This window comes from Malaya genurostris, chromosome 2 (assembly GCF_030247185.1).
Source record: "Malaya genurostris strain Urasoe2022 chromosome 2, Malgen_1.1, whole genome shotgun sequence".
Lineage (NCBI taxonomy): Eukaryota > Metazoa > Arthropoda > Insecta > Diptera > Culicidae > Malaya > Malaya genurostris.
In genome coordinates, this window is record NC_080571.1 from 49160984 (window position 1) to 49302031 (window position 141048).

A 141048-nucleotide genomic window follows, 5' to 3' on the forward strand; every position below is an offset into this window, starting at 1 on the left:
TGGAAGGATCTTCGAGAGAGAGTACAACCATGAGGAGCGGGTCATTTCGTTGAAAGTCGTTTCGCCGAATGCCATTATATTTGACCCATTTATTTCGTTGACTAGCAATATGGATATGGATTGTATTTCTCACAGTTTTATATGTCAAAAAGTACCCTACTTTTGACAGCTTACATTCAAGTCAAAAATGAGTATTTGTGGTACTTTAAACGTGTACTGAATTGTCAGCTGAATTGAGGAAGGTTCACAGCTAGGGATGTTGGATATTTCGAATTACTCGATTATTCAACAATAATTTTCAAACTAATCGATCAAGTTTTGATCGATTATTTGAATTATTTATCGATCACTAGATTAACAGATCCATATTGCAACATCCCTATTCACAGCCTCAGCCTAGAATTTCGAACCATCTGCAAGGTTCTTTCATCGAACCGCTGTATACGAGCCTTTTTCACGCATGGCGTATCGTTTTTTCTCATCACATCACTCACAGGCTGCAGCACAAGCTATGGTAGAAATTGGCGAGTATACTTCACTTCCGTTTCCTTTCCGGCGGCCCTTTTTTTGCCCTGTCAGAGATAAATGCATGCACTGCTGTTTGCTGCAAACTGCAGTAGACAACAGAACAGCCTGCTGTGTCGGGTATTTTTTGTTTTGCAAAGCTGCTTCTAACCAATCCATTTCAATACATCGATAAATTGAATTTGAATGGATACAGTGAAGCAGTAGAAGAGACATTTGGTAATGGTTTACTTGGCTTCTGTTAGGATAACATTGGGCAATGCAAGCAGAGTATTCCCTTTTGTCGTAATTTATACTAAAATGCACATTTTTATTTGCTGGTAATTCAAAATCGACTCATATATGTTTAACCGTGTACTGATCGCCAAACTTTGAGATACGACCTAACATAAAAACAGTTAAATTCTCAAATATCTGCATTGTTCACATCTTTGGAGTTGTGCCAAATGATGGAAAGCCAAATGTTAGGTCGTTTTCACTTGATGCCGAACCTAACCTAGTTTCCACCCTAACTGCTGTCAAACCGTTTGTTTGAAGCCACTACGTAAAAATTCTGTAAATTCACGTATGAATAGTCATTAACTTCACAATAAATTTAGTTAATCATCACTCTAAAAATTACGGCATGCTGGTATTTACGTCAAATGTTTTGTTTTTTTCCACAGAGTGTAGCTCAAAACAGAATGAAGTACATGAACAAAATGATACGCAGTATGCAATACATCTGTTGGTTAACTTTAACTATTGATTTGCTCTACTTTTCTTTGTCCATTCTTGTCGAAAGTCTTCTCGGTTGTAAAAAGTTTCCGTTTCTATGCTACAGAAAAACACGTTACTATATAGTGAGCTGAACCCAAGAATCGTGACTGAAATTTTCCATCGTTTAGTTCTCAGAACTCGGTGATAAACTTTAAACTGTCAGGACCGTGCGGAAGGTGTAAGGTTCGGTTACATTCAATATTGTTAAAGTTGTTTCAGGTTCTACAATGTTGAATCAACAAAGTTTTCCCCGGAACTGTCACCATTGTTTCGATCCCCAGCTTTTGATTTTTATTTTTGGTGCAGTTTATTTTTGCAACTGTTTCGACAGTTGGACGTGGCGTTTGATTGTTAGGAGCACTATGCGCTAAACCATTCGAAACAGTTGAAATTAATATTGAAAATCCGCTTCAAGAGTTTCTTTATTGAGCATTTAGTAGGATTATATCATGGTAGACAAGCTCGAAGTAGAACGATAATAACGGATAATCGATTGATTAATTGAGTTATCGAATCTTTAATAATCAACTAAAATTTAGTCGATGGTTTTTGAAATTATGAACGATTATTGAATAATCGAATAATTCAACATCCCTATCTCCAAGCGGATTGATTATATAGAGGGTATACAAATATCTATCGATTTACTATCCCGATAATCGAATACAGTTTAGTCGATTAGTTTGAAAGCAATCATCGATTATAAAAAATCTAATTATTCGAAAAATCCAATAAAAATGGAACTGTTCCTGGAATAATCGATTAACAACCCTTTCGACTTTTCGATTATCGAACAATCGAGTGGGGCAGAAGAAAGTGTACGCGATGAGAGAGAAATTCCGTCTCACTCTCTCGGTATGATCGTGGCAAATACCAAGGCAATAGCAGGGTATGCTTAAGAAATCAGCCGCAAAAGGGAATTCTTATCGTAATACCATATCTGAAAGAGCTTGGACTTTCGAAAATTTTCCCAAAATTTAAACTATTCAACTGCCATGTTGACGGTGCTAGGGTGGATCTAATGTTTTTGATTTTTAAAGCGACCGCTCCATAGTGAAATTTGTAAAAAATCAAACAAGTTTTAGACATTGTGAAGAAGATTCACAATTGTTTTTCAAATTTTTTGAAGGTGTGTTTCGTGCATTAAAATATGTTTTATTTTGAAACTTGCTATTTTATGTTTCTAAAAAACTTGGCATTTGACCATGGGTCTCCATTGGAGTTCTGTTAGAAGGAAATATATGGTAAATAACTGACAGAACTAAGCACTATGCGTTTCCTTCTAATAGAGCTTCAATTATTTAAAAAAATCAATTATTGTGGTAGCTCACATTTTCAACAATAATCCCTCCGTCCCCGCGCAAATTTTCAACTAGGTGTATTTTTTCGCGCAATCGATAAACAAACAGCGTCAAATTGAGCTCTGGGTTTACCGCGAGTTGGGACTTCACATGGTTTGAAAGTCACTATTGGATTATTGATCAAGTTCGAAGATCAAATAGCTGCTACTTCTGGCTCCGGATATATAATTGAATAAGTGACGTAACCGACAAAACGCGTGTTTTTGCGCTCAATTATCTTAAAGATGCCTGAGGCGATTTTAACAAGCTTAGTAATAGTTTAAGCAAATACAAATATTTGTTATAACTGCCACAAGCGACAAAATGTGTTGATTTTTATCGCTCGATTTTTTCAGAGATGGCTGAACCGATTTTAACAAGTCATTTGGAAGCTATTATTCCATTGTGGATCAAGTGCAAAGATCAAACGGCTGACACGAAGCAGCCCGACTTCTGGAAGCAGCCCGTGGTCATGGCATACCTTCAAGTATCACAAATTGGATACACGCAATGCTTAGCAATCGACTTCTTTGTTCATCGCTTCGGCAAGCAGAGAAGCTGCTGAGTGTCTGTGGGTGTCCTCAAGGTGGTGTACTATCCCCACTTTTATGGAACCTAGTCGCTGATGGTTTGTTAAGGAAACTTAATAACCTTGGATTTCCGACTTATGGTTTTGCCGACGATTATCATATATTGATGACCGGTATAAGCATTAACACTCTCTTTGATTTAATGCAGCAAGCCCTGCGATCTGTTGAACAATGGTGTTGTCAGGTTGGATTGTCTGTAAATCCGGGCAAAACATCAATGGTGCTTTTCACTCATCGTAGGATAATCACAGGAGCTCGTCCGTTACAGTTCTTCGGTTCAGAGGTCACTGTGGTCGATCAAGTTAAATACGTCGGGGTTATTCTTGACTCAAAACTGAATTGGTCTGCTCACATTGACTTCAGGATTAAGAGAGCTTGTATGGCTTTCGGCCAATGCAGACGAGCTTTTGGAAAATCATGGGGACTCAAACCCAGATATATTCATTGGATCTACACAACTATTGTTAGACCAATTTTAGCATATGGTTGTCTTGTATGGTGGCAGAAAGGAGAAGTCGCGACAGTTCAGTCAAAGCTAAATCATCTCCAAAGGATGGTCCTAATGGCGATGACAGGAGCATTCACGACAACTCCTACTGCTGCTCTAGAGGCGCTACTGTGCATTAAACCACTACATGTGTTCCTAAAACAAGAAGCATTATCTTGTGCATACCGTCTTAAGGTTACAGGGCTTTGGAACAGTAACCCATTAGATTATGCTACCAGCCACACTCGCTTGTGGTCTCAAATGGTTACATGGGATGAGTACTTACTCGCTCCTAGTGACCTAACTCTCACATGCAGTTTTCCTTTCAAAACATTCCATGTGAGCTATCCTCTTCGTGAGGAATGGTTGTCTGGTTGTCTGGAACGACAACTTGATGAACACATAGTTTGTTATACGGACGGTTCTCTGTTGAATGGTCGTACTGGTGCTGGTGTCTACTGTCGTGAAATGAGGCTGGAGCAGTCTCATTCACTTGGTAGATACTGTACTGTGTTTCAAGCAGAAATCTACGCGATTCTGTGTGGAGTACAATCGGCACTTCAGCAGAGGATCTGTGGTAAACGAATTTATTTTTGTTCCGACAGTCAGGCAGCCTTAAAAGCACTCAGTTCGAATGACTCACGGTCGAATCTAGTGATCGCATGTCGAACTCAAATTGAAGACCTCAGCATTTCAAATGCTGTTTACTTCTTATGGGTACCCGGCCATTCTGGTATTACTGGAAATGAATGGGCTGATGAGTTGGCTAGAGCTGGTGCAACGAATGATTTCGTTGGTCCTGAACCAGCTTTACCACTTTCAACTAGTTGGATAAAGCACAAGATTCGTTCTTGGGCTGCATCCAAACATGCCAGCTACTGGCGCAGCTTGCAAACTTGCGCTCAGACAAAAGCATTTCTACCAGATTTAAATCTGAAAATGTCAAAGTGTCAACTGCATTTCTCCAAGCAACATTGCAGTATTCTGGTCAGAGCTCTGGCTGGACATTGCAAACTCAATTATCACATGGCTACTATTCAACGTGCTGAGTATTATTCGTGTGATTTGTGTGAATGCGATTATGGTACTTCATATCATCTGATATGTAACTGTCCCGCATTGACGCAGCTACATCCGGGTTTTTGGTTCTCCATACATGGTTGAGTCTGTGTATGCGGAGCTAAAATTGAAGGATATTCTCTCGTTTCTCACCCAATGTGGTAAGGAGCTATAGTCAGAAGGGTTCATCGTTCTTCCTGGAGTGAATGAATCCCTTCTGTATTCACCTTAAATAGGGTTTAGCAGATTATTTGGCATCCTTTAGGGGGTGCCGAATTTACTTCTGCTCGTACATACTGCGAATCGTTCTGCATTCTTCCGGGAGTTCAGAATGGTGTCGCTTTTGTAAGATCTCTAAATCCTCTCGGGGGTTGGAGGTTTTATTAACAGCAGACTGTTCAGGACCTCGTAGAGGTTCAGAATTTACTTCTGCTTCCACTAAATGTGATCCTCAGCAGATTGTTCGGCATCCCTTAGGGGTGCAGAATTTACTTCTGCTTTTATGTGTTTTTGTGCCGTCAATTTTTCCCATCCTCCTAGTCCAACCCTTACCATTTCCTTTCAATCCTTTCCTCTTATATATCGGGAAAATGATGCTAAAAACAAATTGATGGCAAGGCACAAATCTCCAAATATCAAGGGAAACGTGCCATTTGAGCCAATTTGTTCTGATTCCTGATTCCTGAAACGTAAGCGACCAAAAACCGTTGTTTTTCTACCGCTCAATTTTCTCAGAGATGGCTTAGTCGATTTTAACAAGGCTAGGCTCGTTGGAAAGCTACAATTAAATTGTGGATTAAGTTTGAAGATCAAATGGATGTATCTTCCGGTTCAAGAGGTATAATGGTATAAGTGGCGTAACCGACAAAACGCGTTGTTTGTTTTTCGCGCTCAATTATCTCGAAGATGGCTGAACCGATTTAAACAAATTATTTCGATTCAATTATTTCGATTCATGGATTGATTTTGTAAATGTGTTTGCATGTGATAGTCAGTCGTCAGTTAGCTGGACGAGGGAACGTCAGTCTCACGAAAGGTTGAAATTAAATTATCTTGAATTTTTCACCCCATTGTATTCGTTCTTAATTTTTGTGTGAAGTTTTATAGTCCAATTTGCCCCATAATGAGTCCGGTTTATTATAGATAATTCCTATATTATGAAAACTTATTTCTTTCGATATTTAAGTCAAATAGGAAATGGATAATTTCCAACTAACGACTTTATAACCACATATTAACATACGTATGGAAACTGATAAACATATTCTAAAAATATTTTCTGGGTACCCGCCTGGATAACATTCAAACAGTCTGGATCAAAATAATGTTTCAACATGTATGAAACACTGCTGCTATTGTTTAAATAAGTTCATAAAATACGGTACCTCTGTGTTTTCAACCAAATTCAGAATCTCTTATCTAAATATCTTGAGAACGGTTTCTTTTAGGAGAAATGGTATTTTGTGCAATCTTATGTTACTCTTGTGCTGTAGAACCATATTTTAGCATTTTATTCACTATTTTTCTGTAAGAACATAAAATGTTGCTCATGTGTGTGTGTTTGTTTACCTTATACCAAGCCACGGCGATTTCTGGCAGCGATTTTCAGAAAAAAAGATGTTTCCGTGTGTTTTGTTTATACATGCCAATAACTTTAGTGCAGGAGTCTGGGAGATGTTTACTCAATCCAATTTCGATGAATCATTTCGTATACATAGCAAATCGATGTTCCTTCGACCAGCCCCGCCTAAATGAAATGCTTGCATTAAATGGATTCAAACATTATAGAAAGACTTGCGACTTCTTGCAATTGCAAGCAATCGACGCGTAATTAGTTTATATTCCTCGGTTTTGTATGAATTAATAACTCCTGCATACTACACAAATAATAAGAATTGAGTTATTATTTATACAGAAAAAGTTGTTCGTACTTATAAGTCGTATTTTGCTTTATGCTTTGTATAAGGACGATATGCAAAATGCTAATGTATGAATTGCACGAAATGCCGTTTTTATGAAAACAAGTTGACAATTTAAAGTCAAACTAAGGGGCTTAATACATTTCAGCAATATGACGTCAAGGCGAAATACTTGACCTATTTGAATACAAACCAATTCGCATCCTCTCATCCTGCTACTAACGCAGAAGGCGATAGCACCCAGTCGAGGTCGTTCCATCAGGTGTACAACTTTACTTCCGCCGTTTTCCGATAGGTGGCTGTACCGGCTGAGACTGGTCAAAATACATAGATGATAATGCCTTTAAAGTGAGTGTGTACAGTGCCTAACGAATTGTCATCGCTGTTTCAGTGACAGTTGTTCTTGTTTTCGTATTATTCACGCTCGAAAATGTCTGTTTATGTGCCCAATTCTCACCATTTGCGGGAAGTTTTACTTTTCTGTTAAAATTCGAAAAAAAAAAAATGCAACTGAAGCGCATCGAATGCTTTCAGAAACTTACGGTGATGCTGCTCTGAGTAAAAGAACGTGTCGGGAGTGGTTTCAACGTTTTAAAAATGGTGATTTCGATGTCGAAGACAAAGATAAATAACAATTTACTACGAGCTCTTAAAACCGGGTGAAACCATCACAGGAGATCGCTACCGAATGCAACTGATGCGCCTTAGTCGCGCGCTAAAAGAAAAGCGGCCACAGTATCAAGAGCGACATGACAAAGTCATCCTCCAACACGACAATGCTCGGCCTCACGTCGCAAAAGTGATCAAATAGTACCTGGAAACGCTGAAATGGGAAGTCTTGCCCGACCCGCCGTATTCCCCAGATGTCGCCCCTTCTGACTTCCACCTGTGTGGGTGCAAACGAGTTTATAATAACTAATGTATAGTATGCCATGACAAATTGCGGTAGACATCATTGCACCAGGTCAAGCGAACTGTAACAGAATTGTTTTGCACATTTCACCACGAACAACCTTACAGGTAAGAAGTGTACCGCTCTGGGTGATTCCGTTTCCGATTAATAGTTATAAAATGCACAATGGCGATCCTGCCAGGAGTTGCAATTCAAATAGCATAGTTATTCAAAACGGAAACGGAATCACCTAAAGCAACAGAAAATTATTCAAATATTTGGCACAAAGATTTTCATTTTCAAATGAAAAAAAAAGAAGCGTCGGTGGAGATTACGTAACGTTGAAAATAACTGGAACAAGCGGATCATTATGGTCGCGCATCATAAGCGGACCAGGAAGGTCGCGCATCATAAGCGGACCAAGAAGGTCGCGCATTATAAGCGGACCAGGAAGGTCGCGCATCAAAGCGGACCAGGAAGGTCGCGCATCAAAGCGGACCAAGAAGGTCGCGCATTAAAATACATTAAAAAAAATGTTGACGATTTTTTTTAATTGAAAAAGGCGGATTCATAAAATCGCGCATCACATAGCGGATCTGGAAGGTCGCGCAAATATTTAAATATAAAGAGCGAACCGAAAACGTCGCGCATAAAGGGAGCAGGCAAAGTGGCCGTGCAAATGGAAAAAAGAAAATTAATGAGCGGATTTTCAATAATCGCGCATCGTAAAGCGGATCGTTAGATCGCGTACATTTCAGTTATAAGTTATCTCACGCATATATTTTTGTGTATAATTCCAGACCACAAAAAGGCGTTAAACTAAAGTAATATGGCAAACGACGGAAAATATGTCCGATTGGGCAACTCAAAATATATACCAATATTCGGCTACAATCGTACTATCTGGTACGCAGATTTTCTCGTTCAATTGTGAAAAGAAAATGGCCGAAGAGAAAATGAAATGAATGAAAAAGCGGATCACTATGGTCGCGCATTATAAGCGGACCAGGAAGGTCGCGCAATTTTAATAAAAATGGCGGATTCTCGAAATCTCGCATCACAGAGCGGACCAGGAAGGTCGCGCAAATATTTAAATTTAAATAAGCGGACCGGAAACGTCGCGCACAAAAGGAAGCAGGCAACGTGGCCGTGCAAATAAAAAAAAAGCGGATTTGAATAATCGTGCATTGCAAAGCGGATTTTGAGATCGCGCACATTTGCTTCGTAAGTAATCTTACGCGCATATTTTTGCGTGCAATTCCAGACCACAAAAAAAAGTGTTAAAAGCAAAATATATGGAGAATAACGGAAAATATGTCCGATGGGTCAGCGGTACGAGCAATGCAGAGAATCAGACGAAATTTGACGCATCTGTTGATCAGACTGACGAGGAGTCAACGATTTCAGTAACGCCGTGCAATTTGAGCATGTTATGCTTCAGGTAGTGAAATCGAACTCGAAAACATGTTGACAATGATTTAGAAAATGTACAAACAAATAATGTAGGAGTTTCGCTTCGCCATCATGATACACCACACACAAAAAAAAAATTGTATTTTACAGGTGTACTCATAAAGACCTGGGAAATTTCATTTGTAATGGCTTAATTTTTTTTTCCATAAGTACGTTTATTTAATAGGCAATATGCTTAAGTTTTTCTTCGCCGTGGCATCCACAATACATAATACTTTAAACGTAATACATTTCGAATATCATATTAGTATGTTTTTATCAAGCGATTTACTATTACTGGGACATTGGATGGTCTACCTTGGGTACGCAAGAAATTTATTAGTTGAGATCTGACATCACGATACTCCACGCACGTCCAAACGACATGATCAATATCGCGATAACCTTCGCCATAAGCACAATGATTAGTCTAGGAAAGTCCAATTCGAAGGAGATGTGTAGTGATTGGACATGAGTCTGGATATCACACGAATGAAGTCCCTACTCACATTCAGTCCCCTGAACCATGTCGATATTTTAGGAATAATTGAGTGCATCCACCGACCCAGATAATCTATATCCCAAGAAGCTTGCTGGCAAGTGTTCTTTGGCGGGACGCGCTATATAATTCGTTGAAAGCAATTGGTCTCTCATGAGTTTCACCCTCAAAAGCACCACGTTTGGACAAACTCTTTCATTGCCTAGAATGGAACAATGAACCGGGAGCCAAAACTAAAGTGATTTGATAATTATTATTCAATATGTCGTTCAGACACTGTTTTATTTTGCCCAAGAAAAATGATTCATTTTTGCCAGCAGCGTTTGAGCGAATGGCTTCAATTGCACTCAGACTATCTGTGAAAAGAAAATAATGGTTTGGAGATAATGTGACGATTACACTCAAACTATAATGAACTGCTGCTAACTCTGCTATATAAACAGATGCAGGTTCTTGAAGCCTAAATGAGGCCGAAACATTATTGTTGAACATACCAAACCCTGTCGCTTTTTCAATTCGCGATCCGTCCGTGTAAAACATTTTCTCAGAGTCAATATGCCTGAACTTACTTGAAAATATTTTTGGGATTTCCATCGAGCGTAGGTGTTCCGGAATTCCACGCTGCATGGATGTGTCGAAAAATTAAGTTGAGTCAGGGACATTTAGGAGGCTGTGACGGATAGGAATATATCTTGAAGTGTCGATTTCCTGTAACATATGGATAAAATATACTGTCATGAATCTTGTTTGAGATTGAAACTCAACTAGCCTTTCGAAGTTATTAATAACTAAGGGATTCAGTACCTCACATGCTATTAGCAGTCGCGATGAAAGCTCCTAAAAACGATCTTTCAATGGACGAACTCCCGCCAGAACTTCAAGACTCATTGTATGTGTCGAATGCATCCAGCCTAAGGCAATTCGCAAACAACGGTACTGAATTCGCCCAAGTTTGATAATATGAGAGTTTGCAGGGGAACGAAAACAAACGCATCCATATTCCATCACTGAAAGTATCGTTGTTTGATACAATTTTATTAGATCTTGCGGATGAGCACCCCACCAAAATCCTGTTTTTTTTTCGAAGAAAATTTACTTTTTGTTGGCATTTTGTTATCAGATACTTAATGTGTCCTCCCCACGTGCATTTGGAATCAAACCACACTCCGAGGTATTTGAAAGTCAAAACCTGTTGGATAATTCTTCCCATCATATGAAGCTGAAGCTGCGCGGGATCATGCTTTCTTGAAAATACGACCAGCTCCGTTTTTTCCGCAGAGAATTCGATACCCAGATGAACAGCCCAAACGGACAAGTGATCTAAGGTATCTTGCAATGGTTTTTGCAGTTGTCTTAGTGTACATGGGGTTAGCTGTCAATGTCATTTACGTAACAATTATAGAGGAGCGGACAGAAGCAAAATCAAATATCCATCTGTTCGAGTATTCCTCACTCTCATGTCCTACGTAACGATTCCTCATTCGACTGGTCGTATTGACAAACCTTCGACAAAATGTCTCCAATAGCTGCATTTCTTGGCTCGAAGTATGTTCTTGTACTTGGTTTCTAAAACAAGAATTTTTCAAAGTTCTGAAGAGTTCCTCATCCTCGTTTTAAAAACGTTTTGAAAGCATTTTTTTCGCGTGTTTAGCACCTGAGCACTCTTTGTCCCACCAAGGGCTTGGAGGCCTTCTGTTAGACGATGGACCAAGAAATCGTTTGGTTTGGGCTTGTTCTGCGGCCTCCAAATAATGGCTTAATATTTTACTAGTTTGATTGTAGTGCATGAATTTTACTAGTTTGATTGTAGTGTGCATTCGGCTAGCGGGTTAGACTGTATGAATACAGATGTGTTCTTCTGTTGCTCAGTCGATCAATGGACGTACTTTGTAATCCGATTATTCTCAGTTCAAGTCACAGCGGTCGCAATCATAACCTTCTTTTTATTTCAATGAATTTCATGTCATGGAATTTTAGGTATAATATTGAATGTTCTTGCACGTAAAATTGCTCCATTTATGTGCATTTGATAAGATATAAAATCACAGGATTTTTCCGAAGTGTGCAGTGTTAATTCTACATCGTGGATCCGAGCGATATACCACTCGATACACCCAGGGATGCCAAAGGTTAAAAAAAATCTGTGCATTGCGAAAAATCTGAAAACTTGAGTGAAACTGTATGATTACACTGAAACGTTATTCCTTCTCTGACATAAGTTCTCGTATATCGACCTATAAGATTATTTTATTTGTTTTTATGTTGATTTATTAGAAGTAAAGCTAAGAGAACTAGTATTTCATTTTTTTTTTTTGAGAAGAGGGTGGATGTGTGGGTGCAAACGAGTTTATAATAACTAATGTATAGTATGCCATGACAAATTGCGGTAGACATCATTGCACCAGGTCAAGCGAGCTGTAACAGAATTGCTTTGCACATTTCACCACGAACAACCTTACAGGTAAGAAGTGTACCGCTCTGGGTGATTCCGTTTCCGATTAATAGTTATAAAATGCACACCACCTATTCCGTTCGATGGCACACGGCCTGGCAGATCAACATTTTCAATCCTTTCGAAGAGTTGGTAAAATGGATTGCTTCATGGATAGCGTCAAAAAAGGACTCCTTTTTTCGAGCCGGGATCCGAAATTTTCCGGAAAGCTGAGAGAAAGTTGTCGCTAGCTACGGACAATACTTTGAATAATACATCTGTAAGCACTTTTTCGCAATAAAGCTTTAAATTTTGAAAAAAAAAACGGCGGAAGCAAAGTTGTACACCTAATATTGACCAAATGTCATCAAAGACACACGGGAAGGCATGAGATAGGAACTTGTAAGTACTTAACAGTTCGGCTGAAAAGTTCGTATCGTTTAATAGAAACACACATTTTTTTTGCCAAAATTCGTTTTTATTATTCAACATAATTGCCATCACAGGCGATACAGCGATTATAGCGATCTTCCAACTTTTCGATACCATTTTTGTAGTACGATTTGTTCTTTGCCTCAAAAAAGGCCTCAGTTCCAGCGATTACATTTATTGCTTCTAAATTTTTTACCAGCGAGCATTCTCTTGAGGTCTGAGAACAGGAAAAAGTCACTGGGGGCCAAATCTGGAGAATACGGTGGATGAGGGAGCAATTCGAAGCCCAATTCGTTCAATTTCAGCATGGTTTTCATCGACTTGTTTTTGATCGATTGTGAGCTCACGCGGCACCCAAAGCACAAAGCTTTCTCATATCCAAATATTCGTGAATAATATGTCAAACACGTTCCTTTGATATCTTTAGGGTGTCAGCTATGTCGATCAACTTCACTTTGCGGTCATTGAAAATCATTTTGTGGATTTTTTTCACGTTTTCATCGGTAACAGCCTCTTTTGGACGTCCACTGCGTTCATCGTCTTCGGTGCTCATATGACCAGTACGAAATTTTGCAAACCACTTACGAATTGTTGCTTCGCCCGGTGCAAAGTCTGGATAACACTCATCAAGCCATTTTTTGGTATCGGCGGCACTTTTTTTCATCAAAAAGTAGTGTTTCATCATCACACGAAATTCCTTTTTTTCCATTTTTTTCACAATAACAAAAGTAGCTTCACTCAAAATGCAATATCTCACAAACTAATAATCAGACAGCTGTCAAATTTATACACGTATTTTTTGAAGGTTGGTACTAACTGAAAATGGAATGGATTTAATTCTAGTGGCGCCCTCTCATAGAAACGATACGAACTTTTCAGCCGATCTGTTAGTCACCTCACTCACCAAGAACGCACATGCCTCTAAATTGGTTTAGCTGTAACTTCATTATTTTTGAGAAGGCACTGTTTAAGGGGCGGGTAGGGTCTAACACTTTTGAAAAATCATTTATTATTTTCATTATATTTTCTTATAATAAAACATTTGAAGAATTTTCTGTGAAATTTTCAAGCCTTTTGGAACGAAACTCTGGAAGTTATGAACCTATATTTAAGGCTATTTCATTCTACGAAGAAGCAAGAGCTCGGCGCACAGGCCCAAGATCTCTATTTCGATTGACTTCAAAACCTAACAATACATTCTTGAAATGTTTCGTTCTAATAAATTACAAAAGAAAAAATATGACTTTTTGAAAATGTTAGACACTACGGGCTCCCTGGAGTAATTAATTGTTTCCATTGATTTTATAGACAAAAACCTTTAAACGCGTTTTCCTCAAAAGCAGGTTTTGAAAGTCCGTGTCCATTGTCATTCAAAAACTACTGCACCATTTTTTTTTAAATTTTGCACACACTTTCTACATATAAAAACCAGACTCCAACGTTTTCCTTTTGTTTGTTACTTTGGGGAGGTTTAACAGCTACAAAATGACGGATTTTTTCGTGAAAAATCGTAGTTTTCGCTTTGAACAACCACTAAAAATTTAAAAATAATCAAACAGAAACGTTGGGGTCTAGAAAAACTTCTACTCTAACTATGTTGTGTTCATTTGTTCACTTCTGATTAGTATGCACTGAGATACAGTGGACACCGCAAATCATAATTTTTAAGTAGCGGCTTCAAAAATACCTCTTCACCTACTTATTTCTCAATATTTTTACACGAAAAAATTACAAAATATGGTTCGAATGATGCTTTTTATCATGCAAAACATTTGAATTTGTTTTGTTGAACGATAATTCTGGAAAAAATTCGCAAAAATGATAATTTTTTTCATCGTTTAGACCCTAGCCAACACCCCCTTTTTAGCCTTGGTATTACATTCCTGTAGCGGAATTTGACCTTCTGTTTCAACAGACTTCGCAGCCGATTCAAATTGTACAGAACCTTTGCATGGCTAGTGCTACGATTCTACTGGCACTACGAATCCTTCCAGGTCGAGGCTCGAACATACGACAACTGGTTTGTAAGACCAGCGCCCTATGCATTGAACCGCCAAGGCTATACAATCACTGTGAAAACCGACTTTTGAATGGAGCTCGACGAACTGAGCAAATGTCTGTGTATGTATGTATGTATGTGTGTATGTGACAAATAATGTCACTCGATTTTCTCAGAGATGGCTGAGCCAATTTTCACAAACTCAAATTTTAATGAAAGGTCTTATGGTACCATAGATCGGTATTGAATTTTATCCCGATCCTACTTCCGGTTCCGAAATCACATTCTTTTATTGAATCATGCTTTCATAAGGCAAAGTGTGTTTAAACTTGCACACCGATTAAATTTCTTCTAAATTCGGCTCAAAACTGATTCAATTTGTAGGCTATATTATTTAGTAAACGAGACTCACTCAATTTTTTTAGAAATAATTCGATCGATTCCCACAAAATTAGGCTCAAATAAAAGTTCTTATAGTTTTATAGGTCGCTGTTTAATTTCATTTAGGTCCGACTATCGGTTCCATATCTATAGGGCGAAGTATGTTCAATCATTTAGTGCGACGATGCAAAAGAAGTAAAATTCTTATTAACTTGACATAACTGTTTACAAATGAAAAAGGTTATGCTAGTTTATACCCAAAGAAAGTTTCTTATTTTATTCAAGCTAGAGAAAAAATTTCTTGACAGCATCTGAAACTTTTGGAAATATAAGTAATATGAGAAAGGCATCATTACACCACTAGGTGGATTAAGACAGGTTTTTATTTGTCATATAGCATCACTTCAAAAATTAAAATATTGTAGGAATTATGATTCATATGCACCATTTTTCCTTCTCTTCTTTATTTATTTGTTTGAAGCAGAGAAAAGCCCACTGGAGTTGGCTTCTATCAAACTTGTTCTCCAACAGCCATAAAACCTCCTATCGAAAATTTATTTGGTTTTTGTCTTGTTAAGGCGTACAGTCGTATTGAATATTTTTAAAAGTTTTTATAAGTAGCGGATGAAAAAAAAATGAATGGAAATGAGAAAAATAAGTACACATATTTTCATTTGTTTTGCGAATTTCACACCATAACTTCAGAACCGGATCCAAACAAACTTCAGGAATTTTGTATGGAAGCACAATACGTTTCATTTTAAATCTAAGTTTGTTGAAATCGGTTCAGTGATATCCGAGAAGAGTTAGTGCAAAAAACCATTACATACACACATAGACATTTTGGGTACTCGACGAACTGAGTCGAATAGTAGATAACACTCTACCATCCGGGCATTGGTTCAAAATTCGGTTTTCACAGTGATTGCATAACCTTTCTATATGAGAAAGGCAAAAGGTATGATCTCTTGCGGGATACTGTAGTGGTATGACTATTGATTGAACTGCGTGGAACATGGACGGTTTATTTTATTCAGTTAAACTATTTTTAGGAATGTTTCTCTAACAAGGAGTTTAATTGGAAAAACCATTTCCCTGGATACGAAAAGTTACGAGTTCGGATCCCGTCTCTACGATAACTTTTTCGCAAAATCTTTATTTCTGTTGTTGTTGTTCGACACTCGTTTCCCAAATCACCTGAATTTGATAACCAACCCATCAAACCATTTAAATTGCTTTGCGGTAGCATGAAAAATCTGTGCCCTTATGCTATTTCCAAGCTCTTGTTATGACGGATGTTGATCATGTTTCGTCCACATTTTTCCTGCTTCGACGACCGTTCTTGCAATGATACGACAGCTTTTGAAAATAGTCTTTGATCCTTAGTTTCGGCTGTCCTTTTAAATTCGTTTCCATTTTGTTGCTTTTTTCATCAAGGGAGCTTGAAGTGGATTCCGTGTTCAATCGCACGATGCAAAAAAAAATTGTTCATCTTGTTCATATTTCCACTTCGACCGAAATTTCCGGCACCATCCGGTGGGAATGCTTGAGAGGTGTACTTTTATGGAGCGTTGAACAAGAGTACTAGGAAAGTTCATCCACTGAGCATCACCATATTTCCCGGTCTTGGCGATGACGACGCGTGTTCGCCCCGGAAAGGTCCATTTTCTGTGACATCCACGATGTCCAACATGTGTCCGATTCGGTCGACCGATATGAATGTCAACTATTAGCTGACATTGGTCGCACGCCTGACCCGGCAGAAGGTGGAAGACACAAGCCAGTAGCAGGCCATGGGGTTGCGAGCAAAAGTTTGCAGTGCATTGCGAACAGAAAATTGTACGGTGGTTGGTTCAATGAGTAGGCCGGGTGGTCATGAAAAACGTCAGGTTACTTTTGAAATAACTGAATGTCACTCGGGAATATACGCCATCAAGATGCTTTAAAGTGTTCTGTGCCAAACGACATGGTAAAATGTAAAATGTAAAGCGGGTTTTTTGGACGATCCCCTTCAGACAACTATTACGAGCAACTGCTGTTCGAGGAAAATTCTAAACTATTGTTCCACCATTTTTCCGTTGGCATTGTTCTCTAACTGCCATAAACGCACGTAGGAATTTTCCGGTTAACGAAACAGCCAGGGCTGTGGATCGTTTTTGGAGCATTGTAAATGAGCTTTCCGGCCTGGTAAAATGCAATTGGTCCGGTTGTTCTTGCATGTCTCGCGTGGAACGGGCGAGCGGAATTAGAGCGATGGAAATTATTCCAGTCGTGGAAATATGTTTCCGGCTTCCAGGCATACATGCGATTGCCTTCGTTTATTGGCGCTTTCCGGGTGTTGCATCTTGTTTTGCTGTTTTCGGTTCCGCTCCGCTGTTGTTTTGGGGATTTGGCCTTTCAGTCTAATTGAGTGCAGTTGAAGTTACTCGGTAGTTGGTTGAATTTATAATACGTTGTTTTCGAGTATTGTGTTTGGATATTTTATGACCGGAGGAACAAAGAACTCCGGATTAGCATACACAGGAATTTGTTAAACATTACAAAAATTTTCTAGAGGTATCGAATCAAAATTTGTAAAGTCAAATTAAAAAAAACTCTGCGCACGTAAAATGTTGCAACGAGAGTGGTAAACATAGTATAATTAGTGAACAGCAAGGTGAGCAAGGGTTGGCGGTTCAATGTAAACGGTGCTGGTCTTACAAGCCAGCTCAGCTCCGACCTGGAAGGATTCATAGTGTCAGTAGGATCGTAGTACTAGCCATGCAATGATTCTGTACGCTAAGAATCGGCTGCGAAGTCTGTTGAAACAGAAAGGCCAAATTCCACAAAACGAATGTAATGCGAAAACTTTGCTTTAAAAGAAGGTCAAGAGAATTTGGTTTATTATAGAAATTTAAACCTGGTGGTCATTGGCGTCTTGTATCAGTAAAACTAACGAACTCCAGTCCAAGTAGGCTGCGGGATTGACGAAGGTCTCACCGATCATGCTATGCACGTCCGGCAATTGCACAAATCTGCAAGGTGTTTCAGATGTCCATGAAGAGATCCAGTCACGTACCCAGAGGGGGGGCCCGAGGGGCCCTGGGCCCTCCCGAAATCAAAAACAGATTTAGAAGATCTCAGACATGTGTTACAGAAAAAACAAGACAGTAAACGTAAAGAAATGTAATACAATAACAGTTCCAGTGGAAAAGTTTATAGTGTCTTTTAAGAACACCCGTAAAAGGCACACCGAAAATTAGGTACATAAGCAATCTTCAGTAACATTATTTTTTTATCTTTGGGCCCCTCCTGGGTACGGGCCACCATAACAACTATTTCCGGAATCAAGAACAGAAATGAGTCATCAACTAACAAGATATGTTAATTAGAAGATTTTACCAACCAGTTTCAGATAACCCTATTGAATTTTTTTCCATGCTCAAAAGTCGGTTTTCACAGTCAAAATTAAATCAATTTATCAATGTCAAAATTAAAGGAAATGGTACGGGATGACCAGAAAGTGCCATGAGGATTAATACTGAGCAAAATAATCATACTTCTAGCAAGATTCTGCGAATGAAAAAGATGTCCTGCCGCTGGATACCGCACTTGCAGGATTAAAACGACGAACGCGAGCCCACGTCGGAAGCATGCCCGCCTATGCTGATGATGTCGGTTAGTTACTGTTGACGAAGTCTGGATCCATTATTATACACCAGAGAACAGAATGATTAACCGACAATAGACTGAATTCGGCACGAGTGCTCCGAATCGACCTAGGTAGGCTAAATTGGGCGGAATGGTTATGAAGTCGGTTCTTTGGGTTTGTCTCGGTATACTTTTCGTGGACTACCTCGAACAAAGAAAAACACCTTCGACAGCTAGTATAAGTGTACATTATTGGAGCGATTAAAAATCGGTTTTCGAGACAATGCACAGAGCAGAGTGTGAGCTTCATTTTGGAGTTCTGACCGCTTCTTCCGAACCTGTTCCGAAACCGGAAGCCGGATTGGGTTAAAATAGCATACCAGTCAATGAATCCAGAAGACCATCCATTCTTACATTTGTGCAAATCGTCCTAGTCATCTCTGAGAAATTTATGTGAGTTCCATTTTGGAGTTTTTGACTACTACTAAGAAGATTTTTCTGTTATAGCATCGTAACTCCCAATGACGAATTCAAATTTTTATTCTCATCACCCTGTATAACCAGACCAAAGATGCAAAGTAAAAATTTTGAATATATTTATGCAGGGTTGAAGAAGTCTGTAAAAAGTCTGCGAAGTTTTCTTCAAAGAATGATGTTAGGAATTGGTATAGTGAACAAAAAAAGACCGCGGCGATTTCGAAAGTCTGTAAATTCTCACAAACGTCTACAAAAAACGTGATTATCAAAAGCCTACAAAAAAGTCTACAACTGAAACATGTCTGCAGCTTATTTTATAAATCTGCTGATTTACAAACAAATCTGCAGGTCTGACATCTCTGATCCTGACACGGAAGATGACTCGATGAAATTAATTAGGATCATGCGGGATTATAAGGCACTTAATTTGAATATAAATTTATTTAAATCTGCTCGACCATCTGTTCGACAAATAATCAACAAATTTTGCAAACTAGAAGAGCTTGAATAGTTTCAAAACATTTGTTTCTTTTTACATCGTGAACGAATAAGAACATCCTATTTACATAAAACACACCTTTAAAATTGAAGGTTTTATTACTCATCACTCAGTTATTCCTTAACCAAAAGTCGAAGCCGAACTATGGGACTATATGATAAAAGAAATGTAAAGAATCGATCCTTTCCCTTTGACACATATAACTTCTTGCTTCAATCCCTCATTGTCCAATCCAAAATATGTGAGTACAAATTTACTTAAATTTGTAATTAGTTGCACTCACTCTTCAAAAAAAAAACAAAAACTACTTGAGGCACAAGAATCATCAGTTAGATGCGTTATTTCTTATTTGTGGGCCCCTCCCGAAACGAAAACCTGGGTACGGGTCTGAAGAGATCTGTAAAATTCTTTTAAAATTAAGCTTCAGTTTAAAATGATGTTATCTAATTTCTAATTGTAGAAAAATTGATTTAAAGAAGAAATCCTTAGAAGTCGATTGAGACCACTGAAAAATAAACACCGAAAAAAACGTTCAACTCTATTTCAGATATTCATAAAATTACCGGAAAAATCATATAAAATAAACCTTTTCTTCAAATTTATTGAAAATAATATAAATTTCATAGGTTTATTATAGGAACCATCGTATTGATGTCATTTCTTGAAAAGTTAAAAGGTTGTAGCTGAAACAATACTAAGTTATTGTCAAATATTCATGTTCTCATGTAAAATCATTTTGTAGAGAATCATTTTGTGTCGAAGAAGAGCTTCTAAAAAATCAATCAAGCACCCTGGAAAAATATGCACTGGTAAAAAAGTCGAACACATTTTCTAGAATTAAAAAAGGATCCGAAAAATTCAAATTAAAAAAACTGTTTCAATCCACCTAGTGGTGTAATGATGCCTTTCTCATATGACTCATACTATCATAATCATATTACTGTGGAGTTCTGAAAACAACTGTTCATTTGAATAGAAACCGGAAAGTTTGCTCGAACATAATCTAGCAAAATCTACCAATCAAAACACCCTACAGTTTCGGAACCGGAAGTGTTATCCACAATGAATTCTGGTATTCTGTATGAAACCGTAAGACTTTTCCTTGGAATCTATAGATCCGTTTTACAGTATTTGACCACTATTTCCAATACTATCCATTAGTTCCGGAACCGAAAGTCATATCCAGATGAAATTCAAGATAGTTATATGGAATCAGGAGTCTTATTCTTGATCCTAAGTTCGTGAAAATCGGCTAAACCACCTCTGAGAAAATAGTCTGAGTTTCATTTAGGAGTATTTCAACACCCTTTTCAGTGCTTCCGGAATCGGATGTCGGGAACCAGGATAGCCGAAATGAATGTGATGGGCTTTGTCTACTATCAATTATTTATGGTTTTGAGTTTGTGAAAATCGGTCACGCTATAACTGAGGAAAGTGGGTAAGTAATCAGCTTTGCTGTTGGTTCTCGTTTTCTGCATAGCGTGTACGAAATTGAAGTAGCAGTGCTGGAAAAGAAAATGGTTTTGTTAGAAACACTTTTTTCTCTTAAAAATGCCGATATTGCTACAAATGAAACGATGACAGGGAACATAATTATATGTCTATGTTGGTGCAATTTCATTCCAATAAAAAAAGATGTTTTTGTACTTTGACATCAAAATTTTAAGGTCGATTCTTTCAGTTTAGGGTTCTTTAAGTAATTTTTCAGTATTTTTATTCGATTGTTTAACTAATTTGTAAATATCACACGCCCAACATTTTTTTTGTAGTATTTATAACTTTTCGACTGTAGTTTTTGATAAAAAAGAAGTCTAGCTCTTTTCACAAGATAGTTTAGATCAATTAAGGAAAAACAAAGTAAGCAAAGGGTTTTTTTGGTGATAAATTCTATATATCTCAGTTCCGAACCCGATTTGGTGCAAAATTCGTCTATTGGAATTCCATACTAAAAAACCTGTTTTATGCCACATAGTGGTGTAATTATGCCTTTCTCATAGTACTTATATTTCCAAAAATATTACTAGAAGATTCTGCGATGAACTTTTTTTTTCGATCTTGAGTAAAATAAGAAACTTTTCTTTGGGTATAAACTAACATAACCTTTTCGATTTGTTTTTGTCAAGTTAATGAGAATTTTTCTTTCTTTTGCATCGTTCAACTAAACGAATTAACACACTTTACCCTATAGTACTTGAACCGGAAGTAGGACCCGGATGAAATCAAACTTTTTGACCACTATTTCCGATACTTCTGGAACCGGGAACTTGGAACAAGTATAGCTGAAGTCGGTTCGTTTAGTAAGTAACTAATATAGCTTACAAATTGAATCAGTTTTAAGCCAAATCTAGAAGAATTTTACTCTTTTTTGCATCGTCGCTCGAAATGAGGATGCGAAATTCAATAGCAACCTATGGGACTATGAGATATTTTATTTGACACATAGTGAAATTACACACACATTCACATACATTGCTCAGCTCGATGAACTGTGTCGAATGATATAGAACACTTAGCCCTCTGGGCCAATTTTCACTAGTCAATTTTTAAAGTGATTGCATAAACTTTCTACAGGGTGATTTTTTAAGAGCTTGAGAACTTTTTTAAACAATAAAACGCATAAAATTTGCAAAATCTCATCGGTTCTTTATTTTAAACGTTAGATTGGTACATGACATTTACTTTTTGAAGATAATTTCATTTAAATGTTGACCGCGGCTGCGTCTTAGGTGGTCCATTCGGAAAGTCCAATTTTGGGCAACTTTTTCGAGCATTTCGGCCGGAATAGCCCGAATTTCTTCGGAAATGTTGTCTTCCAAAGCTGGAATAGTTACTGGCTTATTTCTGTAGACTTTAGACTTGACGTAGCCCCACAAAAAATAGTCTAAAGGCGTCAAATCGCATGATCTTGGTGGCCAACTTACCGGTCCATTTCTTGAGATGAATTGTTCTCCGAAGTTTTCCAACTTTTCTAGGGCCCATTCACTGAAAATTCGACGTTGTGGCAGATCGTTCGGCTTCAGTTCTTGCAGGAGCTGTATTTTATACGGTTTTACACCAAGATCTTTGCGTAAAATCTTCCATGTGGTCGAATAACACAAACCCAATTGCTGCGAACGGCGACGAATAGACATTTCACGGTCTTCAGCAACACTCTCAGAAACAGACGCAATATTCTCTTCTGTACGCACTGTACGCATTCGTGTGGTTGGTTTAATGTCCAATAAAGTAAACTGAGTGCGAAACTTGGTCACAATCGCATTAATTGTTTGCTCACTTGGTCGATTATGTAGACCATAAATCGGGCGTAAAGCGCGAAACACATTTCGAACCGAACACTGATTTTGGTAATAAAATTCAATGATTTGCAAGCGTTGCTCGTTAGTAAGTCTATTCATGATGAAATGTCAGAGCATACTGAGCAAATAATAATGCATGAAAATCCTAACCTCAAAAAAATCACCTTTTATATGAGAAAGGTAATAAGTGTACTTGTAATTTCACTAACAAGTAGGTAAAAATTGAATAAAAGAATTAGAAATTTACATTTTTTTCATCAGAAAAATATAAATTTTAATGTGGCATCCCTGGTCTTGGACCACCGGAGCAAAGCCTAGTCGCGAACGGAGCAAAGTCTAGTCACGTACTAGTTTTGCATCGTCATTTTGAATGACGGTTGGAATGTTTTGACACTCATCGCCCTGTAATTTCGGAACCGGAAGTCGGATCAGGATGAAATTGCACTGTATATTTTAAGACAATGAGGGCCTTAATTTGAATCATGGTATGTGAAATTCTGTTTAACCGTCGCTGAGAAGTCGAAGTGAGTTTAGTTTTTTTAGATTTTCTTTACTATTATCGGTACTCTCGGAAGTGGAAACCGAGGACTAGTAGTCCAAAAAAAGATTTATGTGTTCACTAGCCAACAAGATCCGCCAACCAGATAAATTTAGCAGTCAGTTTAATCATAATGTGCACCCAGTTTCGCCATCGCTTGTGAAAAAATACTCATGAAGTTGTAAATTTTTACTAATCACACTGTAATACAGGAACCAGAAGCTGGATCTGGATCAACATTTCGGGGACCTTTTAAAGAATCTTTAAACCTTTTATTTGCTTCTTAGTTTGTGAAAATCTGTTAAGAAATTTCCGAAAAAATTGAGTGCGCATTCTTTAATAAATTTGCACATATTTCTTTGTAATTCCGGAACCGGAAGTCGGATCCAAATGAAATTCAAGAAAATTGTATGAGACTATAAGACCTTTCATTTGAATCTAAGTTTGTGAATATCGAACAAGAAAACTCTGAGAAACGTGTGTGACTATTTTTTTTCCTTTTTCGGTGCATATCATCCTGTAATTTCGGAACCGGAAGTCGAATCAAAATAAAACTCAAGAGCTTTGTATGGGACCGGAAGACCTTTCACTTGAATCTAAGTTTGTGAAAATCGGTTAAACCATCTTTGAGAAAATTGAGTGATATTATTTATCACACACATACATACATACATACACACACAGACATTTTGTGATCTCGACGAACTGAGTCGAATGGTGTATGACACTCAGCCTTTCGGACCTAGATTCAGTTTTCACAGCGATTGCAAGATGGGAATTTGTAACAAGAGAAATAAAGTAAGTAAGTAAGTAAGTAAGTAAGTAAGTAAGTAAGTAAGTAAGTAAGTAAGTAAGTAAGTAAGTAAGTAAGTAAGTAAGTAAGTAAGTAAGTAAGTAAGTAAGTAAGTAAGTAAGTAAGTAAGTAAGTAAGTAAGTAAGTAAGTAAGTAAGTAAGTAAGTAAGTAAGTAAGTAAGTAAGTAAGTAAGTAAGTAAATAAGTAAGTAAGTAAGTAAGTAAGAAGGTAAGTAAGTACGTAAGTAAGTAAGTAAGTAAGTAAGTAAGTAAGTAAGTAAGTAAGTAAGTAAGTAAGTAAGTAAGTAAGTAAGTAAGTAAGTAAGTAAGTAAGTAAGTAAGTAAGTAAGTAAGTAAGTAAGTAAGTAAGTAAGTAAGTAAGTAAGTAAGTAAGTAAGTAAGTAAGTAAGTAAGTAAGTAAGTAAATAAGTAAGTAAGTAAGTAAATAAGTAAGTAAGTAAGTAAGTAAGTAAGTAAGAAGGTAAGTAAGTACGTAAGTAAGTAAGTAAGTAAGTAAGTAAGTAAGTAAGTAAGTAAGTAAGTAAGTAAGTAAGTAAGTAAGTAAGTAAGTAAGTAAGTAAGTAAGTAAGTAAGTAAGTAAGTAAGTAAGTAAGTAAGTAAGTAAGTAAGTAAGTAAGTAAGTAAGTAAGTAAGTAGGTAAGTAAGTAAGTAAGTAAGTAAGTAAGTAAGTAAGTAAGTAAGTAAGTAAGTAAATAAGTAAGTAAGTAAGTAAGTAAGTAAGTAAGTAAGTAAGTAAGTAAGTAAGTAAGTAAGTAAGTAAGTAAGTAAGTAAGTAAGTAAGTAAGTAAGTAAGTAAGTAAGTAAGTAAGTAAGTAAGTAAGTAAGTAAGTAAGTAAGTAAGTAAGTAGATAAGTAAGTAAGTAAGTAAGTAAGTAAGTAAGTAAGTAAGTAAGTAAGTAAGTAAGTAAGAAAGTAAGTAAGTAAATTATCCATTCAGTGAAAAACGGAACGAAAATTATATTAGTATTTTGTTTATCTTTGATTTAATTTACATTATCGCACGAACTGGACATGACTTATGATATATAGCTGCAAACTTAATCTAACATAAAAATTTTAATTGAAAGAATCAGTTCAAGCGATTTTCTAAAAACCCTCAGTGACCGAAAAAATCACTTCCGAAATTTTCATTCACGAAACAAGCATATACAAAATTCTGAACTTCGAAGTTCACAAGTGTTTTATTTGTGTCAGCAAAACTTGATACAGAAATATCGCTAAAGAGCTAATTGAAAGGGAGAATAGTTTCCGATGATATATCGATACTGAATCTCAACTACGCTTCAGTTCGACCCCGAAGTGATTCATACAAGATTCAATTATTATATTTTCAGCAGTAGAATAATCACTGCTGTCTCATGTCTCAAACATACAGCAGGTGCTGCGTTTGAATTGGCGTATAGATAACCTGCGTTCCTGTTACTTCAAGCTAAAATGGCTGATATTTTTAATCAATGTTTAATTTTCATTTTTACTATTATTAATCACAGCACTTGCTGTTTCTATTGTTGATATTACTCCACTTGCTGCAGGCAAACGATACTTTTAAATTAAATGCTAGATTTGAAATATCTGTGCAAAACCAATTTCAGCAAATTTACATATCATTGATTACTAATGTTCTCTGCCATGTTCGTTCGTGTAGTCTGCATAAGGCGGTCTTTATTATGTTGTTATCAAAGTGCTTTGAAAACTGTAGAACCTGCACCGATGTTGAAGAGAAGCAGTAGAAAAAGCAATATGCTATCCTATTTTAATTTAGAGTTTATGCACCCACATTCATCTCAAGTCCCATATTCCCATATGGACCGGGTTGCGATAGTTTTTGGTTTTTATTTCTTTCTCAAAAAAGAATAAAAAGGATTCAATATTTTACGTTGAAGATTCGGCTGCTGAGACAAGCATAAGTTTACTTGCCCTATAATGTGGAGATGGGTAACGCAATTCACACAAGTTTTGCGACATGGCATTAATATCACCTGAAGTTTCATACACTTATATATAGAGCTGCGACGCTCTCTTTCACATATCTTTGGTCTTGTCGGGTACGAGTGTTCGAGTTCTCTAATGAACAGAAATTTTTCTCGATTGCCTCCAGTACTGATGCATTTCTTGCACATGGCACAAGTGTTGTTAATTTAGATAATTTACGACAAAACCACGCTCCAGCTTTGCTAATGGTGCCAAAAGGCGGAAAGGCGATTCCAGTCGAAGTACGACTGGAGCCAGTGCGGTTTAGGCAGTTTTATAATAAAGAGCAATGTTTCACATGCAACTATAATTCTTAAGCCACTGGCTTACTTTACAATCTATCTAAGTGCTTTCTGTAAGGGCTACTGGGCTGGAATAAAATGCGAACAGGATATCCTGCTAACACCAGGGAGTTAAAAGTGATGGTCTGACAACTGTAACCGAGGCTTTATTGCAGCTACCTACGTTTAATTACGAATGCAATTGTATGAATGAGAAATCATCGCATGAAGAAGGACACCGGATGTTCTCTGAAGTGCAAGGACAGTAAGCTCAGATTAAATAATCTAACCATATTTAACATATACACTTTGAGTAGAATGTTTCACTGGTGCTATTCATGCCTACCCGGTTTCGCCCGACGAAGAACGACTACTGTGATCTTCTGTGGCTTTCGCGTAGTGACAGTTCTCGTGTAGGATTTTACGGATTACAACAAAATGTAACAACGGCTTCGCCTTGGATGAGTTAAAGTGCTTTTTGAAATGGTATCCCATTTAATCTTCGAGGTGCAAACATGCGTAAACCAGTAATGACACAAACAGATGAAATCTGTTTCATCCACCTAACACAAAATCAGGGTATGGTTTATGGAAAAAAATTTGTTTTACCAGCAACATTCGATGAAGATTATGCTATGTGTATCTCAAAATAGCAGACTTCTGAAGTGAAGTGATGAATCCATGTTTCATCCATTGTCACATATCATGGGTCAAAACTGTTAAAAATTGGAAAGGTTATGCTGATGTTTTTTGGTCTTCTACAATATTTAAAGAAAAGATTTTTGAGAATCCGAATAGTTAAAAAATAATATTGATAATTGAATAATTAATATTAATGAAAACATGAGTTATATGAGATAGGCATTATTTAGACATGAAATTCGAAGTCTTAAGGGAGATGTTAAAATCCCGTTTCAAATTAAATTTTCTTGGAAACGGTGATAAATATTGGAAAACCCACCTGACAATGTGTTCGAAATTTAGTTGAGAATGTTCGGTAAAAATTTTTAGAATGATTCACTGAGGCTATCGCTCGTGTTGTTTTTTTTCTAACTAAAAAATTGCTGAAAATTTGCAACTCTCGACTTGTTTATTGAACTTTAAAGGCTTATACCTTAAATCTACCGTGACAAAGTCTAGATAAGTGTGCTAAAAATATATTATACTACTGAATAAAAAAAAAGTCTAGATAATTTAGTTTAGATACGATTAGTATATAAAAACATATATATTGTCGCGATAAAAATAAAGTCTTATATTTTTCTGAGTCACACAGTCAGTTTCAATGTGTCCGCCATTTTAATCGATTTAAGTTCCAGGTACTGCTCGGGAAAAGAAGAGGAGAAGAGAGGAATAAAATCTACTCAACAAGGCTCCCAAACACACAGACACTGTCAGAGAGGGAGATTCAAAATCTATGCGCGACCCACAGACCTTGAGATGTTATCGAATTGCGATATTGTAAAATTAAACAAAACATTAATTTCAAGAAAAGGTTGCTTGAAGATGAACTAGAAGTATTGTAAGGGCTTTTTCTCAGTGTATAATGTTTATCAGTCAGGTTTGAGTCGAATTCGACTCTCCGACTCAGAGATGCCAGGTCTGCGGATGAAATAAGCTGCAGACATGCTTTTTGCAAACTATTTATCAAACCTTTTTCTTTATTAGTTTTGTCGTGAATACGACCTACTTTACTATGGGGTGCCTTTTCAAAATTTACCCTCTGAGAGAGTGATAAGTTTTTGAAGGTGAATATCTATTGTTGTATCTAATGAATCAACATAATTCTTGCGACATGCCATCGGAAATATGATCACAATTTTATGATAAAATTTTCAGTTTTGTGACATAGTCTCAAATAATTCAAAATTAAACTTTTCTGAAATGTTTGGTATAAACGAGTATCAAAGAGGATAATTCATAAGGCGCGTTTGCCTTTCTCGTATTTTTAAAGCTCATAGCTCAGTGATCTGTGAAAGGATTTATATAATCTAACTACCAATAGAATCGAAATTTTTCAATTCAAGCGTGTATAGCAAAAGCATTGAAGTATTTCAATAGTACACTATTGAAAAACCTGTCTCATTTGATCCATGTCAACACCAGCCAATCAGAACGCGTTCTAAGGAAGAGAACAAAATATCTGCTGCTGTACAACAAATCGTCCGGGAAAAATGTTCCGAAAAGTGGTGAATATCGCAGTGAGTTCCTCAATTTGGTCCTTGTGAATGCTAGAAACGAATCCCTACAACATATTGATAGTTTCTTTCAATGAATTATGCAAATCCGAAATGAAATAATCGACATTAAAATTCTATATGCGGCTATTTTTATAGCCGTTAGGACCGCCCATTAGTGAAAAAGCTACAAACGAAATCACATAAAAGGAAATCTCTTAACAAAAATTCAATCAAATAAATATTATGATCAAACATTAGTATGTAAAACAAGAGTAACTAAAACACCTAATATTATTAACTAATCGTATGAACAACAAAGATGAAACGCCAAAGGGTCAAAACACTTGTACTGTAAAATGTTGATGTAATACACAAAAATAAGATTAATAAATAGATATTTATGCAAAAAAAAAATGCAAAAATTCAATCAGTTTGGATTCTATCGCCACTGCGAAGAGATGTGTTTTGTGTCGTCTGCACAGCTAGTTTCGCTTTCGACAAGAGCGATTACGTCACAGCTGCCAGTCATTAGCATTGGGAAAAAAACAACGGTGGAGAGCATTGCACAAAATCAGCCGTTCTAATGGCTCTAAAAGTTTTCTAAAGAACTATTAGGATTTGTTGTTCGCAAATCGAAAGGAAATATCCTCAGTTTACTGCAAATCTAGAACAGTTTGGTTAGATTTGTGCACATTTCGCTGTGTGAAACTCACAGTAAACGAGATCAAATGAAGCCTTCTTTGTTTTTGCGAAAAATGTTCCAGAGTTTAATGTCGTAGAGAATTACGCAATTTGACCTATCTGAATGCTAGAAACGAGTCCCTTCAGCATATTGATAGTTTCTTTCAATAAATTATGCAAATCCGAAATGAAATAATCAACATTAAAATTCTGAATGCGGATATTTTTATAGCCGTTAGGACCGCCCATTAGTGCAAAAGCTACAAACGAAATCAGGTAGAAACAAGCCTCTCAACAAAAAGTGAAGTCTTCTTTGTTTTTGCGGAAAATGTGCAAAGGGGAATGCTTGCATAATTCATACAATTGATCAACTAATTGATATTCGGAAGTGTTAAGGAACATGTCAGTTGTTTTCGTATTCACGACATCCAGTTATGTCTCTGACATTACCCACCCGCCTTTTTAGATAAAAATTGAGAGCCAAAAAAAATTTTTATAACGCTAATACGATAATTGCAAATAAGCTATACACATACATTTGTGTTGTACGCATGTATTTGTGATGGTTTTTTATGCTCAGATCACAGCATGCTGTGCATTTGGCTGTCAGCTTTCGTTTTTTTACTTGTTTGTGTGGTTGATATTCTGCGTTTCCAAAATGTCGCGTATTGAAAAGGAAGTGAAAATTAAGATTCTGGACACATGGCTAAGTGAGAAGGGTATTACTATTCGGAAATTAGCGAAGCGGTTTGGAATTCATCATGCCAGTGTTAAAACCATCATTAATAAGTGTGGGGAACACTATTCTTTGGATGTGTTACCAGGAGGAGGCAGAAAACCCGGTTTTTCCAACCCGAAACTGGACCAGAAAGTGGCATCTCTAATCATGAAGAACAAATGTCAATGTCAAAACGTGATTTGGTCTGAAAAGCAGGAACGAGTGTCGGAATGGTCCAGCGTATCAAGAGGTGAATTCCCCTGAAGACCTACTAGAAGCAGAAAATCGAAATAAAGTGTAGAACAGAAGAAGTGAGCAGTAACAAGGGCCCGGAAATTGTATTCGCGTCTTTTGCAGTGTCCGGATGCATGCGTTTTGATGGACGATGAGACTTATGTAAAGGAGGACTCAAAAACCCTACCAGGTCCACAATACTTTACTGTCGTCGTTGGGGAGGACGATGCGGACAAGTCGATTCAAGTGGCAAGTAATATGTTCCTGTGGTTTGAAGTCAACGGTTTTCACACTACCGGAACTATAAATGCAGAAATCTATCGATCTGAGTGTCTCAAGAAGAGATTGCTGCCTTTATATAAGAAGCATAGTACATCTCCACTGTTTTGGACGGATTTAGCGTCGGCTCACTATGCCAAAATCACTCTCAATTGGCTTGCGGAAAAGGGTATAAATTTCGTTGAGAAAAATATCAATCCACCAAATTGCGCTCAACTTCGACCTATCGAACGTTACTGGGCAATCGTGAAGAGGGTCTCCATGAAAACTGGTAAGGCAGCTGGGAACATGATGGAGTTCAAAAAAATTTGGGCCTAAACATCCAAAAAATGCGATACAACACTTGTTCGGAACTTTATGAAAAGCGTTCGATCAAAAGTTCGAAAATTCGTGAAGGAATAACTTAACTTTCATCCGGTTTCCATAATGCTCAAGTTTAACCTCGTACAATAAAGGATCAATTTTTAGTTTGAATAAAATATCGTTTTTTATCATAATTTGAAAGAAAAATTTGTGGATAGCTTATTTTCGATACACTCCTGAGTCGCAATATGCCCATTGTGAGCATAGATAATCAGTTGCTTTAGTAGCTTAATAGCTTTAGTTGCTTTAGTAGCTTTATAGCGAAGCATTTCTACAAAACTGATATATGCCTCTTTGAGTAACAGCATTAAAAGATGTTTTCGAACTTGCTCGTTGCAGCGATGTTGCGACCTTCGGAAACAAAATCATTTGTTACTGCTGATATTGAGTACTGTAATGATTTTTTTCTACTCTCACAGAGTTGATTATATTTTAAAACTGGAATGTAAATGTACGTAGGCATGCACCGTTCGCCACGTATGTTTGGCGTGTGTTTTTTATGAATGAATAGCATTTGAATGCCAAGTAAAATCTGCTCGAAAGGGAAATAGGGATATACATAAAAAGAAACAGTCTCCGCAAATTGTTCCTGTAGAATGGTCGACGTTTAGATAAAAAGAAAAAAAAAAAAACGATTAAAATTCATCACACGTAGTTTTTATGGAACAGAGCGAACAATTTGAAAAAAAAAATTAAATCGCTTTGTGATTTAATCTATTGGGGCTTTGTTTACGATGAGAAACTCCTGTGAACCTGTCGATTAATGATTGTGCTATGGGAAATGAGAAATGTGAAATAAACCGGACGTTTATTGAGCAAAAAAATGTTTACATATTTTAAAGGTCCGAACGAACAGTTTCACCAACGACGTTCCGCCTTGTGTTCGTCGGAAATAATAGTACCGAAATATGAAAAGATTAATTTTTAATCATGTGTATTTCTGCCGCCTTTTCCTCTGCCTCTCTTTCTCTGTCAATTATGAGTTTTCCATGTCAACGTACGCTCCATTCCTGCCACCACTGATTCATAGTCCATGTGCCGTCTGTTCAGCGTTTCACTCCATAGATGGCGGTTTTCTAGAGGTCTGTTAATTAATATTGAAATTTTAATTATTTTATCATAAACGCTAATACGATCCCGACTTGTTTTACGGTCTGATTAAGCAGGGGACTAACCCATCTCAGCGAAAGGATGCATGCATGAGGTGGATGTTTTCGTTGTTGGGTTGTTGTTGGCGGTGATGTCGAAATAATGCTTTCTAACAAACCCTCGTCGGATGTGACGTGAGCTTTTTCCACCGGCGGACCGAGCGACATATTGAAACCGAGTCTACTCGGTGAATGATTAATACATGTGCCTCCGGATCAGTAACAATGTGACGTTTATTATACCGTTGATGTGGATAACGGTGAGATTGCTTCGAGGATAAGCATACGTTTTCGGTGGATTATGGGGGCGTTATACGGTGGGTGACTAGCTGTGATAGCATACTGGAGAGATTTTGTTTCAAATGTGTTATGGTAAACATTTTTGAAGGATGTTTTAGTCAAACAGTTTAGTGAGTTTGGTGTTTAGAATAAGAGAGAATATTTTGCAAGTTGATCACGTGTTAAAGTCGTGTTAATGCGTCGCTTCATATATTTTATTTAACTATGCTATTTGTCAGTTTGGTGTGCCAAAAGCAATCTTCTTTCAATAATGTCATGTAACTTCTTCAACGAGAACATCAAGCAACACCAGTGCTCCTGGAACGGCATTTGGCACTGATATTTTGAACATTGTAATTCGACATAGTTTCATTCAATTTTACCGATTTGTTTCACTTTGTTCGACATGACGAAACTGTCTACAACCTACCTCTTACCGTTTGCAACAAACGAGAACAAAAAAAAAAAAGACAAGACTAAATGAATTTCCAGAATATAATATTTTATTGTAAAACGGCTCTAACAACAAAATTTTTAATAAACTTCGGGCAAATTTAAAAACAAGTCGTCTGCCTTTCTTTTTAGACTAAGAAAAGCCGTTCATTACAATAAGATGTATTTTTATTCAGTTTGGTTCCTTACCATTTTTTGGACTAGTTTTTTTTAAACAATATCAATTAGGCGGACACCTTTACTAGCAATTTAAAATGACTCCTGTTTTCTCCGTCAATAGTTTGAGGCTGGTTGGAGTAAACCTTTCTTTTCAGATAACCCCACAAAAAGAATGCACGTTGAGTTAACACAATGGAACAACTATTTTGAAGTAAACTGTCACTATTTCAGCGCGAGACAAACAAACGAGACCGTCAAAGACGACAAGACTAATACCGTTTTCGTTTTTGAACCTAGACGCGGGCTACTCTGACTCCGAGTAAAACGAACACGTGGTACGCGCCCTAAACAACAACTCATGAAAGAAAGAAAAAATAAACAAACTCGGCTGGATGCGTGGTGCGACCCGAGAAAATTTTCAGAGCGAAACTACGCGATTGGAGTCCGACCTAGAGCGGCCTCAGGTTGCTAAAACAAACATATCAAACGTTGTTTGGGCGACTCTGGGTCAGTTTTCGGGCTGCTCTAATCAATAAACGAAAACGGTATAAGTGAGTTCCCAGAATACAATATTTTATTGTAAACATGTCTCTAACAACAAAAATTTGAATAAACTTCATTTCCGTAGTTTTCCCTTGAAGAAGGCAACCAAAAACGGCCGAAACTTCGGGCAAATTTAAAAACAAATCGTCTGCCTTACTTTTTAGACTGAGAAAAGCCGTTCATTACAATAAAATAACCCATAACCGGTCGTTAAAGCACTTACACGTAAAAATTCATCACTTATAGAAATCGATTGATTTTTCTCAAAGTTATTCAGTGTTTATATACCGACATAAAAGATGGAGCACCCTGTATATAGATTCGTTGCAGGAACAAATCATCAGTTGAAGCTCAATTTGCGTAATATCTGGACGGACAACATTATTTTTAAGACAGTCTGTTCTGGTAATGTTCTAACAGTGGATCGTTTTGAAAGCTTTCAATTGTTAATCATTTTGTTACAATGAATAGAGATGGAAACCAAATATTGGAAAGAAATTTTCGTTGAAATCATACCAGGTTCGGCTCGAAAATTGAGAGACCACTGAATTCAGCTGAATCTATCGCGTACAGTGCTCTCAAACGTTTCCGGAGAACGTCCGTATGGCCGTAAACTACAATTTCAATAAAAGCAGATTCCCGCGACACGCCATAAATTTGCAAGCGATTTGCAGCTGCGGAAAAAAGACTCAAGTGTTCTTTCAAAAATGAGTCTGAAAACCTCGAAGCAAGAAAAAGTACATTAAAATCCCATTAATAAAAACACCGCTGAGACTGGTTTTAGTAGTACAGTGAAACGAAAAGAACCTTAACGCGCTCAACTTTGCGTGATCGAGATGCAATGGATAATTGTTAAGCGAAAACTGAAGAAGATTGAAAACGTGACTTGAAATTTCTGAAGTGCAATAAAATTTTTTCGTGGTTTGTGTTAAACAGCTGGATGGCATAACATTCCGATATAAACTGTTGCATACGAGCCGAAGACGAAGACTGTAATCCAGAGTTTGAGTGTTTTCGCTTTGTGACAGACACTGAGTTCCGTTCGAAAACCCAATCGAACTCTTAAAAAAAATTAATGATTACCCTTGACGTAAATCACAGTATGCCGTATTTTTGAAAGCGAAGACTTGATATCACATCAACTAGCATTTAAATCTGAAGTTTCTGACCACTTTGTTGTTAAAGTCAGTTAAATTTGCTATGAAATTCCAGACATAACATTTTTTTGGTGTAAATTTAGATCGATGGCGACGCTTCCTTAATGTGCATCGATCGAGACATAAATTTACATGATTTTTTCGTATTGTGCTTAGAACTAGTTCCCAATATGTACTTTGTCCATTTTTGCTAGCTTAAAACACAACGGAAACAGCACTACGTTTCACATTTAAAAGAGTAACATATAAATTCACTGACACTTTAGACACATTGAGTCTGACTCAATGTAATCAAAGCGACGAGGAGTAGTCGAATGCAATTTTGTGTGCAACGTGAAAATGTTTGTTGAAGTAATACTGCAAATTCGGAAAGATTATTTTTTGGCATACACGGGCAAAATTCCGATTCCTGAAATGAGTAAAACGAGTTAGGATTTGGGGAAAATAATATATTTTCATGTTATGAAAATAATATATTGTTCATGTTATTATCACCATGATTAAAATTTCTCGGATCATGATCCATTCTGACTGATTTCGATGAAATTTAAACGTAACGCACTTGAAATTGTTGGGTATAACTTCAGGCGTGTTTCTGCAACGATGGTCATTTTTGCAATATAAATTCAGTGAAAAGCACGACGAACTACTTTTAAAATGAAATTATTCTGTTTTTGAAAAACGACGACGCAAGAGATAACGGGTTTACTTGCGTTCATTACTTCAGTTTTGATTTTGTGTTTCAGAATTTAAACACTTAAACGAACTGCATGAAAAAACACGAGTGAATCAAACCTCTTAAAAACGAAACTCTATGTCGAATTCATGCAAAAAAATCGTCCTATTTATAATATTTAGTTGAATCAATACAGCTTGTGTTGTTATATCTATGAAACAAATTAATCAAAGTGGTTTAACAAAATATTTTTCTGATTTTCGTTCGATGGTGTTCCAAATTCACAATCGAAATAAACGCTAGCTTTCTGAAAATTATTCTAGCAACAACGATCACATCAAATATGTAAGAATACATTCAAACAAAATTAAACATTGATGTTTGTCAAATGAAAAACGTAGCCGTGCTTAATCTCTTATGATGTCAATTTTCGGTTCATTATCTTCATTTTTATGTTATGTTTAATTCTCTATCAGCCGGTGGATAAAACAACACGATTATTAAATGAACATGCTTCAGGATCAAGTAAACATTGTCAGTAGGTCTTGCTTTTCAATGTCTGCTTTCTGCTTTACCGTTAATCTATTAATCTATCACATCATTTGAGGCAGAGGGTTCAAAGTCATATCCGGGTAGAAAATTAGAATTACGAGCTTTGACAGAAATGCATTCTTCAAGTAACGCATTTTCGAACCATGATTAATTTTCATGGGAGAAGAGTTATTGCTGATAATTTCATGATAAGTTAAAATGATTGGTTTCATGATTTTCTAATCATGACAGCAGTAACGGATTTCTTTCCGTGTACTCTTTATTATACGGAGCCGGATGTTAATTAAAAAAATACAAAACTAACCGCGTAATCTTATTCTGTCATAATTTAGAACGCTTATAACTTAGTCATTTGTTGATGGATTTATATGATTTAATAACCAATCAATTCGGAAACATTTAGCTTAAACAAGTATTGCAACGTCGTTTTAATATTTCAATAGTACACAATTTTTTTTTTCCATAAATACGTTTATTTCATAGGCAATATACATAAGTTTTTCTTCGCCGTGGCATCCACAATACATAGTAGTTTAAACCTAATACATTTCGAATATCATATTAGTATGTTGGTACTCATTAGTTAATCTAAACACTGTTTTTATCAAGCGAGTTGCTATTTTAATTACATTAAATAAAATACATTTATTTTGTACATGATCTTATAACTATTTCAGGATTGTTTGTATCAGTTCACCACTTATATTCAATATCCTATAGTTGGCTATTGGTTGAACTCATGGAAGAGAAAACAGTTTAACATAAAATAAAATTTAAATTGGAACTCCAATGGATTTAATGAAATGATAAAGAAGTTTCATGTATGGAAGGTCACGACAAGCAAGAATGTCGCGAACTGGGACATTGGATAGTCTACCTTGGGTACGCAAGGAATTTATTAGTTGAGATCTGACATCACGAAACTCCACGCATGTCCAAACAACATGGTCAATATCGCGGTAACCTTCGCCGCAAGCACAATGATTAGTCTCGGAAAGTCCAATTCGAAGGAGATGTGCATCTAACGTGTAGTGATTGGACATGAGTCTGGACATCACACGAATGAAATCTCTACTCACATCCAGTCCCCTGAACCATGCCTTTGTCGATATTTTAGGAATAATTGAGTGCATCCACCGACCCAGATCATCTTTATCCCAAGAAGCTTGCCAGCTGGCAAGTGTTCTTTGGCGAGACGCGCTATAGAATTCGTTGAAAGCAATCGGTCTCTCATAAATTTCACCCTCAATAGCACCACGTTTGGCTAAAATATCGGCTCTTTCATTGCCTGGAATGGAGCAATGAGCCGGAACCCAAACTATTGTGATTAGATAATTATTATTCAATATGTCGTTCAGACACTGTTTTATTTTACCCAAGAAAAACGGTTCATTTTTGCCAGCAGCGTTTGAGCGAATGGCTTCAATTGCACTCAGACTATCTGTGAAGAGGAAATAATGGTTTGGAGATAATGTGACGATTACATTCAAGCTATAATGAACTGCTGCTAACTCTGCTATATAAACAGATGCAGGTTCTTGAAGCTTGAATGAGGCCGAAACATTATTGTTGAACATACCAAACCCTGTCGCTTCTTCCATTCGCGATCCGTCCGTGTAAAACATTTTCTCAGAGTTAATATGCCTGAACTTACTTGAAAATATTTTTGGGATTTCCATAGAGCGTAGGTGGTCCGGGATTCCACGCACTTCGCGCTGCATGGATGTGTCGAAAAATAAAGTTGAGTCAGGTACATTTAGGAGGCTGACACGGATAGGAATATATCTTGAAGGGTTGATTTCCTGTGACATATGGTTAAAATATACTGTCATGAATTTTGTTTGAGATCGAAGCTCGACTAGTCGTTCGAAATTATTAATTACCATGGGATTCAGCACATCACATCTTATTAGCAGGCGTGATGAAAGCTCCCAAAATCGATCTTTTAATGGAAGAACTCCCGCCAGAACTTCAAGACTCATTGTATGTGTCGAATGCATGCAGCCTAAAGCAATTCGCAAACAACGGTACTGAATTCGCTCAAGTTTGATAATATGAGAATTTGCAGCGGAACGAAAACAAACGCATCCATATTCCATCACTGAAAGTATCGTTGTCTGATACAATTTTATTAGATCTTGCGGATGAGCACCCCACCAAGACCCTGTTATTGTTCGAAGAAAATTTACTCTTTGTTGGCATTTCGTTATCAGATACCTAATGTGTCCTCCCCACGTGCATTTGGAATCAAACCACACCCCGAGGTATTTGAAAGTCAAAACCTGTTCGATTATTCTTCCCATCATATGAAGCTGAAGTTGCGCGGGATCATGCTTTTTTGAAAAGACGACCAGCTCTGTTTTCTCCGCAGAGAATTCGATACCAAGATGAACAGCCCAAACGGACAATTTATCTAAGGTATCTTGCAATGGTTTTCGCAGATCAATAGCTTTGGATCCAGTAACTGAAACCACGCCATCATCTGCCAATTGTCTTAGTGTACATGGGGTTACTAGACAGCTGTCAATGTCATTCACGTAAAAATTATAGAGGAGCGGACTGAGGCATGAGCCTTGCGGGAGACCCATGTAGCTAATTCTGATTGTTGCCAAATCGCCATGTGAAAAATGCATGCGTTTCTCTGACAAAAGGTTGTGCAAATAATTATTTATAACCGCTGGGAGTCCATGTTGGTGGAGCTTGTCTGAAAGAACATCAATGGAAACTGAATCAAATGCTCCTTTAATGTCTAAAAATACAGATGCCATTTGTTGCTTTTGAGCGAAGGCAATTTGGATGTCAGACGAAAGTAATGCAAGGCAATCATTCGTCCCTTTATTTCTACGGAAGCCAAACTGAGTATCTGACAACAAACCGTTCGTCTCGACCCAAGTGTCGAGACGTCGTAGAATAATTTTTTCGAACAATTTTCTGATGCAGGACAACATCGCAATGGGTCTATATGAGTTGTGATTGGAAGCTGGTTTCCCCGGCTTTTGAATGGCGATAACTTTCACTTGTCTCCAGTCAGGTGGAACAATATTTTGCTCAAGAAACTTGTTGAACAATTCCAACAAACGTCTTTTTGCGAGGTCGGGCAGATTCTTCACCAAGTTGAATTTAATTCTGTCCAATCCAGGAGCGTTATTGTTACAAGACATGAGTGCTATGGAAAATTCCATCATTGAAAAGGGGCTATCAATGGAATCATCATTTGAAGAAGACTCCCTAACAATGCTATGCGTAGGAACGGAATCTGGACAAACTTTCCTCGCAAAATCAAATATCCATCGATTCGAGTACTCCTCACTCTCATTTCCTACGTTACGATTCCTCATTCGTCTGGCCGTATTCCAAAGAGTGCTCATTGAGGTTTCTCTTGACAAACCTTCCACAAAATGTCTCCAATAGCTGCATTTCTTAACCCGAAGTATGTTCTTGTACTTGGTTTCTAAAACCAAGAATTTTTCAAAATTCTGAGGAGTTCCTCCTCCTCGTTTTAAAAACGTCTTGAAAGCATTTTGTTTCGCGTGTTTAGCATCTGAGCACTCTTTGTCCCACCAAGGATTTGGAGGTCTTCTGTTAGACGATGGACCAAGAAATCGTTTGGTTTGGGCTTGTTCTGCGGCCTCCAGAATCGAACAAACGAGGAAGTCATATTCTTCAAGTGGGGGAAGCTCTTCCATTGAAGTTAAGACACTTGAAATATTACTTTGGTATTTAATCCAGTCAATATTTTTTGTCAAATCATATGGAATATTAACTGAATTAGCAATGCCTTTGTTACTGCTAATTGAGATGATGATTGGTAAATGATCGCTACCATGTAAATCAGGAAATACTTTCCAGGTGCAATCTAGTCGAATTGAAGTCGAACAAAGAGATAAATCTAATGCACTTGGACGTGCAGGAGGTCTTGGGATCCGTGTCATGCTACCCATATTTAGTACCGTCATGCTAAAATTGTCGCAAATATTATATATTAGAGATGATCTGCTATCATTGTAAACGGAACCCCACATCATTCCGTGCGAATTGAAATCTCCTAAAATCAAACGTGGAGCAGGAAGGGCTTCGACAATTTCATTAAGCTGTCGTTGTCCAACTTGAGCTCTTGGAGGAATATATACCGAAGCAATGCAAATGTCCTTTCCTTTAATGTTTATTTGACAAGCAACAACTTCTATACTAGAAGTCGAAGGAATGTTTAATCTATAAAAGGAATAACATTTCTTAATTCCTAAAAGCACTCCACCATACGGGGAGTCTCTGTCGAGACGTATAATGTTAAAGTCATTAAAATTTAAGGCTATGTTTGATGTAAGCCATGTTTCGCACAAAGCAAATACATCACATTTTTGACTATGCAACAAAACTTTAAATGAATCAAGTTTTGGCATGATGCTTCGACAATTCCACTGCAGGACAGTGATTGAATCATTTGCGGCGGATGATAAATTATCCATCAAATGATACAAAACCTGAAAGAGCTGGCCATTGAGCTGATAACTGTTTCAAAAAAGTTCTAGCTATTGGAAGGAATGCTGTTATGATGGTCTTTAGAGGTTCAGAAATATTGAATGCAGCGAAAATCCATTCTACAATTTCCGAAAATTTCAGTAATCCTGTTGGTGAATGTGAAATGGAGCCCACTGGATTATTGTCTTTTCTTGAGCTAGTTCCTGGATTGGTTTGTGAATTTGACAAACCAGGAGGCACAGTTTTTGGTTTTAAATTTGGCTTTTTAGCTTTAACACGGGGATCTTTTTTTGAAGGTATAATTTTAGGTGTCTTTTTTGGTATTTTGTGGTTTGTTAATCTCCTCTTAACAGACCCTTGAGGAGTGACAAACGAGGTATCTTCACTATTTCCGTCAGAGTCAGATTCCTCTGGCTCCGCAAGATTTGAAAAACCGTTTTCGGTTTCCAAAGGGGAGACATGTATGACCGTTTTGAGCATTTCTGCATATGTGCGCTTAGACCGTGCTTTTAAAGAAAGCTTCATTTTGTCTTTACGCAGCTTAAATGCAGCGCACACTGAAAGATCATCATGAGGGCTTTCCCCACAATAAACACATTTTTCAACATCTTTATCGCAAAAATTATCCTTATGAGGCCCTTGACATTTGATACATTTGGACTTATTACTACAGTAAGTAGCTGTATGTCCGAATTTTTTACAGTTCGTGCAATTCATAACATGCGGTACGAAAAGCCGAACAGGAAGACGAATTTTATCGATATAGACATGGCTAGGCAATGCAGATCCGGCAAATGTTACGCGAAACGAATCTGAGGGACGATAAGACTTTTTTCCATCGACAATAGATGCTGAGTACAATTGTTTGCACTCGAGTATCTTAACTCCCTCAAGCATGGAGTTTTTAAAACGGCCAACTCCATTTTTAAGTAAATCATCTGCTGTCAGACTTGCTTCAGTCACAACACCGTCAATTTCTACCTCCTTCGATGGAATGTAAACTCGATATTCAATAGCAAATAATTTACAGGTTACAATATCGTTTGCCTGTTTCAAGTCGTTAACTACAACTCGAATTTTATCTCTATTAACCTTACAGATTTCTTTAACTTCAGAGAAATGTGATGTCAAATCCTTTGTAATTTGCATCAAGTTTAAAATCTTTTCTTTTTTTCGAAGATAGACTATCCATGGCCCAGTGGTACCCTGTGGATAATGTTTAGCCCTCGGAGTATTTAAACTTTTACTAGTATCCGGAATCGGATTCGGATGATCTTCCATGAGATCATCCATTACATTAAATTTTTTTTGTAAATTAATAATACCAAAATAAAAACTTATGTTTAGTAAAATTTCAGATATAAGAAATAAAAAATAAATTAAATTAAATCTACCTTGTAGCTGATGTCTCTGTTCCTTTATCGTGAAGAACGACGTGAAGCTCTTCCAACGATTTCCAATTGGCAGTCTTTTGCTGTTTCCAATTGGCAGTCTTCTGTCGTTTACTGCTATCTCAGTTGCTCTGCCGTCGTTGTGAACACCACTGCACTTGCTGTACCTGACCCCAGGTACAGTGCTTTTGCTCTTGGTGGCGATCAAATGCGATGCTTGCAGTGTAGCACCTCGCGATATATGCCGTCTCTTTTGATCCTACGCAGCGTACAAATTCTGGTACCTGGTAGATCAGCACTGGGTTGCTTTAGCACCTCTGTGCCTTTGCACCCCTTCGTCTTCGCACCTTTATGCGATGGCACCTCTGTGACTCGTCACTTCTATGCTCTCGCACCTCTGTGTCTCTACACCTCTGTGCGTATGAACGGGATGGCCTTCGTTGCTAGCTTTCCAGTCGGGAAACGCCCCGAATATTGCGTTTGCTATGGGCAGTTTAACTACCTGAAGCTTAGAATTGTCTCGGTAGCAGCCGTTAACTCACGAGCCAGTACAATCGAAACACAACCTCTTCGCTTGAATGGTTTTTACTGAATGATAATCAGATACTATGTAGTACACAATTATTAGGTGTACAACATTGCTTCCGCCGTTTTTTCCAAAATTTAAAGCTTTATTGCGAAAAAGTGCTTACCGATGTATTATTCAAAGTATTGTCCGTCGCTAGCGACAACTTTCTCCCATCTTTCCGTAAATTTTCGGATCCCGGCTCGAAAAAAGGAGTCCTTTTTTGACGCTATCCAAGAAGCAATCCATTTTTCCAACCTTTCGAAGGATTGAAAATGTTGATCTGCCAGGCCATCGAACGGAATAGGTGGAAGTCAGGTGGGGCAAGACTTCCCATTTCAGCGTTTCCAGGTATTTTTTGACCACTTTTGCAGCGTGAGGCCGAGCTTTGTCGTGTTGGAGGATGACTTTGCCATGTCGCTCTTGATACTGTGGCCGCTTTTCTTTTAGCGCGCGACTAAGGCGCATCAGTTGCGTTCGGTAGCGATCTCCCGTGATGGTGTCACCCGGTTTTAAGAGCACGTAGTAAATTGTTATTCATCTTTAAAGGTTTTTTCTCTTCCACCATCATGTTTGTCTTCGACATCGAAATCACCATTTTTAAAACGTTGAAACCACTCCCGACACGTTCTTTTACTCAGAGCAGCATCACCGTAAGTTTCTGAAAGCATTCGATGCACTTCAGTTGCATTTTTTGTAACAGAAAAGTAAAACTTCCCGCAAATGGCTCTCGCCATTGGGCACATAAACAGACATTTTCGAGCGTAAATAATACGAAGACAAGAACAACTGTCACTGAAACGGCGATGATAACTCGTTTGGCACTGTACACACTCACTTTACCATCTATGTATTTTAACCAGCCTCAGCCGGCACAGCCACCTATCGGAAAACGGCGGAAGCAAAGTTGTACACCTGATAAAAAAACAATTTGTATCGACTTATGTTTTCACGAGCCAATCGCAGCATGCCATGATGATGTCATCCTTTTGATTTTTCTAACTCGGCCAATGGTTTTGATCGTTGCTTTACACGTCGCTTTTTATTCAGTAGAAATTTTTCTTTCGTCGGTATAGGGAGGCTTCACCGTTCTGCACAGTATGAACTTTCGTACACAACAGAAGCTATAAATATAGGCTCTGTCGCATTTTTTGCTCAGTCAATGCTTGCCTTCGCTTTGTTATCTGCTCGATTAATAATCAACTGCGCGGTTATCAGTATTCGGTATCGATCTGACTTGCTCTCGGAGCGGTTCGATAATGTTGTAGAGAAAGTTTCTTGTACGCATCAGCAAGTAGGCATCCCAATGTCAATGTCAATGTCATCGTGATCGGTCGTGTCTCATACACAACTCTTGTGTTTTTTTTACTGGATATCTCTCAAATCGTGTGAAAACATACAATGTTTTAAGCTTAAATTGTCGCCTAAATGGCTAACAAATATTTGCTTGTAAGTATGTCCGTGTCATAAACAGAACATAATCAGCTATCTAACATAGTTGGTCATGTCCACCACGAAATTACGTTTCTTATGCTTAATATTTTACAATTGTCAGTCAGGGCCATCTGAAAATGACAAATCTAGCAGTTGCAGTTCACGTTCTATGGTGTGGAAATGCAATCCGGGCGTTCCAGATTCCCGTCTCATTCCCATTCCGCCGAATTGCCGTGCCGTGATCAGAAGAACAAATGTGAAACCTTATCCGATCCGATCAGCAATAAACTATAAAATGCATCGTCCAGCAGTCCTTGTCAGCCGTTCCATTAGAGCCGACCGGCGCTTGGCAGAAGAAGAAGAAGAGATCTCCTCTACGGGACGGAACGGAACGGAACGGAAGGCAACGTTCGGTCCCTGCTGCATAGCCAGCCGTCATGCAATGCGACTTCGGCAAGATTATCACTGTCAGCCTGGATGCGACCAATATGGGGTTGCCCCTCCGTGGTCTCGTTCTATTTCCGACTGACCGCGCTCGGTGAAAGTCATGACGACAGATCTCTCGGTGTGGTTTGCCAATCCGATAGTGAGAATGGATGGGAATCCTTTGCGGACCCCAGGTCCTGACGGTGGGCCGGTTGGGGGCAAAATCGATAGTGGATAAAAAATGGCTAATAATACTGACAGCGATTGAGACGAAGTGGGGCCGATATCGGATCCAATGGAAGCCGGGTTTTGCTTTTATTTGTGTTTTTTTCCCTCCTAGCAGAATCCTCTACTTTCAATCGGACTGATTGTTTGACATAGAGTTTTCTCCCGTGGGCTGTTGGATGATTTTCCTTAAGTATTATTTTATGCATTACCAAAGAAGAGCAAACAACAGCTGAAACCGGCTGCGATTGTATTGATAAAATGCCTAACCGAGTGGAACGTTACAGATGTACAAAATGATGGAAATTTTTATTCTTAGAATCAAAAGTCCGATATCTAGTATTGATAAACGGAGAAGAAACGGAACGGCCAAATTGGGATATCGGAAAACAAAAACTATTTTTCCGACTCGAGTCAGTAACTCAAGCATTTTCGGAAATTTTTTTTTTTTTTTTTTTGTTTCGATTATAGAGACTTTAGCATCTTAGGTCATTCGCCTCTTCGGACCAGAAAAACTTTCTGACCCTATGTGCGGGGTTGGGAATCGAACCCAGGCGGGCTGCGTTAAAGGCATCGACTATCCCATCACGCTATACCCGTCCCCTTTTCGGAAATTGATTTTTCTTTATCTAGTCAAATGAAAGTACTATCTTTTCGACTCGCAGATGAAAGGAAATAATACCAGTTTCGGATTTTTTTTTTTCAGAATTGCTGTCGATTCTTTACGGAACCAGAGAAGACGTTACGCTTGCAAGTACACGAAACAGCTTCATTCAACTTTAACATAACGTGAATATGGGAAAAGTTTTACGTTCGCCTTGAAGCAGTGCCGCTGCTTGCTTGCTTGCTACAACACTAAACTAACAAAATCGGTGTAATCGACAATGCACTTTACATTATTGGTTCTTTTGCTGACTCCGATCATTTTCTTCTATCGTTACCACGATAGTTTTACTCCCGGCAACTTTTAGTCTTCCTTCTTCTTGGGTCAGGGGGAGGAGAATGAAAAAAAAAATACGAACCTACATGACTACGTAATCGAAGCAGAAATTTATATCTTCTCGTCTCGACACCTATTACAGTGTCTCTTTGCAAGAAACTCCCACTTCACCATTTTACTGCACGTTTTTGCACAGGGTTGTGTAAAACTGTCGAAGGATGCAGGCGAAAAAAAATATCTTGGAACGGTTCCAATAATCAACCATAAATTTTGCCTGCCAGTCGTTTCCTTGCCTCTCTGCCCTGGTCACAATGCAGACACTGTAGCGGAATGTTTCCCGGGGAAAGCTTTTACAAACCACTTTCCACTGGGACGATTAGGCTACTTTTCACAAACATTTTCAAATGATACTGGTGGATTTTCCAATGCAGTGATACTGTTTCGGAATCATATGCATATAATTCCAGTCACCAGGCTGTGAAATATGTTATTTTTCGATAGGTGGAGAGACTGAAAATTGTTCAAAAATGTTCAAAAATAAGAGGCGTACGAAGTTTACAGTTATAAAAAATCTATCTGTGCGGTTTGATCATAATTGAATTCTGATCATGATAATTAAATTTTTGAAAGCATGATAATATGAAAGTTATTGTTATTATATTATTTTATAAAATATAATGCATTGAAATATTTGGTGAATGTTTTAAGGAGTCGCAAATTATTTAAAAAGCCAACAGTCTTCACTAACTAGCAGATTACCCAATGGATGAAAAATTGTTGTTAAGAACAGTATTGGCCCACTTAGGCAAAACTATGCGTCATTCCCGCGCATCGCAATCTGCCGAAAATTAGATTCACAATGATTTTGTGATATTATAGCATATAAAGAAAAGTTCAAAATAAGCAAATCCAAATAAAATTACCTAATAGTAAAAAATTAGCATGATAAGCATTATCCGTGCTCTTTTTCAAGCAAATCAACCATTATTAATTGGACTGTTGTTCAAACTTGTAGAGGTGCTTTTTTAAATATGTTCGTACTTGGTTGGGAGTCTGCTCTCTGTGGTATGGATTTATTTATTTATTCTTCAAACAAATATAGACTACAAACCAGTGCGGTAAAATTTCATTTTCAATCGAATAATCTAAGATGAAAATGAAATTTATGGCCGCTGACCGTCAGCATATCCCTACTAATTCATTTGACTTTTGCTGCCATTTTCAAGTGAAGCTCCCGGAATTCATGGTCAGTAGAATAATCGTAGCTAGTCATTTGAAGTTTTGCTTGCTCAGTTTCAAGTGCCAAGTAGTATAGCTGCTTCATTGTCTTCGCTCTTGGTAGTAAGCAGATTCGAACGAATAGAATTATAAATGGAGTAAAGTATTAACAATGAAAACTGAAGGAGGAAACAATTTTTTTATGTGTATTCTGTGATTTCAGTTATCTGATTAGTATTTCATCTATTATCTTGAACCAATTCGAATGTTTACATGAACCTCATTTGAAGGCCGCTCTCAGACTATTGAAAGAGATATTTTGTTACTTAGAGAGATCAACTGACGGTAATTAAACTGAGCCTCGATTGAAGAGAAACGAGTGATGAACTGAATGCTGCCCGTTCGGGCCGTCAGCAAACATTGTGTGTGTCAGAGAGTGAAGCTTACTGCAGTGGAGAGATCGTCAATGTGTTCCACATTCAGTTTCAATTGAATTGAATGAAGTTTTACTGCACTGCTACAAACAAGAAAAAAAGTTACAATGGTTTCTTATATGCTATACATTATTTCTACGATTTGGTTTAAATTTTTCTTCTATTCGTTTCCTGGACATAGTTAGATCGATTTTTTGGCAGGTTTCCTTATAAAAGTGCATCATTTGATTAACAGGATTATTTTTGGCATAATTTGTTTTATTTTTTTTCCAAGAATATTTGACGATTTCTAGGAGCAAAAAATTTTAGTTGTGACGACTAGGAGCATAAAATTTTAGTTGTGAAAGCAATGATTCAGATTGTACTCGTTGAGAAATAATGTCGTTGATAAAATAAAGCATTGTAGATTTGCGGCGTTCTTCGAGTGTTTGTAAGTTTATGAGCATACAACGCGCTTTATATGATGGAAGAGGAAATGTAGTCCAGTTTAGTCTACGAAGCGCATACAGTAGAAATTGTTTTTGAACAGATTCGATGCATTCTACGTGTACGGAGGTACATGGGTTCCATACTATGCTGCAGTATTAAAAAATTGGCCTGACGTAAGTTGTATATAATAATTTTATTGTGTAAGGGTCCTGAAAATTATGACTGAAACGTTTAATGGAGCCTAACATACTATTTGCTTTATTGACAATTGTATTATAATGCTCCACGAAAGTAAGTCTTGAGTCTAAAATTACGCCTAGGTCTCTAATAATTTTGCATTTTTCTACAGGTTGGTTTCCTAAATATATGTTAATAGAAGGAGACATGATTTTTCTACTAAACGTTACTGAACTACTTTTCTTAACGTTTAGTTGGAGTAAGCTTTTATTGCATCAAATATTGGAATACTTCAGCATCTACAGCATTTTTTATTTCCATAAAGAGCTTCATGTCGTCATGTACTTTTAGATGTTTGAGTACGAAGGAAATGTAGTTTACGCACAAGATAAAAAGAAGAGGGCCTAAATGTGAACCTTGGGGAACATCTGAAGTGACATTTATTGATTTATAGTATGTGTTTTGATAGCGTACAATTTGTTTACGTCTTGTGAGATATGATTCAAACCATTCCAAAAGTTTTTGTCCAATGCCATATTTTTTTAATTTTGAATAGTAATAATGGTATGTCAATTCTGTCGAAAGCTTTGCTGAAGTCAGTATAGAGAGTTTCTACATAATTTCCATTGTCCATAGCTTCCAATTGGAAGATGAAAATAAGTGATTCAAGATGGCTTTCCTGTAGGACGTCCGGTGTATTGTTGGAGGACTGAGACGGCATATCCTAAAATATCTGTTATTTGATCTAAAATATCTTCAAATTAAACTTTGCTCTAACCAAACCGACAAAGTTTTTTTTGTTTAAAATAAATTTCATTCGGTCTTATTTTCACATTCACGTTCACGTCGACTCATCGGTGCATTAGCAGTTTATGATGAACGGTAAGCGGACTTAAAATCAATGGCATTTGGAAGTAACGAAGCCATTTTTGAAGCGATGTAGTAAAATGCATGTTTCATTATTAATTTTTTATTTTCTTAGTTTAGTTTAGTAATACAAAAACCTGAAGTCGGACCCGAATAAAATTAAATAGCGCCCTGCGGGATCACAATACTATTCACTTGAATCTACCTTACCTCACCTAACAGCTATAGTCCTGGGGTGTCCTCTGCTGTATCAAGCATACGTCTCCACATAACTCGGTCCCTGGCTGCACGTCGCCAGCCACTAAAGGCACGGATGCTTCTGAGATCACCCTCCACTTGATCGATCCACCTTGCTCGCTGCGCTCCTCTTCTTCTTGTACCAGTCGGATTAGATTCTAGAACCATTTTCACTGGGCTGTCGTCCGACATCCTTATGACATGCCTAGCCCATCGTAGACGTCCGATTTTAGCTGTCCGTACGATGGGTGGTTCTCCTAGCAGCTGTTGCAATTCGTGATTCATACGCCGTCTCCACGTTCCGTCTTTCATCTGCACTCCGCCATAGATGGTCCTCAGCACCTTTCTTTCGAAAACACTGAGGGCGCGTTGGTCCTCTACCAACAAAGTCCAGGTCTCGTGGCCATAGAGATCAACCGGTCTAATGAGCGTTTTGTAGATGGTCGATTTCGTGCGGTGGCGTACTTTTCTCGATCGGAAGGTTTTTCTGAGTCCAAAGTACGCACGATTCCCTGCCCAAATACGTGTCTGAATTTCGCTGCTGGTGTCATTATCGGCGGTCACCAGTGAGCCCAAATACACACTTATCAACCACCTCGATATAGTCACCGTCTATCAATATTCGTGGTGGGAGGCGTAGTGTTTCTTCTCTAGAGCCTCTTCCTCTCATGTATTTTGTTTTTGACGCATTCATGGCCAGTCCGATACGACTAGCTTCAGCTTTCAGTCCGATGTAGGTTTCCGTCATCTTCTCAAGGTTACGTGTCACAATATCAAGATCGTCAGCGAATCCAAAAAGTTATACGGACTTTCGGAAGATCGTGCCACTCGTGTCGATCCTCGCTCTTCGAATCACACCTTCCAAAGCAATATTGAACAAGATACAAGAGAGTCCATCACCTTGCCGTAGCCCTCTCCAAAATTCTTTGTGGAATTCTGCTACAAACACTACTTTTCAGTTTTAAAATCATCCCCGTGGGACGGAACAGTGACCGTTTATACATTTCGAAAACTAATTACGGCTCGGTAAAGCAAAATTTACAAAATTCTAAGAATACGTAGTTATAATAAATTTGATTTCGAAAATTTAAGTGTTTTTGGTTTTCGATAATCGGTCTAGTTTTTGAATAATTGATCAAAAACGCGATTTTCGCATTCAGTTACTTTTCACCTTAAGGGCTGAGGCCAGTAGGTCGCGTATAACCACGTGGCTCGCTTTGCGTACTACACTTCCCTCCATGCTCTCTCGCAAATGTGCAAAATGACTCTCGATGTGGCCAAGAAAGTTTTGATATCTTCGGTTACAAGTTTGACTACATCACATAAAATCCAATAAAACTACCGCTTGTTTGGCAGCCTTGATGAGCCGATTTTATTTCTCTCTCATGTTTCGTTACGTTACTAGGAAACAAGAGCAGAAAAAAATAGTGCACCTATAGAAATCGACTTACCTTCACAAAAATAACATTATCTTAATTTTTATCGCGACAACACCTATGTTTTTATGCACTAATCGTATCCAAATTAGGATAATATAATTGTGTAAGTGTAAGACAGTGTAAGGATAGATTTTTGATCCACGCTTTTGAAGGCGAGATGTTCAATGAACAAGTTGAAAGACGTTTCGGCATTTTCAGTTAAAGTTAATGAATCATTCTGAAATTTTCACAGCATAATCTAAACTTATTTTCTAAGAGATTGTCAGTTGAGTTTTTTGATACTCGACGCCGTTTCTGAGAAAATCAGATTTGAAGCGTGAAAATAGCCCTCCAAAGCGTCCTAAAACACACTGGCCTCAGCCCTTAAGATCTTTCATTTGAATCTTAGATGGAGGAAATCGGTTCAGTCATCTACTAGCAAAATGAGTGACATTATTTTAATATCGTTACACATATCATCATCTAGTTCCAGAACTAGTAGTAGAATAAAAAAAGTTTTTATAAATCGGTTGAGTAAAATTTTTTGTCACACACACATTTGCTGATCTCGACGAACTGATTCGAATGGTATATGAATGTTAGAAGTTATGTTCTTTCAGCAATTATTGCTGTAAGCAGTTTAAATCAATATAAATATGAAATTGTTTTGTACTCGTAAATACTGCCATCTTTCTAATACATATGTCATATTCGAACGATTATGTTGCCAAAAAAGAACCGTGCTTAAATCGTGTTTCACTTTGTTCGCAAGCATTGCTTCACCATACAGCGCCCGAATCTCCCACTGCTGGAATAGGAAAAAAAGGCGGTAACATAAAAATATCAATAGTTTCTGTTAAAAATGGACGGATTTCAACAATTTATGGCTTGTTGGATAGCTGTAACCGTGTAAAATCTAAGTATCAATGTTTTGTTAACAAGAAAAAATTTCAAAAAATTGAAAATATTGACATGAAGCGTGAACATCCTATCTCAAAAGCATTCAACAGTGTTAGTTGGATTTTGGTTCCGCATGGGTACCGGTTTTGTGCTAAGTACACACAACTAATTTCACTTTTTACGCTTCGCCTCCGGCTCATCAGTGCGTCAGCAGTTTATGTTTATGAACTACCAACGCCATCTAACGGTTCAACATAAACCGCTGTTTTGCAAATAGCATTAATTTTACGTCTGCTCAGCGGTTTATGTTGAACCGTTAGGTGGCGTTAGCAGTTATGATGAGCCGAAGGCGAAGCGTAAAAAATGGAATTTGTTATGTGTACTTGCCACAAAACTGGTACTCATGCGGTACCAAAATCCAATTAACTACACGGAAAGACCGAAATCAGCATGTTGGCGAAAAAATTAGTTGATTTTCTGATCTTAGTTAGTTATTTTTTGGGACAACTAAAAAATTTCTTACTTTTGCTAATTTAGACTTTTTAATTCTCATTCCCTTAATAATAATAAAATATTTGTTGAAATGGCTATATTTTTAGTTGAATTCACCAATTAAACGTGCTGTCATTTCTTAGCTAAGGCACACTTCATTACCATTCAACTAATGTTTTAGTTAAATTAGAAAAATAAATCGTTTTTTTTAACCAACATAAACGGTTGAACTGGCTTTTGCAATTTGCAGCTATATGGCGCACTGTCACTGAAAAAACGTTAACACCGTAATGACAACTAGTCACTAGATAGCGCACTATTACCGAAAAAAAATCAGTCGCGATTGTCTTTTCTATATTGGCAGATAACAAAATATAAACTTATTTTTGAATTTTTTTTCTGAACCGCTGTTTTCTTCATTCGACTTCGCGATATCGAGATTCACTGAGTTCTTTCAGCACTTGGATAACAAAAACCGGATACAAGGTTGGAATATACAAAATATATATACATAATTTGACATATTCAATGAGAGTGCAATATTTGAAACTCACTTCACTGTTCCGCGTAAAACCATTACTACGCACAAATGCGCACAAATTCTGAATAAATACACTTTCCACTAAGAGTTTACGTCATTTTTACATATCGGTTTAGAAATTTATATATGGATATATCGTAACACATGCGAAAAACATCAAAACAATTTGCAAGCAGTTTCCACAAGACTGTCCTTTTTAGCTTTTTAATGGATTGTTTTGCTTTGACACTTCTCATGAGTTTTTGGCTAATAAACTTGTTAATGAAACCAATTTCATTTTTGTTTTCTTTGTGCTGTCCTTCAGCAATGATGGTGATAGATAAATAGAAACAAATTTTCTGATTTTAATATCAAAATTAGTTGTCAATGAGAATTTCGTGTTGGATTGAAATATTGCTGGTTTGTGTACGGGATATTCGCCAACTAAACATATTCTCTAAAAATAAGAGTTTTTTTTCAGCAAAGTCAATTGTTAATTCTAACTAATTTAATAGTTATTTTCGTGTTGTTAAAATTAACTAATTCAAAAACAGTAATACGAATTAGGCACAGAGCAAATTTCAGTCGTTCCGTGTACGATCTGTTGACGGTTACAACGTCGTCATTTAGTTTCATTTTCTGTCGCCACGTTAGTAAAAACATGGCCCTTCTGTGCAATAAGTGTGCTGCAAATAGCATTAACTTGACGTCTGCTAAGCGGTTTATATTGAACCGTTAGGTGGCGTTGGCAGTTCAACATGAGCTGCCGACACACTGGTGGGCCGAAGGCGAAACATAAAAAGTGATTCAATATCATTCAGACTGATGAGGAGACTTTTCATTTACGACTAGTTCAATCAAAATCCATCCAGTTATCGCACATACCTCTTTGCTAACCACGCACATACAACCATTCACGGACGTTTGCTCAGTTGAATCGATTGGTAAGTGAGACTCGAATTTTTTAAAAGTTTTTGCAAATTCTATATATGTTTTATTTTTATAATCGCTTATTATTATTTTTACGCTTATTGTCTATTACATCACTTATTTGTATCTCCAGAACCAAAAGGCCATTTGATCTTCGAACAGGACCCAGGCCTTCAAATGAGAGAAATCTTGTTGAAATCGGTGTTGCCATCTCCGAGAAAATTGTTCGAACAGTAAAATCGCTGAAATGTGCACAAACAGATATGTTTCGATCTCGTCGAGCTGAGTCGAATGGGATGTCACACTAGGGATATTCGAGGCTTCGATCGGACTTCCAATAATTCTTTATCTTTTCGTATGAATGAATTTTATAGAAAATATACTAAAATGTCGAATGACAGAAGGTCGAATGACAAAAAGTCGATGAACAAAAGGTCGAAACACCAAAAGGTCGGAAGAACAAAAGGCCGAATGCGTTAAATGGTTTTATGCTTTAGCAATTAAAGATTGACACTGCTCATTTCAACAAATAATTATGAAGTGCAATTACGTAAAGTGATAGTGATTACCAACAACAATTTAAAATTTGGGAATCAAAACTTTGCATCATTTTGCTACATTATTATCGACTTTTAGAGCCGCATACTTTGCCTCACTTTACCCTGGCGATTGATTTAGTTTAACAGTTGATATTCGGTGGATATATGTCATTCAACACGCCCAGAATTCAACCTTACATTGTATTCGACTTATTGTTGTATTCTATCTTCTATTATATTCGACTTTTTGTCCCTTTCGACGTTTTGTTGTATTCGACGTTTTGGTATCTCGACTATCTGGTAATTCGACTTTTTGTTATATTCGAACTTCTGTCGCAGTCGACGTTTTGTGACTTTCGATATTTTGTCATTCGACTTTTTGTCTTTCGACGTTTTAGTATAAAACCATTTTATAAAATGTTTCTATTCTCAATCAATCATATCCAGCCTTTCTCGCACGTACGTAAAATTGCATGTTTCAGCACGTAAATTTAAATCGTGAATGCATGAATCAACTGTAAAAATAAACCATTTTTAAGCTCCAATTTGTCGGTCTTCGAAGACATGAATTTGCACGACTTTTTTTTAAGCACGTAAACAGCATGAAAAAATCATGAAAATTCACCTCTCGGGAGATGCACATAAAAAAGTATCTCAATCGATCTATATTTACAACCCAAAATATGTATAAATATAAAAAAATGAATTTAAAATCAAAGCTGACAAATAATCAGATTCAGAGCTTAAAATTGTCACGCATTCTTAACGAAACAAACCATTCGAGCAGTCTCATTTTCAATGTTTTACTGTCCCATTCGTAAATGACCGACACCAGAACAAACGAAGAGAGACGAAGCATTTCCGTTTCTCATCGAAAAAATGAGAGAGCATAATTGCAGCGTCACTCTTTCCTCTATGACAAGACGAAACCAAACTAACGTCTTCAGGGAGCAACAGCAGAATTTCAATTCTCATTCTTTCATCGATGTATTGAAAATATGTGACGCTTGGCTATAAAAAGTGACTAAAATATGGCAAATCGAAGTAATTACATCCCAGAACTTCTTTGGAAATCAAAACTACTACAATTTCGAGCATCAACAGGTTAAAGTCATTGTGAACTCTTTTCTGTCGTTTTCAATTCTCACAGCTTTGGTTGAATATCGACACTGCATACAAGGGGATTTTCACTGAGAACTGCAAATGACTGAAAGTGCAAATGAAAGAAAAAACACAATCTTGAAACTACTGTCCCGCTTATGTCATTGACTGGACATGGATTTCGTTCTCATAGTTTGCAAGCGAAGCTGAGAGTGACAGTAATTTCTTGTCATTTCGTCTATTCTTCAGTCAATGAAATTGAACTTTTTTAGCTATGATCAGATTGAAATGTTAATTGATGTGACATCAAATTCTGACTCATAAAATGCGGCATGCTTTGATTGGCGTCATTTGCAATTTTCAATTACATGGAAAAATACTCTTTTGCGTTACTAATTGAGCCACCCCGAGCAAACTTGTTTCAATCCAACTAGTGGGTTAATGATCATTTTAAGCTAAGTTTAGGAGTCTTACTGACCAGTTGTCGAATGTTCGAGCCCCGATCTGGAAGGATTCGTATGGTCAGTAGGATCGTAGCACCAGCCATGGTTTCCGTACACTCTGAATCGGCTGCGAAGTCTGTTGAAACGGAAGGTCAAATTTCACTACAGGAATGTAATACCAAGGCTTTGCTTTTTTAAGAGTTCAAAGGACACAGTCAAATGGTAAATAACACGCGACCTTACGGACCGTTTCTGAAAAGTTAATTTTCACAATGATTGCACAGCTTTTATTTAAGAGAATGACTAAAAACATGTGTCCTTTTGTATTCGAATAAATGATGGAGCATCAGGGTCATTTCACCGAATGGGCCACTTCGCCGAATGTCATTTCGCCGAAAGAGTCATTTCGCCGATTTCTGCAATTGTCTTAATATTATAATTGGAATTGATTTAAAATAACCACAAATGAATGATAATACGTTAACGTCTGTTTTATTGACCTACAATTGTACTTCTTGAATAAAGATTGTACTCCGGAATAACGATTGATTCATGAAGCTCAGAATGAAGTTTGCAAGGAAACTTGTTGACTATTAGCCACTAAGCATCAAAGCAATTGCATCCAAGCAAATGTATGTGGTATTTTTTCGTTTACTAAGTGAAAAATATCTACTACGGCTTCGCCACATCGATTTGAATCGTGTGCTGTCCGACCTCGCTACCGCTCGTTCGGACCTAACTAAAGCAAAGAAACCGAGGCGATTACAGGTTTGTATGCAAGAGGCCTCCGCTTCCGACGGCCAACTTAGCCGTCGTCGCCTTATACAAGAGGCATAATAACACAAAAAATAATAATATGATGTATTTGAAATGACCCTTTCGGCGAAATGACCCTTTCGGCGAAATGACTCTTTCGGCGAAATGACCTATTCGGTGAAACGAATTTTTGCGAAATGGCATTCGGCGAAGCGACTTTTGGCGAAATCACTTTCGGCGAACTGACCCGCTCCCATTACCGTGTACACAACTGAGACAAGTTTAATACCAATTGCAAAAGTCGTTAATGGGATGTGGCACAATTTGACAATTTGATTTCATGGTTTTATTTGTGGAAAGATGATAAATCCAATTTAAATACAAATGCATTTTCACAGCTCCGTTCCATTTGTTAATTTTTTTCACTAGAATTTTCGTTTTCCTGTGACAGCATTCATCTGTCAATAGATCTTCCAGTAAGAATCTTCCGTAGTTGTGTAGCACCAGCGAATTTCCTTCGTCGGATTCAACGTTTCGACTTTTTCTATATGTTTAAAGAATGGCAGCAGATACCATCATTGCAATTTAACTTTTTGCTTTTCACTGCTACATACTTTTAACAGTAATACGGTGGCTGTGATATGTTCGACAAGGATGCAGTTAGGATAGGGTATGACGTCTATTCGGAGCCAAAAGTAACAAACTTGAACGCTCTTTCGCTTATGTTGAATTCATTGCCAAAACATTTTACAAGCAATATGTTTAATATTCCCAAAATTTGGACACACCCTGGGAGGGAAACATAGAGCCATTTTTTTCGGATGGAAAAAAAACCATGCATGATTGGTTTCATCCTAGCAATATACGCTAGACAGATGTAGCCAGTTCTGCAGAAGCAGCAGGAGCAACAGCAGCGTCAGCAGCCCGAAGAATCCCGGATCCCGTTACGGATCGGTGGCAGAGTTCAAAAAAGCACTTTGCTCGACACGTCCTTGCTGGTACCCACCGCAAGAAGAAAGCCACCCACCACCCCGGCAACTTCAAGACAATCGGATGCATTTTCAAACAAGGCAAACCCGCAGGAATACTGAGCATCCCGCTGCTTAAAGCGTAATGATTCGCACCCGGAACGATTCGGTCTAATGGAGGGAAAGCCTTCCGAGTGATTTGGTGGTTTGCGGGAGCAGAGTCGTAATCAGCCAACAGCGGGGATTTGTCCCTACCTGAATCTGTCCCTGTCTCGCATAGGCTAGGCATATCGGTATTCCTGGCCGACGACGGGAACATACTATTCCCGTTCTTGGTGCTCGGTGCTTGGTTTCGATAAAAGCTTCTCGGCAGGTTCCCGTTCAAGCATGCCAATAAGTGGCAGCCTTTGGCCTTGGAAATGCATCACCATGGTGCAATAACGTCGTGGTAACGACGACGTTTGCTAGCGAATTGGAATTGTGGCCAGCACAGCATCTGAATGCAGAGGTCCTCGAAGTGTGCCATCCCATGGAACTCGCATGCACAGAAAAGTTCCGTCGGGGGACGGCGAGTTCGGGAAACTAGCGGCACACTTTAACACGCGCCCCGAGTATCTAAAAGCGCGATCTGTACTCTCGAGAAACAACCGTATTCAATGAAAATGTAATTTGAAGTTTAGAGAACTATGTTTTCTCGGGTCGGAAAGTTTTTTTTCCCCTGCGCCGGTGGTCGTTGGTAGGACTAGTACGGAGGGACATGGCTGCAGAATCGTTCCAATTGCCCTATTTTGTGTGCCAACTTCTCAGTTGGTATCTGACAGATACTGAAATGTTGTTAAGTAGTTTTATATGGACCAAACGACGTTGAAGGCAAAGTTAGCGAAATTGAAAATGGGTTCTTTTCTCGAGGGCGGTTGTGGTTCGACTGATATGCAAACGAGAAAAGCTTTAATTGATTCAATCGGGTTTGCTTTTGGACAATCTGTCGACTGAATAGAGGCGGAGACAGGTTTTAGCTGCGCCAAGATCGTCAAGGCATCAACAATTTGTCTTCAGTTCGACTGCCCTGGAGGACAATTGCAAGTTCTATTTTTTTAAGTTTATGCGACCTCCAGCTCCGTAAATATCGAACGTTGTGATCAAAAACTACAAAACGGAACTCACTTGGATTTTTCAGAGATGAAAAAGTTCCGGTTTTCATAAATTTAAATTCAAACAAACAAAATTCTCATAAATCAAATGATTGTTAAGTATGATTCAGATCCGACTTCCGGTTCCGGATTAATGACTGGTAAACAATAAACATCTTCAAAACTTTGCGTAAATCTGTCTTTTAGTGGATTGCAAAACGATCCGATCTCGGCTGCAATATTTCCCAGTTTCCGGTTTTGAAAGTACCGGAGATAGCTGGCAAACTCACTATAATTTAGACCTTTGGTTCCGGACTCAGGTTCTACAACGCAGGAGAAAGCAAATTTATTCATTTTTATCTGAATCTGAAGGGTGAATCTAACATTGACAGCAAATGGAGAAAAACATCAGCGAATGTTTCGACTTGGTTTCAATTCCAATTTAGAAATTATCGTATATTCCCAGATCCATTTTCGATAAATCGATGAACTGTTGGTTTTTCTTTGAAAAGTATACAATTTTTTCACTTTTTCACTCCGTTTAGATTAGTTCACTTCTATGCACATCTATCTATTCCACACAGAGAGCATTATGAAGTTACGCCCTCGCGCATTTTTCGTGAAATTGGCTGGTTCCCGCGATAAAGACAACTCTGCGTGTAATTTTATTGTCTCATTTACTGTTTCCAGTAGTAAAAAGTTCGGAAACCATTAAAAACAACGAAAATAGATAGTTTCGCCCTTCCCTTCTATCAATTAAAGTATCACTCTGTTTGTTGGCATGGCAAACGGAGGGCGAAACTTACGTAAACAAATGGAATGACAGTTTCATCCTTTATAGTTTTTTGTATTACTAACATAAGATTGAGGTTTTTGTAGAATCCGAATTTTTTAGGTAAAATCGTATGATTTTGAAGCATTATTCGTAGGAGACAGAAACTCGATTTGTTTGCTTTTTTAATATTCGCCCTACTTTGAAAAACAGCTGATTTGAACTATTGAATGCAATAGTCGGATAAAGCAACTTTTACCATTTTCGTTTATTGATCAGAGCAGCCCGAGAAGAGACCCGGAGTCGCACAAACAACTTTTGATATGTTTGTTTCAGCAACCCGGGGGCGATCTAGATCGGACTCCAATCGCGTAGTTTCGCTCTGAAATTTTTTTCGGGTCGCACCACACATCCATGCAAGTAGTAGTCGTTTAGGGCGCGTACCACGTGCTCGTTTTACTCGGAGTCAGAGTCGCCCGTGTACAGGTTCAAAAACGAAAACGATATTAGTTCGGTAAACTCGGTTAAGTATTTTGGAACGCAGAATCCCTACTATATAAATTTATCATTCCGGTTGGTTCAGGTCCAGAGCTCAGTTTCAGTTCCAGTACCAATAATTCAATCTAGTATTGCGTAATTCAGTAATTGCGGGACGTTCGCAGAGGCAGTTTCAAAGAAGATCGATTGCGTCATCCTGCTGCTAGCCATTTGCATTGGAGCAAAACACAACGAAAAGTTGACAAAAATGGGGAACATTATGCAAAATCAGCCCTTTTAATGGCTCCAAATGTTATCTAAAGAATTATAAAGATTGCTTCTTTGCATATCGAAAAATTAAAACCATCTGTGTAGTGCAAATCTAGGATAATTTGATAAGCTTTGTGCAGTTTTTGCAGAGCAAAATTCGCAAGGGTGTTTCATATCATAGAGAATTACACAATTTGGTCCTTCTGAATGCCAAAAATCAATCCCGTACAAATTTTTTTGACTCTCATTTGTTTCGCGTAAATTAATTGTGTGGTAGAAAATATTTGTCGCCAACAGGTCAATCTTCAGTAGAAGTGCAGCAGTAAAAGTTGCGAAATTCACATAATCAACCAATACGAACGATTATCATTTTTATTCGTATTCACGTCCTCCAGTTATGTCTGTGACATTAATCATCCGCCTTTTTTGTCCGGTTTTGGCATTCAAAGTTTTTTATCCGCGCTCGGCTTTTGCAGTTAATGTTTTTATCGTTTTTCGCATTCCAAAATAATTAAACGGAGTTTTCAAGGTGTGTTTTTAGTTTTTATTAATTTCTTTCGATAGATTTTATAATTATTGAAAAAATGAATTTTTCTTCAGTGCATATTTTTTTGAGTATCCAATTAATTTCTTACAACTTCTTTACAGACACCGTTTCTTGTACAATTTACAGACTACGAATCACAAGTTTGAAGAAAATGCATGAAAAAATACTTCCAACTCTTTAAAAAACCCTTGAGTCGAAATGGTCTCTCCATTAGAGCTAAAAAATGGTCACGCCTTGTCAATGAAATAATGCAATCCAACCGCCTTATAATCGTTGTTTTACTGTCTGGTTCGTAAATGATCGCATCCAAAACAAACGAAACGAGACGAAAATTTTCTTGAAACAAAATAGTATCAATGCCACCTTCACTCGTTCCCCTCTGACAAGATGAAATCAAAATACTGTCTGCCGAGTGAATCATTCGAATTTTAATTCTCATTATTTCATAGATATAGAGAAAAACTGTTACTGTTGGGCTATAAAGAGTGTCTAAAATATGAAAAAATCGAAATAATTACACCCCGGAACCTCTTTGAAAACCAAAACTACTATTGATACGAGAACCAACCGGTAGAAATCATTGTTTGTCGTTTTCTGCCATTATCGATTCTCGAAGCTTCGATTGAATACCGAATACTGCATAGTATACGATTTTCACTGAAAACCGAAAATGTCTGGAAGGGTAAATGAAAGAACGAACACAATTTTGAAACTACTATTTCGCTTATGTCGTTAACTGGACATGGATCTCGTTCACATAATTTGCAAGCGGAGCTGAGAGTGACATTTATTTCTCGTCATTTTCGTTTATTCTGAGACAGTGAAAATGACTTTTATTAGCTCTGCTGCTCATTCATGTCAAACGAATGGTTTGCCATAATGAAAAGTGTGTAAAGATTCTGTTTCTTAACGGTTTTTGTTTCGCCGGTTTAAGTGACGTTGTACAATATTGAACACACTTTACCCTATAACTCCGGAACTGGAAGTCGGATCCGGATGAAATTTAGGAATTCCGAACTGAACCGTGAGACCATTCCATTTGACTAATTTTTACTAGTCGGTTTTTCAAGTGATTGCATATCCTTTCTATATGAGAAAGGCAAAAAAAACTACAACTGCAACAACCATAACAACTACAACAACTACAACGTCTACAAAAACTACATTAACTACATTAACTACAACAACTACAACAACTACAACAACTACAACAACTACAAAAACTACAACAACTATAACAACTACAACAACTACAACAACTACAACAACTACAACAACTACAAAAACTACAACAACTACAACAACTACAACAACTACAACAACTACAACAACTACAACAACTACAACAACTACAACAACTACAACAACTACAACAACTACAACAACTACAACAACTACAACAACTACAACAACTACAACAACTACAACAACTACAACAACTACAACAACTACAACAACTACAACAACTACAACAACTACAACAACTACAACAACTACAACAACTACAACAACTACAACAACTACAACAACTACAACAACTACAACAACTACAACAACTACAACAACTACAACAACTACAACAACTACAACAACTACAACAACTACAACAACTACAACAACTACAACAACTACAACAACTACAACAACTGCAACAACTACAACATCTACAACATCTACAACAACTACAACAACTACAACAACTACAACAACTACAACAACTACAACAACTACAACAACTACAACAACTACAACGACTACAACAACTACAACAACTACAATAATTATAACAACTACAACTACATTAACTAAGATTACAAGGATTTCTGAATTTACGCGGATTACCGAAGTTACCTGGATTTCCGAAGTTATGCAGTTTCCTTGTTTTACCTAGAAATGCATGAAACATCGAAATCTGGTGTTCTCCCGAAATATTTTTAAAGTCAACTCTCTGATACTTTTTTTAGATTACTCCAGATCTCGACGTTTCATTAATTTCTAAGACTTTTTGCATCAAAAATAATTTGGATTTCGGAAATCTGAAATTTTTTCTAAGACCCAAAGTCGATTTTTTCAATTTTTTTTCGAGATTTCACTAGGTTTGGACGTTTTATGCATTTTCAAGACGTTTGGTTTCAAAAAAACAAAAATTTTTTTCATCAACTTGGCGGTTTTTTTCTACGCAGATTTTCGAAGTTACTCGTTCTAAAATTCTAAACGAAATGTCAAAAAGCCTTTTTTTCCCCAGCATTTTTATTTTGTGACTACATCATATCTCAATATTTTATTCTAAAATCTCTAAATTTGTTGAAGTCGATTTTATTTAAATTTTTTTTTTTTGAGCTTGCACCATATCTGGACGTTTTATGTATTTCTGAGATATTGTATTACAGCTACTAAACCTATTACGACTTCTAAGGCTACTAGGGCTACTAGGGCTACTAGGGCTACTAGGGCTACTAGGGCTACTAGGGCTACTAGGGCTACTAGGGCTACTAGGGCTACTAGGGCTACTAGGGCTACTAGGGCTACTAGGGCTACTAGGGCTACTCTAGGAGTTTTAGGGCTACTCTAGGAGTTTTAGGGCTACTAGGGCTACTCTAGGAGTTTTAGGGCTACTTTAGGGCTACTCTAGGAGTTTTTATGCTACTTTAGGGCTACTCTTGTGTTACTAGGGCTACTCTAGAGCTATTAATTCTACTCTACTTCCAAGTCTAGGATTGGCCATTGAATTCTTTTTCAGTGACTAGCTGCGGTCCGTCAGTTGGAAGTATGCTTGTCTCCACCCGAGAGTCCGGGGTTTGCCTTATTTTACTTCGATACTTTCCAATGCCATTGCCTACGGTTTTCTGATCAAAGCGTTTAGATTTTGTAAATTTCGAAACTCTTTTCTGATCTGAGAAGCTGCAGGTTCAAATCGATGTAGTCAAAATTAAAAATAACGTACTTTGGGTTTAGTTTCTGTCTAATATTAACGGAAATACTGGTAAATTCATGAACATTTTTGTTAAGCCAACAATTTGTTGAAAAATCGGGTTAACAACAGCTATGTTATGTTCGATCAGTGCAGATATACTTTTATAAATAGCCTTGAAAAATAAACTATCGTTGAAATCGAATCAGGCACTTTGTGGAATTGAAGCAAACGATATCGAGACTCAATAAATTGATTATCCAACCAGCTCGAGTATAATTTTCATTAACTTGTTTTTCTCGAGTTTGCATTCCACGGCTCCAACTTTCTGCTGCGATACAAAGTCGGCAAAAGTTGGCTTTTGATTTTGCGGACGAACGGAGGAAAAAAAATCCCGGCATATCCTGGCTACATATTCAAGTGCCTCGTCGACTGTTTCGTTGAACTCCTCTCGAGGTATCAATAAGCAAATTAGGAAAAGTTTTCCGATAATTTTCCTGCCTATTTTTGCCACACTACCGATAGTTTCTCCGAGAAAACAGTGAGCTCTTGAGTTTGAAGAGCACGAATGATTTGGACCAGCTCCAAGTGATACTTTTCCTTCCCATTTTTCTCCCTCAAAAAGTACGTTGCAACCAGTAAAGGGGCACTTGTAATTTTCCATCATTTGTAACACTGACTGAAAGTGGAGACTCTCTTAAATAAAATACCCGCCGGGATGTAGTAAGGTTAAAAAACGATGTTTTCTCTGGTGGTTGCGTCAGAGGCGTGGAAACTTTGAAGGGTGAGACAACCACTTGAGTAATGGTGGCGAATAAAAGAACTTAATTAAAACTACAAAAATGCCAGGAAAAAAAAACTAGGATCCATGCCGGGTAGGAATGTTTTGAAAGATAGGCGGCAAAAAGGAGCCAAGTGGTCTGAGAAATGAGCTCACTTATGAAATCTTTGCCGTAGATGGGTTTGGGGGAAGTGTTTTGCCGGAAAGTTTTTTTTGTGCCGCAGAGCTGCGCTGTTTTCGTCTCTTATTACTCGCTCGATGGGTAGGAATAATCAGTTCTCGGAAACATGATGCGGCGCTCGAAATGCCGATCCTTCGGTATGCCTAACGGATCTACCCGCAAAGTCGGATGATCACATTAGAATATGGATGGTTCACTTTGCAGGCAAGAGATAATAAATTGTCTGAATGCAGTCTGCCGCTAATGGGTGTAGTTTTTTTTTGTTGGTGGAAAAAGTTGGCTGCTATGAAAGCAGTGTGCCAGAAGGGTAATCACAAGCGATTATGGCACTCCAGAGCACTGTTGTTGAGCACGGAAACTATGCTCTTATTAACGTTTGCTGTTTTTCGTTAGTTTTTGTTTTGACTATGGAGATTTTAGGCTGAGGGCCATTTTCTTACCAGGTCAGTGAAATTTTCTCACCAAACGTGCGGAAGTCGGGAATGGCGATCGTCTTATCCAGTGCGCCTCTGACGGTGTTACTGAGTATGCCTTGTTGAATGCAAAATCTTATCACGCTTATGAGTGTCGGTGGACATTTATTGGTTTCAACATATCATGAATCTATAAATTTAATGATAATGAATTTTTTATTGATTTTTTCACTATTTCAAATTTATATTTGAAAATGATTGGAGAAACGTCGTTTGGCTCAGACGTTTGGAGCAAATCAATGTGTCCGATTCTAAAAACTATCTTCAAACGATTTTAATTAGATCCGTGCGCCACAACACTTCATCGCCGTCCGCAAATCTTGCTCTGTTCATTTTCCTGATTTTTTCCGCACAGGCAGGATGGTTTCAGAGTTTTGGAAAATATTTTGTCCTATGCCGCATGTGACACAGTATGCACTTTAACCGATGCATGCACTGTATTGTGCACATGTTTCGCTCTACTTAATCGAGTTGCCTTCTGAAAACACATTTCCACATATACGACTGTAGCTTATGTCGTTTTCGTTTTTAAATTGCACTACACTGGTGTAGCGAAAGCTGCACTGAAACCGTTCGTTTTTACCAATTGCACCACACCAGTGCTACACTTTTTCTGCACCGATACCACTGGTGTAGCACTCATCAAAAGTTTGGTGTAGCTCTGTGCAATGGAATCGTTTATTGTAGTCAATGGTTACTGTTTATGTTTTCGTCATTTTTGTTCGTTTATTCATGCCTCAGTGTAGCACTGCACCGGTGTAGTGCAAATTAAAAACGAAAACGCCATTAGTTGTTCGAGAATCTCCACTGTGAGGTTGTCAGTTCGAGTCTGGCCTTTTTTTTTCTAAATTTTCGTTATACCACGGTTTAATAAATAACTCTTTTGAATTTTTTGGTTGCAGTGATGAAAAACAAAAACTTAGTTTAGAACAGCTTCTAGCGCGAAAGAAGTTCAGGGGTTTTTTGACTTCGCATCACTAACGTGGAGCAGTAAGGAATCCGACATGTAGAAAATCGGATGAAAAAGTAATTTCATCCGAAATACTTATTTCAACTTGTGATGTTACCAAAAAGCTTGGTGTTTCGCATAGTTATATTCAGAAGGGCAGAGTAAGAGATAAATTAGGTGCACACAAGTTTCAATTGTTTCTAAAATATGATGAACGGCGGCAGATTGTAGACGAGACCCGTGTTAGGAATCTCTACACGGTGATATTGGTGCAGGCTATCTGCACCTGTGAAAAGTGAAGTGATTTTTTTTCAGAACAGGCTTCATCAATGGTGATATTTACAAGTCCGATTGTCTCCGAAACGTATTTTACCGTTTTTGTTGTCGTCCGATGCAAAAGCATTATTTTGGATGGATTTAGCTTCATGACAGTATGCTAAAATCATGCTGGAATGCGTCTAATAGGGTACGTTTTGTTCCCAAAGTCATGAATCAAACAATCTTCGTGTACTTTAAAGCAGCAAGAAAAACGATTTTTTCAGATACTTTGAAACTTTTGGTTACTTGGGTTTTCGATCTAATATTGGGACTTCGTTCAATAAACTAATTGCAGGTAAAGGAATTCTAAGTGGTTGACAAACAGTCAAATGTAAGATAAGTTATATAAAATCAATAATTAGTCCCTTTTAACCTTTTTTAATCCACCTAGAGGCATCATTACCTTTCTCATATTACTTATGCTCTGACAAGATTTTTTTCTGACAAGATTTTTTTTTTCATACGAATAAAATCAAAAACTTTCTTTGGTAAAAACTACCATCACCTTCTAGATTGGTAAACAGTTATGTCAAGTTAATATAGATTCAACTGTGGCAAACCTGCACGCTATTTAAAATTGAACAAAGCACGCTGTGTGCTGGGCGGATTCGTTTTCTTCTTTTTTTGTACCAGCACGTACCGATGCGTACCGATTTTGCATAGCTTTGTATGACAGTTTGACAGTTTTTTTTACTCGTTGCCCTATAATTTCGGAATTTGTGAAAATCGGTCCGTTTTTGGAGCTTTTCTTCACTATTACCGGTGCGTTTGGAAGCAGAAATCGGGCACTAGTAGTCGCAAAGTAGATTTTTATATCCACCAACTAACAAGATCTGCCAACTGATGATAGAGATGATAGAGATTAACAGTAAATTTTATAAAAATGTGCACCTCGTTTCGTCCTCGCTTGTAGAAAAATGCTCATGCAATTGAAAATGTTTACTAATCTCACTGTAATACCGGGACCGGAAGTCGGCTCTGGATCAACTCTTCGGAGACTTTGTAAAGAATTCTAAGACCTTTTATTTGCATCTTAGTTTGTGAAAATCGGTTAAGAATGTGGAATTTTCATAGATCTTGAAAAATCACCATAGAGGGGGTGGCTGGCTCGACGTTTCATGCAATTATAAGATTTTTGGCATCAAATAAAATTTTCGGTTTCGGAAATTTCATGTACTCCCCCCTATGGTGCTATTTCAAGATCGAAAATTTTCAAACTTTAACCGCTGGGCAGCACCCCTTACCCATGTAATATTTAGCTCAAATTTAGCATGAGGACTTTTTTCGAGGTGCTTAAACTTTTGAACAATAGCGCTTTACGAAATTAGACGTGATCCCAAAATATTTGGCCATTTGGTATTCGAATTCGAACAATGGCCTAACAAAAGCTTTCAAACGGGCCTAAGCTTGTTAAAATCTGTTTGGTCATCTCTGAGAAACTTGCGCGGTAAATATACAACGCACTTTGTCGGTTACGTCACTTATGCAATCATATCTCCGGAACCAAAAGTCACAGCCATTTAATCTTTGAACTCGAGCAATGGCCCGACAATAGCTTTCAAACGAGCATAAGTTTAGTAAAATCGGTATCTTCGAAAATGGCACACACACATACACACAGACATTTTCCGATCTCGTCGAACTGAGTCGAATGGGTCTCCGAGGCACCGTTCAAAAGTCGGTTTATCCAGCAGTTCTAATACCTTTTTATAGAGAAAGGCAAAAACAAGACAAGACAAGCAACTCAATGCGCTATTTGTGCGTCTGATCCTATCTAATTGAATCGGAAACTCAGTAATACCAAATAATTTATGCAAATAAATAAAATTAGTATTAGTAAGTAAACAGGAATGTGAAAGAGGCACCGGTTACGACAGCACAAGCTCTTACGGATGGTATGAAGCGAAAGTGTCCAGGCTTTTCCCGAACAACCATCAAAAAGTTATATCGAGTATGCAAAATGAGCAAGCGAGTGTAGAATTGAAGATTTGTGTTGCTTTTATATCGAGCTCACTCGATTTTATCTCGTTAAATTTAATGCTCCAGAATAAGTAAATAAATAGTACATTCACAGTAGCTCGTTTTATCAAAATGTCACCTATAAATGGCTTGATCCAAGCAGTATTGGGAAAAAAAATCAAAATTTCGAAAATCGCGACTAAAATTTTTCACTGATTTTTTGTAAACGAGGTTCTCACTGAAACTAATCTCACAAGGCAAATAATCAGTTGTGGAAAGTTCACTAGTGAACGGTTCAAATTGAGCTGCCGAGTTTTGCATTAAGCTGTTCAATTTGAACTGCTATGCACTGATGAGTCTAAGACGAAACGTAAACAAAACGCATTTTTTAGTTTGACAGAAAATACATGAAACGAAAGAATTAAAAATTGGCTAAATGGTTTTTAGCAGTATGTAATTGTGATAATGATACGATTTATTGGAAATGAAATTAATCAAGATTTCATTGATAAAAATACAGTTTTGATGGTTATTACTGATGACAAACTTAACTCGTTTTTGACAGAGAAAGGTCTCATTGTACTGCTCTATAATACAAGGATAAATTTTTTAAATATTACCATTTAATTCTGTTATAAGTTATACTTATAACAGAATTAAATGGTAATATTTAAAAAATTTATCCTTGTAAAATCATTCTGTTCAAACACTCAAACGAAAAGTTAATGCTCTATAATACCAATCCGTACCGCAAATCATTCAATTTCATCGTTGCTTTTATGCATGAATGTATTGGTGCGTCTTTTTCCATAGTTTGATGGAAACTAGAACTTGTCTGACATGATCAGCTGTTATTCAAACACATGCAGGTAGATTGTCATGAAATTTGGTATTGGGCCTTCTAGAGGCTTGTTCTCAACAAAAATATACACGGCTCGAAACTATTCACGTCTTTTCTGTGAGAGGCTCGGAACTTTTCATTCCATTTAGTAAAGGTCCCGAGTTATCACACGTCGCCATTCGGTTACACATGTGCACTAAATTTTTAAAATGGCGAAGTAGCATTAAAAACCACTCTTGTCTAAAAGTTGCATGGTCAAACGACTCGCTGAATGGAAACAGGGAAAAAGCCACTTGATCGGCCTTCGAAATCGCCTAACGAAAACGTTTGGGATAGCACATCAGGCAGATTCTTCGTGGAAAATGTGATTACACCTTGAAGCAGCTCTCTCGGCAAATTCAACTCATTTGGAAGGCACTTCTCTTCGAATACGCCGAAAATTTGGTGGAAAGTATGCCTCGGAGATGCCAAGCAACAATTGATGCTGGTGAACTCACTGTTCAACTGGAAGCTTAACGCGGGTGGGTAATGTCAGAGACATAACTGGATGTAGTGAATACGAAAACAACTGACGTGTTCCTTAACACTTCCGAATATCAATTAGTTGACCAATTGTATGAATTATGCAAGCATTTCCCTTTTTCACATTTTTCGCAAAAACAAAGAAGGCTTCACTTGATCTCGATTACTGTGAATTTTACTCAGCGAAAAGTGCACAAATCTATTCAAACTGTTCTAGATTTGCACTAAACTGAGGATTTTTACCTTCGATTTGCGAATAATAAATCCTAATAGTTCTTTAGAAAACTTTTAGAGCCAATAGAACGGCTGATTTTGTGTGATGCCCTCCATTGTTTTTTCATCAATGCAAACGACTAGTAGCTGTGACGTAATCGCTCTTGTCGGAATCGAAACTAGCTTTGCAAACGACACACAATACATCTGCTCGCAGTGGCGATAGAATCCAAACTTATCCAATTTTTGTTATCATTTTACGTGATTTCGTTTGTATCTTTTTCACTAATGGGCGGTCCTAACGGCTATAAAAATAGCAGCATACAGAATTTTAATGTCGATTATTTCATTTCGGATTTGCACTTCATTGGAGGTCTGTCTGTCTAGTGTTCGGATGGGGAAGAACTACAATCTTGATAGCAGCTAAATTGCAGCTTCAAAACTATGAAATTAATTTCAATTTACATTTTCGTTTTCTTCTTCCTTTTTCTATCCGAAACAAATAGCGCAAAAACTGTTCGTAGTTACTTGTATAGCTAATAGGTTTTAATTTGCATGTATGATATTCGGATACCCAATATTACTGTCATGCCTACGCAATCCAACAGTACTATTAGCCTAAGTATATACAAGTATTTCCATCAGTTTCTCTAATTTATAAACAATCGCATGTGTAGTTTTAGTTACTGTTTCTTAGATTCAATAAAACGCAATCAAGTGGACTGTATAAAAAAATTTATTCGTTGCAAGTTTATACTGCGCACTTATCTTAAAAAATGGGTGCCAACATGACACAAAAAAACTACCTGTCAAATACTGAACCAGGGATAATACACTGTAAAGAAATAGTTTGTTTCGTTTGTTTTGTTACACTAAACATCCTCCCCCTGTTGAGTAAGTCTCAAAACTTTAGCTAATCATTGTCTTCTATTGGTAAGATGGCTATTTTGGTTGTCGGTCTCACGTAGTTCCCTCGACTGGTTCGAACCTTTACTACTCTGATGATTCCGTCATTTCCTGGGTAGACTTCAATAACTCGGCCTAGTTGCCAGGTCATCGGTGGTGCATCGTCCTCCTTCAGGATTACAAGCAAGTCGTTTCGAATTGCAGTGGGTGTTTTATTCCATTTTCCTCTATTTTGAAGTGTCGTGATATATTCATTAGACCAACGTCGCCAAAAACACTGTTTGTATTTTTGAACTAATTGGTATCTCGATAGTCGGTTTTCTGTCAGCTCTGTATAAAAGGGCTCTGCGATTGCTGTCAACTCTCGCCCAATCAGAAAATGTGCGGGACTCAATGCGTTATAATCTAATGGGTCATCTGATTGCGGACAGAGTGGCCGCGAATTTAGGATTGCCTCAATTTGCACAAGAAGAGTGCTCATCTCTTCGTAGGTTAAATGAGCTTCCTTCAATACACGATATAGATGATATTTTGCGCTTTTAACGCCTGCTTCCCAAAGACCTCCCTGATGTGGTGCCCTTGGAGGTATAAAATGCCAAGAGATACCTCGTACTTGGCAAAATGAATCAATTTTCATTTTCAGAGACTGTGACGAAAGAAGCTGACGAAGTTCCTTCAGCTGGCGTTCAGCGCCAACAAAGTTTTTGCCATTGTCCGAAAATATCTCAGAAACGTTTCCTCGTCTGCCAACAAATCTATGTAGAGCTCCTAAAAACGTATCAGTTGATAATGAAGACACTAATTCAAGATTCAATGCCTTTGTAGTCATGCAGACAAAAAGTGCTATGTATCCCTTTAATGGTGCCTTGGATCGTCCTTGCTTTAAAAACATGGGACCGGCGTAGTCCACCCCAGTTCTCATAAATGGTAGAGCGGGTGTTACACGGCAACTCGGCAAATCACCCATAAACTGTTGAACACTCCTTGGATTTACACGAAAGCACCGAACACACCTCTTCAATATGCGAGAAATACATCGTTTAGCCTTCACTGGCCAATATTTCTGCCTTAATATTGCCAGTAACCCGTTCAATCCAACATGCAAGTTTTCACGGTGCAAGGTAATGATCAGTAATTCTGTCAAATGATGCCTTTCGGGTAGAATCAGAGGATGTTTCTGATCAATTGATAAGTTAGAAAATCGTAATCGACCACCAACTTTCAAAAGCCTCAAATCTTTATCAAATATTGGATTGATGTTTCGTAATGTTCCGCTAACTGGTAAGCCTTTAAGTATACAGTTGATTTCGTCTTTAAACTCCGTTAGTTGAACTGCCCTCATTAAAGATAACTGTGACTCACGAAACTCCTTTATAGTTAAACCACCACCTCGTCGCTGATCTGCTGGTCGTCTACAGTTGTGGACAAATCTGGCAACATATGCAAATACTCGTTCTAGCTTACGAAAATCACTGTATCTAGAAATTACACTCGTTAAGTCATTTTCTGAAACGGCTGTTGCCACCATCAACGTAGATGATCCCATTTTGAGAAGTTCGCCTGATTCAACTTCCATTGGAACTTCATGATTGTAATATGACGGTTTTGTATCGCAAGTGTGCAGAAAGTTTGGGCCCCTCCAACATAAGTCTGTAGAAGTTAATGTCGCCGGATAAATCCCACGCGAGATAAGATCGGCTGGGTTCATAGTAGTCGGCACATAGTTCCATTTATATGTACATGTTAATTGTCGAATGTTGGAAATCCGGTTGCGCACAAAAATTGGTGATTCAGGCTTCAGATTTGCAATCCATGACAATACAATTTTTGAATCCGACCAAAGCACTGTATCACTTATGGTCACGTCTATTGCAGGCATTACCTTCGTCACTTGCTCGGCTAGAAGGTTTGCTGCGCAAAGCTCCAAGCGAGGTATTGTCATTTCAGTTGGATCCGATTCTCCCTTTTGTTTTCGCTTTAATTCCTTCAAGGGCGCAACCCTTGATTTGCCACACAATAATCTCAATTCAGCAGATCCATCCTTTCTCACACTTCTCAAATATATACAACTACCGTATGCCTTCATGGATGCATCCGCAAACCCATGAATTTCATGTTGTGCTGTGCCACTCACTGTGACGTTTCTCGGAATCTTCAATTCACTAATAGCACACAGCTCCGACCTGAATTTTCTCCACACGTTCAACGGTTCACCAGAGACGATGTCATCCCAATTGATTTCCTCCTTCCAAAGTTGCTGCATTACGAGTTTTCCTATCACCACAACTGGTGCTAGTAATCCGAGAGGATCGAACAATCGTGCGATTTCCGACATTATTTGACGTTTTGTGAAAGATTTAAAGGAATCATCCATAGGCTTCGCACGAAATACTAACACGTCATCAACTGGATTCCATAACAATCCGAGTGTTTTGATGACACCATTCACATCATGGTTTTCAAAATCAAGTTGTTTCTCACAAAATTCAACGGGAATCTCATCCAAGATAGCAGCATTGTTGGCGCACCACTTTCGTAGCTCAAAACCTCCTCGCATTAACATTTCAGTTAAGTCACGTTGTAGCTTCTTCGCCTCTTCCAGATCATCCGATCCTGTCAGTACGTCGTCTACATAGAAACTTTTCAATGCCTTGCTACTAGCTTCGGGATAATTCATCTGTTCGTCAATCGCCAGTTGGCTCAGGGATCTGGTGGCCAAGAACGGGGCTGCCGATGTTCCATATGTGACAGTTTGTAATTCAATTGTTCTTAATGGTTCAGTTCTATCGTCTCTCCACAGATTTTTCTGATACTTGCAATCGTCTTTGTGGACCTGAACTTGGCGATACATTTTTGACACATCGGCAGTAAAGACATATTTGGGAATACGAAATCTCAAAACAATATCAAACAACGTGGGTTGCACTGTGGGTCCTGTCATCATAACATCATTCAGCGACAGATTTGTAGAGCTCATTGATGATGCATCGAATACTACCCTTAGTTTTGTCGTGGAACTTTCTGGCTTAAGCACACAATGATGCGGTAGGAAATATCCCTTGCTTTCGTCGTCACATTTTTCATCAATAATTCGAGCACGACCCAGAGCGATGTATTCGTCAATGAATGCCTTATACTGCTGTTTCATTATTGGATTCCTATCAAATCTGCGTTCTAACTGCGTGAATCTCTTTTCTGCTACTGCTTTGGAATCTCCAAGTTCGCCGATACTCTCTCGAAACGGTAGTCGTACGGTGTAGCGACCACTTTCGCTGCGTTGATGTGTTTGAATGAAATGTCGCTCACACTCTTCATCCTCTCCTTGATCCAACCCAGAATGACTCTGTTCATCAATCAACCAAAACCGCTTCAACATTTCAGTCAATTCTTGTTCAGACGACTCCTTGGACACTGCATGACACATACGAACAGTGGAAATCAGCTTCGAATCAGCTACGCGCCCCGATACTAGCCATCCTAATGAACTGTCTTGTAGCACCGGCAGGTCCACAGAAATGTTAATCTTATCCTGGTACAATAAATCGTAAAACATTTCAGCACCTATTAACAGATCGATACGGCTCGGTTCATGGAAATATGGATCTGCCAACGCCAAGTTATGCGGTATTGGCCAGTTTTGAATCTCCACTCTAGCAGTAGGCAATGTTCCAGTAACTTTTAGAACAATCAAGTAATCCAGGCAGAAAGACCAATGTTTCTTATGCCGTTTTTCATTGAGAAACACTGGTGGCGTGGATTGCTCTGGTTTTGCACTTTCGAGCAGAAATGGCAATGAAATACCGTCAAAATATTGCATTTCTGCTCGAAAGTGCAAAATCAGAGTAATCCACGCCACCAGTGTTTCTCAATGAAAAACGGCATTAGATTCAATAAAACGCAATCAAGTGGACTGTATAAAAAAATTTATTCGTTGCAAGTAAAAAACACGTCATCACGCGTCGGTTGATTTGCACTTGTTTCTTCTTCTGAGAAAGTTTATACTGCGCACTTATCTTAAAAAATGGGTGCAAACATGACACAAAAAAACTACCTGTCAAATACTGAACCAGGGATAATACACTGTAAAGAAATAGTTTGTTTCGTTTGTTTTGTTATACTAAACAGTTACCTACACAGAAAAAATAATGAATTTTGCAGGTGACAGAATTCTACAAACGATATAATTCACAACTACTAAATTTTTAAAATGACGCAAGATTCCATTCGCACAGAATTTTACATGCTCCGAATGTAATTCGCACTCGGCTACCGGGTGCCGCTGTATGGATTTATATTTATCAATTATTAAATGAACAGATATGAGCTCACCAGTTGAGTAACCGATGTGCTTGTGATCTGATGTTTCTCGGTTCAAGTCGCGCTGCTGCTATAGATTTTTTGTTTTTTGTTTTTTATTGCCTTTCTCATATAGAAAGGCTATGCAATCACTGTGAAAATCGACTTTTTAACCGAGGCCCGGAGGGCCGAATGTCATATACCATTCGAATCAGCTCGACGAACTGAGCAAATATCTGTGTGTGTTCGTCCGTCCGTGTGTGTGTGTATGTAACAAAAATCTGCACTCACTTTTCTCAGAGATGGCTAAACCGATTTTCACAAACAAAGATTCAAATGACAGGTCTTATAGTCTTATAGCCTGCTATTGAATTTCATTCCGATCCGACTTGCGGTTCCGAAGATATAGGATGATGTGTACCAAAAAAATGAAAAAAATATGCACTCACTTTTTTCAAAGATGGCTGAACCGATTTTCACAAACTTATAGGTTCAAAAGAAAAGTCTTACAGTTTAATACGGAATTCCTTAATTTGTTGTGGATACTACTTTCGGTTCCGCAACTAATGGTTAAACAGAATTTATAGAGTTTAAACAGTTGTTTTTGCGAATTTCACGGTTATATTTATGATGTAATGAGTAATATGAGAAAGGTATCATTACACCACTAGGTGGATTAAAGTAGGTTTTTCATTCGAATTCAAGACATGTTATTTTCAAATCACTCAATTTTCCATATTCTTGAATATAAATTTGTATGAATTACGACGCTCCATTTATGTGCATCTTATAAGATGTAAAATCACAAGATTTTTTCGAACTGTGTAGTTACATTCAATAAATTCAACCACCTTTACACTTTTAGCACTTAGTTAGGAATAAATTTTGTTACTACAGGGTGATTTTTTAAGAGCTTGAGAACTTTTTTAAACAATAAAACGCATAAAATTTGCAAAATCTCATCGGTTCTTTATTTTAAACGTTAGATTGGTACATGACATTTACTTTTTGAAGATAATTTCATTTAAATGTTGACCGCGGCTGCGTCTTAGGTGGTCCATTCGGAAAGTCCAATTTTGGGCAACTTTTTCGAGCATTTCGGCCGGAATAGCCCGAATTTCTTCGGAAATGTTGTCTTCCAAAGCTGGAATAGTTACTGGCTTATTTCTGTAGACTTTAGACTTGACGTAGCCCCACAAAAAATAGTCTAAAGGCGTCAAATCGCATGATCTTGGTGGCCAACTTACCGGTCCATTTCTTGAGATGAATTGTTCTCCGAAGTTTTCCCTCAAAATGGCCATAGAATCGCGAGCTGTGTGGCATGTAGCGCCATCTTGTTGAAACCACATGTCAACCAAGTTCAGTTCTTCCATTTTTGGCAACAAAAAGTTTGTTAGCATCGAACGATAGCGATCGCCATTCACTGTAACGTTGCGTCCAACAGCATCTTTGAAAAAATACGGTCCAATGATTCCACCAGCGTACAAACCACACCAAACAGTGCATTTTTCGGGATGCATGGGCAGTTCTTGAACGGCTTCTGGTTGCTCTTCACTCCAAATGCGGCAATTTTGCTTATTTACGTAGCCATTCAACCAGAAATGAGCCTCATCGCTGAACAAAATTTGTCGATAAAAAAGCGGACTTTCCGAATGGACCACCTAAGACGCAGCCGCGGTCAACATTTAAATGAAATTATCTTCAAAAAGTAAATGTCATGTACCAATCTAACGTTTAAAATAAAGAACCGATGAGATTTTGCAAATTTTATGCGTTTTATTGTTTAAAAAAGTTCTCAAGCTCTTAAAAAATCACCCTGTACAAACTGCACTGTTAGTTCACGTACTGCTTTATGCTACAGGCGACAGTTTGGCACGCGGTTATGTCGTCTGACGTTTTCGACTGACATCTATGTTCTCTTCCGTTGACAGCGGTGACTGGTGTTGAACTTCACCACCTCGGCACGAATCAGCCCTGCGGTTTCGTAACATCTAGAACTTACAAAAAAGTAATGCATGTAACAGTTCGGCTGAAAAGTTCGTATCGTTTAATAGAAACACACTTTTTTGCCAAAATTCGTTTTTATTATTCAACATAATTGCCATCAGAGGCGATACAGCGATTATAGCGATCTTCGAACTTTTCGATACCATTTTTGTAGTACGATTTGTCGTTTGCCTCAAAATAGGCCTCAGTTTCAGCGATTACCTCTTCATTTTTGTTAATTTTTTTACCAGCGAGCATTCTCTTGAGGTCTGAGAACAGGAAAAAGTCACTGGGGGCCAAATCTGGAGAATACGGTGGATTTTTGGGAATTTTGGGTTTACATCGACTTGTGACACGGTGCATTGTCTTGATGAAACAAAACTTTTTTCTTCTTCAAATGAGGCCGTTTTTTTGAAATTTCGTCCTTCAAACGCTCTAATAACGCTATATAATAGTCACTGTTGAAGGTTTTTCCCTTTTCAAGGTAGTCGATGAAAATTATACCATGCGAATCCCAAAATGCAGACGCCATAACCTTACCGGCCGATTGTTGAGTCTTTCCACGCTTTGTGTTCGGTTCATCGCGTGCAGTCCACTCAGCTGACTGTCGATTGGACTCCGGAGTTAAGTGATGGAGCCATGTTTCGTCCACTGTTATATATCGACGAAAAAAATCGGTTTTATTTCGATATAACAGCTCCAAACACTGCTCAGAATCATCAATTCGTTGTTGTTTTTGATCGATTGTTAGCTCACGCGGCACCCATTTAGCACAAAGCTTTCTCATATCCAAATATTCGTGAATAATAAGTCCAACACGTTCCTTTTTTTTTTTTTTTTTTTTTTTTGTTTCAATTATAGAGGCTTTAACATTAATGTCATTCGCCTCTTCGGGCCAGAAAAACTTTCTGACCCTATGTGCGGGGATGGGAATCGAACCCAAGAGGGCGGCGTGAAAGGCATCGACTTACCCATCACGCTATACCCGTACCCCACACGTTCCTTTGATATCTTTAGGGTGTCAGCTATCTCGATCAACTTCACTTTACGGTCATTGAAAATCATTTTGTGGATTTTTTTCACGTTTTCATCGGTAACAGCCTCTTTTGGACGCCCACTGCGTTCATCGTCTTCGGTTCTCATATGACCAGTACGAAATTTTGCAAACCACTTACGAATTGTTGCTTCGTCCGGTGCAGAGTCTGGATAACACTCATCAAGCCATTTTTTTGTATCGGCGGCACTTTTTTTCATCAAAGAGTAGTGTTTTATCAACACACGAAATTCCTTTTTTTTCCATTTTTTCACAATAACAAAAGTAGCTTCACTCAAAATGCAATATCTCACAAACTAATAATCAGACAGCTGTCAAATTTATACACGTATCTTTTGAAGGTTGGTACTAACTGAAAATGGTATGGATTTAATTCTAGTGGCGCCCTCTCATAGAAACGATACGAACTTTTCAGCCGATCTGTTAATACTTCGTAACGCCTTCAATTTACAAAAAAGTAACGCTTCGTAACGCCTATGATTCACAAAAAAGTAGCGCTCCGTAAGGCCCATGACTTACAAAACAGTAACGTTTGTAACACTTTGTAACGCCTGTAACTTACTAAAAAGTAACGATTTGTAGCGCCTATAATTTACAATATGTAACACATATAATGCTTCGTAACACCTATAATTTACAAAAAAGTAACGCTTGTAACGCTTCGTACCGCTTACAACTTTCGAAAAAAGTAACGCTTGTTACGCTTCGTAACGTCTATTACTTACAAAAAAGTAACGCATTTAACACTTTGTAACGCCTATGATTCACAAAATAGTGCAAAAGCAAGTAACATTTTGTAATGTTTATAACTTACTGAAAAGCAACGCATGTAACGCGTTGACAAGTAATGAATGTAACGCTTCGTAACACATAACTTACAAAAAAAGTAACGCATGTTACGCTTCGTTACACTTATAACTTACAAAAGAGCGACGTATATAACACTTCGTAACACCTATAACTTCATTGAAAGTAACGCATCGTAACTCATTTACCGTAAGAATCCCGTAGCCCTTATAACGATTTTTAACATTCATAATTTCCACAAAATAACTCATATGATTTGTAACTAAACGTAACGCTTCCCATCTATCGAAACGTTTCGTTATATGGAATATTTTTCCATATTGGGGACGGGTATAGCGTGAAGGGTAAGTTTTTCACGCAACCCGCCTGGGTTCGATTCTCAACCTCGTACATCGAGTGAGAAAGTTTTTCTACTGAACTACTACTTTATGTATGTTATGTATTATTATTATTGTCATTTTATTATCATTGTCATCCGGTTTCATCCTCCAATTTTATGTGGTTTTGACTCTGTTCTGTTTCGTAGGGCCTGCCGCTGCATTCATTATCGGCTTTGGAGTTTTGACCATCACGTAACTCTCGAAACCTTTATTTCACGGTGTAATATACAGGATCAACAACCCCATAGTATTTCTCTAACTTTCTTTTCGTTTCTGTTCCTTATTTGAGAGCCAGAGCCCCTCGGGCTCCCCTCTGGATACGTGACTGCTTAAAAGAAATAGTAATCTGTAGAAATGTGTAATAATTAACTTTTGAATATGTCGGTCTCAGAAAACTTAAATTTACACGATTTTCAAAAGCGTTTGTTTTTATATTTGAGTAAACGATTTTCTACGAAATGATTTTGTAAAAAAAGTTTTCGCTATTTGGAATTTAAATCATCGAAGGAGTTGCGTAAATCGAATACTTCGTAGATGGGTCTGCTTCAAAGACTAAGCTCAAGATTATAAATCTTCCTATGGTTATGCTTTGCTCGAAAAGCAAACTTAGATCAAAATTCTCCTACATTGAGTAACTAGTTCCATGCTCTTTTCAGCCTACAATTCATGAGTTTGTGTTGTAATCAGCCTCATAATTTTTACTTCTGCTCTAGGACAAAATATAATAACTATAATATGAAGAATTTGGAGTTCTTATGTTCTACCGAAGCATAAATTCGAATCGAGCGCTCCATTTCCAACCCAACGCATTTAACTCAAAGAGAGAGAGAGAGAGAGAGTAGATCTCAGTCTAGCTAACGGGCTGAAATGATGGAATGAGTTGGTCTACGTATATTCTTTATACATAAAAGCTAACTGGAAATCTTACATTGGAATTTTTCTGCTACATCTTCTTTTTCTCGGGTTTCCTCGGCGTTTTTAACTGCTCGCTGCCGCCGAAGAAGAAATTTGCAACAATACTAAGTTATTCGGAATATCGAAAAATGTAGAATGGATGAAGCGAAATGCACTCGGGACTCGTGCATTCTTTTGTTCATCCTTTCTCGTTCCCTCATCTCTGGTGGTGGTGGTGGTGGTGGATCCACATGCATCAAAGGCGGCCAAGGCGTGCAGTCAAACTACGATCGTAGTTTGCCTGGCGCCAAAGGGAAAAATTTGAACAAGTTTAACCCCAATCCGGCCAGCAGCGGCAACAAGAGATGAAGCCATTCGAAAGCGATTCGAGCAAATATTCATAAACTAGGTTTTTAAAAAAGTTAACTTTTTTTCTTCCTCGAGAATCGATGCAGCAGCCGAGCTTCCCGTGTTCTTAACGTTCCCGTGGAACGCCTGGATTCCGAATCGAGAGCAAATCGCAGCATTAAACTGGAAACGATGCTGCACAGTAGCTAGCAGATTGCTGGAGGTGCCTATGCTGACGAGGGATGCGAGTGGAATGTGCTACCTTCGTGCTACATTTTCGCTAGATTTTACGTCACACGTATGGAAGAGAATGGAAACCGGCGCAAGCTTTTGCAAGAGGATGTTGCAGTGATTTGAATTTGAATATTTTATCGGATGATCTGCTAGATACAATCATGCGAAGCGAGCACCGGAAGCTCGTATCCGAAAGAGGTAAGTGTAACGGGAAGCAATTTTAAGGGAAAATATTGGATTTAGTACTTAGTGCACAAGAGAGAAAATTACGTACTTCACGAAACTGGAGCTTGTTCGTTGCAGGTATAAAAAAAAACATGTATTTAGTTTTGTGAATGAATTGCTGGTATTCAGTTTATGATTGAAATTTCGTAAACAAGCATAATCGGAAGATTACATGATTAATCGTTTGATTGATTTACCACACGCTAAATGATTAGGAAACCATTTGCCTAATGTCATCCGGTTGCAATTATCGATGATAAATTTTGACTGACTCATTGATCTCTGTGATATTCGTGGTTATATTTTCTTTTATTTGGTCATGATTTCTAATGGATGCACCAATCCAATCAATTTTCGTTAGCCGGATCCATCATTTTCCGAACGAAAAACCGAAACAGTGTCGCAGTAAACCGATTCTATCAAATATCCGTTCCCGCGGAGGAGAAATCCGCCCTGCCATGTACTGCCGCAAATCACGAAATGTACATTGAACAGTGATCCTACCACGTATTGTTGGTGCCATTTTATAGCCCAGGCATCAACGTAGTGAAATTGTTCTTTGCAATAAATCTTTGCCATTTCGCAAGGATTCCCATTAACCGTTTAGTAAGATGGAAACGATGAAGCGCTTAGATTGTGATATCAAGAATAGCAGAGTGGCAACAATCGAGAGCATCAGGTTTCTTCACTCCTATGTTGTAAACTGTCGGCTGGGATGTGTTCCCTCAGTTCATGATAGAAACCATTTAAAGCTGTAATCAATCATTTGTGGCAAGCTGACTAACCATCGCGCTGGGAAGCGTACAGAACGATTAGTGAAACCGGGGGAAAACGCGACAGTCAATCGATTCATGCAGTGAAACATATACAGAATGTAACGATAACCTGATAGCTAATTTTTCCAAAATTTGCTTAAAATCCAAAAATTAGATTTTAGTGATGGGCGTGCGAGAAATTTCCTTTATATTCGAAGGTATTTTTTTATGTCAGTATTACTTGATTTAATCAAAATGGAGAATTTGAATCACCAAATTTTTATTCCTTACCTTTCTTACAAGATTAGTGATTAGAAATTCATTTTATTTTAACTGTTTCTAATTAGGATGGCTAGCAATATCGACAGTGAATCAGTTTAATTGATTTGTACGTATTTTGCTGCGTTAATTTAAATTAAGGCTTGAAATTATTTACACACTTCACCCTATAATTCCTGGATGATGAATCAGGGTAAAATTTCGTAGTAACCTATGGGCAGGGCCGGTGAAACATATTACACCCAGGTGGGTAATGTTTTAATACTACGGAGAACGACCCACTATTTCGAAGTATTTCTCTATTCTAATGGAAATGATTTTTATCCCTAAAAGTGCAGACGTTTTTTTAAAATAAAATATTGATTCTATAAAATTTTTCATGAAACGCGTAAATTAGAAGTTTGAAGAGTTTTCGGTTCTAAGTTTTAAAACAAAATTTCGCATCTAAGGTTTAACCTTGTTTAAAAATCACTGCCAATATTTGTTTTCAATTCAAAGTGCCAACCTGCAAAGAACATTTAACATCAATAGCACCACGAGCACTGAATCTATCGATATATAAGTGACGTTACTAATTCATTTATGAAAAATGGAAATAACGAATTCCGTGTGTTGCTAAAACATTGCTTTTTAAAGGGCCGCGCAAACGCGCAAGCCCAGCTATAGCTTGAGAAGTGTTTTCCCCACTAAGATCCATTAAAAATAAAGGTTTGTGGTATTCTGATTTTGAACGTGGCTAAATGAAGCAGTCAACCGGAAAAAATTAAGCAAGTTTGGATAATCGTGATGTATGAACGCAAAATCAAAGTTCGTGAGATTAGATATGCAGAGATCGTTAGTACATGAACTGAAAGTTCTTTTACGATCTTGTACGGAAATCTGAGCATAAAACAATCGTCACCAAACGGATCTCGAACACGGCCGCTCATAATCAACAAAAGTCTGCTGCAATAAAATGGAATGCGTTGGTATGGAACAGAGGATGAAACATGGATCCACTATTTTTATCCGGAGTCATACCAGCATTCAGACTGGGAAAGCCATCTGAAAACGTACTAACTACTAACTGAAGTTTCGATCGCCAATTATCTGAAATATGATATAGATTCATCTACTCCAATCGAAGTGTAAAAATATTTTTAATGCAATTTTTGAAATGATATGGAAAATAAAATAAAAATGATTGAGATATAGATGGTCAAAACCTGAACACTGTTTGTACGGTTCTCAGTATTTTGAATTTGCACACCGGTATAGAAAGCAAAAATGTAGTCATCCGCCCGATTCTCTCGATCCCCGTCCCTGTCTACCATCTTTATTGGAACTAACAAGATCTTTTTTTGTCATTAACTTGTTCGTTCTCCTTTCCCCCGTCTCTACACATCTCGATGACAACTAATTAGATATCTGTCGAACATGCTGTTCCCACATCCCCTTTTACCTCGTTTTCCACAATATTTACTTCTCTTTCATTATCTTCAGTAACATCACCATCACCGACAACGGAGAACCGCTCCAGTCGATGACCAGGCTGCGGGCCACCCGCCGAGTCTTCGTAGCCTGATGATTTTTCCCGCGGACTCACACGGACTGATTGATAAGGCCAATATAGATATTTACCAACGCCATCTGGAAGACTCTCATGCTATATTCAATTCACCGGCCACTAGTGATCCAGAAATTTGAATTTTCGAGAATCCGTGACCTCGATACGATATTTCCTAATGATACTATTCTAGTTTGAAGTTATGTCGTTTTCGGTTTTAAATTGCACTACACCGGTGTAGCAAGAGCTGCACTGAAACCGTTCGTTTTTGCCAATTGCACTATACCAGTGCTACACTTTTTCTGCGCCGATACCACTGGTGTAGCACTCATCAAAAGTTTGGTGTAGCTCTGTGCAATGGAATTGTTTATTGTAGTCAATGGTCACTGTTTATGTTTTCGTCATTTTTGTTCGTTTATTAATGCCTCAGTGTAGCACCGGTGCAGTGCAAATTAGAAAAGAAAACGCCATCTGTCGTTAATTAAGATTAGGAAAGACCCTTGGCATCTTAGAGCTTAAGCAGTGTGCCTTAAAATTATATTATATTATTGAATAAAAAAACGTAGTCCTGCGTCAAAAAATTTTGAGTGATTTTCTTCATGTGAAGATATAGAAGGTGAGATGTGACAAGGTTCATTTCATCATGCAGAAATCTTTTAGTAACTTAACTTTCACTTTTCACAAGAGGAATCGACCTTAAATACCTGCCGGAAAATTCCGATGAAGGTCTTCTTCCGGCAAAGCTACCAAAAGATGTTACTTTTTACTTGCCACTGCATTCTTCTTTTGCCGGTTCGGAATATAAAGAGTAAAAGACCTTTATCGGTATTTTCCGCTATCTCACAGACCCGAGTGATTCGCATTGATGAGATGCTTAAGCTCGGCTCCTTTGCTGGAAGGAAAAAGTTAAGTTACTAAAAGATTTCTGCCTGCTGAAATGACCCTTGTCACGTCTCACCTTTCTGCGGTATATCTTCACACCCTTGCTCTACCTTGAGAACTAGCATTCTATAATTTTGATTTTATTTATTATTCCGAATTACAATAAAAATATTCTTATTATTATGAATAATGCTAATATTTCCTTTATTTTTTGTTCGAAATTTCAGGTGGGTAATTACCCACCTTTGGAATTTTCGGGTGGGTAGTGCTACCCACCGTACCCACCTCTTTCACCGGCCCTGCCTATGAGGCTATAGGACCTTGAGTTTTCGAAAACCAGTTAAATTGTCTTGGATACATCGAAGTTTATTCCGTTGTTTTTAGAAATTATGCCTATTAATTTCGGTACTTTCGGAACCGGGAAACGGTATAATCAAAGCTGATATCTTCAGTTACCAACCTATCCAATGCATTGAATTCAGCACAGTTTCGTAGAGTTTGTATCGTCACCCTCGATGACGGTTTGAGTTATTTGCATTTAAAATGTCTCACGCTTCACTATACGGGGCCAGGTGTAAATAATTTTTTGCATATTAATCCATGCATATCAATTTCTTCTATATCCTATATCCATCACTACTTTAGGTTGAAATCGGCTGTTACGATTTAAAAAAGGCGGGTTGGTAATGTCAGAGACATAACATAACTGGATGTCGTCAGTTCGTGCTCGCATCTCACCCAACACAGTCGAAAATCGTTTGCAAAAGAAACAAAAACAATACAGTGTAGTGAACAATAGAGTGTACGGAATGGTCAAATACGATTCAACAAAGCCTGAAACTTGGCCTGCAAGACCGAATTCAATTTGTATAGATTTCAAGCGTTGCAAAGTTTGCTGGTCTAACTGAAATTGAATGAAATTGAAATCTTACTTAAAGAACGAATGCATCTAGACGCTAATATTGTAAGTGAGATTCAATTCAATTCGCTTCGGTTAACAACGAGGTGCACAGCTTTGAGTGTGACAACATTAAATACAAAATTCCTGTGCACATGGTGGACAATGCCATACAAGTACGCGTGCATGACCTTCCCCCGCAGGCCACGATCAGTCCGTTCGGGGAATTATGTCGCAGTACGGTGAAGTTCTTTCCATCGAAAGAGAAGTATGGCGGATTTTTTTCCCCGGCATCCGGAATGGCGTGCGTGGGACACATCCGTGTAAAAAGCTGATTACCTATGAAAACCAGCTGGTTACATGTCAGTTTTGTGAACAACCTGCACACTACGGTAAACCTTGCACTGAAACTGCGAAAAGAACATCTTCAACCAAAGACAAGGTCAACCGTTCAACAACGTAGTGAGCGTAGTACTCCTGTTTTACCATCAAACCAACCAACAACAGCAACCAATGTACAACAATGCGCTCCTACAGCAACTAGCAACGAGTTCAAGACTGCGAACAACAAGGAAAACGAAAAGAAGACGGAAATCAACAACAAAACCACCGATGTGGCAATGGAGGACGAGACGAGCCACGAACAAAGTGTCCCTAAATCCTCGCAGGAGGGAAATGGAAGCTCTTCTCCTCCTAGAAAAAGAGTGACAACGAGATCCACTTCAAAAAATTGTTTATTTAAAAATTCGGCTAATTCGGCCACGTAAAGCTTGTACGCAAATAGGCCTGAATAAAAATATCTTTTAAATAAAAAAAACTGGATGTCGTGAATACGAAAACAACTGACATATTTCTTAACACTTCCGAATATCAATTATACCGTTTTCGTTTTTGAACCCAGACGCGGGCTACCCTGACTCCGAGTAAAACGAACACGTGGTACGCGCCCTAAACAACAACTCATAAAAAAAAGATAAAATAAACAAACTCGCCTGGATGCGTGGTGCGACCCGAGAAAATTTTCAGAGCGAAACTACGCGATTGGAGTCCGATCTAGAGCGACCTCAGGTTGCTAAAACAAACATATCAAACGTTGTTTGGGCGACTCTGGGTCAGCTTTCGGGCTGCTCTGATCAATAAACGAAAACGGTATTAGTTGACCAATTGTATGAATTATGCAAGCATTCCCCTTTTTCAAATTTTTCGCAAAATCAAAGAAGGCTTCACTTGATCTCGATTACTGTGAATTTCACACAGCGAAAAGTGCACAAATCTAATCAAACAGTTCTAGATTTGCACTAAACTGAGGATATTTACCTTCGATTTGCGAGCAAGAAATCCTAATAGTTCTTTAGAAAACATTTATTGCCATTAGAACGGCTGATTTTGTGTGATGCTCTCCACCGTTGTCCGTTTTTCGTTGTTTTTTCAACAATGCAAACAATTGGCAGCTGTGACGTAATCGTTCTTGTCGGAAGCGAATATTGCTTTGCAAACGACACACAATACATCTGCTCGCAGTGGCGATAGAATCCAAACTGATCTAATTTTTGTTAAGAGGTTTCTTTTTACGTGATTTCGTTTGTAGCTTTTTCACTAATGGGCGGTCCTAACGGCTATAAAACTAGTAGTACACAGAATTTTTTTGGATTTGCATTTCATGGAAAGAAACTATCAGGATGCTGTACGGGATTCATTCCTGCCTTACAAAAGGACCAAATTGTGGAACTCACTACGATATTAGACACTGTTCGGAACAATTTTCTCGAACGATTTGTTGTACAGCAGCTGATATTTTCGATTCTATTGGTAGTTAGATTATATAAAACCTTTCACAGATCACTGAGCTATTAGCTTTCAAATAAGAGAAAGCAAACCTTGACTCTTCTACTGACTTGAATTCTGGCCTAGTTTCAGAACATGGACCTGGCTTCTTGAGCGAAAATCGGGATCCGAATTCTAGGTCTGCATTTTGACCTGAGTTATAGACCTGAACTCTTGATAGAAATACATAGGTTTTCGTGTGTTTTGGACATACGTTCTGATCCCAGGTCTAGATTCTAGGTCTGAATTCCTGACAGACATTTTAGATCTGAACCTGAATTTTGAACCGAGAAACAGAATTCTGGGTCTGAATTCCGAACACGAATCTGAAATCTGGATCTGACCTCCGGATTCTGAACAAGATTTTGGATTCGAGCTCTGAAAAACATTCTGACCATCTGGATTCTAAACGTGGACCTGAGTTTTTTTTCTGTACTTTGTATGAATTCAGTTTGGAATATAAACATGATATGAATTTCTAAAGAATCATTGAAACCAGTGTTGGTGATTGCCGAAAATTTGACAGAAGCTGCTATACCTTATGATCAAAAAAGAACCGGAATTTTATTAAAAAACGTGATTAATCCACCTAGCAGTGAGATGATAGCTTTTTTTATCAATCCGCATGTGTTTTTTGCATTGATATTCTTAGGTGTTTTAGTTCTCATGACATTATTTTCATTGTTGTCATTTTGAACGGCAAATTGAGATATTAATCACTCATTACCCTTTAATGTCGAAACTACAAATCGTATCGAATTTCAATCTTAACGTGTGACAATCGATTGAACATTCCATGAGATGTCGAAGTAAGTTCCACTTTAGAGTTTTTCGTCATCATTTATGGTACTTCCAGAGCCGGTATTCAGGAACTAGCATAACCCAAAATGATTTGAATGTCCATAAATTAATACGCCAAACAATTTACATGTTCTATATCGGTATGAATTTTAAAAACTCATCATCTGTAATTCCAGAATCGGATAAAATTCACCAATTTTGTATGGGACCTTAAGTCCTTTAATTTGAATTTTTATTTTGAAGCTCAATTTGGCCTTTTTGAGAAAATGATTAAGCTTTGAGAAACGATTCGATACTGGAACCGGAATTCTAAAATCGGTGTAGCCGAAATCAGTTAAATTCACCTGAGGAGTGTGTAGACATCTTTGAGAAATTGTAGTGCGAATAAAAATTTGGGTTGGTACATTCCGAATTAAAAAACGAATACCGCTTAAACTGAAATAAATTTATTTAGTAATCGACTATCCAAATCTGCAAACCCGATAAACCTGATTAATTTATGTGAAATGGACATTTTTATACTAATCACCCTGTATCTCCTAAACCAGAAGTCGGATCTGACTAAAAAGTAAGATGTTTCATAGGATTTTAAGACCTCTCATTTGTATCATAAATGATTCTTAGATTTCATTTGAATCTTAGATCGGTTCAGCCATCTACGAGAAAAATGAATTGCATTATTTTAATTTCGTTTCACATATCATTCTGTGGTTGCGCAATCAGAAGTCGGATCCAAACGTAATTCAAGAACCTTGTTCGGGAGTATACTACTTTTCATATGAATCTGAGTTTGTAGAAAACGGTTTAGCCATCGCCGAGAAAATTGAGTGAAATTATTTGTCACACACGCATTTGCTGATCTCGACGAACTGAGTCGAATGGTATATGGGAGTAATGTTCTTCCAGCATTTATTACTGTAAGTAGTTTAAATCAATATAATTATGATATTACTTTCAACTTGAAAATGCTGCCATCATCTAGTTTACATATCATACTCGAACGATTATGTTGCCAAAAACGAACCGTGCTAAAATCGGTCCAAGGCAAATTGTCATGAAAAAGGATGCTGTACACAGTCTTTTTGGTACTTAGAAACAATTGTATGTAGCAGTATAAAAAAATCGTGTTTCACGTTGCTCCCAAACATTGCTTTGTCATACAGCGCTCAAAACTCCTATTGCTGGATTAGAGGGAAAAGTCGCTTATACAAAAATGTCGATATCTCCGTTGAAAATGGACGGATTTTAACAATCTATGGCTTGTTGGATAGCTATTACCGTGCGGAATCTAAGTCTGGAAACATATTTTGTTTTCAAGGTGACAGATACTGTCAAAAAACTAAAATTTTGACATAAAACTTCGTATAACTCAAAAAGTAAACATCCGATCTCAAAACGATTCAATAGCGTTCTGGGTGACGGGGAGACCTTTCATTTGCGACTAGTTTGATCAAAATCGGTCCAGCCATCTCTGAGATCTCGACCTCTTAGTTGACAACACACATACAGACACACACACAGACATTTGCTCAGTTCGTCGAGCTGAATCGATTGGTATATGACATTCGGCCCTCCGGGCCTCGGAAAATTTTTGGAAAGTTTGAGCGAATTCTATACCTATTTTTTATATATATAAAAAAAGGTAAAATGCAAAATTTCAATTTTTAATAAATAAATAAATTAATAAATAACGATTGATCCAATTTTCCATACAAGTTTTATAGGCCGCCGAAGGTATGGCCTTTAGTTCACGCAGCGAATTCTCTTTTATGGTCTCTATTGTCTTAAAACGCGTTCCCCGCAATGGTAATTTGAGTCTGGGGAAGAGGAAAAAGTCACACGGGGCCATATCTGGAGAGTACGGTGCTTGGTTGATGGTATTGGTTGAGTTATTGGCCAAAAACTGCGACACAACCAACACAACAACACGACGCTGTTTTTGAATGAAATTCAGCTTTTTTGGCACCAGCCGAGAAGCGACGCATTTCAAACCCAAAACATCAGTTAAAATGTGTTCAGCTGATCCATAAGAGATGCTCAACAACACAGCAATCTCTCTAATCGGTACAGAACGATTTTGCAACACGATTTGCTTCGCCGATTCAATGTTTTCTTCAGTAACAGATGTTGTTGGGCGGCCAAGGATCTCATCATGATCCAAGCTTGTACGACCACCTTTGAAGCGTTTATACCAATCGTATGCCTGTGTTTTTCCTAGACACGATTATCCAAAGGCCTTTTCTAACATTTTCAACGCTTCGAAACACTTAAATCCATTTGCAACACAAAATTTGATGCACGCACGTTGTTCTAAAGTTTCATCCATTATAAAAATCGCCACACGAAAATTTTTCAACTTCTTTGTATAGACACCAAACAAAACCTAATCGTACGATATGCGTCAAAATTTGACAGAATGTGTATAAAAGTGTTGCCAACGTTGAGAGAATTAAAGTTTACCGATTGGAGGTATTGCTATCTATATTGTATACAACATTTTCAATCCGGTAGAAATGCTAAAAGAACTCGAGTCTCTCAATGCATGAACCGTAAGAGATTTTTTTTACATTTCTTCGCTCCACTTCATACTCTGAGTATTTCACACCCTTAAAAAAAATTACAGTCTGATAATGATCGTTGCTGTGTGGAATTTTCCAAGAGAGAATCGCAAGATGACAATTATCGTAGAAAATCGAATCGATGATTCCACTTGATGATTCTCATACTAGGTTGCAATATTTCAAAACCCTTGTGTGGAGCATTCACATACATTTTCATAGACACAACTTATACAAATGTTATATACACATAGTTAGAACAAGCGGCAATAGTAAAATGATTCTATCGCAATTAACAACTGCCTGTATAGAATCGGATCGCGAAACGAGAATAAGTGACCGTTAGTTGCTTCAGAGAGGATCTCCACAGTAACGTGCTAACCTTTGATTCTCAGAAATGTCATCGAGAGAAATTCGCTCTCGCACTGATGTCGATTCTATGTTAAATGAGCCATGCTGGGTTTTTGTTGTTGCGATGATATCTGTCTCTATTTAATGGCACTGATTCAATCGTGTGAAGAGTTGCCAGTGAGCGTTCTTTGATACGATAAAAGCCATCCTTGATTGAAACTATTTACACTCATTTATTCATTCATTCACTAATCACATTATTTTTGCAACTGATAGATTGTAATGGAATTTTTTTTCGCATGCCTATATAAATTTGTCTTCAATACATTTTACTCGGGGCCTTTCACAGAAAGATTAAGTATCAAAGCCCACTATTTGCGACTCATTGCTCACCTGTTAACAATTTTGAGTTTACTACCCACTGAAGATGAGCTAATGCCCACTAGTGGGCTGTATGGACCAGTTTGAAAATCACTGGCCCTTATCACCGGTATCACTATACGGTGAAAACCAAGTGAAGTGAATGTAGGTCCTTATTACGGAAGTCGCTTCTGAGACAAAAGTAATTACTTGAATGAACTTGATGTCATTATGAACATCACGCCATCAACATTTTGTTGAAAAAATTAGTTTTTTCCACCACAGTGATCACTTCACTATGCGTGATACCGGTAAAAGGTAATAAGGGCCAGTGGCATGGCTTTGGGGCAACTAAAATTTCCCAGTGGCCCTTATTACCGTTCTCACTTCCATTTTCACATTCACTTCACTTACATGTCACTTTACTTGATTTTCCCTATTACCAGTATCACGCATAGTGAGGTGATCACTGTAGTGGAAAAAACTCATTTTTTCAACGAAATATTGATGGCGTGATGTTCATAATGAACTCAAGTTCATCCAAATAATTACTTTTGTCTTTGAATCGACTTCCGTACTAAGGACCTAAATTCACTTCACTCGATTTTCACCGTGAAGTGATACCGATAATAAGGGTTACAATCACTTCACTTGGTTTTCACCGTGTAGTGATACCGGTAATAAGGGCCAGTATGAATTTCCAAGTTGTATTTCGCATAGCAAGTATATGTGGAACACGTATAATAATAAACGAATAACCGAATTAGCTTTGATCTACTGAAGAAGCATCACTTCCAAAAAAAAAAAAAACAGAAGCATAAAGGAACTAATCCAAAATTCGCTGAAACAAATTACGAAAACTTCTCCGATTGTCAAGCTCCGCATTTCCGACGGCTTTGATGTTCCCACACATGCATGCATAATGCCCGGCTAACCACCAGCCAACGGTGTAATCTTATTAGCCGAGCAGCAAATTCCCTTTGAGATGGCGGTGAACAAATTTGCCAACCCTTTTTGCATTCATCTCTACCGTACTGTGTGTTTACAAATGCACTTGCTGGCTATGCGGTGAACCAACCCAAACCGAATCTGCTGCTGTTGTTGTTGTTGTTGTTATTTCGTTGTTGCCGCAGAAAGCTTATGTTTCACCATCTGTGTCCTCCAGAGGACGGCTGTGACGCCTTCGCTCAAGTTTTGTAGTTCAAGTTTAGCTGGCTGCAAACTCTTGGCTGCAGCGAAGTGTTCTTCGTGCTGTCTTGCACCATCGGAAGTATGTTGCAAGTTCTTCGGTAGGGTCCAGATTGGCAGGACGGTGGCAGTTCCTAGTAGTAGAAGCTGAAGTTAATTTGCTTTATAGACCAGAATCCACCCACCAGAATTGGCACAGCAATCGCGTAACACGCAGAAAAGGACGTCGAGCGTACATCATGTATTATTCAAATGATCCGAGAGTGAGCAGCCGGTTACCAATTTGTAAATATTTGCCCTACTAATTTGTGCCACTTACAAGAAGCTGCGCACAGAAAGCACCGTCACCATTATCCAATAATGGGGTCTGGTCGGTGTGGGATGAGCGCTGCCACCGGAGGCAGAAATTTTGTATATAGTTTTAGATATGGCCTTCGTTTCCCTTCTTTGGCGACGTCGTTGTCGTTTGGCAAATTGAAATGTCGAAACCCCCCCCAGGACACGACAGCTTTTCACTGGTGTTTCCGGGAAGCTCAACTTACTTTCGCTTCGCGACGTAACTGCGTGTGCTCAGTGCTCGCAGTTTATTGCCCGCTGGACGGGGTTGGTTGTTTTCGTTGTTGTCTTAGCTGGCGGAGGTGGTGGTGGTTTACTCTGTTGCTGGTTCGTTAATTATTATTCATGTGTGCTTGGGATAATTCATGCAAACATTCTCATTCCCCGGTGCTGGCTTCCCGTATATTTTCAAGGCGAATTGCGTTCTGTTTGCCAAGTTTTCCGGTGACGACGGTGTGCATATTAGGGGTTCGTTTGCCAAATATCTCCGAACCATGTACATATTGGAACACGTACACGTTGCCGATTAGTGGCTCTTCTCTTCGGTTTTCGATATAAAATGGCAACGTTTAGCATTTGAATATGTATTAGATGTGACCTGAAATAAGGGTACATATTAGATATCGATTCAATGGAAAATTTCCCTTAGCAGAACTAAATAAGCTGTTCAAGAAAGCCGATATGATTTGTATGATAACAGTACGAGATCAAATTTATTTTACGTTTCATCTATGACTCATCAGTGCGTAGGACTGATCGAATATTGAGCGAATTTAATTCCGCTTCTATGTTTTCCATTACCTTGCTTTTCCAGAAATCAAATTTTCTCATTTCAAGATTCATTTATTCGTACTCAAATGAGTGAAATTTTTATCTAACACCGCTCGTTAATTTCAGAACCGATTTTTCCATCAACGGTCTCGGAAAAAGTTTTCGAGTTTCTTGTGAAAGTTGTAATTGAATCCGCTGATCTAATATGTTACCGTAAATATATCTTTGCCAGAAATCAAAAAGTTACAATTTGTCGCTCTTGGGGACTTGGTTCCAATTTAATTATATTGATTATAAGGATTTACATGTAAATATGTATGTATTTTTTCCATAAATACTTTTATTTCTGAAGACAGTTTACATAAGTTTTTCTTCACCGTAGCATCACTTTTACATAGAATTCTTATAATAATATAATTCTAATATAGTCACAACGATTTGAATTCAATAAAACATTTCCTCTTATTTTTGCCTTTCTCATATAGAAAGGCTATGCAATAGCTGTGAAAACCGACTTTACAACCGAGGCCCGGAGGGCCGAGTGTTATATAGCATTCGACTCAGTTCGTCGAGATCACAAAACATCTGTGTGTGTATATGTATGTATGTGTGTATGTGACAAATAATGTCACTCAATTTTCTCAGAGATGGCTGAACCGATTTTCACAAACTTAGATTCAAATGAAATGTCTTAAGGTGCCATATAAAATTCTTGAGTTTCATTTGGATCCGACTTCCGGTTCCGGAATTACAAGGAAATATGTGCAAACTTATTAAAAAATGCACACTCAATTTTCTCGGAAGTTTCTTAACCGTTTTTTACAAACTAAGAATCTAATAAAAGGCCTTGAAATTATTTAAAAAGTCGCCAAAAAATTGATCCGGCTCCGGTATTACAATGCGATTAGTGAAATATTTCAATCTCAGTATTTTTTCACAAGCGATAGCGAAACGTGGTGCACATCTTTATAAAACTTACTGCGAAATTCATCTAATTGGTTGCCGCTTCCGAAAGCACCGATAATAGTGAAGGAAATCTCCAAAAACGGAACTCACTTCGATTTCTCAGCAACGGTTAAGCCGATTTCCACGAATCATGGTTCAAATTAAAGCTCTCATTGTTTTTAAATATATTGTGCAATTTCATCAAGATCCGACTTCCGGTTCCCAAATTATAGTGTTGAAACACTCAAATCGTCATTCAAAATGACGATGCAAAACTAGTACGTGCGGCTTTGCTCCATTCGCAGCGTGCTTTGTTCAATTTCGTATAGCGTGAAGGGTTGCCACATTGAAATTTATAGTTTTATAGTAAAAAAGATGTAATATTCTTACTCTTTTATTCAATTTGTTATTATAAGATCATGATAACAAAGCTTTTTTTTTAAATAAAAGTACACTTTCTTGTATAAAACGTTTGTTCAATCACTTGAAAAATTGGCTCAGAGGGCTAAGTGTTCTATATCATTCGACACAGTTCAATGAGCTGAGTAATGTATGTATCTGTGCGTGTATGTGTGTGCGTATGTGTTAAATAATGTCACTCATAAATTATAAAATCTCGTAGTCCTATAGGTTGCTATTGAATTTCACACCGTTATTTAGAGCGACGATGCAAAAAACAGGTAAAATTCTTCTAGATTTGGTTTAAAACTGATTCAGTTTGTGGGTTATATTAGTTATTCACTAAACGAAACGACTTCGGCTACACTTGGTCCAAGGTCCCGGTTCTAGAAGTACCCGAAATAGTGGTCAAAAAGTTTATAATGAGACTCATTCAATTGTCTCAGAGATGATTTGATCGATTTCCATAAACAGGCTCAAATAAAAGTTCCTTTAGTCTCATAGGTTGCTGTTTAATTTCATCCGAATCCGACTTCCGATTCCAGAACTATAGGGTAAAGTGTGTTTTATCATTAAGTGCGACGATGCAAAATAAAGAAAAATTATTATTAGATTGACATAATTGATTACAAATTGAAAAAATTATGTTAGTTCATACCCAAAGAAAATTTCTTATTTAATTCAAAATTGAAAAAAAATTCATCACAGAATCTTCTATTAATGTTTTTGAAAATAAAAGTAATATGAGAAAGGCATCATTACACCACTAGGTGGAATAAGAAAGGTTTTTTTTATATATCATATTAGGCATTTCGTCATTTTTAAATCTACTCAAGAATATTATTTGAACCAAACGATTAACTGCTATGAATTATTAAATAAGGTGTTATTTTTATACATTTTGTTTGATAATTCCATAAACTATTTCGAGTTTGTTTGTGTTACTACATCATTTCTGTTCAAATTTAGCTGTTGGTTAAACTAACGGACCCAGTTGGAGTAAGAACTAAGCCTTAAAAGTATCAATTGTTAAATTGAAACTCCAATTGTCTTTATGAAATTATAAAGAAGTTTCATGTAAGGAAGGTCACGACAAGCAAGAATGTCTCGAACTGGAACATTGGATAGTCTACCTTGGGTACGTAAGGAATTTATTAGTTGAGATCTGACCTCACGATACTCCACGAATGTCCAAACGACATGATCAATATCGCGATAACCTTCGCCACAAGCACAATGATTAGTCTCGGAAAGTCCAATTCGAAGGAGATGTGCATCTAAGGTGTAGTGATTGGACATAAGTCTGGACATCAAACGAATGAAGTCCCTACTCACATCCAGCCCCTTGAACCATGCTTTTGTCGATATTTTAGGAATAATTGAGTGCATCCACCGACCTAGATCATCTCTATCCCAAGAAGCTTGCCAGCTGGCAAGTGTTCTTTGGCGAGACTTGGCGCTATAGAATTCGTTGAAAGCATTCGGTCGCTCATAAATTTCACCGTCAATAGCACCACGTTTAGCTAAAATATCGACTCTTTCATTGCCTGGAATGGGGCAATGAGCCGGGACCCAGACTATTGTGATTTGATAATTATTATTCAAAATGTCGTTTAGGCACTGTTTTATTTTACCCAAGAAAAACGATTCATTCATGCCAGCCATGTTTGAGCGGAAGGCTTCAATTTCACTCAGATTATCTGTGAAGAGAAAACAATGGTTTGGAGATAATGTGACGATTACACTCAAACTATAATGAACTGCTGCTAACTCTGCAATATAAACAGATGCAGGTTCTTGAAGCCTAAATGAGGCCGAAATATTATTGTTGAACATACCAAACCCTGTCGCTTCTTCAATTCGCGATCCGTCCGTGAAAAACATTTTCTCAGAGTCAATATGACTGAACTTACTTGAAAATATTTTTGGGATTTCCGTCGAGCGTAGATGATCCGGGATTCCAAGCACTTCGCGCTGCATGGATGTATCGAAAAATAAAGTTGAGTCAGGGACATAATAGAAACATTTTGCATATATTAGATATGATAATATGGGGGTGGATGCAGCAAGTGCCTTTAAATAGAGGGGTGTAACGTTTGCAACGGCATAACTCTGAAAGTACTGAATGGATTGCTATCGAACTTGGCACATGCACTTCTATCTCGTTAGAGATAGTCATAAGCGTATTTTAATAGGAGAAGGAGCGTAGCAAGTGTCATTAACAAGGAGGGGTCATAAAAAAATTCAACTAGAACTGCTGCACGAACTGCTATAAAACTTGGCACAGGTATTTACTGTTCAGAAATAGTCATAAAGGAATTTATTGCGAAAGCGTAGCAAGTATCATTAACAGGGGGGTCATGAAAAAATTCATAAAATTTGACACGAGTCGATAATTTTTGAAGACCACTCAAACATTTTCCATACCTGAGATATGACATATATGGGGGGGTGGATATAGTAATTGCCTTTAAAAAGGGGGAATAACGGCATAACTCCGGAACTGCTGAACGGATTGTTATCAAATTTGGCACAGATATTTCTTGCTCTTCAGAGATGATCATAAGGACAATTTAAGGGGGGAGAATGTGTAATAAGTGTCCTTAACATGCTTCCCCCCATGTTAATGGGTTAATCATGATTTTTTTATAATTTGAAGAGAATCGACGTTTTGACTTGAAAATAAATTTTCATCTCCTATTTTTTATAAAATAATAGAATGGCAAGAAATTCAAGGTAGTAGTAGACAGTATTGCTGTTTTTAATTTAATTACATCCCAATTTTCTTTAAATAATTTCAAAATCTTCCATCGCCACCAAGTTTGGCATATGTACCAAATGTGGGAATCGATACATTTTGAAGAGCACAGATGATTTCTACTCTACTCAGAGGTGGTCATAAGAGTAATCATGGAGGAGAGCTGTAGTTTGTTCACTAAAAAAGAAGGAGTTTAATATAAAATTTATTCGACGAGAAACGACGCTTCTAGACAAACAGATTATTTCTAGGGAAAAGGGAATGTACAGACCTGATTTGACGAGAATACCATGAAAAATTAAGCCAGATGCATATACGAGGTATAGTTTAATCGGGTTGACGTCTAAGTTGTGTTTCACAGGGCAGGACAATTTCGAGATTTTGTTTAAGGTCTTACCAAGGGGAGGACGCTTAGAACAATGTGCCAATCACACATCAACACAATGCGGTGGTGCATTTATCAATATTGGCACTTTCGTTTTCATACAGTTGCACAGTTGCGGCACACTAAGGGCTTAGTTTTGACAAGTAGCTAAGGCACAGAGTGGCACACTTAGGCTCCCGGTGTATCACGTGTTTTTTTAGAGGCACAATATAGTTTGTGTTAAGCGACTCTCCCCTTGGGCCTTACCTTCCCAAAACATTTCCGAGCAACGCCGGGGTAATTCAGCTAGTAATATATATAAACAAAAAAATACAATCTTCGTAATACGTAAAAAAAATAAAAAATCTAAAAAAAATGAACTAACTAACTAAATATTTACTTACAAAGCGGACTTTATGAGCTGAGCTGAGCTGAAGTAGATCGCCCGTAGTTGTACTTCGTGATTGACCGAATGAGTGGAAATGTACAATGAACCAAGAAAATGAAGCTTGAGAGAAGCAAATCATTTTCACTGTACATACCCACTCACTCCTAACTTTTTATTAAACGATCAATAACGACGCTTGCTACGACCAAAGGCTGTGCTACTTAGGGAAAGGAAGGAATGTTAGTCCGATACTCGTTGTTTCTAGAGACCGCGGGTACCACTGTATCTCCACGAGCATCACGGGATAGGAGATTTGTTAGTAGGGAGGGAAAGAGATCCGGATATGTTTTGGTAAACAATATGATCTCAACAAAACCTGATTTTCGATTCTCAGGAGAAATATAAGTAAGCAAAATATAAAATATCTCCAAGGAACGATCTCACCAGTATTCCTTGTCTCCTGCTCGATTTGCTGTCAGCAACGCGAGATGAAACACGACCACCGAAAGAATAAAATAAAAGCACCGACAACACCGACAATGACACGCATACGGCGCTTCGATCGATTAACAGGTTATCATCGTTGAATTTTGGGGCGGTAAATTCTCAGTTCTCGCCGTTTGAGCATCTTTAGTTACGCGGATCAATATTATTCAATAAATAGAACTCTGACTACTAGAAACACACTTGCTACACTTGCACTATCACTCAAAATAACTATTTCAACCTAATTTTTAACCATACGTATCAAACAACACATTGAAATTGTACTTTTTTGAGAGCAGCGCCAGGACACCGTATCGGTCTCCCAGTGATGCCAACTCTCCTCATGAAAAATATCATGAAGCTTGCTTACAAAGCGGACTTTATGTGTGAAATACATAACTTTTTTTAACTCTACCAATGTCGTCGCGCGCTTGATTTCTCTTGGCATCGAAATGAAAAAACTTATTCCCCTGTACAATAATGAGTTTTGCGATCTGGATAACAAAAAGCTTGGTGTTCTAGCATCAGATGCGTTTCTAGTATTGTACCTATGCAAATCAGTTCCTCTTTCAATTCGATCACACAAATATCGAGGCAGCGTGCCATTTAATATCTTGAAAATAAATACCATGGTTAAGTAGTAAACTCTCTGTTTCACTGAAAGTCATTGTAATGCGTTCAGTAGAAAATCTGGGGAGGTATATCTACTACATTTTAGAATTAATCGCATGATTTTATTTTGCAGTCGCTGTAATCTCAAGATTTGTGTGTTATTAGCAAGAAACAGAATGGATGGGCAAAAGTCAATGTGTGGTGAAATGACTGTTTTATACAGTAGAATCTTACTACGGATCGTTAGGTCATTTCTCAAACGACACAATATACCGTACTTTTTGACAATCTTCTTGATGACGTTATTGATATGAGATTTGAATGTTATCTTTTCATCAATTATGACTCCAAGATACTTCTTGTTTCTAACGCGATCAATAGTTTCACCATCAATTTCCACATTGGCGTCATTACCAGTGCTAACAGAAGAAATAACCATATATTTAGTTTTCGCGACGTTTAGTTTTAGTTGCTTAAATTTTAACCATCGAACCAGCGAACTTAGATCCTCGTTTAAATGTGCAACAGCTTCATTGAAATCTTTAGCCGTAATGAACAGAATAGTATCATCAGCAAACAAATTTATATCACAGAAACGTAAGACTCGCTTCATATCATTAATATACATAATAAATAAAATAGGACCTAACACACTTCCCTGAGGCACACCAAGTGAATTGCCGAGGGAACTGGACACTACATCGTTAAAAACAGTCTTTTGAGATCTACCACATAAATAGTTTTCAAACCATTCATGTGCCATTCCCCCGATGCCAAAACGCCGTAAGGTCTGCAACAATGAAGGTCTTGAAATTGTTTCAAAGGCTCTCTTCAGATCCAAGAACACAGCAAACATACTCTCTTTGGCTTCGATTTTCTCCTTCCATTTTGCCAATACTAGGTTCAAAGCGATTTCACAAGAGTGACCCTTACGATATCCCGATTGTTCCGGTATTAGCAAACTGTTAGAGTTCAAATAGTTAATCAGCTGATCTTTAACAACAAGTTCCAGAATTTTTTCCAGCGTGTGCAACATGTTAATGGGACGGTACTCCTCGGCCTTATCCGTTCCAGCAACCTTGGGGATAGGAACTACCAGAGATTCTTTCCACACTTTTGGCACGTGCCCCGTGTACAACGATTCATTTACCAAATCCAGTAGATCGTGTCCGATAACATGAAAGCAATCCTGTATCACTTTTGAGTTTACATTGTCAATACCAGTCGATTTTCCCAAATTAAAACAAATATTTTTCAATTGTTCAAAAGTGATTGGTTGAAATTCATCAAGTCTACAATAGTTATTCACCGGCTGTGTTACTTAACTGTTGAACTTTTCAGATATAATTTGTTCTGTGTGTTCTTCTATACCGTCAAAAGTTATGCTTTTCGATGTACTATGTGTAGGCTTGATAAGCTGTTTGAGAATTTTCCATAACTCTCTACTGTTTTGTTGATTTTGATCGATTCTCCTCTGTATGTATTCATATCTAGTCTACTTCAGGGCCCGTGAATAAATAAAGGGTGATTTTTTAAGAGCTTGAGAACTTTTTTAAACAATAAAACGCATAAAATTTGCAAAATCTCATCGGTTCTTTATTTTAAACGTTAGATTGGTACATGACATTTACTTTTTGAAGATAATTTCATTTAAATGTTGACCGCGGCTGCGTCTTAGGTGGTCCATTCGGAAAGTCCAATTTTGGGCAACTTTTTCGAGCATTTCGGCCGGAATAGCCCGAATTTCTTCGGAAATGTTGTCTTCCAAAGCTGGAATAGTTACTGGCTTATTTCTGTAGACTTTAGACTTGACGTAGCCCCACAAAAAATAGTCTAAAGGCGTCAAATCGCATGATCTTGGTGGCCAACTTACCGGTCCATTTCTTGAGATGAATTGTTCTCCGAAGTTTTCCCTCAAAATGGCCATAGAATCGCGAGCTGTGTGGCATGTAGCGCCATCTTGTTGAAACCACATGTCAACCAAGTTCAGTTCTTCCATTTTTGGCAACAAAAAGTTTGTTAGCATCGAACGATAGCGATCGTCATTCACTGTAACGTTGCGTCCAACAGCATCTTTGAAAAAATACGGTCCAATGATTCCACCAGCGTACAAACCACACCAAACAGTGCATTTTTCGGGATGCATGGGCAGTTCTTGAACGGCTTCTGGTTGCTCTTCACTCCAAATGCGGCAATTTTGCTTATTTACGTAGCCATTCAACCAGAAATGAGCCTCATCGCTGAACAAAATTTGTCGATAAAAAAGCGGATTTTCCGAATGGACCACCTAAGACGCAGCCGCGGTCAACATTTAAATGAAATTATCTTCAAAAAGTAAATGTCATGTACCAATCTAACGTTTAAAATAAAGAACCGATGAGATTTTGCAAATTTTATGCGTTTTGTTGTTTAAAAAAGTTCTCAAGCTCTTAAAAAATCACCCTATATTTCGTGCTTGTGTATATCTACTCCAGTGACTATCATTGTTAGTTCAACAGAATCTCTTGTACTGTTTATCCCTCTCCCGTTTTAACCGTAAGAGGTCTAGTGAGTACCAACTACTCGAGCTGTTCAAACTAACATACTTTTCAGTTACTAATTCATTAGTACACTTTTTCAGTATGTCAGCAAGAATAGATGCCCTGTGATCCAAATTTCCAGTCAACTGTGTACAACCCAAGTTTCTTGGTACAAGTCGAGATAGGGTTTGCTTTGAATAGTTTTTCCAACACATGATTTTCACCGCATTTTCCTCATTTCTAGGGCTATTCGTTACGGAAATTGCAATTGTCTTATGATCTGAAATCTTGCAATCGGATTCCACATTTGAATAAACACGTTCCTATAAACGTATCTCGAAATTCTTGTAAATTCATTCACAGTTTGCTTCAAATTGAAGAATTCTGCTAACTGTTTCAATTGATTCGAACCTTGATCACTGTGCCAATCAATGTTGAAATCTCCAGCAATAATATTTAATTTACCTAAATCAACAAAATTCTCCCACCAGTTTTCTAAAATTTCCAGAAACTGGCGGTCGCTTGAACTTTGAGAGTGTTATACAACTCAATAATTTCCCATCTGCATGCCTCGTTCAACTGATATACTCAAGAACCAATTATTTCCAACTGCTTCGTTTGATTGAATGCTGAATTTAATTGATTCTCTGGCGTAAATTGCAACTCCACCCGTGTGCCTAGAATGGGACAAACAAAAAGCAACAGTGTAACCCGGAACACCGAACTGATCGAAAGCGTCAGAATCAACTATATGTGTTTCTGAGAGCAAAACTAATGAAGGATGTCTATCCTCTATAAGATGACGCAATCCGACATAATTAGAAGACAAACCGGCTATGTTCAAATACAAAATATCTGAATGCCTCTCATCGATTAGTTGCTATTCCATTGATATAATGTTGTTCTTTTTCGTTTCAAGCAATCTCAGATATACAGGACACTGCTTACTAAATGCTGGATGGTGAATGTCTAAATTCAATTTTCTTTCTTTGTTCATTTTCAGACAATCAACGCATATGAATTCAGTTGAAGAACACTCAGATGTTCTATGTGCGGAATTACATTTGGAACAATTTTCACTGTTTAAACATTCGGTGCTCTTGTGACCAAACTCACCACACTTGAAACATCGCAATACGTTGAACGAATCGAAAACCGAACACCTATCCCAGCCGACGCAAACCTTGCCGGCGTCCATCAAACTAGAATAAGTATTTTTATCAACCTCAATTATAACACTATATTTGTTATATTTGAAGTCAGCAACAACTTTTACATCTTCGATCGAAATTTCCTGATTCTGACTTTTCAAAAGGTCAATAAATACATCAGAGGAATATCGATCACTCATCCCCACTATTTTCAGTTTTGGTTTCCCGGGCTTGGGTATAACAGCATTGTGATATTAGGTTCCTAAATTGTTTCCAATGTTTTCTTTCACTGATTGAATGTCCTCTCCTGCTGCGCACTCCACAATAATCGAGCCATCTTTACCATTTTTAAAATGGCTAATTTTATGTGTTCTTGGATCTCACCTACCCTTCAAAAACTTTCTCGTGTCACCACTCGTTTGCGAAGACTCGACAGGTTTGATCATAATAACCGAGCGAGTCTTACGATTTCTATTGCTTTTCGTTCTTTTTCTAGAAAATTTCACAGATAGAACGTCCGCGTATGACTTTTTGTTATTTCTATCAATTAACAATATTCTTATCAAGCGGTTCATCATCAGTATTTGAAATAACTTTTCTCTTTCGTCTGGGATTTTCATCCGACTCCGAATGAGTCTTCCTACTTGCAACAATTTTCTTTCTATTCATTACAACCAAATCATTATTATTTTGCTGAAATTTTAGCAGCACCCTCTCGGATTTTAAAGAAACTTTCTGGTCATGTAGACATAGGAGGATTGAGAGGTAAACTTAGCCTTCGCTAGAAAATATAATTATTTTTCATAAATCTAAAACTTTTTGTTCCAATTTCTGTAACTTTTCCCATTCATATTAAAGCAACTACAACGCTAAAGGCCCAGCACAGATCGGCTTAAATTTGTTGATGCAAATGTGATGTTAGCCCGTTTACTGCGGGTATGGTAATTGATCCGAAGAGTGATCCTAACCCGTCATAACTCGGCTCAACACCGACACACCGGCTCGGCTAACCGGGCAATAAATAATACTCACCCCGGACCGAACGGCGTTGCCGGAGCCGATAACGATAATGGCTTTAGCAGCTAATAATCACACGGTGCAGTGATGATGGCGTTGGGCAAAAATACATCAACTAACTATTTTATCTACACACTCTGCGGGTTACTTAGCGGTTGCAACATCATCGTAGGCTTGTAGGGACGATCCGGGATGGGGTTGCATCATCTCGGTGCATTCAATGTACCGACTGGTGGCTAACAACAGACCCATCGTTAGCCGCGCTAAATTTACATCCATTTCACAACCATTTTATGGGCCTTTGTCCTGCTTTAAGCATAACATTTTGAACAGTACGAAAGGTTTCCCGAAACAGACGCAGGCTGGACTGTTGTGTATATTTCTGGATCAAAATCGGACCGTCACCGGGTGCAGTTTCGTTTCGAAACGGGTTTGATTTACCAAACAACCTGCCGTAAGTTTATCTAACGAACTGGGGTATTTCCGTGTGTTGTGTTTCTACTTTTGTACTAATCTAATAAACAGATCCGAATTTTCAATATAGTAGTAAAACAGTTTAAATGTACCCCAGAGGACGGTTACTGAACAACTTACTTCTAGTTGGACTGGATTATCCGTACTGGGACAAAACCCGTTGTTGAACCGCGTATATTTGGCTTAACTTTCACATGAATCCAAAATTATCTTTCCTAAAAGCCTGAATAAATATGCCACTCCACAGTGGCGGTATCGTTCCGTAACCATGGGTGTAGGAATGGTGCACTAATGACGAATGTCATTTGTGTTGATAGAATTATGAACGGGAAATATTATGTCGTTGGACTGACTTCTCCGCAATGGAAACGCAGTCCGCAGTTGAATGTTGCTCTTCTCGGAAGTTCCGGATCCGACAGAAGCCAGCTAAAACAAACCGCAAAATGCTGCAACAACAAAAAATAGTAAGTCGCTTATCGTCGATAGTCGTACCCACGGCGTTCATTTCCATTCGATGGTAGGAACTTTCTCGAGACCGTGTTCGCGAAACGATGTGTTTTTGTTGGGTTCCCACTCGAATGATAATCACTACTTTGCATAAATATGCAACAGGTCTGATGATTCGCTTCGTTCTGCTTAGTTCACCTGTTCAAATAAACTGGCAAAGCTCAAAATGGCAAGTGCGTGCCGAAATAGTTCAGTTGCGAGTTTACCTGGGAAAGAGGACCTCAATGTAATCTCCACTTTCTGCCAGTGACTAGTTCAATTCATTGGTCATTTTTGTGTGGCAGAGGCTAGTAAGCTAAATGATGTTATTTTTGGAGCGAATTTAAACGAATATTTCGCACAGTATTTCTTCAACAATTTGTGTAATGTTCTTGCAGTTATGCAGTTATAATTAATTGCATTTAAAGACTGTTTTCAAATAAAATTCAACACTTTCTTTTATGTTTTTTTATTTCTTAGTCTTGAAATTGAATGAAACTAGTTTAAAGTTTAATGATCGCTTGTGCCAAAGTTTTAGATAGTTCTGCGACAAAAATGTATCAAGAAGCAAAAAATTATGAATGCGATCGTAGGAAACCCAGGTCGGTCCCACAGGAGGATCACGAAACAGTTGAAAATCGACAATTCCATCGTGTCCTGTGTGGTAGAACCATTCCAGGATACCCAGACGACCCAGTGGTCAGTTGGCAGCAGAGCAAAAGCGCAGAAATGCAAACCTGTGAACAGAAGGAAGCACTTACGAGCAGCTGATTCAAAGGCAACAACGAAAGGGTTTTTAACATCGAAGTGTTACTGGGGATGAAACATGGTTTTTTATGATAAATCCAAGAAGAAACAATACCACACCATGCCCGGTCAACTGTTGCCATCGACCTCAACATCAACACCAAAGCCAAATATTCATGGTTCGAATGTGTTCATCTGGTGGGAGCAAAAGGGTGTTGTGTATCATTAGCTGTTACAACCAGGCGATACAATAACGGGTATAGGTTGCAATTGATGCGTTCAAGCCGTGCATTACGAGAAGAACGGCAGGAATACAAGGCAAGATAAAGTTATTTTCCTGCATGACAACGCTTGGCCTCGTGTAGCAAAAGTCGAGAAAACGCTCAAGTGGGACATTCTATTTATTTATTTATTAAACAAAGTCCATCGGACTAATGTCTAAATGGACTAATAGAGTTGGAAAAGGCCCATCTGATTTGAAAAATGTATGTCTCATCTAAATATGAAGGCAAATTCACTGGATCTCTCCACGGTAAATTTCTTAATACCATACGAACAAATCGTTTATGCACTCGTTTAATTCTAAGGCTCCACGATACTTGATACGGATTCCAGATTACCGACGCGTTTTCGATAATTGAACGGACCAGTGAGCAATACAAAGCCTTAAGGGCTGAGGACAGTACCGTAAAGTGGTAGGTTTTTTGCTATTTTCCCGTTTCAAATTAATTTTTTTTTGGAAACGGTGCAAAATATAGAAAAACCCACCTGACAATGTCTTCGAAATTTATTTGAGAATATTCTGTGAAATTTTCAGAATGATTTATTGAGTTTAGCGGTCGTATTGTATTTTTTTTCTGACTAAAGAACTGCTGAAAATTGGAACGCTCGGAAATGCATACCTCTACTTGTTCATCGAATATCTCGGCTTTGAAGGCTTGTATTATAAATCTACCGTGACAAAGCCTAGATAATTTAGTTTAGATGCGATTAGTACATAAAAACATATATGTTATCGCGATAAAAATAAAGTCTTGTATTTTTCTGTGAAACAAAGTCAGTTTAAATCAAGGGGAGAGTCGCTTAACACAAACTATATTGTGCCTCTAAAAACACACGTGATATACTGTGAGTCTAAGTGTGCCATGCTGTGCCCCATGAAACAGCTACTTGTCAAAACTGAGCCCTTTGTGTGCCGCAACTGTGCAACTGTATGAACACAAAAGTGCCAATATTGATAAATGCACCAACGCATTGTGTTAATGTATGATTGGCACATTGTTCTAAGCATCCTCCCCTTGGTTTAAATACATCCGCCATTTTTTTCGCTTTGGTTTCCTGATAGCATTCTGAAAAAGGAGAGAGAAATAAAATTGGCCCGACAAGGTTGCCAAACACACAGACATTCAATCTTTGTGAAAGTTGAATATTTTTTCATTGTTTATTGGAATACATGTAATGTCCAACCCATACGATAGATTAATGTGATTGAACTTCTCATCAAAATAATAAAATGTATGCTGGCAACCCGGTACAGTTTGCTCATATACGAGAGAGTACAAGAGAAATACGATGCGCAAAGAGAATTGAGCGAGCCACGTGGTCGATTTAAAACTCAACGCGCGACCCTCTGTCCTCAGACCTTAAGGCAATGCGGGTCTTCAAAGTCCTTTTCAATCTTAGCGATTAAACCCAATTGACGTGTTGCTTTCGAAACGATTTGTGAACGATGAACATCGAACGTCAGTTTAGCATCCAACTGTACACCGAGAACACACACTTGATACACTCTAGAGATAATTGTATCATTAATGTTATAGTCAAATATGACTGGAGTTGAAAACCTATGAAATGTAATGACTTGGCACTTATGGTGAGTTTGTTTTTCCTGCACTAATCGGTGAACAAAGTAAGCAGACATTGTAGTAGCCGGTAATCACCTACACTACGAACAGTGATATACAGTTTTAAATCATCTGCGTTGACTAATTTACATTCAGCTCCGTTGAAGAACAATACGAATAACAAGGTCGCAAGTTACTACCTTGTGGGACACCTCGGATGAGGATGAGGTGCTGTGGTCTATTTTCACGCGTAATTTCCTATTGGAAAGATATGAGTCCAACCAAGATACGATTTGCGATGATAATCCAAGGCGAGATAATTTGCAAAGATGTATTTTATGATCCATTTTGTCAAAAGCAGCTTTGAGATCGGTATAGATAACATCCATTTGTGTTTTAGCTTCTTAGAATAACTCGAGAAAACACCGGCTAAGAAACTCGCAAATAGTTCACATGATTCTGGAATTGAAGCAGAAACCGTATTGTCTAAAAATACGTTTGAGGGATTGCATAACATTTTCGCTTTGAATTTACGAATCGAGCATAATCTAAAAATTGAACAGCCAGAAAGGTCCGGGATAGTACACATTTAGGCGATATTACTCGTAAGCAAGAAAAAAGATTTTATGCAATCTTCTCACACTACCGCGGAGAGAATCCGGTTTCGAACGGTTTAGGTGTTTTGGAATGCGAACTTTTTGCGATTGCTATGGACTGTAAGTGCTATCAGGAGATGGAAAATGTTCGGTTATATGACAAGCTGTGTTGTTTCACAAAGTTGTATGCAGGTAGTTTCTGTCAATGCACACTCGTTGCGTCGCTTCCATCCTGCATCCACCGTGAATAGCAGTGTGGCTATTTGAGCACAGTATAAAAATGTTCTCTTTGTCCTTCTCATATCCAATGATGTAGCCTTCAAACATTATAACATTAAATTGAGTCATCTACTTGATCTCAACCAACTCGCACATGCAGTCACTTTGAAATACGTATTTAGAGGCTCTGAGGATCGAACGTTTTACAGTGACGTCTCCTACACCACAGGGAACGTGAATTAGGAATCCGGCAATAAAGTATCCCAGATCATTTGTTTTTTTGACTAATTGGGACAATGAACGATTATCTCGCTTCTGACCACAGATAGAATCAGAATCTCTTCAGTAAATTTTTAGTTCTAGTGTAGACTTATAATTTACGATCATTTGATGCAGAATTAGTCGTGTGACTCAAAATTATGAAGATTTAATTAGACGGTTTCTTTGGAAAAGTGTATTAAAGTTCCAAGATATATTAGATGATTGATAAAATACTTATCATAGTATCTAGCGTTAGTGAGAATATGAAGTTCTAAGCATTTATAACTAGGAATGAGAACTGTTTCGAAGAGGTTCTTCGACACAGTTTGCGGACTACTTAGGAATATACAAATTAAACATATATTTTCTTGGTGGCTCCTCTAAGCCACTAAAGTACAGGGTCCGGCACTCGAAGTGTAACCAATTAAAAAGGTCATAAATTCAGTTTGGAAAATTACTTTTACTTAATTCAAAGTACAAAATGTGTAAAAATAATACAAAATTCAGAATCAATTCACTTTTGCTCGATATGACCACCTTTTGCCTTGACTTGATGACTTGAGAGAGCGAAGGAGTTGCTTCGTTTGGCCGAATGTGACTTGCAGGTATTTTGGCCCACTCGCGGACAATAACTTTTTTCAGCGCCTCGAGACTGGTGTATCTATTAGTTCGGGGTTTGCTCTCCAAAATGGCCCAAAGAGAATAATCCATTGGATTCGCATCTGGTGAATTCGAGAGCCATTGTGTGGACGTGATGAAGTTCGGAACGTTGTTTTTCAGCCATTCTTGGTTCACTCGAGCTTTGTGAGACGGTGCCGAGTCCTGCTGAAACGTCCATGGTCTGCCACCGAAATGTTTGTCTGCCCACGGCTTCAAAGCAACCTCCAGAATACTTTCCCGATAATATCTCGCATTTACCTTGACGCCAGGCTCGATGAAAACGATTGGGGAGCGCCCATCTGCGGTTACAGCGGCCCAAACCATTATCTGTTGCGGGTGCTGCCTCCTGGTGGCCAATCGATGACTCAAATTCTCGTATGAACGGTCGGTCAAGTAAACCCTATCGTTTTGAGCGTTTACGAATTGCTCAATTGGAAAAATTTTCTCGTCAGAAAATACAATGTTCGGAAATTGACCGCTTTCGGCCAAACGAAGCAACTCCTTCGCGCTCTCAAGTCATCAAGTCAAGGCAAAAGGTGGTCATTTCGAGCAAAAGTGAATTGATTCTGAATTTTGTATTATTTTTACACATTTTGTACTTTGAATTAAGTAAAAGTAATTTTCCAAACTGAATTTATGGCCTTTTTAATTGGTTACACTTCGAGTGCCGGACCCTGTATTATTAAGAATTTGCTCTAGGTTCTGAAATCTGAGACATTCAATGTTCGATGTTCGAACTTCGTAAACAATTTATTTTTCCATACTGTTGGATATAAAGTTATGGGTATTTTCAGAACGGGTTTGGCGAGTAGATTATTTTCGCCTTCCAGGTCCCCGATTTCTGGATGCACTGAAAATAATGGTCTAAAAACTTTGGAATGAACTTCGCGACGTCGTATGATTACAAATATATGTTTAATGGGATTTGTACCTGTTTTTGAGCATTTTTAATAAGACCTTTCATTTCAATCTTAGTTTGTGGAATTCGGTTGAGCCGTTTTAGAGAAAATTGAGTGCACACTTTTTCTCTAATTTTCACATATTACCATGTAACTCCGGAACCAGAAGTCGGATCCAAAATCGATAATACCTTTTATTTGAATCGGTTCAGCCACCCCCGAGAAAAGTGAGAGCACGTGCACGTTACACACACACACACACACACACACACACACACAGACACACACAGAGAGAGAGAGAGACAGACAGACACACACACTCAGAGAGACAGAGAGAGAGAAGAGAGAACCTCTCCTACAGAGACCTAGAGACCTACATATTGGAACAGTTTTGAACCTAGTTAAAAAGAATTTTTCCCTCTTTTGCTTCGTCGATGAACCCAGTAGTTGCGGAAGCGGAAGTCGGATCCAGATGAAATTAGGAAATTTTATTTGGGACCATAAGACTTTCGACTTGAACCACTTTGGCTAATTTTAACACTATTTTCGGTGGTTCTGGAATCGGATATCGGGAACGAGAATAGCCGAAGATAATTTGTTAACTTAACACTCATCACTCCGTAATTCCAGTACCGAAAATCGGATGAATTCGTGAACGTGGATTTCGTTTTCAAAATTTGCGAGCTGGACTGAAAGTAACGTCATTTTCGTCGGTTTAGAACAGAAGAAAATGCCATTTTTGCATGACAGCCTGCTAACAGAATTTCGCTCATATGACGATTGTAGAAAAGTAGCTTATAATGTTGCTCGAGGTTCTATTTATTTCTGTCCTCTTTTTTTCAATTTTAATAAAGATTAATTACAAAACGATGAACGATAAATATAAATGTAATTACTGAAAATTTAAAAAAGTCTTTGTAAGCACTAATATTAGCACAACCTTTATTGCTGAAGTGAAAAGAACAAACATACACACAAAAACGGGGTGCACTGCGGTACACCAGAAACAATTCAGGTCAATTGTTGGACGATTAATCGCATGGTCCCATTTGGGGCTGGCCGGAACAAAACGGATCGGCACAGCGCGGACGCAAGCCTACAGTATTCCAATGGCAATTATGGTTGAATATGGGATTTAGTCGGATTAAACACATCGTCTGAATATGTTAATTAAAATCTGAACGTGGCGAGTTGGAAAATTGATCCCCTCGTGCAGAATTTATATCGATTATGATTACACAAAAACGTCCATTACATATGCGGGTGTTTGGAAAATAATGTTTGCTTGTTCGGTATTGTTATTCAATCTGACTAGAATGAGTGCATCCTAGGATGAGATTCAATTAAAATTTGGCATATTTTACATTTTATTTACATGCTTCGGTAGGCAAATTGACTTTGGTGGTGAATGGTTTAACGGCTATTAATATTTAAAATATCAAATGACATATTTATGAGTTGAATCGAAAAACTGCACAATGTTTGTAAAAAAATATTTTGTCATAATTTAAAAGACGCATTTTTTTGAAAAATAAGTACTTGGCGCTGATGCTAAGAAATTCACCTAGGAAATTTTAGAACCAAAACCAACCAACAAACAGCGCAAATCATAGGTCTCTCACGGCATCCACATCACATAATCCCATAAAATTCACAGAAAATTGCTGCTCGCACTAATCATCTACTTCACCCAATCAGTTCTGGTTAGTGGGCAAACAGTCGGCACAACAATTGATTGAATCGATAAGCGATAATTGATTTATGTTTGGACACGTTGCCGGACCACTTTCCTATTCACGCACATAGGCTGATCACCATCTACAGCACAAATTGATGAACTGCAATGCAGATTGTGGTTGTGACGTCTGCAATGTGGCATCCATCTCGTCAGCTAGCTAGGCAGCATTTGCTTATCGTAATTACATTTGATGCCCACGCCAACCAACCAACCAACTAACCAACAGTTCAAACTGTTTCACCTCCGCAGCGGCCATTGTTCGGCTCACGACTGGTGCAAGTTCATCAATTCCGTCACGTGCTCGTCCGGATTATTTGTGTTTACCCGCCCGGTGAAACATTGAAGGCGGTGAAACTCAATTACAAACCGCAATCCGATCAGTAGGAGAAAATCATTTCAGATGAATTGGTATATTATTGAATGTAAAGCCTGTTTTCGAAACACGTAAGACGCTCCAAGATGGACACCAAAAGTGGGCAAATGAATTCAGTGAAATGATTCAATTCAAATGTTTAGAGAACAATGTATAATACTTTATTATTATTGCCATTAACAATTCAGAAAAAAATTGTGGCAATGCGTGAATGTTTCAAAATATAATATAATCATTCTTAATTCGGTGATTGAGTAACGGTGACCCTCGGCAATGATGTCTTCTACCTTTTCCCCTCACAAATCTGCTTGGAATTTTTAAAATTTCCTGTTAGTTTCCTGTAGCAAAATATTATTAGGAGTTCGAACTTATGTCCATTCGCATCACAAACAATGAAAAGGAAACTTGAATTGTAACACGAATTTTCAAAAGTGTACTTGCGTTAAAAAACTTCCAACAAGGGATTCGGAATTACCCTCGTCATCTTATAGTTTAAGCAGTCTAGCATAAAAAAATAACTGTTGCGAATGCAACTAGAAAAAAAGACAGTTTTCCGGTTTTTTGTGCGTGTATTCCATTTTACGCCATTGTGTTGAGCAAACGTTAAGGAACGTTAAAAAATTCCTGCCAATACAACACGAATTTCTATGGCAAATCTTTGTATACATATTTAAGCATTAATCAAACATAATCACTGTACATAGTATATAGTTCCTTCAGTAATATTGCATATAGTTCATCAGATATAATTAATTAGAAGTAAAAGAACTTACGTTTTAGTGTCCTTTTTCCTATTTAATATTAATGCTATCAGCCACGCTATAAGTAAGTTAGTTTAAGGTTAGGTTAAGTTAATGAATTCACTTTTTATTTTACCTTTCAGCAACATCAAATATAACTATACAGGGTCCGGCACTCGAAGTGTAACCAATTAAAAAGGCCATAAATTCAGTTTGGAAAATTACTTTTACTTAATTCAAAGTACAAAATGTGTAAAAATAATACAAAATTCAGAATCAATTCACTTTTGCTCGATATGACCACCTTTTGCCTTGACTTGATGACTTGAGAGAGCGAAGGAGTTGCTTCGTTTGGCCGAATGTGACTTGCAGGTATTTTGGCCCACTCGCGGACAATAACTTTTTTCAGCGCCTCGAGACTGGTGTATCTTTTAGTTCGGACTTTGCTCTCCAAAATGGCCCAAAGAGAATAATCCATTGGATTCGCATCTGGTGAATTCGAGAGCCATTGTGTGGACGTGATGAAGTTCGGAACGTTGTTTTTCAGCCATTCTTGGTTCACTCGAGCTTTGTGAGACGGTGCCGAGTCCTGCTGAAACGTCCATGGTCTGCCACCGAAATGTTTGTCTGCCCACGGCTTCAAAGCAACCTCCAGAATACTTTCCCGATAATATGTCGCATTTACCTTGACACCAGGCTCGATGAAAACGATTGGAGAGCGCCCATCTGCGGTTACAGCGGCCCAAACCATTATCTGTTGCGTGTGCTGCCTCCTGGTGGCCAATCGATGACTCAAATTCTCGTATGAACGGTCGGTCAAGTAAACCCTATCGTTTTGAGAGTTTACGAACTGCTCAATTGGAAAAATTTTCTCGTCAGAAAATACAATGTTCGGAGATTGACCGCTTTCGGCCAAACGAAGCAACTCCTTCGCTCTCTCAAGTCATCAAGTCAAGGCAAAAGGTGGTCATATCGAGCAAAAGTGAATTGATTCTGAATTTTGTATTATTTTTACACATTTTGTACTTTGAATTAAGTAAAAGTAATTTTCCAAACTGAATTTATGGCCTTTTTAATTGGTTACACTTCGAGTGCCGGACCCTGTATATATAATGATCCAAAATAACTATTGCATGTAACGGAGCTCACGTAGAATACACATTACTTATTAAGAGCTTAATAATATCTCAATATAAGTTCAATATATTCATAAAGAATTTTCGACACCTCTTTTAGCAATGACCAGCAATTTTTTTTGCCAAATGTCTTACCCGATATCAAATCTCGGTTAATTTTTCAAAAGGGCGTATAAGCAAGTGACAGTTTCTCTTTAATCACTCTCTCTTTCGATTATTGTGATGTGATTAAAAAGATTTTCTTTGATATCACTATTCTGTTTGAAAGTCGAATGTTTCGGGTATCGTTTCATGCATAGAGTTGAGTGATAAACGTGGAAACCGCTTGGTAATTAATAGAAGAGAAAGTAAACAAAGAGAAACTGTCACTTGCTTATACGCCCTTTTGAAATGACGTTTTAACGCCCAGCGGCTCACCAAAAGAGGGGAATTCGGTTGACAATATCACGGTGTTGGATGTAAGGGCGTCGCAACGAGGGGTTTGCGACAATAACATTGAACATAAAATAACCTGTTTTAATCCACCTAGTGGTGTAGTGATGCCTTTCTCATATTACCAATATTTTCAAAAATATCACTAGATGATTCTGTCACCAAATTTTTTTTTCAAACTTTTATAAAACTAGAAGGTTTTCTTGGGAATAAACTAACAGAACCATTTCAATTCGTAAACAGTTATGTCAATTTAGGAAGAATCACTGTGAAAACCGAGTTTTGAACCGAGGCTCATATACCATTCGAATTCGTCGAGTACGCAAAATGTCTGTATATTAATAAGAAATAGATGAATTTTTGACTCCAAGAAAAAAGAGACTGAACTAATTTGTACTCCCATATTTAATATTGGAAAAATAGACTTGTTGATTGATGTGTAAGTGTTTCTGTTGAATTTGTTCTCATATATATAGGACTGTAAAGTGAATGCTGTAGAGACAAAGTACAGCGAAGCATGGCTGGTTCCATTTAGTCAATTGGACTTTCTCTTCTGTGTTTTCATATGCAGGGTAGTTTATTTGGTAAAACAATTTCCGCGGTTAGGAGTTAGCTACGGCTTTAAGTTTCGTCTCTGCGGTAACATTTTTGCGGCTTTCATTACATAGTTGCGTTCACATGTCAATTTTCAAATATGTTAGGTGCTGATCATATTTCATATTGTATTATTTTTACTCTTTTAGCAGTGAAAACTAATTCCACTATATTAAACATTTTCCAATTTTTTGAATACTTATCATTATTGTAACTACTTTTACATGTTGGGTAAGTTGTTAACTGCAGCTGATGTACTTTGTTCTATAGGGGATACTGATGGTTTCGTTGAAGAAGATGCTTTATTGTTGTTGGTGGCTGTCACAGGTGTACTGGGGTTGCTTGGGGTTGGTGTGAAGGAAACACCGTTGTCCTTTGGTGAAGTTGTCTCCTTGTCCAGTTTATCCCATGGCTTACCGTAGTAAACAGCTTTTTGGCAATATTGACATGTGGCCATCTGATTGTCATAGGTTACAAGCGATTTGCACAGAATTCTTGTATCTTGACCGAAAATCACATAAGAAGGTATAGGCCTCTTCAAGTGTATGTGTAATAAAAGTACGCCATTTAGAATACCGGGGAAAAAATTCTTCCGCTTTTCTTTTTCCATAGAGAGAATCTCTCCGTATTGGGACATAGTTTTTCAAATATATGAATCGGTGACGCTTGAGGGAAGATCATGCACACGCACTTCTATAGCTCTTTATAAAACTGAATGTAAACAACATTAATTGTCCTATTGCATTGAAGTAAATGCACATGTTTAATGTCAAGATGCATTTGCTCCTCAAGCAAACCTTCAAGTTCTCGTATCGAAGGTCGAATTTTGCACTGTCTGAAGTCAACAACAATTGTATTCTTTCGTGTCGGCGGTAGCTTTTGTTCGTTTGGTTCACTCATTTCGAGGTCTATTGTTCACTACACAATACTGTACTTGGTTTCTTTCGTCCCGAACGTAAGCGGTTTTGTTTTATCGACTGACTTGGATGAGATGTAAAACCGAACTGTTTTTTTAAAGCTCTTATTAAAACCTACAGATTGATGGCTATCACATTCGTGCCTTTTGAAAAATGAAGAAGTTACAGCTAGAACAATTTACAGATGTATTCGAAATTTCAAGTTCTCGTTGAAAGATAATCATTTAAACAGTAGAATATTATTCTACAGGTTGAAGACAATAAATTTGTTCATGTTATCCTTTCTTTTAAAAGTAGCTGTTCTTGAGTAATAATTGTCGATATAGCAAGCAAATAAACAATTCATGGAAATATATAAAATGGTGTTATAATGAAATATCCAAGTATCTCAAGAACAGCTACTTTTAGAAGAAAGGATATCATGAACAAATTTATTGCCTTCAAACTGTAGAATAATATTCTACTGTTGAAATAATTATCTTTCAACGATAACTTGAAATTTCGAATATATCTGTAAATTGTTTTAGCTGTAACTTCTTCATTTTTCAAAAGACACGGATGGGATAGCCATCAATCTGTAGGTTTTAATTTATTTTTTTTTGGTTCATTTTGATATTATTGAGAAAAAAAATTTAAAATTTTATTCAGTGTATATTTTTTTAGAGTGCCCAATCGATTCCCTACAAATTCTTCCTAAACACCATTTTTGTACAATTAACGGTTTCCGAGTTACAACGATTTGAAAACGGCAATTTTGGTGAAATGCAAAAATACATACGCCCTTTTTAAAAATCACTCGTGAGTCAGATTGACCTCTCCATCGGTTCAAAACTTATGGTTTGCCATTCTGAAGCCATGTGCAAAGTTTCATCCAAATCGGCGAAGGTCGAGTTTGATGATCTGCTAAGCATTTCTGGAATTGCTCAGGTTCTAAAAGTCCAGAACCGAAAGAAAATGCAAAATATCACTGCGAAAACCAGCTTACAGAAAATTTTACACGAAGTTGCCTACATTATAGGATCCGGAGGATGCTCGAGAGAAGATATTATCGATTTTTTTACACCCAGGAGTTTACCATGAGATTCGTCTCTTACCATTCATCCGGAAACAAAACGGATCAACACTGTTTTGGATAGATCTAGCATCCTGCCACTATGTTCAAAATGTGTTGGAGTGCTACCGAGCCTAGGAGAGACAATTTTATTCTAAAAGATATGATTCCACTTAAGTCACCGGAACTTCGCCCTATTCTGTACAATGGAGAAGACGGAAATTCTTAAATATCCCAAGACTATGAAAACAAAACTGGAGTGAAAACGGAAGATGCGGGCATTCGGGATGGGATTTTCATGGAAATCTCGCAGCTGGTTAAACTAAGAATATGTTTAAACATAACAGCACTTTTGTCGGCCGATTCAAAACTGATTCCAAAAGATGGTATTCAACCAACCCATCCTATTCAAGCTTATTTTCATCATTGCAGTTTAATCCAAGATTTGATTCTCAATTCCGTAGTCACTGGAGTAAAAACGTTATGATAGTTTGTGGTTTCTACCGTCGCCATTATTGTTGATTGCCATTAAAATGTTGATTGTATGTGCCAACATTGATCTACCTCAGAAAGCAATTCCAGGCACACAAAATCACCTCTCTAGCTAGGACCGAAATAGATAGATCACAAAATCAGTAGTAGTATGCAGTGCTCCGGTGCCTACCAGAAGGACTCAGTAATAATTGCCCGACGCTCTGCAAAACTGACCACAAGAACACGGATATCGCATTCATGGCTGGTGGTGGTGGTGATGGTGATGGTGTTGAAATGGTTTTGCACTCGTGAGCTGGCCGAGGTCTGTCGATGTTACGATGAGTTACGGGAACGTATTTTATGCTGTATGTACCACTGACTGGATCAGCAAATTCCAACATGCTTGCGGCCGGGCTTGTTTGAATCCAGCTGAGGTATGCCGTTTGCATTTTCTGTTTAATATTCCTTCATCGGTACCGGCGTCGAACTCACAGTTGTGTATGTGTGTGTCTGTGTGTGTGTGCACTCGATAAGTTGGTTAAATTTTAAATAGATTACATTTGTGAGCTTTTGGGAAGGCTGGGATGGTTAGTTTGTTCGAGGAAGTTCGAAACAGTTTCATCTAGTGGTTCGAGATTTTAGTAGGTGCGGTTGGTTTTATTGAACGGAATGTTGATAGCTGATATTAATTTGAAATCATTGCCCGATCAAGCGGTCTCTCGCATACGTTCCGTAGAAGCAATTCCCCAAACTCAATGTTATTCGCAGATGATTTCGAATTAAGTTTTTCGACGAAAACGCTCGAGAAAGCACCTAACATAATTGTCTATTGAATAATCAGGAATCTTTACGACACCGCCATTAACCTTGACTTTCCACACCATCCATTAAATATTCGAAAGTCAAAAGAGGAATGTTATCGGAACAATGTGCCACAACCTACCCAGCCGCACCCGAGCGAATAAAAACACTAAAAATACTGTTTCTCCCATGATGAAGGCAATTAAGATCATTTACGGGTTCGTTTCGCCGGTTTTTTCCGTTTTAAATCTATCGATCCAAAATAAAAAGGATTAAAACACTCAACGTTCATTTTTTTCAGTTTAGTTTTATTTCCCGGCACGTTCGAAGCAACAGAACCTTCAGACCGTCGGGAGGTTTATCGTGCCCACGAACATTACTTAGAAAACGGGGAGCCGCGTTTGTGTTCCCCCGCAACCGGGGGGGGGGAGAAACCATAAAACATCCGGAAATTGGTCCGACAGTGAATGGCTTTTCAGCTACCCGGATCCTGTCCTGCAGCATGCACCACTCGCTGGTGGAATACCCGACCCGAAAGTGAAGGAAACCCTCCGTCAGATCCGATAAAAGCCAAGAAATAGGAACGTCGAAACGCAAATAAAACTCTCCGCGCTGTCCGTTGCCATTCCCGGTCCGAGGGCGTTTCCGGTCGGTGCTTCCGTAAGTAATGAGCAGTAAAGTATCAGGAGTTTTTAAGGGTTTCCGGTGTTATTTTTCACGTTGCAGCACGTTTCCAGCACAAAAAATCATTTTGTTTTCTGAACACATGAAATTCTAGTTGACGGCAGAGAGCTAACGGCTAGCCACGGTCATGTGTGAAAATATGCATTTGTTTGGTTTGTTACACTACACGGTGGGAAACAATAGATTAATCGCTTCGTTATCGTACGTTGTTCCGTAAATACAACGTCATCTCGTGGGGAATAGTTGGCGTGATTTCAACCCGGAAAATACCGACGTCTTCGCAGATAGGGTTAATATGGAAAACGGGTCATGCCAAGTAATCATTTGTCTTGTCGTGCTTATCTAAGTTTTGCTAACAGGAAATCTCCCTCCGCGAATATATAGATATTCACAGCTGGGTCCTGTTGCCGAAGCGGTTAAGGATAGATAAGCACGATTTTGGAATTGTTTGTTGAATTTTATGCACATCCGGACTTATTGTTTGCTTTAACAACCGGAGAGAGAAAGAGCTTTCACTACTTGCAATACGATTCTCAAAGGCTTTAATTTGTTTTAATTGAATTTATCGAGTTTATCGTTTTTCTTGTCCGGAATGGTCAGATGTACTTTTCTGCTAAGTAAACAAACAAAAATGAAGAAACAGTTCAAATAAAGGAATTAGTTTCGACAAACTAATTCGATCCGTTTTTTGGGATCAAAAACGCATTTATTTCATAATAAAACGTTCTGAACACCAATCAAAGTATCGTCCATCGCTAATTATCACTCAGGCAATTTTCAAAATCTATTTCAAAAACCTGTTTTAATCCACCTAGTGGTGTAATGATGCCTTTCTCATGTACATATAATATTGTGGTATTCTATTCAAAAATTTTCTCTTCGATTTTTGAAAGAAACCAAGTGATTGTTTATACATAACATACAGAATAAAACTGTGCTTTGATTGCGTAAGCCATCCTTAAGAGAACGAATTGGGTTCACTATTATATGCACTTCCGGCACCGGAACCCGAGAACCGGTATAATCGAAGTCGGTTCGTACGGCCACCAACTAACATGACACACAAACTCTTCTAGTACGCACCCTATAACTCCGGATTCGGAAGTCGGATCCGGATGAAATTCAGGAATTCCGTATGGGACCGAAAGACCTTTCATTTGAATCTAAGTTTGTGGAAATCGGTCAAACCATCGCTGAGAAAAGTGAGTGAGATCCATTTTGGTATATATGACCACTATTTCTGGTACTTCCGGAACCGGATACTAAGAACCAGGATAGCCGGAATCGGTTTGTTTAGTTGTCTACTGATAATGACTATCGATTTGTGTAGTTTTGAGACCAGTTTAGAAAAATTTTCACGTTTTTTGTTTCGCCGGTTTAAGTGACGGTGTACAATATTGAACACACTTTACCCTATAATTCCGGAACCGGAAGTCGGATCCGGATGAAATTCAGGAATTCCGTATGGGACCACGAGACCTTTCATTTGAATCCTAGTTTGTCAAAATCGGTTCAGCCATCTCCGAGAAAACCTAGTGAGATTATTTGACACATACACACACACACACACACACACACACACAAACACAAACACACACATACACACACACACACACACACACAGATATTGCTCAGCTCGATGAACTGAGTCGAATGGTATATGACACTTGGCCCTCCGGGCAAATTTTCACTAGTCGGTTTTTCAAGTAATTGCATAACCTTTCTATATGAGAAAGGCAAAACATGACTCGTCTTTTGAGGTGATTCAAGTTTGAACAATTTTTTATTTCTGCGAAATAGGTAAACCATTGACCTGCCAAATCGTGCTGTATCCGTCAGAACAACCAGTAATTAGAAGGAGCAATGTCAGAAGAATACTTTTCATTAATAGTAGTTTCAAATTGAAGCGTAGTACTGAAATTTTGTGAACCTCTCTTTACGTTTTTTGAAAGTGTTATTTTTATTAAGACGACACCGAATTGTATTGTTTGTTTTCAGATTACATCAATAATTCGTTCGTTTGTTGGTTTTCGCTGTTTTTTGGTCGGCCGATCTCAAGTGTTTTTGGCGCTATTAGACCACTACTAACGCCCTTCATTGCCTTTTCAAGCGAGTTCCGTTAGTTCTGATTTGCGAATATTGACCAAAACAAAGATGAATTCAAAACAAGGTGGAGAATGACATCATAATATAAACGACTTGGAGCCAGTGCGCGTCCTTTCCAGTCCCTTCCACATCAGCTAAAACTGCTAAAATTTGACTGGTTCGATCGATGTCATTCGTCTCGTGCCAAAAGGTGTGGATGCAGCTAATTTGAACTATATTTCGTTTAAAATAGATCTTGACCCAGTACTAAAGCAGCAAGCACATGGACGCAGCAAGTTGGCCTTCAGGACTAATGTTTAGAGAGTTCATGAATTTTTAAAACCATCTGATGCGAAATCCGTTTGTTTTCATTCGAAAGCAGCTTGCAACGTCAACGTTATAGCAAATGCTTCCAGTGGCAACTGTTTGAATGCACTGCGATCTACAGTGGACGATGGAAGCACTTGGGATCCCGTCAGAGGCGAGTGTTTAAACAATCCTGCCTAACCACCTACATTCAAGGAGGCATTCAAGGGTCTACTAGGAGATTAATAGTACCTATTAGCTCTCTTCGGACAGTACCAGCCTAGATGCCGTGTGGAATCCGGCGGAAAAAAATGAACCAAGAATAGATCAACTGGGTTCCCGCTTCCATGTCGTAAAAGGCGACAATTGCAGGAGTTTCTTTTTCCTTTCAGTTATCAGATATTTTCAATGTTTCACTTCTGATTACTTTATTTTTTTTATTTATTTATTTATTTGTCGTCAAACTATACTAGACCATTACATTGTATTGATTACATTTTAACACGTGTGATATTTTCTAAAATAAACATTCATGTGCATTATGTTCTAGGACCTAGGCCGTATTGAATTAAAATATTGTTTGAGCTGGGCTGTCGTCATTGTAAAGTCAATTGCTCCGCAATGCTTATTATAAGTTGACATCATTTTTTTTAATGGGCCAAATTTAGCATAGTTGATACGATAATGACTTATATAGAATATAGCTCGGTTTCGTAATTGTCGGGAAGGTATATAAAAATTAAGTTTAGACAGAAGTCCAGATGAATCAACCCGATGTGTAACGATGTTATGTATGAATGAAACCATTAATTGTTCTCGACGCTCTTCTAGTGTGTGGATGTCAATGAGCATGCAACGAGCTTTGTATGATGGTAGAGGAAATCTTGCCCAACCTAACTTACGGAGTGCAAATAATAGGAATTGATTTTGAACTGATTCTATACGTTCCTTGTGAGTGATTGAGAATGGGGACCAAACAATGCTACAATATTCAAGTATAGACCTTAAGTAGGAAATATATAATGTTTTAATCGTGTAAGGATCGCAAAAATTATAGCTGAAGCGTTTTATAAATGCAAGCATGTTATTAGCTTTGCCTATTATCGTATTATAGTGATCGATGAAAGTCAACTTTTTATCTAAAATTACTCCTAGATCTCTAATTCTAATACATCTTTCTACTGTTTGATCGCCTAGTTTAATTGTGATATCTGGTGTGTTTTGTTTCCTACTGAAAGCTATTACTTTACATTTATTGACGTTTAGTTTCAAAAGGCTTTTGTTACACCAGACATGGAACATTTGCACTTCATCTTGAAATACCACCTTTTCTACATCACTTTTTATTTCTAGGAAGAGCTTCATGTCATCGGCATAAATCAACACTTTTATGTGTTTTAAAATAAGAGATATATCGTTTACAAATAAAATAAATAAGAGAGGGCCTAGATGAGAACCTTGTGGAACTCCTGAGGTTACTAGGACATGGTTGGATATCCTCCCTTTAAATCGAACCATTTGCTGACGATCAGTCAGATACGACTCAAGCCATTTGAGTAGTTCAGGACCAGTTCCTATTTTTTGTAGTTTGAATAATAACATAGGTATATCAATGCGATCAAATGCTTTGCTGAAGTCAGTATAGAGAGCTTCTATGTAATTACCCTTATCCATAGCAGCCAGTGAGTAATTGACAAATTCGAGTAAATTTGTATTAGTTGAGCGACCCTTAAAAAATCCATGCTGCATATTAGTGATTCAATTTCTAACTTGATAAAACATTTTTTCATTGATTATCGCTTCAAAAAGTTTAGGAATGCAGGAGATAATTACAATTCCTCGATAATTACACACATCTGATTTTTTCCACTTTTGTAAATAGGAGTCCTTCCATATTTTAGGAAAAATACCGGTCATGAGTGATTTATTGAAAAGCCAAAACAAGGGTGTGGCTAGTTCTAACGATAGTTTTTTCATGAATATGGGAGGAATTCCATCAGGTCCGGGACCTTTAGAGATATCCAATTTATTGAGCGCTTGCATAATATCTTGGACACTAATGTGATGAATATTAATGTCATAAGCATGTTCAGGGAAGAAATTAAAATATTCACGGTCTCGATCCTCTTCGGAAACCGTAGTATAGTATATTCTCTTAAAAGGTACCTGATCATTAATAGTATCAAATAAAATCTTATAAAACATTTCCACAGAAATTTCAACATTAGACTCCCTGAAAATGGTTTGCCAATCAATGTTACTTAATTTTAACTTTTTGTTATCATAATTTGCCAAGTCATACTGAAAGACCTCGTCATACTCATATTCATCGGGTCTATTATACTCATGAACAAATATGGACAACTCAATTGCAGCGTGAAATCTTTCATTTTTCCATAAGGGGGTAAGGGATTCGGTAAGACAGAAGTTTTCTTGTGAATTTGTTAGTAAAAAATCTAAGTAACAGTTTTGCTGATTTTTAACGTAATTAATTTGGTTGAGTCCTAAGCATGCAACTTGATCAAAGATATATTTGAGGGTTTCATTCTCTCCTACCACTGGTAGTAGGATGCTCTCATTTTCTAAGTCTGGGTAAAAGTCAATGTCACGTTGATTGAAGTCACCATAAATGTGTACTTTCACTTCGGAAGGAAGGTTAGTTATGATTTCTTCAGCAATCTGGAAAAACTTTTCATATACTTCTTTACGGGTGTTGTTTGGGGGAAAATACACTGAGCAGAAAATATGTGTTTCCCCTGCCAGACGAGTTTTCACCCATACGTTCCCGAATTCTTTAATTTTTCTAGTGAATATGATCTCAGCATTAAATTTTGTAGAAATAGCAATTAGTACTCCACCACCCGATCTCTTATCAGACATTTGTAAATTGCGATCATCTCTGAACACATTGTAATTATTGCCGAAAACTTCTTCACTCCTAACACTTTCATCCCAGCTTGTTTCTGTAGCTAAGATTATTGCATAAGAACTACTTAATATTTTACTACAAATTTCAGCCATTTTCAACGCACTTTTCATTCTATTAAAATTCTGGCCATAAACTATGACCTCCAATGATGACTTATTAAATTGTGCAGCATTTGAATGATAAGCATTATAATCAATAGAGTTGTTGTCGTTTTCTTCTCCTAAGGGGTGTGTCAATGATGCCGAAAACAAGAGTGTCTGGCTGACGCACCTTTTGGAGTCATCGGGTTGCATCGTTGCGGCGATCGTCGTGAGTCATTCGCTGGATATGGATTCAATATCTCACCTCTTTGGAATTGAATGAGCCACGAATATTGCAATTCTCATTGTAATTACTATGATTTCTTAAATTGTTACTGCTGTTGTTTACAGTGTTGTTCATTTTCAAATTCTTGAATAACTTTTTTTGCTTTTTGTGACTTCAAGCTTTTGCAGCTTGTGTCTGCTGATGTAGTCTTCTAGATTCTCGCGCATCGTAGTCACTCCAGTCCGATTTCCATACTTTTTTAGCGCCAAGAAAGCGCCATCCAGAATTATCTACTTTGCATAATTCTGCCGCCAAACTGAGGCCTGAGGCATTGGACACTGGTATTTGCACAGGTTTCTTCGCTGCTACCAAATGTTTTGACAAAGACTTGATTTCGTCAAGAATGTCAATGGCCAATGTCGAACTTACGTTCATGGTGCAGCTGGCCGCAGTATCAAGAGATAGCTGGTTGATATGGTTTAGCTCGTTATTCATATCACGCAACTCAGATGATAATTCGGAAGTCAGTTTTTTAAGTCATTGTACACGTTTTCCTTCATTGCTGACGTTGCTGTATCGAACAATGAGGTGACATGGTTTTTAATGGCAACAACACTGCCGGTCAAGCTGCTATTTTTGTTTATTGAAATCAATTCATTTTTTATAGTCGTAAGCAATATTTTTTAGGAATCTATACCCTCATGAACTAAGCTTTACTTCTCTTGTTGCATGTTTGAATGGAGTTGACGTTCAAGAAGCTTTTGTTGTTCAATTAGTCTTTCGAGGTCCATTTTTGCGTTAACAAGCTCTTGACAGGACTCACAGCACGGCAGTATATAAGAGTTTACGTCAATAACTCTTCTATCCCTTCTCCGCAGTGAACCCCGCTGCATAGACACTCCAACACAGGTGGCGTGAAATTTTCGTGGACATCCAACACATGTCCACATAACCGAGTCGACGGTGGTATCCAAAGCACAAATTTCGCAGGTCATAGTGAATAATAAACAAAAAGCAATACTGTTTTAATTAAAAAGCAAATTAAATAAACTCGCGCACCGCGGCTCTTGGAGCAAATTAAAAACGCGTCCTAACTGGTTGACGACTGGTTTATAATTCCTAAATTTACTAAATTATCTTTTCCTACAACCTATCAATTTCCGTCTAGCTTCGGAGAAAAGTTTTATTTGGAATGTTTTCTTCTTTCATGTTATTGATTGTCTTTCAGGATTATAGATTGAATGATAAAAATCAACTATTGCGCAAATCCGTTGATATTACAAAGTTAACATATATTGGTTATCACGATGAGATAACATATATCGGTATATTGAATACATAGTAAAAAACCCTTCTTAATCCACCTAGTGGTGTGATAATGCCTTTCTCTTCTTTCATAACAGTCTCATGAAAATATGTTTCATACTTTTATTAAATAAATTTGAATACTAATTTTGACACCAATTGATTCAGATTGATTCGAGTAGTTCACAAAAGCATGCTTCAGTGTTTATGTCACACAGTCAGCATAATTTTTCCAAACTAGTGCTTGACATTTGCGTTGCCTATTTGTATGAGAACAGTGATGCTAATCTAAAAACCCTTCTTAATCCACCTAGTGGTGTGATAATGCCTTTCTCTTCTTTCATAACAGTCTCATGAAAATATGTTTCATACATTTATTAAATAATTTTAGACGCCAATTGATTCAGATTGATTCGAGTAGTTCACAAAAGCATGCTTCAGTGTTTATGTCACACAGTCAGCATCATTTTTCCAAACTAGTGCTTGACATTTGCGTTGCCTATTTGTATGAGAACAGTGATGCTATTCTAAAAAAAAATTGAGCGCGTTCAAATACAACGCTTTTTGTCGGTTACGTCACTTATACAATCATATCTCCGGAACCAAAACTCACAGCCATTTGATCTTCGAACTTGATCAATGGTCCGACAGTAGCTTTCAAACGAGCCCAAGTTTGTTAAAATCGGTTCAGCCATCTCTGAGAAAATAGAGCGTGTTCAAATAGCACGATTTTTGTCGGTTACGTCACTTATACAATCATATCTCCGGAACCAAAAGTCACAGCCATTTGATCTTCGAACTTGATCAATGGCCCGACAGTAGCTTTCAAACGAGCCCAAGTTTGTTAAAATCGGTTGAGCCATCTCTGAGAAAATTGAGCGCGTTCTTCGAAAAGTGCACACACATACACACACACATACATACACACACACACACACACACACACAGACATTTTCCGATCTCGTCGAGCTGAGTCGAATGGTATATAACACTATGGGTCTCCGAGGCTCCGTTCGAAAGTCGGTTTTTCCAGCAATTCTAATACCTTTCTATAGAGAAAGGCAAAAAGCCTTCTTAGTCCACTTAGTTAAATTTTCATATATCTTGAAAAATCACCATAGGGGGGAGTACATGAAATTTTCGAAATCGAAAAAAAATTTTTGATGCCAAAAGGCTTAGAATTGCATGAAACGTCGAGATTTAGTGTCATCTCGAAAAAAAATTTTTTTGAAAAAATCGACTTTTTGGGACTTGGGAAAAAATATGAAAATTTTTCTAAGTCCCAGAAAGTTGATTTTTTCAAAAAATTTTTTTTTTGAGATGACACTAAATTTCGATGTTTTATGCAGTTTTAAGAGTTTTGGCATCAAAAAAAATTTTCGATTTTGGAAATTTCATGTACTCCCCCCTATGGTGCTTTTTCAAGATCGATAATTGTCAAACCTTTACCACCGGGCAGCACCCCTTAAGCATGTCCGATTTAGGTCAAATTTTGCATGAAGGCTTTTTTCGAGGTGCTTAAACTTTTGAGCACTAGAACTTTACGAAAATAGAGTTGATCCCAAAATTTTGGCACCCTTATATATACAAGAGCGGTAAAAATCAACGTGTTTTGTCGGTTACGTCACTTATACCATCATATATCTGGAACCAAAAGTCACAACTTTTTGATCTTCGAACTTGATCAACGGCCCGACAGTAGCTTTCAAACGAGCCCAAGTTTGTTAAAATCGGATCAGCCATCTCTGAGAAAATTGAGCGCGTTCAAATACAACGCTTTTTGTCGGTTACGTCACTTATACAATCATATCTCCGGAACCAAAAGTCACAGCCATTTGATCTTCGAACTTGATCAATGGCCCGCCAGTAGCTTTCAAACGAGTCCAAGTTTGTTCAAATCGGTTCAGCCATCTCTGAGAAAATTGAGCGCGTTCAAATACAACGCTTTTTGTCGGTTACGTCACTTATACAATCATATCTCCGGAACCAAAAGTCACAGCCATTTGATCTTCGAACTTGATCAATGGCCCGCCAGTAGCTTTCAAACGAGTCCAAGTTTGTTCAAATCGGTTCAGCCATCTCTGAGAAAATTGAGCGCGTTCAAATACAACGCTTTTTGTCGGTTACGTCACTTATACAATCATATCTCCGGAACCAAAAGTCACAGCCATTTTATCTTCGAACTTGATCAATGCCCCGATAGTAGCTTTCAAACGAGCCCAAGTTTGTTAAAATCGGTTGAGCCATCTCTGAGAAAATTGAGCGCGTTCAAATATCTTCGAAAAGTGCACACACATACACACACACACATACACACACACACAGACATTTTCCGATCTCGTCGAGCTGAGTCGAATGGTATATAACACTATGGGTCTCCGAGGCTCCGTTCGAAAGTCGGTTTTTCCAGCAATTCTAATACCTTTCTATAGAGAAAGGCAAAAAGCCTTCTCAGTCCACTTAGTGGAATTTTCATATATCTTGAAAAATCACCATAGGGGGAGTACATGAAATTTTCGAAATCGAAAAAAAAAGTTTGATGCCAAAAGGCTTAGAATTGCATGCAGCATCCCTTACGCATGTCCGATTTAGCTCAAATTTAGCATGAAGGCTTTTTTCGAGGGGCTTAAACTTTTGAGCACTAGAGCTTAACAAAAATAGAGATGATCCCAAAATTTTGGCACCCTTATATATATATATATATATATATATATATATATATATATATATATATATATATATATATATATATATATATATATATATATATATATATATATATATATATATATATATATATATATATATATATATATATATATATATATATATATATATATATATATATATATATATATATATATATATATATATATATATATATATATATATATATATATATATATATATATATATATATATGTATATATATATATAGATATATATAAGCGGTAAAAATCAACGTGTTTTGTCGGTTACGTCACTTATACAATCATATCTCCGGAACCAAAAGTCTCAGCCATTTGATCTTCGAGCTTGATCAATGGCCCGACAGTAGCTTTCAAACGAGCCCAAGTTTGTTAAAATCGGTTCAGCCATCTGTGAGAAAATTGAGCGCGTTCAAATATCTTCTAAAAGTGCACATACACATACACACACACACACACACAGACATTTTCCGATCTCGTCGAACTGAGTCGAATGGTATATAACACTATGGGTCTCCGAGGCTCCGTTCGAAAGTCGGTTTTTCCAGCAATTCTAATATTTTTCTATAGAGAAAGGCAAAACATTTGATATTAATATTTCAAACAATAAATTTATATTTTTCTCGGTAGCCTGCTGACCAGATCAACCAATATAACCAATTAATAATTTTAATAAATAATTAAAATAATAAAGAGGAAATAATTAAGAACCAAGACGCGCGTGGAATCTGTTGACATTTATTTGATTATTTAAAATGTTTTATATCAACTGTTTAGAATATGTCAATGCATTGAATCAACTATTTTGTCTAAAACCTATGCACAGGTACTTCTTGCATTTCAGAAATGGTGTAAGGAGAATTTGTATAGGGGAGGGAGCGTAGCAAGTGTCATAAACAAGGGGGGTCGTGGAAAAATTCATATAACTTGACAAGAATCGATACGTTTCAAAGACCATAGACACATTTTGCATACCCTAGGTATGACTATACGGGGGGTGGATGTAGCAAGTGCTTTAAAAGGGGGGTGTAATGTTTAAAATGGCATAAGTTCGAAACTACTGACATTTTATCAAGCTGGAAAGAATTCAGTATCGTTGTTTCCGTATTGCCTTAGGTTGCATGCAGTCGACTCATACGATGAGTCTCGAAGTGCTCGCGGGCGTCTTACCATTGAAAAACGTGATTAATCCACCTAGCAGTGAGATGATACCTTTTTTTATCAATACGCATGTGTTTTTGCATGGATATTCTTAGGTGTTTTAGTTCCCATGACATTGTTTTAATTATCGTCGTTTTAAACGGCAAATTGAGATTTTAATCACTCATTACCCTGTAATGCCGAAACTGCAAAACATATCGAATTTCAATCTTAGCGTGTGACAATCGATTGAACATTCCATAAGATGTCGAAGTAAGTTCCACTTTAAAGTTTTTCGTCATTATTTATGGTACTTCCAGAGCCGGTATTCAGGAATTAGCATAGCCCAAAATGATTCGAATGGCCATACATTATTACGCCAAACAATTTACATGAAATTTATAAACTCATCATCTGTAATTCCAGAATCGGATAAAATTCACCGATTTTGTATGGGACCTTAAGTCCTGTAATATTTGTTTTTGAAGTTCGATTTGGTCTTTTTTGAGAAAATGATTGAGCTTTGAGAATTGAGCTTTGAGAATCGATTCGATACTGGAATCGGAATTCTAAAATCGGTGTAGCCGAAATCAGTTAAATTCACCTGAGGAGTGTGTAGACATCTTTGAGAAATTGCAGCGCGAATTAAAATTTGGGGGTACATTCCGAATCCAAAAACGAATACCGTTCAAACTGAAATAAATTTATTTGGTAATCGACTATCCAAATCTGCAAACCCGATAAACCTGATTAATTTATGTGAAATGGACATTTTTATACTAATCACCCTGCATTTTCTAAACCAGAAGTCGGATCTGACTAAAAAGTAAAAGGTTTTATAGGATTTTAAGACCTCTCATTTGAATCATAGATGATTCTTAGATTTCATTTGAATCTTAGACCGGTTCAGCCATCTACGAGAAAAATTAATTGCATTATTTTAATTTCGTTTCACATATCATCCTGTGGTTCCGCAATCAGAAGTCGGATCCAAACGTAATTCAGGAACCTTGTTTGGGAGTATACGACTTTTCATATGAATCTGAGTTTGTAGAAAACGGTTTAACCATCTCCGAGAAAATTGAGTGATATTATTTGTCACACACGCATTTGCTGATCTCGACGAACTGAGTCGTATGGTATATGGAAGTCATGTTCTTCCAGCATTTATTGCTGTAAATAGTTTAAATCAATATAATTATGGAATTACTTCCAACTCGATAATGCTGGTATCATCTGGTTTACATATGCCATATTCGAAAGATTACGTTGCCAAAAATGAACCGTGCTAAAATTGGTCCGAGGCAAATTGTCATAAAAAAGGATGCTGTACACAGTATTTTTGGTACTTAGAAACAATTATATGTAACAGTATAAAAAATCGTGTTTCATGTTGCTCCCAAGCATTGCTTTTTCATACAGCGCTCAAAATTCCTTCAACTGGAATAAGGCTTAAACAAAAATATCGATATCTCCGTTAAAAATGGACGGATTTTAACAATCTATGGCTTGATGGATAGGTATTACCGAGCGAAATCTAAGTCTGGAAACATATTCTGTTTTCAAGGTCAAATGTGACAGATACTGTCAAAAAACTGAAAAATTTAACATAAAACTTCGTATAACTCAAAAAGTAAACATCCGATCTCAAAACCATTCAATAGCGTTCTGGGTGACGGGGAGACCTTTCATTTGCGACTAGTTTGATCAAAATCGGTCCAGCCATCTCTGAGATCTCGACCTCTTAGTTGACAACACACATACAGACACACACACACATACACACACACACACACAGACATTTGCTCAGTTCGTCGAGCTGAATCGATTGGTATATGACATTCGGCCCTCCGGGCCTCGGAAAATTTTTCGAAAGTTTGAGCGAATTCTATACCTATTTTTTATGTTTATAAAAAAAAGGTAAAACCGACTCTGGGATCTCTCATATCGATTGCTAATCCGATGCGATATCTTGAATCCGATGGTGATTGAAAACTTCGAAAGGCTTGTTGAGCTCAATTCTCAGACCCGTTTTATGTCCTTGTATTTTGATTACATGGCTCAGAATATTAATCCTTCTTCGTTTGCTTTCAACCGTGCTCATTTCTTGGATACTTCTGATTCTACTGTGTTTTTCGACACATCCATGAGAGAAGAAATTCGTGGAATTCCGGATCACGTGCGCCCTCAAGTGGCCCCAAATATTTTTTATAATAAATTTAGAACAGTCAACTGTGAAAAGGTGTTTTACACTGACGGATCAAATCTCAACGGGTCCACAGGCTTCGGTATCTTCAATCAGAACATCACCGCTTCATACAAACTCAGTGATCGGGCTTCAGTTTACGTCGCAGAATTAGCTGCTATTCAGTATACCCTTGGGATCATTGAAACCTCGCCCGAAGACAATTACTTCATTGTCACGGATAGTCTAAGTTCAATAGAGGCTCTCCGGTCAATGAAGCCAGAAAAGCATTCCCCTTATTTCCTAGGGAAAATACGGGAACACTTGAGAGCTTTGTCTCGACGGTCTTATTAAATTACCTTAGTCTGGGTCCCTTCGCATTGTTCTATTCCGGGCAACGATAATGCAGATTTATTGGCCAAGGCGGGCGCATTAAATGGTGAAATTTACGAAAGACGACCAATTTGCTTCAACGAATTTTTCAGTATATCTCGTCGAAGGACTCTCGAAAGTTGGCAAACTTCATGGAGAAATGGGGAGCTGGGACGATGGTTACACTCCATTATCCCGAAGGTATCGACGAAATCTTGGTTCAGAGGGATGAATGTAGGTCCTGATTTCATTCGTGTGATGTCCCGGCTCATGTCTAATCACCACATCTTGAATGCGCACCTGCGGCGTATCGGCCTCCTGGAGAGCGGTCTCTACACTTGCGGTAAGGGTTATCACGACATCGAACATATTGTCTGGGCATGTACCGAGTATCGCAGCTAATGGACTCCCTTCGTGCCCGAGGTATATCAATATCACCCGGGGTTCCAGTACGAGACGTGTTGGCTCATCGAGACCTTCCCTATATGTCACTCTTATACCAGTTCATAAAAATCATCAACGTACAAGTCTGATCTGTGTTCTCTCAGAAACCTGTATCTCATTCCACGTGGATGTTTAAGCCAATGAAACAAAAGCAAAACGAGTCCTTGCTTTTTTGCAAAATGAACTAGTATTCCTTAGAAAGTCTTCTCTTATCCCCCGATGATATTTCAGTTCAACCTCGATCCTAACATCCGCTCGCAACTCCTCATCCAACATCTGTTCACCATCTACTTCGGAACTAACAAGATCTTTGTGCTGACACTAATTTTGTTTTGCTCCCCCTTTCTTTCGTCTCTTCACTATCTCGACGTGAACTAATTGGATCTTTTCGTTGAGCTAAGTAATTTCGCTTTCCCCTTCACCACTTTTTCCAGCAACATTTATTTCTCTCTGTTTCACTCCTTTCAGTCGATGATCAACGCGCGGGCCACCCGCCGGGTTCTCGTTGCCCGGGGGTGTTTCCCGCGGACCCACACGTAAGAATACGAAAACCATCGATGCGTACCAACGTCACCAGGATAATTCAGCGTACAAGTTCCAACCGACCAGCCGCTGCCGATGACTTGGAGACTACATCCTTCAAATCTGATCTCCTCGAAATCACATCACGAAATAGAAGGAATTACTCTAGTTTTAAGTAGTAAAATTAATGCCCTCGGCATCTTTTATTTTTTGAAACTATTTATGGGAATATGAGTTAAAATCAAATTATTAAGATTTAAATTGGGTGTTCAGCCACAAGTGGTGACTTTTCAGCCCTATTATATATATATATATATATATATATATATATATATATATATATATATATATATATATATATATATATATATATATATATATATATATATATATATATATATATGATTTGGTTATTACCATGAGGACATTATTTGCTTCCGCAATTCTGAGATTTTTGTGTAGGGAAAATGGGGAAAAGGAACATATATACTAACTTACTAGCTTACATAGAGCGAATCGATTCAATTGAAGATTGCATCGATTTTGCTTATAATATTATGTGACATTACATCTAATGGTTCTATATTTGTGAGTCTGTGTAACTCATTTGTACTAAACCAGGGAGGACGCTTCAAAATCATTTTCAGAATTTTATTCTGAATCCTTTGAAGCGTTTTCTTCCTGGTGGAACAACAACTTGACCAAATTGGTACTGCGTAAAGCATGGCTGGTCTGAAAATTTGTTTATAAATTAACAATTTGTTTTATAGACAAAGCTTAGAATTTCTGTTTATAAGAGGATATAAACATTTAATATATTTATTACACTTTGCCTGGATTCCTTCAATGTGATCCTTGAAAGTGAGTTTTTTGTCATACGTTAAACCTAAGTATTTAGCTTGATCAGACCATGTCAATTCCAAGTCATTCAATTTGAGAATGTGATTAGTGTTTAAGAAAAGAAGCTCTTGGCTTATGAGGAAAGATAATTAATTGCGTTTTTACTGCATTTGGCTTAATTTTCCATTTTGACAGATAATCACTGAAAATATTTAAACTTCTTTGAAGGCGAATGCAGATCACCCTTAGATTTCTACCTGTGGCAAACAGACTTGTGTCGTCACAGAATAGCGATTTCTGACAACCAACGGGAAGATCAGAAGTGAAAATATTACACAAGATTGGAGCTACGCTTGAACCCTGCGGAACACCGTCTCGTACGGGTAGCAATTCAGATTTACAATTGTGATAGCAAACCTGAAGAGTATGATCAGCTGATTAATTTTGAATCATTTTGATCAATTAAATAGGAAACTGGAAATTAGACATTTTTGCTATTAAACCTTTATGCCAAACACTGTCGAATGCTTTTTCTACGTCTAGAAAAGTAACTGCAGTGGATAACCCAGAAGATTTATTTGATTTTATCATGTTCGTTACTCTGACAAGTTGATGAGTAGTTGAATGTTCATGACGAAATCCAAACTGCTCTGGTAAAAAAATTGAATTCTCATTTATATGAGACATCATTCTCAACAAGATATTTTTTTCAAAAAGTTTACTGATAGAAGAAAGTAAGCTAATTGGTCGATAACTTGATGTTTCTGCTGGATTTTTATCAGGTTTGAGGATAGGAATTACTTTGGCGTTTTTCCATCTTTTTGGGAAGTAAGCTGATGAAAAACACTTGCTGAAAATTTTAACCAGGAGTCTCAAGGCAACATCGGGAAGATTTTTAATAAGAATATTAAAAATTCCATCATTACCAGGAGCCTTCATGTTTTTGAGTTTCCTAATAATTGATTTAATTTCGTCAAAATAATGTCATCTTTTGATAACTTTTGGGTTGAAATATGCTCATATTTCAGTGAGACTTCATCTTCAATAGGACTCACAACGTTCAAATTAAAATTGTGTACACTCTCGAACTGCTAAGCAAGTTTTTGAGCTTTTTCGCCATTTGTAAGAAGTATTTGATTTCCTTCCTTGAGAGCAGGAATTGGTTTCTGAGGTTTCTTAAGAACCTTAGAAAATTTCCAGAAAGGTTTAGAATATGGATTAATTTGTTCAACTTCTTTAGCGAAATTTTCATTTCGCAAAAGAGTAAATCTACAGGGTCCGGCACTCGAAGTGTAACCAATTAAAAAGGCCATAAATTCAGTTTGGAAAATTACTTTTACTTAATTCAAAGTACAAAATGTGTAAAAATAATACAAAATTCAGAATCAATTCACTTTTGCTCGATATGACCACCTTTTGCCTTGACTTGGTGACTTGAGAGAGCGAAGGAGTTGCTTCGTTTGGCCGAATGTGACTTGCAGGTATTTTGGCCCACTCGCGGACAATAACTTTTTTCAGCGCCTCGAGACTGGTGTATCTTTTAGTTCGGACTTTGCTCTCCAAAATGGCCCAAAGAGAATAATCCATTGGATTCGCATCTGGTGAATTCGAGAGCCATTGTGTGGACGTGATGAAGTTCGGAACGTTGTTTTTCAGCCATTCTTGGTTCACTCGAGCTTTGTGAGACTGTGCCGAGTCCTGCTGAAACGTCCATGGTCTGCCACCGAAATGTTTGTCTGCCCACGGCTTCGAAGCAACCTCCACAATACTTTCCCGATAATATGTCGCATTTACCTTGACGCCAGGCTCGATGAAAACGATTGGAGAGCGCCCATCTGCGGTTACAGCGGCCCAAACCATTATCTGTTGCGGGTGCTGCCTCCTGGTGGCCAATCGATGACTCAAATTCTCGTATGAACGGTCGGTCAAGTAAACCCTATCGTTTTGAGAGTTTACGAACTGCTCAATTGGAAAAATTTTCTCGTCAGAAAATACAATGTTCGGAAATTGACCGCTTTCGGCCAAACGAAGCAACTCCTTCGCTCTCTCAAGTCATCAAGTCAAGGCAAAAGGTGGTCATATCGAGCAAAAGTGAATTGATTCTGAATTTTGTATTATTTTTACACATTTTGTACTTTGAATTAAGTAAAAGTAATTTTCCAAACTGAATTTATGGCCTTTTTAATTGGTTACACTTCGAGTGCCGGACCCTGTATGTTTAATTTCTTTTTGTAAATCCTTAACTATGTTTTTTATAGCAGGATCACGAGAACGTTGATATTGTCGTCGACGAACATTCTTCAACCGAATGAGCAGTTGAAGATTGTCATCGATGATAGGAGAATTTAATTTAGTTGGAACTTTGGGAACTGAGAGATTTCTAGCTTCGATAATGTATTGATTCAAATTATCAATTGCTGTGTCGATGTCCGCAGAATTTTCTAAAATAGTTTCATGATCCACATGATTTTCAATGTGAGATCTGTAATCCAACCAATTAGCTCTATGATAGTTGAATATAGAACTAATTGGATTAATCATAGCTTCGTTGGAAAGTCTGAATGTTACAGGAAGATGATCTGAGTCAAAGTCAGCATGTGTAATCGGTTCACTACAAATTTGACTTTGATCTGTTAGAACCAGATCAATTATAGAGGGGTTTTTCACGGTAGAGAAGTAAGTCGGATTACTGGGATGAAGAACTGTGAAGTAACCAGCTGAGAGTTGATTATGAAGTATTTCACCATTACTGTTATTTTGCCTACAATTCCACTGGACATGCTTAGCATTTAAGTCCCCTATTACGAAAAATTTTGGTCGATATCTTGTGAGTTTTTGCAAATCGCCTTTAAAGAAATTTAATTGTTCGCCGGTGCATTGGAATGGCAAATATGCTTCAGCGATGAAATAAATTCCATGAATGGTTTCAACTTCGATTCCCAAGCTTTCAATAACTTTAGTATTGAAAGAAGGTAAAATTCGATGTTTAATTTGCCGTTGGACAAAAATGGCAACTCCACCACCCATTCCAGTAAACCTGTCGAATCGATGAACCACATAATGCGGATTACTTTTCAATTTGACATTTGGTTTAAGAAAAGTTGTTGTCACAATAGCAATATGGATTTTGTGAACTTCGAGAAAATTATAAAATTCATCTTCACTCGATTTTAAAGATCGAGTTAAATTTTAAATTCTTTATAATATTATTTGCAAATTTCCATCTGATTTGAAATGCTTCAAAAAGTGATGAAGTCGAAATCATTTGGATGATCATTTGAAAAAGTTGATCTTGTAGGTAGATCATTTTATTTTCAGTTATATCGCCTAAATCGACTTCATTTAAAGAAGCGAATGGCATTGTAGAAATATTTGTAGGTAGACTGCCATTAGAAGAAGATGATTTGGCCGGTCTACCTATTAATAAAATGTTTCCGTTAGAAGATGAACTGGAAGGCGTTCCTGTGTTTTGATTATTTACATTAGAAGAATTAATTAATTAATTAATTAAGTGGTTGATTTCTACCTGTTACACTAGCGTAACTGACATTAGAAGAAGATGATGACTAGCTTGATCTACCTGTTAATAAACTGTTTTCGTTAGAAGACGAATTGGAAGGCGTACCTGTTTTCTGTTTTTAATTCGAAGAAATAAGTGCCTTAGAAGAATTAGGTGTGGCATTTGTAACGGTTTTTTGATTTTCAAGTATGTTCTGTACATTTAAGGTCGTTGATTTGATTTGTTGTCTAAGCGAACGAGCGTTTAAAATTTTTTCCCTGACAGGACATTTCAAATAATTGGATTTATGATTTCCATTGCAATTTGAACATGAAAATTTATCAGTGGTTTCATTCCTTGGACAAACGTCTTTCGAATGCGATTTACCACAATTCAAACACCGTATATCCATATGACAATTTTTGGTTCCATGGCCGAAGCCTTGGCAACGACGACATTGCGTTAAGTTTGCAATACCATTATGTCATTTATGATGTTTCCAATGAATTTTAATGTGGGAAATTTTTCTAAAGTTTTCAAATTGTTTACATCACTTCGATTGAAGTGTATTAGGTAAAGTTCATGGGAAATTCCAGAGCTTGGTTTAGAAGTACCATTCGCTCTTTTTTTCATAAATATTACTTAGGAAGGGGCAAAACCAAGCAATTCTTTTAGTTCATTTTTAATTTCATCAGTACTTTGATCATTTGATAAGCCTTTCAAGACAGCCTTGAAGGGTCTGTCTGATTTTATATCATATGAATAAAATTTATGAAGTTTTTCGGACAAATATCGAATAAGACGTTCGTAATCTTCCAATCCATCCACCAAGACTCGACATTCTCCTCTTCGTCCGATTTGAAATGAGACTTTTACTTCCGGGAGAAAAGTAGAAAGCTCAGTACGGAATGCTTTGAAGTCGGAAATCATCACCGTCACTGGTGGCATAGATTGATGTTTCTTCCCAGAACGACAAGCGTCCATTTTGGGAATTTTTGAAGAATTTTCTTCTATGTCGCTACAACCGGATTCAGGAAGAATCTCGTAAATATTGTTAGACGGCATAGAATCAACGGAAGGGAAATCCGTCCGTTGTCTTTTATTTTTACATTCAGATTCTATAATATCGTGAATGTTTTTAGAAAAATGTTGAATAACGGATTGTGATTTATTCCGTTTTGATTAATTTTTAGCCTTAGGCTTGTTACCTTTCCGGTTGGACGCAGGCATTTTTGAAATGAAAGAAATTTTAAATTAAATTAACTAGGCTAAATTAGTCTTCGATTAATTTCGATTTCGATTAATTTCTTAGTCACTCTAATATCACTCTTTGTATAGTCTTGAGAAAGGCTGACTAATTGATAGTCTTTAAAAAGACTGTTAGTGATTCAGGTAGCCTTGAAAAAGACTGAAGCCTTAAATCAATGAAACTCTAGGTAGCCAGATGAAATTTCCAGGAGCCAAGAGCTATACGCGTGCGGTGCATCTTATAGCTTCTTAACGCAGTGTGCCTTAATATATATTATTGAATAAAAAAAAAATAGACAGCAAAACTCCACCACGATGATTCCAACTCAAACAGTGCTACCGAACCAATGGACGAGTACGTGAATAGTTAATCATTGTCCTCTTCATTTGTATTCACGTTGTCTAGTTATGTCTCTGACTTTACCCATTAACCTGTTAATAGTACTCCGGTAGGCGACTGAGTCGACGAAATGCGAGTGGTCCTGAAAAGTTCAATGTTTGTGAGGATTCAGCAGGAGCTTCTAGTTATGCTGAGAGTATCGTTTGACAACGACTGATTTGTAAAATGTTGGTTATCAGTTACCCTTCACCCTGCGTCATTTCCGTTGCGTGAAACTAAACATGATGATACAATGGGAAACGTTGGTGACAAACCTAATCTACTGGTCCGCATCTATTAATGCAAATAGCGGTGCTGATCTTCTATGAGTTCCAAGCGGATTACCCGGGCCAAGTTGCATTCTCTATCGTGCTCTAAGCTACCTGAATCCATTGGGAAAGTTGGCTGTTGCATCCGCTGCTGCTACTGCTGAGATCGATTAATTAGATTTATTTGAAAATTAATTGAATTTTCGCACTTTCCCAACTGGCTAATGTAGCCGAGGTGACACGGTTAAAAAAAATTTTTTTTGTGTTTTAAAATCAAATTACACCATTCAGAGGTTTTTTCCACGTCAAAGAAAATCAAGAATAGTTTGAAAAGAGAAAATATGCAAGAATAATATTTTTTTCACAGTGTACTTGCAAGGTTTTGTGTACTTGTCCTAGGTAGAACATCTAGTACCTCTTGCTGTTACTGCAGTGACCACACATCAGGGGGCTATCACGATCGACGAAGATGAATTAGGCACGTTGGTGTAATATCACTGAGCCGTTTCGTGTGCACGTAGGAGAAAAAAACATGCAATTTAGAATAGTTTTTAGCTAATCCATTGCAGCTAGGCCAGGGCTATCGATGGAACCGACTCGTACCACCCGGAGCGCGGTCCGATGGTTCCCAAAAGCTTTCAAAACGAAATTACGGTTGGTGGGTGGTTCCGTAGTCGTTTCCAAAACGGTCGACTGGCCCGGGCTGCGTTGGTTGATGCAAAGTGAATCAATAATTTTGGAACTTTACATATCGGCAATTTAGCATCCTGTCGAGTAGTTTGTATCGAGGGTTGCAGCTATGATAAACACATTAAAGGAAATCGGAAATCGATGGGCATTTTGTCGAACGAGACATGAATAGTTCTTCACTGTTGGGGAGAATTTATTTTCCTGAAAAGGACAACAGGAGAAAAGAATGTCGGATAGAACTCGAGTATCATCCAACATTGAATTGCTATTGTGCACTGCTCCATTTGACTAATCGATAATCGATAACATTTTGGCTAGGTTGCATCAAGTCGAAATGTTACATCTAATCGAACCTAACTACTCGACACATCGTACAGTACCGGATGCAGTAGTACACTGCTTGGCATTCATCACATCTTGCCAGGCATCCAGGCAGTCATTCGGGTAGCAGTGGCGTACATTGCAAAACGTACAAATTGAATAGCATTTCGACATGGGAATGCTTTGCGGGAGCAAATCCCATGCCAGGAGCTAGCACCGCTCGCCACCGGTACTCTAAAACCAATTCGACACTTTTTAACCACTTCCCCTCTCTCTCCCTTCTCGGCCCAGCGACCATCGGCGGCATTCTGAAACAAGACCGTGCATAGAACGGCCATCAGCAGCAGACCACCGGCGGCCAGCACTTCCGGGGAGTTTCTCACAACGGAAATCACCACAATGTGGCAGAAGTTACGCTAAAATAAATTACCGCTCTCAAATTACGTGCAAATGGGTGCTAATAGATTTACGAGTTTTAAAAATGTTCACCACCGGCTGGTAATAATACTTTTACGATTAGTATACCGTTTTCGAAGAGGTGGATTTCCGCGCTCTTTGTGCGTCATTGGCCGAACGGTGCTTGATGGTTCATGGGAATATAAAATGGACCTGATGGTGGATCTGCGGGGATTGGAATTTAATTTGGCTGCCGATTCGGTTTGATCGCAATTGTAGCAGACGTTAGTTTTGCTAGTTTTAGCACGTTGCAAATGGATCCCGGTTGAAGGTTGAGGTATTGGAAATGGATTTATCTTGCATTTCATTTTGCCGGATACTAACCACTAAAATGGTGGTGAATAAATAATTGAGTTTTTGAACATTCAAACCCCTGAACTACAAGAGTGAAATATACGTTTATTGGATTATAGTGATACGAACGAGGCATGTTTGAAACTTGAGAGCTGTTGGCTTGTATTTCGAAATTGGCAAGTCGTGAACAGTTTCAAACTGTGGCTATCATTTGCCTATCTTTGCGTACAGTAAACAATAATCGTTGCTCTCGCCTGCTATGTAGTTCGCGTTGTGCAATGTTCCAGCAATTTGTAGCGGGTCTTGAAACTTCACACACTAGGATTTAAAAGTTACTTATCATAAATTTTCGATATGACAAAACTTTTATTTTTCAATGG

The 141048-nt window shown here is 37.8% G+C and overlaps 1 protein-coding gene across 1 annotated transcript; it reads right to left on the bottom strand.

Moving 5' to 3' along the window:
* Positions 1 to 17658: 17658 nt before the first annotated feature.
* On the bottom strand, positions 17659 to 103523 carry LOC131428614 (uncharacterized). The gene is made up of 4 exons (XM_058592660.1): positions 103393 to 103523; positions 71967 to 73482; positions 62178 to 62326; positions 17659 to 17779 (listed from the first exon to the last, which is right to left on the bottom strand). Exons 1-4 carry the CDS (start codon positions 103521 to 103523, stop codon positions 17659 to 17661), a joined length of 1917 nt encoding a protein of 638 aa, XP_058448643.1.
* Positions 103524 to 141048: the final 37525 nt, after the last annotated feature.

Excerpts from the sequence above, each read along its gene's own strand:
- LOC131428614 (XM_058592660.1), bottom strand. The coding sequence starts at position 103,523 with ATGGATGTAAATTTAGCGCGGCTAACGATGGGTCTGTTGTTAGCCACC. Across the intron at positions 73,483-103,392 it reads GATGATGTTGCAACCGCTAA|AGTGGAGATTCAAAACTGGC; the intron begins GTAACCCGCAGA and ends GCCTACTGCTAG. Across the intron at positions 17,780-62,177 it reads AGCCTTAGAAGTCGTAATAG|ATTTGTGCAATTGCCGGACG; the intron begins GTTTAGTAGCTG and ends AACACCTTGCAG.